Source organism: Eublepharis macularius, chromosome 14 (assembly GCF_028583425.1).
Source record: "Eublepharis macularius isolate TG4126 chromosome 14, MPM_Emac_v1.0, whole genome shotgun sequence".
NCBI classification, from domain to species: Eukaryota; Metazoa; Chordata; class Lepidosauria; order Squamata; family Eublepharidae; genus Eublepharis; species Eublepharis macularius.
In genome coordinates this window covers 70667836-70812014 of record NC_072803.1, presented here as the reverse complement: position 1 = coordinate 70812014, position 144179 = coordinate 70667836, and the positions used below count along the sequence as shown (strand labels likewise).

Genomic DNA, 144179 nt, shown 5'->3' with positions numbered 1-144179 from the left:
GTTGCTTCTAGACCTGCCCACAATGAGTTCTCCCTCAGAGGCCAAAACAGCCCCGGGAGGGGCCTTGCCCACACCTCCTGCCTTTTATTGACTGAAATCAAGCCTGGACAGAAATCAAGCTAAACAGTTACAGTCGCCTAGAAACAGCCACTGATGGCATTAGTTAAAGCTACAGGCTCTACTTTTTATCATTTGGGGATTTTTTTACACCCCTCTCCCATATATATATATATTTTTAGATTTCATATTTTTCTGCAACCCTGGGGAATTTTTCAGGTGTGAAGGAAGATCAGTTCCTTAGATTTAAGGATCCTCAGATCAGGGCCAGTTGGCTATTAGCATATAAGATACTAACAAATTGGTTTGGCCCTCAAAGCTCAGACAAAGTCATCACTCAACGGGGAGTATTTGAATTCAGTCTTGCCTTTCAGGCTAAGAAACACACCAATGAATATTCAATGCCTAATAAACTGGGTGTTCCAAGTGGTAAAGTTTACGGTGGTGCTATCTGGAGGAACACCTGGAACATATGCAGAGTACCTTGCAGCATCTGCAGGGGGCAGGACTTGCACTGAAAGCTTGGAAATGCCAGATTGGGCAACTTGAAGTTGTGTATTTGGGACAAGGGTGGGGAAGGATGTTATTGAAAATTGGCCAACCTCAACTACCACGAAACAAGCACATTTTCTTCGGATAGCAGGATATTATAATTTGTGAGGCAGTACAGTGAGATTGCTGTCCTTTTGACTTATGTCAGAAACATTGGCCAGTCAAGGTATTCAGGACAGAATAATGGCAAAAGGCATTTGAACCAAGCTGGTGGCTAAACCTATCCTCCAGGCTCTTGACATCTGGAAGCCATTCATGCTCCTGACTGATGCCGAGGGAGGGGGTTCTCTTACAGAAAGGCGGTGATAAGTTACCCTCTCCTGTAGCATTTCTGAGTAGGACACTACTGCCACAGGAGCAGAATTACTCCACAATAGAGAAGGAAATGCCTTGCAATTGTGTGACACAGAATGCCTACATCTTTACCTCTGGGAGTGACCACTTATACTCCAAGAAGATCATCCCCCCTGGAGTGGTTGCAGCATGCACAGAGTAAGAATCAGAAAACAATACCAAAATCTTCAGGATTTTGAATTCAAGATTCAGCATGTTCTGTCCAAAGTGAATGTGACAGCTGACATAATAGCAAGAGACTACCTGAAGCAATTGTTACCTTTTGCTGTATTAACTCCATAATTGCCTGGATGCAAATGTACTTTTGTAGCAAACCGTTTTTTATGTATGTTGGAATGTACTTGAATGAATTTTTTTTAATTTTTTTTTTTTTATTTTTCATAACTACAAAACACTACACCAGACTATCACAAGGAAAGGGAAGAGGGAAGGGACAAAGGGGAGTGGAAAAAGAAAAAGGGGGGGGAATGAACTACAAACACTAAACACTACACTTCAATGTTTCCCTTCATACTGTCATAATACAAAAATAGCTCCATAGAATAATGATGGAGTGGTTAATCATACAGAGAATAAACATTTCAAATTCTGATTAAACTTTCCTCCCCCTTCTGGGTCCCGGACGCAATTCTCTCTGTGCAACTGCTGTTGCAATGCTCTCCTCCTCCCCCCCCCCCTCCGGCTCCTCCTTTTCTTCGTTCTTGGTGCAGCAGAGTTCTGGGTTTTTATTCTCAAAATCCTTTAGTTGATCTTCTGATAATATCTTATAGGCCTGATCTTTATATCTGAACCATATTCCTTCCGGGAATAACCATTTGTACTTTATTCCATGGTCCCTCAGAAGAGCTGCAAACTTTTTATATTTAAAACGCCGTTTCCGGACTAGAAATGGAACGTCCTTCAAAATCTTGACTTTCAAACCCATAAAGTCCAAATCCGCATTGTATGAGTTATATAGGATGGTGTCCCGAATCTTTTTAGTTGAAAAGTCAATAATGATCTCACGAGGCAACTGTCGCTTTGTTGCATATTTTGAAGAAGCCCGACGGACCTCCAAAATGGCGCTTTTAACCTCTTCTTTAGTCGTCCTCGCGGGTGTCGCCAGTAGTTCCGAGACCAAATCCCACAGATCCTCATTTTCCTCCTCTTTCACGTTTTGGAGACGCAAAATTGTCTGCGTTCATTCCACTTGTAGCCCGATCAGTTGGTTCTCCACCAACTTCAGCTCCTTTTTTGTAGCCTTCACAAGTGACGCACTTTCCAGAGCAGACTTTTCTGCCCCCCCCCGCTGCTGCCTTAATGGTTTTCACCTCGCTTTCAATTAAGCCCACCCTTTGATCAGTTTCGTTCAGCTTGTCAACAAAGGGTTTTATGGCTTCCACCACCGCCCTGCGCACCAATTCTTCGAGCGACTCCCCTTTCTGCAAGGTGGCCGAGATTGACTTACCGAGAGCGGGACTTTGCTTCTTTGCTGCCATTTTGGGGGGGGGGGCACCAACAAAATTCTGGAACTCCACGAAGGGGAAGAGCGAGTCTTCTTCAGATCAACCTCTCCTTCACAAACGCTTGTAGAACAGAAGGGATTCGCTTGTTTACAGGCTTCCGCCTGTTTCTTTTACTTGCCGTTTCTCGTTGCCCGGCGGCACTCGAGGCGCCGCGCACATCTGCCGGCCTCCATAGGGACAAACGGGCAATTCCCTCCCCGCATTGATTTCGGGGAGTTCTTCCCGCCGCGTCCCGGACCCTGGCTCCCTCCCTGGGAGTCCTGGGGGCTAATCCTTGCAGATCAGCCGCCCGGTCAGGGTGCCCGGTCGTTTCCTCCCGGACCAGCCGAGAGGAGCGTCCGGCATGGCTGAGAAAACGAAACCGAATCGGAATGTACTTGAATGAATTGTTGGAATGTTGGAATGTACTGGAATGAATTATTATTATTGTTTATTTACAGTCCAATGAGATCCAAGGCAGATTACATACTGCAGGTGAATACAAAATAATAAATACAACAGCTGGGACATTCACAGAACAAAAATACAGTATTATTAGAAAGATGCTGGCAGAAAACTTGTGCTGAATCTGATCAAGAACATCATTGGAAGGCTTATGAAGTAGCAGTAATAGAAGCAAAGAAATATTATTTTTCTGCAACCATTACATCAGTTGATACATTGTCAAAGGCTTTCACGGCCAGAGAACGTTAGTTGTTGTGGATTTTCCGGGCTGTAGCGCCGTGGTATTGGCATTGTAGTTCCTGACGTTTCACCAGCAGCTGTGACTGGTATCTTCAGAGGTGTAGCATCGAAGGACAGAGATCTCTCAGTGTCAATATTGGAGAAAATGTTATCAGGAAATTTATATCTACTCTGGAAGGTGGTTTTGGGCTGAGTCATCCTGTAAGAGTTTCTGTCAGTCTATGTAGGACAGTTAGTCCTTCAGAGTTTCTATCAGTCTATGGAGGACAGGATACATTGAAGATGACTCCCAACCCTGGACTTCCGGTTTGGGATCCATGGAGGTCTAACGCAGCTCTAAGTGCAGAGCTGACCGGGCTGCCGTTTCAGCGGCCGGAGGGGCACAAATAGCCCCCGGCCACCTGCTCTCAGGCGGAGAACAGGCAAAGAACGCTCAAAGACCTCAGGGCGCGTTGATCTCGGGCGAGGGGGGGTTCTGCGCTAAGGATTCTCTCTCGACCCTTGAGGTCCCACCCTTTGACAGGTCGGCATAGATCTCTGCGACAGACCCGGGGCCAGTGCGGCTGGCATAAGACCTTCGTGCCCAAGCTTCAACAGGGGGAAAATAAACGGAAAGAGAACTTAAGATTGAAGCAGTGATTACAACCCAGAAAGACGTTTGAAAAGGTAAAGATCACTATCTCCTGAATTGGGATGGATTGTTAAAAGTAACGAAGTTTTAAAAGGACTTTTTAAACTGCAACAGACTTACTATAATGAGGGGGAAACCCGGCAAGAAATAGATTCCAAAAAGGACTAAGTAAAAAGAAGTAATTTCAGAAAAGAGACATTTGTTTATCATACCTGTGGTTGAGAATCGATAGCAGGCTGTGGGAAAACTTCTACCATCGCGAGAGCTGCAGCGGAGAGTCGGGAAACAGGAAGTACGTAATAGTGATAGAGTCGCCAGAAGGAGACAGCCCCTACTGGAAGACAGGAAGAAGGGCATCGCCATTTTTGAACAGGGAAGGGCTTTGGCTTCAGCAAGGGCGGAAGTAGGACATCTTGGATTACAAAAGGGTACAGAGAAACCATAGAGAAAAGACGCCCGACATTTTGGATTTTTGAAGCGATTTTTGTTCATTTAAAGGACCGGGACTTTTAAATTAATTAAAAGGACTACCAATTTGGACGCCACGGAGCTAAGAAAACGTGCAGACTCGTGGGAGCGAGGTAAATCAAGCCCCACGATGTCGAAGAAAGAGTGGCAAGCAGCCATAGAGAACTTGGACAAAAAATTTTGTGAAATGCTAAAGGAGCTTAAAGAAACAAAATTGGAGTTGGTGAAAGAAGTCAAAGATGTCAAAGAGACAGTTAAAAATGAGCTGGCAGAAGTAAAAAAGGGAATGGAGACGATACAAACCGACCTGCAGGCAGCGCAGCAAAAAGTTAACGATGTGGAGAAGGCGATGGACAACCTTACAGAGACGCAGCGAACGGACATGAGAGTAATGAGGGGAAGAATGGCAGTTGCGGAGAGTAAATATATGGAAAAGCAGCTGAGGTTTCGAGGTTTGTTGGAAGTAGAAGGAAAGACAGCACAAGAACAGGTGACTGAAGTGTTAGCTGAATACCTGGAAAAGGAGGAGGAGGAGGTTGTGGCTTTCCTAGATGTGGTGTACCGAATAAATTCCAGATTTGCGACCCAGAGAAAGGTACCAAGGGATGTGATAGTGCAATTTACGACAAGGAATGTAAGGGAAATGATAGTGACTAAGCAATTTCAAGATCCATTGATAGTTGATGGCAAGACAATTATCATCATGAAGGAGTTACCCAGATCGGTGCTCTTGGACCGGAAAAAATACAAAGTGTTAGTCCAGACTTTGAAAGACATGAAAGTAAGATACAGATGGGAATTACCGGAAGGGATATCTTTTGAATTTGGAGGGATAAGAAAGCGCATCAGGTCTGAATTGGAAATGGAAAGGTTCATGATGGACAATGAAAAAGACTTACCAACAACAAGGCTTTGAATATGGAGTGCAAAGTTTTATCGTGGAATGTAAATGGACTTAACTCACCTAATAAGCGAAAAAGTATTTTCCACTGGCTATTAAAACAGAAATGTGATATAGTTTGCTTACAAGAGACTCATATTAGAAATCAGGATGTAAAATACCTTAAAGTAAGTAAATTGGGCATTGAATTTGTAGCGGCCTCAAAAAAGAAAAAAAGGGAAGTGGTACTATATATAAAAGAAGAGCTGCAACCAAAGGTGATAATTAGAGATGGGGAAGCCAGATTTATAGCAGTGGAATGCATTTGGAACTTAAAGAAAGTGTTGGTGATTGGAATATATGCGCCTAATGGAGCTAAAGAGTGCTTTTTTGAGGATTTAAAGAAGCAACTAGATGAACTTTCATATGATCAGATAATACTTGCAGGAGACTTCAATGGAGTTACGAATTTGGAACAAGACAAGAAATCAGCCACTACACAAAAGAAAAGAGGATTATTACCAAAGACTTTTTTTGGATTAATGCAACAGGAAGCGTTGGAAGATGTGTGGAGAACGCAGAATCCCACAATCAGACAATATACCTTTTTCTCTGCAAGACACTCTACCTTATCGCGTATTGATATGATCTGGGCCTCAAAGGACTTAGTACTTTGGACTAAGGAAGTAGAAATAATGCCTATGGTAGGCTCAGATCATAACCCAATTATGTGGAAATTTGGAAAAAGAACTAAGAGAAAAGGATGGAGAATAAATGAGGATTTGTTTCAAGAGGGAGAAAATATGGAAATGTTGAGAAGGGAGACTAAATTCTTCATACAGTACAACATGAATCAAGAAGTACCAACCAACAAGGTATGGGACACGTACAAGGCAGTAATCAGAGGTGTATTAATGGACTTAAATGGAAGACTCCGAAGGAAAAAAGAGGAGAAGAGACAGGAGATTATGGAAAAAATAAAAGCCAAAGAAATCCAGTTGAAGAAAAGACCAGGGGAAAAGAAAATATATCAGGACATTAAAATCCTTCAGGAGCAGTTGACGGCAATGAATAATAAAGAATTGGAATGGAATCTGAAAAGACTGAATCAAAAGTCGTTTGAAGGGACGAACAAACCTGGGAAATTTTTGGCATGGCAATTGAAGAAAAGGAGAAAAAGATAATAAATAAAATATGTGATGACAATAAAGTACACCTGGAACAGGTCGCTATTAGCAGAGCCTTTTATAAATTTTACGCTAAATTGTATGATAAGAAAGAAGTGAATAAAGATGCGATAGCCGCATATCTGGAGAAAATGAAGCTGCCAGTAATGTCCGAGGAGTGGAGAGTTAAACTAAACAGTGAAGTAACAGAAGAAGAGATAAGGAAGGCAATACAGTCAACAAACTTGGGAAAAGCGCCAGGGCCTGATGGACTCACAGCTAAGTTTTACAAGGCAATGGCCAATGAACTGGTACCGTTTTTAAAAGAGGTGATCAATGGTGTTATGAGGGACCAAAGGATCCCAGATACCTGGAGTGAAGCAAATATATCATTGATCCCCAAAGAAGGACAGGACTTGACCAATGTTAAAAAGTACAGACCTATCTCTTTACTTAATAATGACTACAAGATTTTCGCAAAGATCTTGGCGGAGAGAATAAAGGGGTGGCTAGCCGAAGTTATTGGAGAAGAACAAGCAGGCTTTTTACCAAATAGACAAATCAGAGACAACCTAAGGACAGTCATAAACGCTATAGAATACTATGACAGGCGATGTGATAAGGAGGTTGGTTTCTTTTTTGTAGACGCTGAAAAAGCATTTGACAATTTGAACTGGGACTTTATGTTTGCCACCATGGAACAGCTACAAATGGGGGAAAGGTTCATAAGAGCAGTGAGAGAAATTTATAGAGACCAGAGTGCAGCAATTGTGGTGAATGACGAGCTGACTAAAAAACTGATTATTGGAAAGGGTACAAGACAAGGTTGCCCGCTATCCCCATTGTTGTTTATTTTGGTTCTTGAAATTTTGATGATGCAGATTCGAGAAGACAATGCAATCCGTGGTATAAAGATAAAAGACTTTTCCTATAAGGTCAGAGCGTTTGCAGATGATATAATGTTAATTGTGGAAGATCCAATTGAAAACATGCCTAAGGTAATAGAAAAAATAAAAGAGTTTGGAGACTTGGCAGGTTTCTATGTAAACAAAAAGAAATCAAAGATTTTATGTAAGAATATGATTAAACAAAAGCAACAGTTATTAACGGAAATAACAGACTGTGAGGTAACAAGTAAGGTGAAGTACTTGGGAATTGAATTGACTGCAAAAAATATAGATCTATTTAAGAATAACTATGAGAAATTATGGACTCAAATAGAGCATGATTTGATCAAATGGAATAGGCTGAACTTGTCATGGTTGGGAAGAATTGCAGTAATCAAGATGAACGTGTTACCAAGAGTTATGTTTCTGTTACAGACGATACCAATCATTAGGGACTCCAAGCAATTTGATAAATGGCAGAGGAAAATATCAGAGTTTGTGTGGGCAGGCAGGAAGCCTCGAGTGAAAATGAAAGTGTTACAGGATGCAAAAGAAAGAGGGGGAATGCAACTGCCCAACTTGAGACTTTATTATGATGCAATCTGTCTGGTATGGTTGAAGGATTGGATCACATTGAAAAATCGCAAACTGCTGGCCTTAGAGGGATACAAAAAATTATTTGGATGGCATGCATACCTATGGTATGATAAAGTAAAAGCAGATTCTATGTTCCTGCATCACTATATTCGGAGAAGCCTCTTCACAATTTGGAAGCAGTACAAAGAATACCTACAAGAAGGAATTCCCTCCTGGGTGGTTCCATATGAAGTAATAGATCCAAGAACGGTCGATAATGAACAACAGTGTTTAACGTATAAGGAGATAACTCAAATAGAATCCTTTAAAATAAGAATAAGAACGCAACAAGAGATGTCTCCAAACTACGACTGGTTTCAATATAGACAAGTTAGAGATCTTTATTACTCAGACTGTGCGAAGGGAGGGATAAGGATGGAAGACTCAGAATTAGAGAAAGTAATTTTACAAGAAGACCAAAAGGAAATTTCTAAGGTCTGCAAAGTGTTGTTAAAATGGTATACTGAAGATGAGACAGTCAAAGTGCAAATGGTGAAGTGGGCTATAAACTTTAACAAAGAAATAACAATGGAGGCGTGGGAATACTTGTGGAAACATACATTGAAAATCACGACATGTACCAATATTAAAGAGAATATTTACAAAATGATTTACCGTTGGTATCTGACGCCAAAGAAGATTGCGCTAGGGAACTCGAATATGTCTAATAAATGCTGGAAATGTAAAAAACATGAGGGATCAATGTATCATATGTGGTGGACTTGCGAGGTAGCTAGGCAGTACTGGGGGGAAATAATAAGAGTAATGAGTGAGATTTTACAATTTCAAGTTAACAAGAACCCAGAACTCCTGCTACTGAACTTGGGAATGGAAGACATCCCAGCACAACATAGGACATTGATATTCTATATGACGGCAGCAGCCAGACTTTTGTATGCGCAGAAGTGGAAAGTACAAGAAGTGCCAACTACTGAGGACTGGATTTACAAATTGCTGTACATGGCGGAGATGGACAAAATGACAAGAAAACTGAGAGACCTTGATCCAGGGCAGTTTAACACGGACTGGGGAAAGCTGAAACAATATTTGGTGAAAAAATGGGAGGTGGGAGGAGAACTGTGGCAGTTTGAAAATTATTGAGGTACACAGGAGGAGAGAAGTGACTATACCGAGGGGGTGGAGAGTTAATGGAAAAATTCTAAGCAACTTTATATGATTTTTAAGTATTATATTAAGTAGCAATAGCGTTGATACTATGTGAATTAATGGGATAGAAATTAACTAATCTATATTTTTTGGAAAGATAACCGTATAACATAGAGTGAATATATACATACATACGTAAATTCAAAGATAGGTCTAATTGTTAGACTTATGGTATATGTATAGATAAAGAACAACATATAGAACAGAAGCCTAAGCAAATGACAATAAGTGTGTATAATAAGTATGTGTATAGAAGTATTGGAATTGATGTATAAAGGGGGGCAAATTGTTTGTCCCATATTGAAGAGAATAGAAGGAGTAAGATAAAACACAGGTTATCAAAATGAATATTATTAGTAGTTTTAATGAAGAAGATAGATTAAGACAATTATTTATATGACAATTTATATGACAATTTATATGTGAAAGGAAGTGGAAATAGTGCTTAGAAGAATCTGAAAGTATATTATAATAAACAAATAAAATAAATATGAAGGAGTAGAGCGAAAGTGGATAGGGGGTTGGAAAACTGTTGGAAGTCAATAAAAAGGGGGGGGAAAGGGAGGGGGTTAGAATTAGAAAAAATTAAAGAATGTGATTATAATTGTTATTATATGTTTCTAATCCAATAAAAATTCTTTAAAAAAAAAAAAAGATGACTCCCAACCCTTGCAGCAAGAAATCCAAACGCTCTTGAGTAAATGGGTCTTTATTGAGATATCACAGGCTTCTTGATACATATGTCCATAGGTTATACAGAAGCAATTAAAGGCATCTGGCTGTATACAGGTCTCTTGTTAAGAATGATGCATTGAGTACAGGATACATTATATCAACCCATTTGCATGTTCCCCCACCCCTCCGGCGCTCCCAGCTGAACACAATCAGTAGTGGGACGGAAGGAGCTGTCCCAAGGCCGCTGCGGCAAGCCTCCGAGATAAGGGCTCAACCGTCCTGGAATCTGGAAGGCAACAAGGGAAGCAGATGCAAGAGGCTATTGCAACATATCATACGCTGGGTAACAATATGGAGGGACAGTGGGCAACAGACCTGACAGTTTCCCAGGGTGTGGAATGCTAATGGGGGAAGCTTCACTGTATCCTGAGGAGGTTCTTTTGCATATGGATTGGTGGTTGATATGCTAAACTTACCTGCAGGGCTACTGTAAGATGTAGAGTATTTTGTTAGTCTGGTGTTTATCAGAACTGGAAACCATGCCCTATTCATTCTTAATGAATGGCATTTTTACTAACATTCCGGTTAAAGACAAAATCACACTTATTAATCAGATTTTTCCAGAGTATGTAACAGCCTTATTCCACCATTATCTGACAACTAGTTACTTCCAATGGGATAACGAATTCAATGGACAGATGGATGCGGTGGCCATGGGAAGCCCTCTAAGCCCGATTATAGCAAACTTCTACATGGAACATTTTGAAAAAACAGCTTTAGAATCAGCACCCTACAAACCTACAGTCTGGTTCCAGTTCATGGATGATACCTAGGGGTGTGCAAGCCAAAAATTTTCGGCTATAGCCGAAAGTAGAAAGCCGAAAGAAGATTCTCTATCGTTAAAGCCGAAAGCCGAAACAAGAATCTCTTTCGGCTTTCGGCTTTCGGGATTCTTTCGGCATTATTTCGGCATTCTTTCGGCTTTTTTCTATGGGAAAATGCCTCCGTCTTCCAGGACGCCTGGAGGAGGCATTTTCCCACCGAATAAGCCCAAAATTGGTGGGGACCTTCCTCTAATCCTTCTCTAACAACCACCCAAGTTTCAGACAGATTGGACTTTGGGGGGCCATGTTATGGCCCCCCAAAGCAGGTCCCCCCATCCTCCCATAAGAAAGCGAAGGAGCAGCATATTGTTAGCATGCTGCTGCTCATCTTTCTTCATTATTTCCTATGGGGAAAAAATGAAGAGGCAGGCTTCCTTTGCCAGGGGTGGCATTTTGCATGCAAAATGCCCCCCAGCCCTCAGGGGCCCTTCTCCCACCCCTCCTCCCACCCCCCACCAAGGCTCAGCCTGCTCCCACTTGGGGGGGGGGGCATTTCATGGCCTCCCCAAGTAGGTGCTCTAATCTCTACCACTGACAGCTGGGGGAGGCTTGTGTTGCCAGGGGTGGCATTTTGCATGCAAAATGCCCCCCAACCCTCTGGGGCCCTTCTCCCACCACTCCTCCCACCCCCCACCAAGGCTCAGCCTGCTCCCACTTGGGGGGGGGCATTTCATGGCCTCCCCAAGTAGGTGCTCTCAGCCCCTAAAGTCCACCCCTTACAGCCCCACACAAACCCAATTCCCCCCCAGCTGCCACACACAGACCCAAATCCCCACATTAGCCCCTCACAGACCCAAATCCACCCCCACCTGCCCCACACCCATAACCCCAGGAACAGGCTGGCAAAGGCCAGCCCTCTCCCTTTGTTCCCTATGCTGGGAACTTCTAAACTCTCTTTCCCTGGGCAATTCTGCACAGCCCAGGGGTGCCACAATGGTGGGCACACTTCTGAGTGCCAGCTGGTCCCTGTGAAAGAGCACCTGAACCACAGACACCCTCCCTCAAATTCCCCCACCACCTACAGAGATGGCTGGCCAGCCAGCCCCATTGTTCCCTATGATGGGAACCAACTGCACAACAAAGAATAAAACAAGAACAACACAAAATAAAGTTTTAAAAAAATTATTTTCTCCCTTCCAAAGTACAAGTAGGCAAAGCATTATGACACATTACACCAGCAGTCCCCCACACAGAAAAATTAAAACAAAACTCACTTAACATCAGAGAATCACAAAACACGATTCCTGTCAAAAACACTTTATTTCTTGAACAGCTTTAGGTTACACAGCAGGGGGGAACACCAAAGGGCATGGCAGCACTATCTTACACAAAAATAACACAACTCACTTAACATCAGAGAATCACAAAAGCACAATTCCTGTCAAAAACACTTTATTTCTTGAACAGCTTTAGGCTACACAGCAGGGGGGGAACACCAAAGGGCATGGAAGCAGTATCTTACACAAAAATAACACAACTCACTTCACATTAAAGAATCACCCCAAAAAATTGCTGTCAAAAGCACTTTATTTCTGTAACTGCTTTAGGTTACACAGTAGGAAGGCACCACAGAGCAGGAAAGCAGTGTACTACACAAAAATAACACAACTCACTTCACATCAGAGAATCACACAAACACAATTGCTGTCAAAAACGGTGAAGTGGGTTGTATTATTTTTTGTAGTACATTGCTATCATGCCCTGTTGTGCCCTCCTACTGTGTAACCTAAAGCTGTTCAAGAAATAAAGTGTTTTTGACAGGAATTGTGCTTTTGTGATTCTCTGATGTTAAGTGAGTTGTGTTATTTTTGTGTAAGATAGTGCTGCCATGCCCTTTGGTGTTCCCCCCTGCTGTGTAACCTAAAGCTGTTCAAGAAATAAAGTGTTTTTGACAGGAATCATGCTTTGTGATTCTCTGATGTTAAGTGAGTTGTGTTATTTTTCTGTGTGGGGGACTGCTGGTGTAATGTGTCATAATGCTTTGCCTACTTGTACTTTGGAAGGGAGAAAAAAAAATTTAAAACTTTATTTTGTGTTGTTCTTGTTTTATTCTTTGTTGTGCAGTTGGTTCCCATCATAGGGAACAATGGGGCTGGCTGGCCAGCCATCTCTGTAGGTGGTGGGGGAATTTGAGGGAGGGTGTCTGTGGTTCAGGTGCTCTTTCACAGGGACCAGCTGGCACTCAGAAGTGTGCCCACCATTGTGGCACCCCTGGGCTGTGCAGAATTGCCCAGGGAAAGAGAGTTTAGAAGTTCCCAGCATAGGGAACAAAGGGAGAGGGCTGGCCTTTGCCAGCCTGTTCCTGGGGTTATGGGTGTGGGGCAGGTGGGGGTGGATTTGGGTCTGTGAGGGGCTAATGTGGGGATTTGGGTCTGTGTGTGGCAGCTGGGGGGGAATTGGGTTTGTGTGGGGCTGTAAGGGGTGGACTTTAGGGGCTGAGAGCACCTACTTGGGGAGGCCATGAAATGCCCCCCCCAAGTGGGAGCAGGCTGAGCCTTGGTGGGGGGTGGGAGGAGGGGTGGGAGAAGGGCCCCTGAGGGTGAGGGGGCATTTTGCATGCAAAATGCCACCCCTGGCAAAGGAAGCCTGCTTCTTCATTTTTTCCCCATAGGAAATAATGAAGAAGATGAGTAGCAGCATGCTAACAATATGCTGCTCCTTCGCTTTCTTATGGGAGGATGGGGGGACCTGCTTTGGGGGGCCATAACATGGCCCCCCAAAGTCCAATCTGTCTGAAACTTGGGTGGTTGTTAGAGAAGGGTTAGAGGAAGGTCCCCACCAATTTTGGGCTTATTCGGTGGGAAAATGCCTCCCCCAGACGTCCGGGAAGACGGAGGCATTTTCCCATTGAAAAGCCGAAAGAAAGCCGAAAGAATCCCGAAACGTTTCGGCTTTTTTCTTTCGGCTACCCGAAACGTTTCGGCATTCCCCGAAACGTTTCGGCATTCCCCGAAAGAAGCCGAAACACTTTTGTTTCGGCATTCTTTCGGCATTCTGAATGCCGAAACGCACATCCCTAATGATACCTTTTTCATTTGGAGCCATGGTGAGGAAGAACTGATGGAGTTTTTAAACCACCTCAACAATATCCACCCAAACATGCAATTTGCCATGGAAAAATAAATTGAGGGTAAACTCCCATTTCTAGATACCTGGTCAGCCGCAAAGCAAACTTTCAATTAGGTCACAAGGTCTACAGGAAACCAACTCACATGGATCAGCACTTATACAAAAACTCCAATCACCACCCTTGACAGAAAAGAAGCATAATAACATTTTTAGATCGTGCAAGATGGATATGTGAACCGCCCTTTCTCAATGAGGAAATTAATAATCTAAACCACGCACTGCAAGCAAATGGCCACTCCAGAAATGAAATCAGAAGAACGATTAAACCAGGGATAAATCAAACAACTAAGGAAAAACAGTCTCCCACAGGAAAAGTGTTTTTGCCATATATCAAAGGAATCACTGATCAGATGGGAAAACTTATGAAAAAGCACAACCTACGAACAGTATTCAGACCTACCAGAAAAATACAACAGATGCTATGATCAGCAAAAGACAGTAGAGACCCCCTCATCTCTGCAGGAGTATACCGCATGCCCTGTAGCTGTGGACAAGTTTACACAGTGTAGCATCCAGACAAGAATAAAAGAACATGAAAGACACTGCAGACTTGGCCAACCTGAAAAATCAGCAGTGGCTGAACAAAGCCTAACTCAAACAGGACACAGTATCTTATTCCAGGACACTAAAATACTGGACAACACATCCAACTACTTTGTCAGATTGTACAGGGAAGCCACTGGAATTCATAAGCATAAGCACAATTTCAACAGGAAAGAAGAGAGTTTAAGAATGAATAGGGCATGGTTTCCAGTCCTGAAAAACACCAGACTAACAAAATACTCCACATCTTACAATAGCCCTGCAGATAAGATTAGCATATCAACCACCAATCCATATGCAAAAAAACCTCCCCAGGATACAGTGAAGCTTCCCCCCATTAGCATTCCACACCCTGGGAAACTCTTACAGGATGACTCAGCCCAAATCCACCTTCCTGAGTAGATATAAATTACCTGCTAATAACCGTCTCCACATATTGACACTGAGAGATCTCTGTCCTTCGGTACTACACCTCTGAAGATACCAGTCACAGCTGCTGGCGAAACGTCAGGAACTACAATGCCAAAACCAGACCGTTTTGGCCGTACAGACTGGAAAATCTACAACAACCAATTACATCAGTTGGTTCACATCTATTAAAGCTTTTGATAAGGTTCCACATGACATTCTAATGGGTAAACTGGAAGACTGTGGACTGGACTACAGGACAGTTTGGTGGATAGAGAACTGGTTAGAGGACCACACTCAAAGAGTGGTGGTCAATGGCGTTTCATCAGATTGGAGGGAGGTGTCCAGTGCGGTGCCGCAGGGCTTGGTTTTGGACCCAGTACTTTTCAATATTTTTTATCAATGATCTGGATGAAGGGGTTAAGGGGCTACTCATTAAATTTGCTGATGATACCAAATTGGGAGAAGTGACAAATACCCAAGAAGATGAGTTCAAACTCAACAATACCTGAATACTCTGGAGAAGTGGGCGGTTGTGAACAAGATGCAAGTCAACATAGATAAGTGCACAATATTACATCTGGGCCACAAAAATGTGAAGCACAAATACAGGATGGGGAATACACTTCTGGGCAGTAGTATATGTGAAAGGGGTCTTGGGGTAAGAGTGGACTGTAAACTAAGTATGAGCAATATATTGTCGAAGGCTTTCACGGCCGGAGAAAGATGGTTGTTGTGGATTTTTTGGGCTGTATAGCTGTGGTCTTGGCATTTCCTGACGTTTTGCCAGCTCCTGACGTTTTGCCAGCAGCTGTGGCTGGCATCTTCAGAGGTGTAGCACCAAAAAATATGAGCAGTCAGTGTGATGCAGTGGCAAAAAAGGCAAACTCAGTCTTGGGTTGTATCAAAAGGGCCATTACATCGAAATCGTAGGTCATAGTCCCTCTCTATACTGCCTTGGTCAGGCCACACCTGGAGTACTGTGTGCAGTTCTGGAGGCCTCATTTCAAAAAGGATGTGGACAAAATTGAGAGGGTGCAGAAGAGAGCGACGAGAATGATCAGGGGTCTGGAGACTGAGCCCTACGAGGAAAGGCTGAGGGCCTTGGGAATGTTTATTTTGGAGAAGATTGAGGGGGGACATGATTGCTCTCTCTAAGTATTTGAAAGGCTGTCATTTGCAGGAGGGAAGGGAGCTGTTCCAGTTGGCAGCAAAGGGTAGGACCTGAAACAATGAGCTTAAATTACATGCACAAAAGTATCAGCTGGATATTAGGAAAAACTTTTTCACAGTCAGAGTAGTTCAAAAGTGGAATCAGCTGCCTAGGGAGGTGGTGAGCTCCCCGTCAGTTTTCAAGAAGAGGCTGAATACTTGTCAGGGATGCTTTAGGGTGATCCTGCACTGGGCAGGGGGTTGGACTAGATGGTCTGTACGGCCCCTTTCAACTCTATGATTCTATTCCAATTGTTTCAGGTATCTTGACATCTTTTGTCTCCCAAATCTCAACCCCAGGGGCTCAAGAACAATTAGCTGTGACAACTTTGCAAAGTTTTTTGCTGGTAAAACAGCTTTAATATGTTGCGATCTAGTTGCCTCTTCCAACTCACCTAATGGAGGATAGATCACAGCAGAACTTCCAAAATCAGTAATTAAAATGTAAAGTATTTAATGAATTGCATTGTAAGGTTTCAGTTGCAGAGCATTGATTATTTTAATCCCAGGGTCTGTCACCTACTCCAAGGGCTGTCATTCCTGCAGCATAGCGAGCCAGCACACAGCTGGTTCGAATCCCTGTACTGCCAGGAGCTCAGCAGGTGGCCTTGGGTCAGCCACTCCTCTCAGTCCCTACCTGTATTGTGAGGATAATAATAACACTCTGTTCACTGCTCTGAGTGGGCACTAATCCGTCTAGAAGAATGGCATATAAGCATACTAACTCCTCAAACAATAATACTCTTAACTCAAAGAGTCTCAATAAGGATTCAACTACTTGTGCTCAGCTGAGAGATAGTGCTAGAGAAGGAGAAGGTTGCTACTCAGATATTTTATTTGAACACTCTGCTATGTTAGACTTAATTGCCAAAACAGTGGACTATATCTTTAAATCCCTAAGGGATATCCAAGAACTTCTAGAGAAGATTCTACCATCTGCATCTTTAAAATATAAAGACAGACCCCCAGATTCCCTGAATGATGATTGGACTCCACAAGCTCCCCGTGCTCCTGTGTTATCTCATGCAATCTCCCAGGCTGCCTGTCAATATGAAAAGGAACAAAATAAGGGAGAGTTGCACTCTATATCTTCTTATAATCTTTCTTTGCAAGATACTAAAGTCTGTCTAACTGTTTGCCCCTTTAGAGGCCAGGTGGTTAACTGGTCCTCTAAGAATTGTGTAAGGAGGCACCTGTCTAGACTTTTGAGGGAAAACCCTTACTCCATTGATTTGAAGTGTATTGAATATCTTAACAACATGCCACAAACTCAGAGGGTATTACTTTCTTTTGAGTCTAAGAAGATCCCTACACTTATAATGTCTCAAAGATATACTTTGAGACCTTTTGGAATTTTCCCCACAAGAGTCTTTACTAATACTAAGATCTGCCCTCTCCTACCTACTCATACACATAAAAAGAAAGCAGCCAAGCCTGAGGACCGAAGCCTAATCCCTTTGACTAACACGACTTCAGCTTCCTTGGTCCCGGACCTGATTAGCTGGACTGATGCCCCTCTTCTCCCATTGACGAAGGCCACCTATCTGGAAAACTCCGTAGAGCAAGAACTACTCTCATCCTTTACTCATCTCCCAAAATCTGAATGAACAGAGATTATGGATAGATTGGAGGAATTAATACTTCGTCTCTGCAATTCGGAAGGCCAACCTGATATAAATAAGTCGGTCTCCCCCTCTAACTCAGCCCTGAAAATGGGGTATGAAACCTCCCCGATGATGACTGAGCCTACATCCCTGCCTTGCCCAAATGAAGTATATGCTGAAAATATTGCTGCTCCCCTTACCTCGGTATCAAAGAACTCACCACTGAATGGGTGTATTTTCCTGGATACTGAGAAGACCTTGGACACTATTGACAAGGCGGATTGACTATCACCTTTCCTTCTGTCTTGGAATATTGCTGGATGGCATTCTAAAACATCGGACAAAGACTTTGTCAACTATGTTTCACAGTTTAAGATCATCCTCTTCCAAGAAACCTGGATGCAAGACTCGTTTGAACTTCCTAACTATCTTGCCTTTCACTCCTATGCCTCAGTTGGACCAAAAGGGGGAAGACCCTCTGGAGGACTGAGTACTTTTGTGTCGACATCCTTAAGTGCTTCTCCAAGAAAACTGGAAATCGACAAGAATTGGATTTTGGCTGTCAGCATACTCTCTTCTCACTTTGAGATCATCTGCATTAATGTATATATTCATCCACTTATGAAGCAATCTGATATCAAAAATGCTTGGGAAGAACTGGAAGATTGTGTTCACTTTGTCCTAGATAAGTTTCCCTCAGCCTCTTTAATTATTGGTGGTGATTTTAACGCAAGTTTAGGACATACTGACGAACAGCTGATCAACGAATGTGGAATAGGTGGTCTAAATTTAATTGATGAATCCTGGCCTCTCTTTAGGCGATGATCACTAGATCCAATCGCTAATTTTGCTGGTGCATGCCTTTTTCAAATGGCACTTAGGTTAAATCTTGTCATTCTGAATGGTCTATCGTTGGGAGATTGCCCTGGCCAATTTACTTATTGGTTGGGACTAAAACACTCCATCATTGATTACATCCTTATTTCGCAAGACCTTTATGATGACCATATTGATTTTATGATTGATATAAGAACAGAAAGTGACCATTGGCCTCTAAATCTTAAAAAGATTGATCCACCAAGACTCCTTAGGAGCTGGGCCTGCCCCAAAACAACCAAACCCGATGGTTTAAAACAAAGAGGCAGATTTAGAATTAAATGGTCCTCCCACATTAATGACAATTTTGGCTCTTGGATAAAATCAGCAGATGGTCAGCTTCTCTTAGACACCCTAACCTCTAATAACACTAAAGGGAACTACCTAATTGATCAGTATAATTTATTAATCTCAAATCTTCAGCCATTGCTTTCAAGATCTGGAAGCCCTAAATATGATAGGATCCCCAATAATAAAAAATGGTTTGACCATGAATGCATCCAAGCAAAATTAACCCGTAGGGAATGCTTTAGGGTTTTCCACCAAAACCCAAACCCAATTACCAAACTTGAATTACAACTTAAAAAAAAGAAATATAAAGAGCTGTTAAAAACTAAAAAAAGAGATGCTGATCGTCTTTTATGGCAGTCTCTTATCAAAGCCACCAAAGAAAAAGACAATGTTAGTTTCTGGAAGATTATTTCTAATCTCCAAACCAAAGCACCCAAGGTATCCAGTACTATCCCCGCAGATGTATGGGAAAAGCACTATAGTGCTTTGTTTAGGGATCAGTGGCACTCTGCTCCCCCTGCTATCTCATTAGATAACTCTACACAGTGGCCACCAGTCTCTGAATCTGAAATTTCCTTGTTAATTTCACAAACGAAATCTGGTAAAGCCCCAGGAAGTGACTTTATTGTTACTGAGCTTCTGAAATCGCATATGAACTGGTGGGCTCCGGTCTTAGCAAATCTGTTCTCATACATAGATGCCTCAGCTCAATTTCCTAAGGATTGGGGCTTGGCCACAATTGTTCCCATATTTAAAAAGGGTAATCCCTCTGATCTGTCAAATTATAGGCCAATTAGTCTATTGAATGTGATCTGTAAGTTATACACGAAACATCTCTGTTTAAAACTGTGTGAATGGTTAGACCAAAATAATCTACTCGAGATTGAACAGGCCGGTTTTACACCTGGTCGCTCCACTATTGACCACTGCTTGGTGTTAGATTATTTTATTTATAAATATGTGAAACACTGGAAGAAGACACTGTATGGGGCCTTTGTGGATCTCAAGGCAGCCTTTGATTCTGTGTCTAGGGGAAGGCTCTGGGTTAAATTGGATGACTTGGGCATCAATAAAAGGCTATTATTTTTATTAATTAAGTTACATGAAAACAATAGCCTTCAGATAAGACTTACACCGGACGGCAGACTCTCAAAAAGAATTCCAGTCCAAAAAGGGGTCAGACAAGGTTGTCTACTGGCCCCGTTCCTGTTTAACATCTATGTCAATTCTCTAATCACATGCTTTCATACAATGGACACTCATGCCCCTGTCAAAAAGAGTCCAGTAGCACCTTTAAGACTAACCAATTTTATTTTAGCATAAGCTTTCGAGAATCAAGTTCTCTTCGTCAGATGCCTCTGTATCAGGCATCTGACGAAGAGAACTTGATTCTCGAAAGCTTATGCTAAAATAAAATTGGTTAGTCTTAAAGGTGCTACTGGACTCTTTTTGATTTTGCTACCACAGACTAACACGGCTAACTTCTCTGCATCATGCCCCTGTGTTCTCTAGTGGCAGAAAAGTTCCAATTTTAATGTATGCTGATGATGCTGTTCTTTTATCTCAGACCAAAGTTGGCTTGAAGCGAGCTTTAGAAAAATTTAATGATCAATGTAACATTGAATTGTTAACAATTAATTTCTCTAAAACCAAAATTGTTCGTTTTGGCAGCTCATTTAGGAAATATATCTGGAATATGAAAGGAAATGTCATAGATCAAATTAAGAACTTTCAGTATTTAGGCATAACTTTTTCCTATAATGCCAAATTCTCAGCACATCTGACCTCATCAGCCACTTCAGCAGAGAGAAGTGCAAATGCCATCCTTAAATTGTTTAGAAGGAAAGGCGCTGGCTTTCTCCCTATGGCCTTAAAAACTTACCAGGCAAAATCTTTGGCCCAACTTTTGTATGGCTCACAAATTGGACTCTCTGCCAATCTTAAGATTCTTGAAACAGTCCAATCAAAATTTCTTAGATCTCTATTTGGTGCTCCCAAGAGTACATCTAATGTAATACTTAGACAAGAGGCAGGATTACCCAGAGTTGAATTAAAAGTATGGGAACAGGCAATATTCCTCTGGCTGAAAATTCATTATAATCCAAAGGGAATGATAACTTATCTCCTAGCTGCGAACCCTTATCCACCTTGGTTCACACAAATCTTTAACAAGATCAAGCAAATTGGCCTAAATCCTGAAGAGCTTTTTAATGGAACCCTGAATATGGCAAAAACAGCTATTACTCAGAGGCTTCTTGATATTGAACTTCAAAATGAAGAAGCTTCACTTCCCAAGAACTTCAGGTGCTTAAAATCTTGGCCTAATTTTTCAGCTGCCCCATATTTATCCAGTATTACCCATGAGTCCTACAGATGGGCATTTTCTAGAGCCCGGTTTGAGGCACTGCCTTCAGCTGTATTGTACGGCAAATTCTGGCAGATACCAATGCATGAGCGCTTATGTCCATGCATGGACAATATGGTGGAATCGGTTACTCACATACTTTTATTCTGTGAATTTTATTGTGAAGAACGGTCTCGCCTCATAATACCTCTTTTGTCTAAATTCATCCCTTTGCAATCCTATTTGGAATTTAGACCAGAAGTTCGGCGCAATTTTCTTTTAGAAGATTCTCAGAGCTCAGTAACCTATGCTGTGGCCAAATTCTGCTCTTTAGCTATCAGAAAACGTAAACTTCTCTTAGTGGAAAAAACATTATAATTTTTTTTCTATTTTCATTATTGTTATTCCATTTTCACTCTTATCCCTTTATGCCTGTGGTTTTCCTGTATTGATAATATTGATTTATTGCTTGTAATTGTATTGTTTTATATTGCTGGCTTTTGCTGTAATAAATTGGAAAAAAAAAAGAGCATACTATTATTATACCAGTTGCAGAATACTTATGCTTCTCTGTGAAAGTTTTTTAAGGAATTCTTTATAAGTGAACTGTTGTGTTAAGCTGTGCAAAATTTACAATTTTTTGCACTGCAACCCATCCTGTTCAGCTGAGACGAGGGTGTGTGTGTATGACAGAGAATAAAAGGCTCAGAATCCCAGGAAGTGTGTTGTGCCAGAGAGCTGCAAAATGCCTGAAATTACATCTCACGAAATCAGGTTTCTATGAAGGACAATCTTTTCCCAGAAGGGGAATAAAAGGCTCAAATGCCAACTAAGCAGAGATGAGTTTTCTACAAGCAGATAACCATTTGTCCCTGCTGCAAATGGCTATTTGTGCAACCTGTGTTCAGCAACAAAGCAGCCCAATACGAGATGAACATGCCCAGGTCCCACGAATGATGCAATTCAAATCAATGGATTGGGGGGGGGGGAGTCCACCAATCAAGAGGAAGGGTTTAAAGATCTGTACAGCTCGACTATGTTTGTCCTGGACCAGGAACAGGGAGGGATGAAGGGGTTGTTTACCTCTACAGCCTGTGCTGCCAGACGACTTTCACACTTGTCTCACTGACTGAGATGCTGAGGTAACATTGGTTAACTCTCATGTTAACCTGGCTAAAATGTTTTATGTTCTTTTCTTATCTCTGCCATAAACTTTGTGTTGTAACATTCTTTTCCCTATATTTCTGTGCTCTGAAGTGTATCTGGGCAGCAGTGGAATAAAGATCTTTCACTTTTTAAAAAGCAGCCTGTGTCAAAGATCTCCCCACACACTTAGGCACTCAGTGTGTGCGTGCACACACACATTCTCTCTCTCTGTCCCCTTCCTGGCTTAGGAGCAAACAGGAAGGGGAGGGAGTGGGGAAACTGAGAGCATCTTCACAGACACAAACAACCACACTGGTGCCCAGCTCACTGATGAAGAGAGTAAGTTTGATGGAATAAGTTTGGTGGTGGCATAACTGAGGGTACAGAAGGCAGTGTGGAGAGACACGTAAATTGCCTTCTTATATACTCCCTGTGGGCTGTAAAACAAGGTTGCACTTACCTGTAACTGTTGTTCATTGAGTGGTCTTCTGTGCAGGTGCACATTAGGACTGCACATGCGCAGGCCAGCCACGGAGATTTCCGGAGCGTTCTATAAGACTTGGAATGCCACTCCTCCCTTGGGTGCTTTCCCACCAAAAACATTACATGACCAGGAAGAGGGGTGGTATTCCCACAGTTCTCTCCACGTAACTGACAGAGACCCCTCCCCCCAGAAATGAAGTTCTAGAGAGTTCACAGAGAGGAAGGAGGGAGGGACATGTGCCTGCACAGAAGACCACTCGATGAACAACCCTGTTTTCATCTTCCCGGCTTCTGTGCAGTCCCACATAGGAAGACCAGCAAGCTCACTTACGGAAGGAGGTAGTGTGAAGCTCTCAAAGTAAGAGATTGTGGAGGACCTCCTTCCCAATAGATGTTTAGCGTCTCATTGACATTAACCCAGGGGTGCTTCTAAAGAAGTTGGGAGTTCCCTGAACGTGTCCCTGCCAAAGTACAAGCAGGAATGCAGCGAGGCAAAAACAGCGCTCTGGTGGGGAGAGCTGTGCTAGGCAAAGGGCACTGAACAGTCATGCACCCAAGGGAGAGGGTGATACCCTCTGCCAACCCACACAGGAAACGTTGTGTGAGGATACTGCCAGGTGTCTCTTGGAGCCTGAATGACTAATACATTTGATAGTGTTCTGAGACATGAGGGCTGAAACCAATCCTTGGCAGGGAATTCTGGCCAGGGCATTGGACAGATTAACATTGAGAAACTCTATTAATGGGTGGAGTAGAAACCCACAATGTCTTCATTCCACAGGTGGAAGTGTTGTACACTAAAAATGAAGTACTAGGGAGGTGCAAAAAGTTAACCAGGGGTTACATCCCTACTTTAAATATCTTTGAAGATTCAATAAGGAAGAGGAAAGTTTAGAGTGTTTGAGTCCCAAACATAGTCAGTAGCACAAGAAGGGTCCAAGTCCTGCTATAGCCTCAGTCGAGGCTCTTACCTACTTAGCAGTGCAAGATATGGTAGTCAAGGAACAGTAGTTACCATCCAGCAACCCCCCCCCCCCCCGAGACTTCTGCTATAGTGCAGAAAATGGAGCTGACCAAACTGCCAAAGCCATCAGCAGGAGTGAAAACATAGCAGATCCACACGGGAATAAAGAAAATAGTGACGCTGGCATGATGGGGCCAAAGAAAGGACAGAGAATGCACCATCAACGAACTGTGTGCTGCTCACAGTGCAACAAAACACAGCCAGGCGATTAAGCATAAAAACAAATGGCCTTGCCAGTGGATTAGAAAGGGCATTTCCCAATGACGAGTGTGTGTGTGTGTGTGTGTCCCTGGCAGCAGAGGAGCTAATGAAAGAGCAGGCCATGAAACATCACAGTGTCGCAAGGCCAAACAGACCACGCCTCCAATTAGAGTATCTAGGAGTTGGCGCCAGTTAGTTGAGGAAACGCTGCAATGCAGCACACTGCAGACACGGAGCGTTTGCAGTAAATCTCCGAGTCACAGCATCGTGGGAAGAACAGAGCATGGAAAGCATGAGAATGGTGCACATGTGCTCTATCTAGGAAAGAAGAAAACCAATTTGGGTATCCCATGAAGTGTGAAACTTAAACCAAAGACCACATTCTGCCAAGGTGACACATACAGGTATATAAGAACACAAAACTGCAACTGTGAAAGTGAAAACACTGAACAATCTTAGTAAAATGTGGATCGACTAAGACTGAAAAAGCAAAGGAAACTCTTTTTCAACTAGTAGGATAAAAAAGGGGGTTGCCCTGGAAAGGGTCTGTCACCAACCATCAACAGAACAGAGGAAAAAACTATACTGCAGCCTCAAGTGGGATACTCTAGTTGTTGTGCATTTAATAAACCTCCAAGTTGTTCGAATTCTGCCACTAGCAGCCTGCAGGAAGGGTAAAGGTATGTGTGAATAAGACAGTCAAGTACAATTATAAAGACTACAATAAACAAAATTAGATAACCTGAACTTCCCCAACCAAGGTGGGGAAGACCTTGGGTCTTTTCAGCCCACAAAGCAACACAGATGTGAAAAAGAATTGCAGGAGAACTGTGAGTGGTGGGCAAGGCAGCAGACCACTGAATTTTTACTTTCTTTTATAGAGTAAATCATCAATAAGGATAGACAAATGAATTTAAAGGATTTGACAGCAAGCCTGTCCCTCCCTACCCAGAGAGTGTTGTCTACCTGGACTGAAGTATTCAGAAATCACAGTAACAGCCACTACCTTTTTTTTAAAAAGTCCCAGCATGGACCAGGGTAGTCCAGCTTCAGACTGAAGGAATAGTCATCAAATACGCTACAGTTATAGGCTGTGAAACACGCAGATATCTGAAGGAGTAAGCTGAACTCACAAAAACTCGTAACCAATAAAAATTACTCCTTAGGGATCCACTCCCTTATCTTATTCTTACAGCAGTGAGATTGAGAACTGTGGAGAGAGCCAGCACCAGTCCCTGGCAGGAAAAGGGAGGGCAGCATGCATGGAACCAATGGGGGGAAAACTGCCTTCAGAAAGCATTGGGCTTAGAGGTGCAGGTGAATCATCTCTGTTAAAACAGATGCCGCTGAGGAGCCCCAATCATCAGACCGATGGTTCCAGGCTGCGATGTCACTGTGTGAGTGCTGTGTTAACTCCTCCCTCCAGGGACGGCATCTCGGAACCAAGGGCAGCATGGGGGGGGGGAGAGGAGGAATTCCTTGAGACAGGCAGGCACATTTCCAAAGGCTGGGAGCGGGGGGGGGGGGGGGAGACTCCGCCTTGGCTTGCAGGCCTCTGTTAAGCTACACCTCCAGGTGCCTCCCTCAGAGCCAAGGCGGGGGGGGGGGGGCTTTATCCAGGCAGGCACGCAGGCAAAGCCTTTGGAAAGAGCCTCAGACATGAGGGCTCTGTCGGGCCGCATTTCTAGGCTTCTCCCCTCCGAAGCGAGGGGGCAGGTGCCTTTATTCAGGCTGGTGTGCCTCGAGGGAAGAGCCATTGTGGGGAGGCTCTGAGGGACCATACCTCTCAGACCTTGGTACTCGAGGATGCCAGCGTGGCAATCAGGCTGGCATGAAGCCACAGCCTTGGCAAAGAGCCGTTGTGGGGAGGCTCTGAGGGGCCACAGCTCTGGACTTGGCCCTTGGTGCTCAAGGGGCCAGGGAGGGGGCAGGTGCCTTTATTCAGGCTGGTGTTTTCCAGCATCTTGAGGAAGCCCTTCTTGAACCATAACAGCGAAAGGAGACAGAAACTTATTCTTTAAATGTAGTTTTATTCTTCACTAGAACATCTATTGATGATTAAAAACTTTTAGGAGAAGCAAGTCTCCTCAGCCTCAAAGATGAGGTGAGGAAAAAGTGGAGAAAAACAATGGAGATACTCTCTCAGTGGCGGCAAAAAGAGAACAGAGGGAATAGTGCCGACCCTCCTGGTCATGTGATGTTTTTGGCAGGAAAGCACCAAAGGGAGGAGGGGCACTCCTAGTCTTCTAGAAAGCTCTGGAAATCTTCTCTGTGGCTGGCCAGCATGTGCACAGTCTCAATGTGGGACTGCACAGAAGCCACGAAGATGAACAAAGTGAATCTCCGCGGAGCTGATAACGCTAGTGGCGCTTGGCTTGATTCCAACGTGTCTATTCAAATACAACGCTAGTCTTCCCCATCCCAGGTGCTGGCACAACATCTTCACAGGCGCTTTGTTGGCACTCAGGCTGCTGATATACACATTAAGTATTTACAAGTCGTGTTTCCCTTTCGTTGAAAGAGTTCCAGATACAAATTGCTGATGCTGGAAACCAAGATTTGATGGCTCCTAGGTCTACTACCATAAAAGGATAATTCTTAATTCACAATAAACATATCTGAGTTGGCACAACATCATACCCACTCCCCCAATCCTGCATTTCACATTTAATAAAAACAGGACACTTCAAGCGTGACTTTAAAAAGCTTACTGTATTTCAGTAAGATCTTAATAATAAGCAGAAGTGAACATTATGATTATGGTCTTATAACTGATATCCTGTAAACTGTAACCTGGAGGCTGTGCTACTGGCCAGACATCAGTGATCTCGATATGTTACAATTCTGAAAATTTAAAATATGAACTATGTTGCCATTTTGTAAGTTACCAGATTCTTAGACAATTGAAAAACACTCTTTCTATATTTGGACGTATCATTTTAGGTTCCTATAGAAATACTTGAGAACATCTCCCCCAAGTTTTCAAACCCATTTAGAGTAACACTAAAATCACACAGCATATTAAGTGAAAACTAATAAAACATTTTGTTTGCAACACATCTATGTAAAGATGACAAAACACCCCAGACACTGTTTTTGCTTGCTCTGCCTCAGGCAACAGAGGTGCCTCCCGTTGTTCAGAAATTCCACAGCCAAGAACAGAGTCCCAAAGTGGCAGAACGGACAGAGTTGTCCTCTCTATGTACGGTTCAGTGTCTGGAAGATACGAGAAATCTGTAACATGACAGGCCCCGTTTCTGGATCATTCATCCACTGAGTACTGTTTAAAGGGTTTTCAAGCATATCTTCAAAGGCTGCCAAATAAAGGGAAGTGAAAATAATAATAAATTATTAGGTGTAACATACAGGATCATCATAATATATTAATGTTGGAATGAGAGTTCGCTGATGGCTGCTTTGTGGTAGATTGGCAAAGATGTGGGTCTCCCCCCCCCCCTCTCCCTTGGCCAATATCGTACTTTTTACTGGCTGGCTGAGAGACAAGACGGAGCGACTTGCCACTCTTTTTTCCCTTGGAACACTTTTCTGTTCGATACATTTGTAAGTTTGATTCCTCCATGAAGTGCAGTTTGCATCTTCCGCTGTAGCCTCCTCCTGGGAATCAGCCACTGCAGCTATGGAGCCCCATTTTTACTTATTTTTCTTTTATTTGTGTTATTTATAGTCTCCTTTCTCACCAAGATGAATATCCAATAAACAATGCAACGGATTATGGACTGCAGAGATTTGGAAGCAAGCAGAAATCTGGCACAGAGCTGAAATGATTTTTAAACAAGCCATAAACATTTTAAGTATAAGTTGAATTATGCAGAAGTCACAGTGCAGGAGTGTGCTTAACAGCAACAGAAACTTCACAGTAGTGTAGTTTACTTACAGTATGGCCTCTTACATGTGTAAAATAAACCCCTCCTGAATAGTTCAGGTTTGCACAGTTTCCTGAAAGCCAGAGTGGGGGGGGGGGCTTCTTAACCGCATCCAGCAGGGCCACTCCATGATGGAGGGGGGGGAAGGGGGGGTCACAACACAGAATGTGTGTCTATGGGAAGAGAGGGGGTCCCACAGACACTGATGGTCCAAAGCCAGGAACGGCTTTGCATGTGGATAGCCAAAACCTTGAACTGAGCCCTGTAATTGATGGGTAGCCAATGGAATGATTGCAGTACTCTGCCTAGCTCTTAATAATAACCAAGCTTCTAAGTTCTTTATTATTATTATTAATTTATAGTTCCCCTTTCTCACTGAGAGCCAAGGCAGATTACACAGTGCAACTGAAAATACAATATAACCAACAGCTAGGATATTCACTGGGCAGAGTACAATAATGAGTAAGAGTTGGATATTCAGTGAGAGATACAATACGGTATGGTAGTAAAACAGAAATTTTTTTAAAAACGTAAAGCGAAGCACAGAGATGAAATCTTTCAGAAACAAAGCATAACTAATTTACATGGCATGTTTATTAATGTAGAAAACTCCCCAGTAGACACACGTCTATATCAGCAGACAGTACCCAATAGAGCAGTGTATAGTCCCTGTCCCTAACAATGAATCTTTCTAAGCTACTTCTGATTACACAACCCTATAACCTGAGTAGAAAGCCTTCCTGAATAATTCAGTTTTGCATAGTTTACGGAAAGCCAGAAGAGTGGGAGCTTTCCTGACCACCTCAGGCAGGCTATTCCGTAAGGTGGCGACCACCACACAGAAAACACGTGTGGGCAGCTGTTAATTTTGCCCAACTGCAGGGCAGTATCTGCAGAAGGCCCTGTCCAGATAAGTGACGCTACCATGGTAGAACATAGGGGGAGAGGTGGTCGTGCAGATATGAGGGGCCTAGGTCATGAAGGGCTTTGAATGTGATAGTCATGGCCTTGAATTGATCCTAGTAACTGACGGTAAGTCAACGGAGTGACTGCAGAATAGGAGTGATATGCTTGCTCCATCTAACTCCTGAGAGTAAACAAGCTGCAACATTCTGTACCAGCTGGAATCTCCAAGTCAACTTTGAGGGGAGGCCTATGTAGACTGCATTATAGTAGTCTAGCCTCAATGTTACTGGTCATGAATCCAGAAGGCCAGACTGGCTGTGTCAAAGTAGGAGAGGCATCTTCCAGGTTAGTTTGAGTTGTGAGAAGGCCTTTTTCTGACTCTTAAGATTCAAGACGTTAGAGTGCAGTAATTCTTATACTTGTCATTGTATTTCCGGAAGGGAAAGCCTTGAGTACAATTAATAGTGAAGAGAATACAATTAAAAGAGGGAGAAATGAATAAAACCCCAGCAAGTAAGACCTTTTCTGATCTCTCTGAAGAAAACTCCATTTGTCTTCCTGCAGAGTTAACCCAAGTCATTTAGAAATGCTGCCTTGACATTATCATCTCACTAACAGTAACCACATGATTGTTTTGTTGGAAATACATATACATGCAGACATATATTCACAGATTCATGGTTCAATCAATCCTATTATAACTCTACATGAAATAACTCAGCAATCATTATGTGTATGTCACTATATATAGGCCTCAATCATATAGTTATAAGGAACTCAGGATATACTGAAGCAAAGAAAATGGAGTCTAAATGAACCTTTGGACAGCTATGTGGCAATGGGCTAAAATCTAGGGGTTTTTTGTTGACGCATGTTGTTATTCATATGAGTAATGATAGCAAATATTGAGGGATCAGGGTGACCTGATCATTTTGCAGACGTTACAATTTTTAGGTGATTTCCCCTGACAGAGATGACTATGAGAGATCTTATTGGTGGAAGAAAAGTGGGGAGACGGCATTTCAAAGCATATAAAGATGAGCGGTAAAGACGATGGAATTATTGAAGGAGGAGAGAAGTAAGGAGTTACTTCCCTGCCATCTCTCTCCATTTCTTTTCAGATTGGCGAAGTGCTCTCCCACTCTTCCCATTGATACGAATCTTTGGAACATCTCCAGGATTGGTAAGATAATTCATTACGCCTTATTGTATTGCTAGTACCATGCTGTACCATGATTTTTAAGTTTCCTGTAACCTATACAAAATGATTTAAATAAAACTTACTAAATTTATGTCCTGGCCTGTGTTGTATCCTTGCTCTCTCTTCATTTGGGGAAAATCTGTTCAGTTCAAGATATGTCAAAGATCCCTCTCTCGCATAGCAACCTGGTTTAGCTGAAAGATAAGCTAACAAAGGGACAGCCGGGACGAGGGAACCTTGTGGATGCGCAATCCGCTGGACAGCTGCCGCCGCATCGCTTCCCACGTCTCCTGCAGCATCAACTCTTCCCGCGAGCTGCTCCAGAGGCAGGGGGAGGAGGGACCCCGAGCACCAACTCTTTCTGGACCTGCCCACTCACTGGGACTCCACCTACAACATGATATGTCTTCTGGTGGAGCAGAGGGCCCCGTTGCAGGACATCCTGTTATCCACGAACATTCTGAGGAGGGGAGAGGAGCTGAGCCTCAGCTCCACGGAATGGAGAGTCCTTGCTCAGATGTCTCGGATGCTGAAACCCTTTAAGGAGGCCACCGAGCTCTTGTGCTCGTACGAGGCCAGCCTGGGTCAGGTCATCTCCCTGATCCACGGGCTTGACCAGTTCCTGGCCAAGGAGCTCCAGCACGAGAAACAGCTGCTCCCCACAGTCTGGAACTTTGTGAAGAGGATCCAGGCATGCGTGGCCAAGCACTTGCATCCTCTGCGCCAGAAGGTGCCTTACCAAATGGCCTCCCTCTATGACCCCTGGATCAATGGCAGCATCACCATGCAGGTGGGTCAGATGCAGTGCTGGAAAAAGGAGCTCTGCATAGCAGTGCTCCGTTTCCAGAAAGAGAAGGCAGGCCTGAGGGAACCAGGCAGGGATGAGGGGTGGGCGGTGGAGAAGCAGGAGGAGGAGGAGGAGGAGGGGGGAGTTGGGAAGAGAGCCACGCCAGGAAACCCACCCAAACAGCCTCACATGATCTCTGGGCCTTGTCGGTGGGCTGTGTGGTTGGTTGCAGCACAGTGGGCGCATCACTCGCAGTGGAGGACTTGGCAGGGGCTATGGTGTGAGAGTACCTCGTGGAACCCCCCAAGACCCCCTGCTCCAACCCTTCGTCGAGGTTAACCTCAACCTCCTTGGGTATCCCTCCTTGGACCTGGACCTACCTGGGCTCTGAGCCTCCCCAAGTCTACTGTGGTTCTAGGCCAAGCTCCTGTGCAGCGGGCTTCAGCCCTCCTCGGTTCTCGGGGCCGCTTCCACAGCGGGTAACCCGTTGTCCTCTCCCAGACAAGTTCCCGGATGCTCCCTCTTTCAACCTCTCCCTCTCTTGATGGCAACAATACAATCCTTCCCCACAACTTGTCCTGCCCATCGTGTCCTCTCCCTGACAAGTTTCCGGACGGTCCCTCTTTCATCCTCGCCCTCTGTGGATGGAACCAGAATGACCCTTCACAACGACTTCTCCTGTCCTGCCCATCCCGTCCTGTCAGCAAAGGCAGGAAGGTGGGTCATGTCAGCTGCCGCCGCCTTTGGACACAGGGGACTACCATGGCACTGCCGCCGCCTTTGGGCCTTCCCGGTCCCACTTTGCAATGCAGCTGTGACAAACAACCCTTTGTCCTCCTCTCCCCGACAAGGTCCTGGACGTTCCCTCTTTCAACCCACTCTGGATGGAACCAGTACGACCCCTCCCAACGACCTCTCCTGTCCTGCCCATCGCATCCTTTCCGTGAAGGCAGGAAGGTGGGTCATGTCAGCTGCTGCCGCTTTTGGCCACAAGGGACAGCTCTGCTGCTGTTGCTGATAGGGTTGGTACCCCCCCCCCGCATGGTACCCCCCTTTCCATGGCACCTGCTGTCCCCTCTGAGCAGGGGGGAATGGGTCCCTCCCACCCTTTCCGTGAAGGCAGGAAGGTGGGTGCTGTGCTGCTGCTGCTGCTTTTGGGCACGAGGGGCAGCTCAAAAGCTTTTGCTGATATGGTTGTGCTGCACGGTGCACCCCCATCCATGGGCACCTGCTGTTGCCCCTGTGCATGGGGGTAATGGGTCCCGCGACTCACTTCCTTTCTGCGAAGGCAGGAAGGTGAGTGATGTGGGCGGCAGCCTCCAGTTTGACACAGGAGGGGCACACGAGCCTCTCCAGCAGCAGCCTGCGCACTCCTTCAGGGTGGGTGTTGGGGTCCTCCGTCCCGGTCCTGCTGCGCAATGCGGCCAGGAAGCCTCTGTCCTCCTCTCCCAGACAAGTACCCGGTCCCTCTTTTGACCTCTCCCTCTCTGGAACCGTTCCGACACCTCCCAACGACCTCTCCGGTCCTGTCCATCCCGTCCTTTCTGTGAAGGCAGGGAGCTGAGTGATGCTGGCGACAGCCTCCACTGTGACAAAGGAGGGGCGGACAAGCCTCTGCTGGAGCAGTCTGTGCAATCCGACATGGTGGATGTTGGGGTCCTCTTTGTCCTCCTCTCCCTGTCAAGCTCCCCATCCCTCTTTGAACCTCGCCCTCTCTGGATCCACTCCGACCCTCCCCAACGACCTCTCCTGCCCTGTCCATCCCGTCCTTTCCATGAAGGCAGGAGGGAGGGTGATGGCTGCTTCCGCCGCTGACAAGATCAGTGGGTTTCAAAGATGCTCACAAATGTTTGGGTGTTTCCCAGTCCTGCTCGGTAAAGCGGCCAGGAAGTGGTAACCCTCTGTCCTTCTCTCACTGACAAGTTCACCATCCATCTTTGAACCTCGCCCTCTCTGGAACCACTCCGACCCCTCCCAACGGCCTCTCCTGTCATGTCCATCCCATGCTTTCCACGAAGGCAGGAAGGTGGGTGATATTAGCTGCCGCTGCTGAGTACCTCAGTGGGATCCTTGGATGAGGCCTCGCAACTGTTGGGATCTTCTCAGTTCCCGGTCCCCCTTTTGACCCCTCCCTCTCGGGAACACTCTGACCCCTCCAAACGGCATCTCCTCTCCCTCCTGTTCTTACTGCGAAAGCAGAAAGGTGGGTGATGTCAGCCGTTAGTGGCCAGACCCCCCCCCACTTCCTAGAGGGGAGGCAGCCCCCACCGCTGCCTCCCTGAGCCCACCAGGCCCAGCGGCCGCACTCATCACCCACGTCCCTGTCTGCACAGGAAAGTACAATGCAGTACTCTGAGGCCTGGCGGGCACATAGGGGGTGCTGCCGGTGAGTGGCCAACCCCTCCACCCCCTAGAGGGAAGGCGGCCCACCACGCTTCCCCGAGCCCACCAGGCCCAGTGGCAGCACTCACCACTCAGAGTGGTTTACAAAGTATGCTGCTATTATCCTCACAACAAAAACCCTGTGAGGTGGTTGGGGCTGAGAGAGCTCCAGAGAACTGTGACTAACCCAAGGTCACCCAGCTGGCTTCAAGTGGAAAAGTGGGGGATCAAGCCCGGCTCACCAGATTAGAGTCCTGCGCTCTTAACCACTACACCAAACTGGCTCTCTACTACACTGCAGAGCTAAAAAACGTACAGAAAAAGGCAACCAAGATGATTAAAGGGTTGGAGCACCATTACTGTAAAAAAAGGCTGATGAGTCTGGGACTGTCTGGTTTAGTAAAAAGACAATTAAAGGGCAATATGATAAATGTTTATAACCCTGGAGAACCTTTTCTAGAATGTGGAGGCACCAAATGAAGTTGACAGGAAAGGAAGTACTTATTTATTCAACTAGTAACCCTAACCTTAATTAAATTGTGGAAATCAGTGCCAGTGGACAGGAAGGGGAAGATTTTACCTATGAGAAAAGCAATTCTGAACCGCAAATGGCAGAACCTCTGCTTGCTTGCGTGGATCTCCTTCCATAATTTCTGGAACAGTGTCTCAAGGAAATCCAATGACCAGCAAAGCTCTTCGGCCAGACAGGCGTGGTGGCAATTTTTAAATTAATAATGAACCACTGAATGCACTGGAAGTCCGGCCAGAAGCTTCTGCAGAGACAGGTGGGCATCTTTTTGTCCGAGAGGGAAGCTGGACATTGTACAGACATTCCTCTGGGTGAACTGGGCCTCCCGGCCTCCCCTGCCTTACGCCACTATTTGCAGCTTTGGGTACTTATGCCTCTGCAGGCTTGACAGAACACTCCATGTATCTGAGATGGGGGGGGGGGTGGGGGGTCTCTGGCTCATGGAAGTTTGTGCCACAACCAATTAATATTGTAGGTGCCTACAAGTAACGCAAACTTTTCTGGGATTTCTAAACTTTCATTGTCCTTGTAATAACCAACTCATGAGGAACTAGAGGGAAAGTCATTTTGGAAATGAACTTGTGAGGTGGTAAAGGCATTTCTGAATCAAAATCACTCCAATAAGCAAAAGTGATTATTCTGAACTGTACAGATGCTGTGGCTTCTGTGTATTGCAGGTGTCTTTTACTGCCATTTTCAGACGATAATTTATAACACAAATCCTTCCCTGTGAATCAACAGAATTTCTTTGAAAGCATTCGAGATAGCACAGAACTTGAGTTCCACAGTGCAAACGCACACAAAACCAAACCTGTACACATCTTCCATACTAGCAATAGCACTTACCAAGTAGCGTTTTAGGATTTGTTAAGCCTAGTTGTACCACTGGGTTTTCTAGAATTGCTTGAAAAAGCGGACTGGAAGGGTCAATCCCCTTGTCTAAATCCTCAGGGGTGGGTTTCCGGTCTCCCAGCAGCCACTCACACTACAGTAAACCAGAAGGAAATATAAAGTGACAAAATGTGAAATATTATTATTTGGAAGAGCAATGGCTGTTCCTAAAAATGGGTCGCATCTTACCATTGCTCCACCGACAGCAGGTCTTTCCCTGCCATCTGCTTCCCCTGGTCACCTCCCGTGTCCCATTCCACCCAGTAGAATTGCTGGGGGAAGGGGAATCCTCACAGACAAAAAGAGTGGGTTGGAGGGCTGTGAGATGTCCCCTCCACTCTCATTTATTCATTCATTATAAGATACATATCCTGCCTTTCCACCTGGTTCAAGGCGGCTTCTGTCCACAGAATGGCTACAGGATACAATTCAAGGTTACAGAAGGAGCCAACCAAACCATCCCCGGCGGAATGAGGCGGCTGGAGGGAGACCACGTGCCTTTTGTCCTGTGTTGCCTGTTCCAAATCGGACAGGTTATTCCTCCGTTTCCTTCTGCTGCTGTCGAGTCCAGAAAGAGAAATCTTTTTATAAACATCAATGTGGTGTTTGCTCTATCTAGATTTTTCTATAGCTGAATTTTTATCGATAGATTCAAATGTTATCATTTGACTGGCTGAAAAGTTTTTATCATACTTGTAACCTGCCTTGAGTCCTAGAGAAAGGCGGGCTAAACGCAGATCCATGTTTATGCGGCTTTTCTTTCAAAGTGCCCCCAAATGAGAAAAGCCTACCACCAGCTGTTAAAAATTAAATGTGATTTTAGTGACATTGTATGTCGCTGCCCCCCCCAATTTTCATCTAAACACCCCGCCCTCCTGATTATTTCCTTGAAAATCACATTATCCCACATTGTACTTGGAAATTAGACCTTTAGGCTAACTGTGACTCTCAGAAGCCACAGAACGAAAGCAGCTCGGAGTTGGGAACCACGTTTTTGGGTCACCTACATGACTTCTGAGACCACAGGGTATCTCAGATTGCAGAAGGAAACCCATATTAAAACTGAGAAACTGAGAAACTCAGGCTGCAAACAGCAGAAAAACTGAGCCACTCACAGGGAAGTAGCCGGGTTCCCCTGAGGGCCTGGACACTCCCTTGGCAGTCGTCCTACTATACAGGTTCTTGTGGGCTGATAAAAATTCAGGCCATCTTTAAAGATCTAGGTTTGCCTGACAATGTTTGACCTTCTAAGAATCATAGAATCATAGGGTTGGAAACAAACTTTGGATCAAAACCAATATAGTGGCTATTACATTTCTTAATCTAAATATTTTGGAGTAGCATAGATTCATAGAACCATATGGTTGGAAGGTACCTCTAGGGTCATCTAGTCCAACCCCCTGCACAATGCAGGAAATTCACAACTTACCAGCACTCCCCAACTGCCCCAGTGACCCCCGCTCCATGCCCAGACGATGGCAAAACACCTCCAGGATCCCTAGCCAAACTGGCCTGTGGAAAATTGCTATCTGACCCCAAGGTGGCGATCGACATTACCTTGGGCATGTAAGAAAGCCACAAGAACTAAGCACTGATGTAGCCCATTCTGCCCTTCTCCTCATGATCTGCTCAAGTTCACAGAACCAGCATTGCTATCAGATGGACATCTAAGCCTCTGCTTAAAAACCTCCAAAGGAGAGCCTACCACCTCCCGAGGAAGCCTGTTCCACTGAGGGACCACTCTAACTGTCAGGAAGTTCTTCCTAATGCATAGCTGAAAACTCTTGTGATTTCATTTCAAGCCATCGGTTCTGGTCCAACCTTCTGGGGCAGCAAAAAAAACAACTCTGTGCCATCCTCTATATGACAGCCCTTCAAGTACTTGAAGATGGTTATCATCATATCATCTCTCAGTCTATCCTGATAGTCTCAGGCTATCCTGCCCTGCCCTGGATATCCCAGGCTACCTGATCTCATCAGATCTCAGAAGGTAAGCAGGAAGTGTCCCTGGGGGAGGGGGGGGGGAGGCCATCAAGGAAGTCTGGGGTTGTTATGCAGAGCAGACCATGACAAACCACTTCTGAACTTTTCTTGCCTTGAAAACCCCAGAGTTGCCATAAGTTGGCTGCAATTTGAGGACAAAAAAAGGCCTATCCAGGAATCTGCCTTACAACGCAGAGTTCTCTGGAAACCCGACCACAAGACAAGGCCAGGGCCAACAGCCATCTCTAGCCTCTGTTAATCAAGATTGCCACTTAGGTAGTAATTCGATCCCAGTCCCAGGGAGGGCCATCAAACCATTACCCAGCCTTTGTCCAGCAGGCCTGAGCTGGCCCGCTTTCAAGTCACCTAATCACCCCAGGCTGACGTTTCCCATAGTTCCCCCATACTGAACATGGTTAACCATGCCCATATGTGGAGTTCTTTCTACCTCCCACTCCCCTACAATTCAAACCCAATTTTCCTGCCAAAGGTATGAGCCAGCGTCAAGCTCTCCGTTTTCTAACTCTGTTCCTGGTAACTCAATCAATAAAGTCCCAGTTCTGTGGTTTTCTCCCAATAATTCACCCAACTTCCAAGCCATTCCTTCATCCTCTGTCGGCATCCCTCCCAATAACAACACAATGATCCTGGCTTTAATTTGGACTGCGACTCCAGGTTCCCAACATACTGGATCTCTCTCTCTTCCATTCCAATTTCTACCCAGATTAGAAAAGGTACGGCTTTCCTCCCTATCTTAATCTTATCTCTGGATTCCTTGGCCAAGGGTCTTGAGGCCGTGGTGGTACAGCCATGCCAGAGTTGCCTGAAACTGAATCCCCTGAAGACCGAGTTTCTGTGTCTGGGTTGTGGAGCAATGGAGTTGGGGACCCAGCTGCCAACCCTCAGTGGGGTACAACTGAAGCCTTCGTTGATGGTGAGAAGCCTGTGTGTGACTTTGGATGCCACACTTTCAGTGGAGGCCCAGGTCATGACCGTTGCCAGGTCTGCCTTTTTTCATCTCCGACAGGCCAGGCAACTGGCAGCCTATCGCTCGCCCCAGGACCTGGCCACAGTAATCCATGCAACTGTCACCTCCAGGCTAGACTACTGCAACTCACTCTACGCTGGGCTGCCCTTGGGCCCGACCTGGAAACTACAGCTGGTTCAGAACACAGCGGCACATGTTCTTACAGGAATGCCTATTCGAGCACACATCTGTCCTGTGCTGTGCCCGCTGCACTGGCTTCCAGTGGAGTTCTGGAACTGGTTCAAGGTGTGAACCTTGGTGTTTAAAGCCCTTCATGGACTGGGACCGGCACACCTGCAGGACCGCTTCTCCCATTATGTCTCTTCAAGGGTGTTGTACTTGGTGGATATACAACTCCTGGTGGTCCTCGGCCCGAGGGACATCCGTCTGCCCTCGACCAGGCCTTTTCAGCCCTGGCCCCGGCCTGGTGGAATGCTCTCCCGGTGGAGATCCGGGCCCTGCGGGACCTATTACAGGTCTGCAGGGCCTGTAAAATGAGGATGTTCCACCAGGCCTTTGGCTGAGGACCAGCAGGTGTCCCCCTCTATTCCACCTAAGATTACCGCCTCTTCTGTGACTGCCCTCGGCCACGTGCTCAGCCCACATGCCTATGCAGGTTTTTGATTATTTATCTAAAATAGCCTATGTGTAATGGCGCTTGGATTATTTTAGTGATAGCTTTAAGAGTGTTATTGATTGTATAGCTGATAACTAATTTATTGTATTTTATGATGATGTGAGCTGCCCTGAGCCCATTCGTGGGGAGGGCAGAATATAAATCAAATAAATAAATAAAAATACATCTTGTCTTTGTTGTCCTTTTTCTTACGGAACACACTACTCTTGCACACCTCTTTAGGTACTAGTTCTCATTTTTCCACTCCCTGTGCAAACACACAAGCTAATTCCCCTTGTTAGTCTGAATGTCCGTCCATGTGTTTGGTGGGACTGTGGCAACAGCAGCACTGGGGTGGGCAGGGTGGGAATTAGGCCATCTTCAGTTTCCCTCCAGCCTGACTGCTTACCAAGGGAGCAGGCAAAAATGAGGGAAGAATAAGGAGGCAAGTACAGAGAAGCTACCTAAGCCTAGCTAATACAGAGATCACGCCATGCTGGTTAGCTGAAATAGTGGGCAGGATGCCTGTACCCTAGAAGAGGACAGTTGAAAAAAGGGAGTTCCACAATGAAGCATACTCACTGCTGCATTTTGCTGGTTGTTGTTCACTCTGAGTGCGTCCACCACTTCTTTCTCATCAAAGCCCATCTCCATCAAGGCAATGATGGCCTAAAACCAGAATTGCAGAGCCCGTTACCCCTTTGGACCAAACTCAAGCGTATAAATCACTTCCTCCCCACACACCTACCCCAGCTACCTCAGTCTGCAACACAAGGAAAAGGGCAAGGGCGGCATTAAGTGCTCACCAGAGCCCAACCTCAGCCAGAGTGAAAGCAGACATGTTTCAGCTGTGGAAAAACAACTCCGCAGGCCCTTGTTTTTATTTACTCAGCTGGCCCAGGTCTCAAGCTGCTAGACCTCAATGAGACCACCTTTTCCATTATATACCACTATCTTTCACATATCAAAGTCTCTCTCCACTCCCAGCAGGATACTAGAAGCACCGCAGTCTAAAGACCAGCAGTCTGACCCTCTGCTCTCAATTCAAGATTTGAGTCCAGTAGCACCTTAAAGACCAACAAGATTTTCAAAGCTCTCTTCTTCAGAAACAAGTAGGAATGGAGATCTCTGAGCCTTTATATCCCAGCAGAATGTAGAAGTGATGTTGCAAGGAAGGGTACATCCTAAGGGTACAACAGTACAATGCAATTTGATTATAGTTGAAATTAGCATCTGTAGCAAGGTAAGAGTCCAAGGTCTCTATTCAGTCTTGTGAGAGTCCATTGCTCTGCATTTGTGAGTGAACTAAATTTCAAATTTCATGTTGTAATCTCCCTTTGATGCTTCTCTAAGGATTGCCACTTTTAAGTCAGTAATAGAAAATCCTGGAAGATTAAAATGTTCTCTCGCTGGGTTTTGAGTGCTGTGTTTTTTAATATCAAATTTATGTTCCTTTATTCTTTTATGCAGGGACTGACTTGTTCATCCAGTGTAGGGAGTGGAAGGGCACTGCTTGATAGCTTACACAACACTGGAAGATGAACAAGTGAATGAACCTGAACAGCACAGCTGGTGTGGTTATGTCCAGAGTGTTGCTGGAGTAAATATGGGACCAAGAAAGACAAAAGGCAACAACCTAACGGAGGAGAAAGCGCACCATTTGGTGGGTGTGTAAAGACTACTGACATTAAATTGCTGTGGTACTATATGAGCTTGTGAACAAGTGTGAAACACGAAACGGGTTTGTAATGTTGGTTAAAAGAATGACCATTTTGGATTAATAACATTGAACTTTATTGGACATGTTCCGGACAACGAGAAGAAAGTTTGGATTTATCCTTTGAGTATACCCGACAACTTAAACAATTGCTGTAAAAGAAAGTAAAGTATCTTTTGTGTTATTGTACATTTACCATATACTGGACTTTGTTCCTACCAGTAGTGCAAAATATATTGGATGGATTCTTTATCTCTTCCCTTGCCTACCTATTATGGTTATTTAATTATGTAATTGGCGTTTTGGAAATAATCATTGTATTTGTTAGTTAATTGACTTGATAGTTCACCTTGCAATTTTCCCCATTAATTAAATTAGTTTTTCTTGCTTTCTCCTCCGCGAGGTTGCTCCCTCCCGTCTTCCTTGGTTCTATTTGGAGGATTTCCCCTGTTGTTGTTATCAGAGTAAATATGGGGGCTGAGTTGGCATCTTGGTATACTGCGGGCTGTGGATCTTGATTCCTACTCGTATCTGACAAAAGGAAAACATTCCCCGAAAATCTTGTTGGTCTTTAAGGTACTACCGGACTCGAATCTTGCCGTTCTACTGCAGATGAGCCAAGCAGACTCTGGTGGCCTTCCTTTGAACTTAGTGGGAGTCAAGTTTAGAGTTTGTGTGACTAAATAATTCTAGTTCCAGAAAGATAAAAAATGTACCTTTAAGTATACAATCATTCAAAACAAGTAACAGCGTACAGTCATGAAGTAAAATACAGCAAGCATCTGAAAAGCTGAAGTTATAAACTTAATTCTCTTTCCTTAAATCTAGATTTTATCCCTATGATGTTAAAGAGGCAAAAGTGTCTTATTGGGTCTGGTTGTTTACGCTTTGTTCATGCCAATTTTACCTTCTTTATCCATCAGGCTGGTCACCCGTCTTTTGATCATCTGCTTGCCTAGGTTTCCCCATGTAGACTTTTCTCTATTTCAAGCATGTCTTCCTTCTCCCCCCGCCCCAAATTAACTTGGTAGAGAAAGGAAAAGACTAGCAAACTACAGAGGCTTCTAAGACTCATCATCACATACATGTTCTCAAACCATACCTGTGCTGGCCAATTTATTGTCTTCCTAGTTGTATTCATTGTCATAAGAATGGTTAATAAGCAAGCCTCCTCAGCTTGGAATTTAGGTAGAAATTTGATAATCCAGAGAGTGTAAAGCCAACATTCCCAGCAAAATATTATTTCCCCACATGAGCTACAAGAAAATTGAACACATTTATAGTCTGGCCAGTACAAGGTGCTTAACAACGCCATCCTATGTAGACTTCGTCCACATGCAGGGGGGAGCTGTTGGCATATAGCCTATTGGCTTCAAAGGGCTTAGGAGGGTGTAACTCTGTTTCATAAGCTGCTAGCTTGTCATGAGTGCAGTGAGCTGAGTGGTTATGGAGGAACAGGACATCAACCACACAAGGATCCAGGCAGACAAAGGGTGCAGCCCCTGTCCACAGTTTCAGTCAATAGGAGAATATCTGGTTTGCTGGTCATGAGGGCCTGAGGCAAGGGCTCACAGGGGACCCACACACCATCCCCCTACACCCAAGGTGTCAGCTATAGTATAACCCAGGGGGCTCCCTACAGCACAAGGGACCTGCACCAAAGCCCCCTTATCCCACCAACTTTTCGGCCAGAGGTGTCCATATTGGGACCACCTGCATGCTCCCATAGAGTTAATATTATGGGCCTGTTAAGTCACTGGGCAGTGAGAAGGTGCCTGTCTCCCACCTTGCTTGGATGTTTGGCCCACCCTCGGCCACTACAGTCTGGTGGAAGAAGCAACCCAGAAAAGTTGCTGGGTTCCAGCCAGGTCAGCATGACAATATATTGCTGGGTCCTGGGCATATGGCAGCATGTCCCCAACATGCTGTGTGTGTGTGGGAGGGGTTGCACAAGCACATCCTCACACCTGATATTGCAAAGCTATGCTCCTATAATGCTGGGTAGCCCAACACACCAACTCTGATTTGGTTCCACCAGTCTTGTGTCCTGACCTTGCCCTTTATCCACATGCAGGGGTAGCTGTTGGCATATAGCCACTGTTGCCCAAATGAGTCCCTCTGTCAGGGCAGTCTTGTGTAGAACTTCTACACTTGTAGAGCTACAGCACTGGTTCTTGGGTAGGAATCATTTGAGTTTACAGTTCCCTGAATGACACAAAAAGTCTCCCAGGGAAGAAAAGAAGAGGGGCATAGATAGAATGTAATTTTATTGTCCTTACCATGATATGGACAGAAAGATAGAGCAAAAAAGGATAGCAGTAGAAGAATATGAAAGTGAACTATAGCAACAACGAAGTAGCAATTTACTTACGGCAATCTAATAAGAACTATTCACTTCTGCATACAGTAGTATTATTTTAAGCTAATACCCAAGTAAAGTTACTTTGTCGTGTCTGTACCCATACATCCATGCCACTCATGAAGTCTTACATGAGTACCTGTACAAAGGTGAGGTTGTTTATCTAGATGACGTGTTGATTTATTCTCCTGATAAAGAATCCCATGTGGAATTGGTCAGAAAGGTGCTGACCACTTTAAAGAATCACAAACTGCCAGTGAAGAAGTCTAAATGTGAGTTCCATAAAGAGGAACTGGATTTTTTAGGGTACTGGGTGTCACATCAAGGACTAAAAATGGACCCGGCAAAAGTCCAAGCCGTGGGTGGGAACTCCCCAAAACAAGAAGGCGGTTACAGTCGTTTCTGGGGTTCGCTAACTTTTACTGACCCTTCATAAAGAACTTTGCTCAAATTGCTCTCCCCTTAACAGACTTGCTAAAAACAAAGGAGAGGGGACTGCAAGGGAAAAAGCCTAGCACTAAGTTGAATTGGACTATAGAATGCCAGGAGGTTTTCAACAAATTGAAAAAGTTGTTTATTTCAGAACTGGTTCTACAGCACCCAGATGAGAACCGAAAGTTTGTGGTCCATGTGGAGGCAAGCAATACTGCCGTGGGGGGTGTTCTATTGCAATTAAATAAAGAAGGAAAATTGTACCCCTGTGCATATATTTCTAAGAAATTCTCTGAGACAGAACACAACTGGAGCGTAAGGGAGAAGGAAGCTTTTGGGGTGAAATTTGCACTCACCACTTGGTGATATTGGTTAGAGGGGGCGAAATTTCCTTTCTGGACTGATCATAAAAACTTAGAACTGATCATAAAAACTTTCTGGACTGATCATAAAAACTTAGAAGCATTACGCACCTCCAGTAAGCTGAACGCCAAACAATTAAGGTGGGCGGAATTCTTTTCCAAGTTCAACTTCACATTGAAGTAACTCTCTGGCCGATAAAATTTCCTAGCGGACGCACTTTCGCACATGCCCCAACACGGCAGCCAGGAAGAGGAGATAATTGATACAGTGTTCGCCCCAGCTCAACTGGGAGGAGCGGTGACGACACGCAGCCAAGCTGCGAAAACACAAAGCAACACAAAACCTGATCTCTCAGAATGGGGAGAGAGGATAAAAGCTGAAACAGAAAGGGAGGAGGGAAATGTGCCCAAAGCCGATCTAGGACAGAAGGGAGATGGCCACTGGTACAGAATGGGCAAATTGTACATCCCAGCCAGTTTAAGAAAGGAAATTTTACAACAATCTCATGACGCCAAACCGGCTGGACATTTTGGATATCTTAAAACCCTACACTTAGTACAAAGACAGTTTTGGTGGCTAGCTTTAAGAAAAAATGTTTCTCAATATGTAGCTTCATGCCCAGTGTGTATAATGGGAAAATCAAGGAGGGAAAATCCCCTGGACTGTTGCAACCCTTAGAAACCCCTCCTAGACCGTGGGCTGTGATTTCAATGGACTTTATCACAGATCTTCCCCCCTGAAGAGGATATACAGTCATTTTAGTAGTGGTGGATTTGTTTTCAAAACAGGCTCATTTTATTCCATGTACTACAATCCCTATAGCCAAGAAACTGGCCAGCCTTTTCATGAAGCACATAGTCAAACTGCATTTGTTTCCTACCAAAGTAACTTTGGGTCGAGGTGTACAATTCGTTGCCAACCTCTGGCGGGAGCTTCTTAAAGTTGCTGGTAATGAACAGGCTCTTAGTTCCGCCCATCATCCTCAACCAACGGACAAACCGAATGCACAAAACAAGTACTAGAACAGTTCTTAAGATGTTACATCAATTATCAACAAGACGACTGGATTTTCTTGATTTTGGAGAATATGCGTATAACAACTCAGTACACTCTTCTACAGAGGCTTCCCCTTTTAAAATAGTACATGGATATGAAGGAAATGCTGAGCCTTTTGCTGCAAACCCTGACTCCCAACAGCCAGGAGTCTTAGGAGAATGGTGGACTAATTTATCCTCCCAGTGGGAAATCATACAAAAGACCGTGGACAAAGCAAAAGAGGACTATAAAAAATTTGCTGACAGAAAATGTTCTGAACAGCGGAAATTACAACCAGGAGATTTTGTGTATATTTCCACCAAGAACATTAAAGGGGAACAACCTAGCAAGAAATTGGGGTGGAGATATTTAGGACCTTTGCCTGTAAAGAAATTAATAAATGAAGTTACTGTGGAAATAGAGCTCCCCAAGAACTTAAGACAAATCCACCCAATATTTCATTTCAGCCTTCTGAAAAAAGCTCCCCCACTTGACCAGTGGCATCCAGACAGAGGAGCCCCTCATCCAATGCTACTAGATGGACAAATTCATTATGAAGTAGAAGAAATTTTGGACTCCAAAGTGAAATACAATAAACTTTTTTATTTAGTGCGCTGGAAAGACTTTGATGAATCTCAACGGGAATGGGTGGAACAATCACATATGAATGCTCCAAAACTAGTATCAAAGTTTCACAAATGCTATCCTGACAAACCTGGCCCTTAAGAGGAGAGGCCATCTTTGGGGAGGCAGAAATGTCATGTCTGTACCCATACATCCATGCCATTGTCTAATGTTGGCCTGATATTTTGAACCATTACTGTTGCTTTACCCCGATGTCATATTGCTAATACCATAACTTGCTTTCACAGGGCCTCTGCAGCTGCAGCTGTCTTATCTAACGCTTTGAAGCTCTCAGTGCTTATGACCTTGTACACTGCTCACTCCCATGAATTACTGTGTTTCAGTTTTAATCTCATGCCTTTTTACGTCTAGACTCAATAGGCAAAATATGTGAGAAGTTCTCAGGACTGGTTTGCGCCAAAAGCTGTTTTTTGCTATTGGGAGGGGGAAAGGAGTAATTGTGCGCTATAATAGATTTTCAGACATCTTGAGTATTCTTGTCAACCTGTTATTACTGCTTAGTTGCTTACCTTGCTTCTAAGTAATCCTATGGACATATCTGTGGAAATAATCTGATTCCTGAAAAAAACCTTTTAACCAAGAACCTGGATTTCTTGCTGTAATGGTACAGGGGTCTATCTGCCATAGCCTGCCGTCCATAGCCTGACATACTTTTCACCCAAAGAATATTTCTCCCATGGCCTTAGTCCAGTCAGATCAAATGAGAGAGAAGAGGTAGATGAAGGGATTGTACAAAACAGGACCAAAAGATACAAAGGGATGAACAGGGAAGGATTTCTGGAATACAAAGAAAGGTAAGGATGCTATAAGGAAAGGCTGGCAGGCTACAGGAATGACTGATGGAGGACAGGGAAGGGAGAAATTGAGAAATGGATGCAAGTAGAAAGATAAGGTGGGCCAATTTCTGAAAGAGAACCAGAACAGGAGAAGAAAAAAGTATACTCTGCCTGTTAGGGTCAGCAGTGATGAAAGACAGCTTGAGACCAGAACCAACTTAAAAACTAAAGGCCATTTTTATGCACCAAGATTTAACAGGGCATGAATAGGGGAAGCCGTGGCAGTGGGCAAAACTGGTGCAGAACTAGGATCTGCAATGGATTGGGACAAAATCCAGGATCTGACTGGACATAGTGAAATCTGGGTTACACTGTAATTGATGAAACTTTAGGATCTGAGACTTCGTTGGTAGGAAGATCAGAATTTCAGCTGTTATTGGATATTTCAAACCTTTTATCGTAAGGGTTACCATTGAGGGATATCTAGGTGACATAATGGGAAGGGGAGCTGTGTCTGTTGGTAAATGCTTGAATTAATTTGGATGTTGGGTATAACTCAAATCTACTGATAATGGACAGAAGGTGTGCTGATGTCCTTTCCTGATTATTTTATTCCATCTTATCTTACCTTATAAGGTAAACATCTTATAGGACGTTTATGAAAGCCTATGAGGTGGCAGCAAAAGTAGAAAAGAGGGATTTCTTTGCTGCTTCCATTGCGTCTGCTAGCTCACGTCCGGCTCAATTATTTCGAACAGTTCGGTCCTTGGTCTCCCTCTCTCAGGGAGACCACCAAATTCTTAATTCAACTATTGGCTGCGAGGCTTTTGCGAGCTATTTTGCGGGCAAAATCTTGTCCCTTCGCCGTGGCCTGCCACCCTCTGTTGATACAGTAAGGGAACTGGAGACCCCTTGGCCGTCTTCTGGGTCGATATTAGACCATTTCAGGCTGCTCTCTCAGGACGATGTTGACAGGATCCTGCAGGGGATGAGGCCAACCACCTGTCCTCTGGACCCCTGCCCATCCTGGCTGGTGACGGCCAGCTCGGAGGGGCTACGGGACCATTTGGAGGCCATTGTTAACATCTCCCTGAGCTCTGGAGTTTTTCCAGGAGTGTTAAAGGAGGCGGTAGTGCGGCCCCTCCTGAAAAAAACATCTTTGGACCCCACCAACCCGTCCAGTTACCGCCCAGTGTTGAACCTCCCGTTCCTGGGCAAGGTGATTGAGCGGGCGGTGGCGGTACAACTGCAGGAATTCCTGAATGATGCTCTAGTCCTGGACCCATTCCAGTCTGGCTTCCGTCCTGGCCATGGGACAGAGACAGCCTTGGTTGCCCTCACAGATGACCTTCGCAGGCATCTGGATCGAGGCGGGTCAGCACTGCTTGTGTTACTTGATCTCACAGCAGCGTTTGACACGGTTGACTATGATTTGTTGGCCAGCCACCTTGCCGACGTGGGGATTAGGGGGACAGCCTTACAGTGGCTGGTCTACTTTCTCCAGGGTCGGGGACAGAGGGTGGCGCTCGGGGGAGATCTATCGCCCCGTCACCCTTTGGTGTGCGGGGTTCCCCAAGGGGGCGATACTCTCCCCGATGTTATTTAACATCTATATGCGCCCCCTCACCCAGTTGGTGCGGAGGTTTGGGCTGGGTTGTCATCAATGCGTGGATGACACCCAGCTTTTTCTGTTGATGGACGGCCGGCCAGACACGGCCCCAGACAATCTGGCTAGAGCTTTGGAGGCTGTGACGGCATGGTTGAAACAGAGCAGGCTGAAATTGAACCAAGTGAAGACAGAGGTCCTGCAGCTGGGACAGGGACTGCCAGATGTTGGGATCCAGCTCCCTGCCCTGGATGGGACACCACTGGCAACTTTGCCAGTGGTGAAGAGTCTGGGTGTGCTCCTGGATGCCTCCCTATCGGTGGAGGCCCAGGTCACGGTGGTTGCGAAGTCTGCATTTTTCCATCTTCGTCAGATCAGGCAACTTGCCCCCTACCTGACGCCCCAGGACCTGGCTACAGTGATCCATGCAACGGTCACCTCCAGGCTAGATTACTGTAACTCACTCTACGCTGGGCTACCCCTGGGCCTGATCCGGAAACTACAACTGGTCCAGAATGCAGCAGCACGGGTCCTGACTGGTATACCTTACCTGTCCTGCGCCAGCTGCACTGGCTTCCGGTTGAATTCCAAATCAGGTTCAAAGTGTTGGTTCTTACCTTTAAAGCCCTGAGCGGGTTGGGACAGGCATATCTTCGGGACCGTCTCTCCCTGTACATTCCCCAGAGATCGCTTCGATCAGCGAATAAATATTTACTTGTGGTCCCCGGCCCTAAGGAAGCCCGCCTCGCTTCAACCAGGGCCAGGGCCTTTTCAGTCCTGGCCCCAGCCTGGTGGAACGCTCTGTCAATGGAAACCCGGGCCCAGCGGGACATATTATCGTTCCGCCGGGCCTGTAAGACAGAGCTGTTCCACCAGGCATTCGGTGATTGAAGGGGGCAGTGCCATGTCGGCCTCCCACCTTTGGGGTGGGGGAGGGTTCTCCCCACCACTGCACTTTGTTAGTTTGTTTTATTGTTTGTATATTGATTTTAGTTCTTGTTTTTATCGATTTTAACTGTTCACCGCCCAGAGACACTGGGGATGGGCAGTATATAAATTGAAATATAAATAAAATAAATAAATAAAATTTGTGAATGAGATGCTGAAAAGGTTGGTCCTGCAAACATGGGGTGCTGCTCATTGTCATGGCTTGAGAAGTTTTTAGAGAACCACACAGAAGAGCTTGGATACATGCACATCTAGCATTCACATGGCAGCCAAGCTAGTTCCTCTTTAAAGCAACTGGGGAAATACATGCCTTAACTCACCTCTTCAATAGCCCCTTTTAATAATAAGGCTGATAACTCTGAAACTACCCCCGGTTGAGGCGTCTGAGAAAACAGGAAGCTGGAGACCAGGCCACTGAACAAACTCAATTTTATAACCAAACTGAACCAACTGTAACACCCAAACATCTGAGATAATGCTACACCAGTAAGAAAATAGGGGTCAGGTCCCTGTAATTGTCAGAACTGTTTTTGGGAATGTCCCGATTCTTTGGGTTGGTGCTGGTTATTCCCTTGCCTATTCTTATTGCCCTGCCTCCTCCTCTGGAAGGCAGACTGTGGGCTTTGATAATGGCGATGAGGCTGGAATCCATACCCATAATAAGGGTGGTATCGCTGTGGTTTTTTTTTAAAGATTTTTTATTCTTTTTATTAACTACATTAACTAACAATACAAAGGAAAGAAAGGGGAACAAGGGAAGGAAAGAAAAAAAAACCAACAACAACATATAACAACTACACTACACAGAATGCTTTCCCTTCATACTGCCATTATTTAAAAAAAATTAAAGCTTTGTATAGTATTGATGGAGTGGTTGACCTTACAAAATGCAAATTACAATTCAAATTAATTAAGTTTTCCTCCCCTTCCTGGGTCCCGGACGCAGTTCTCTCTGAGCAACTGCAGCCGCAGTGCTCGTTTCCTCCCCCCCCCAGACTTCTCCTTTTCTTCTTGCTTGGTGCGCTGAAATTCCGGATTTTTGTCCTCAAAATCCCTTAGTTGATCTTCTGATAATATCTTGTAAGCTTGATCTTTGTAACTGAACCAGATTCCTTCTGGAAATAGCCATTTGTACTTTATTCCACGTTCCCTCAGAAGAGCTGCGAGCTTTTTATACTTAAAACGTCTTTTCCGAACTAAAAATGGGACGTCTTTCAGTATCTTAACTTTGTTACCCAAAAAGTCCAGATCCGCGTTATATGAATTGTATAGGATAGTGTCTCGGATCCTTCTAGATGAAAAATCAATGATGATCTCGCAAGGCAGCTGACGCTTCGTTGCATATTTTGAAGAAGCCCGGCGGACTTCCAAAATGGCGCTTTTAACCTCTTATTTAGTTGCCTTCGCGGGTGTCGCCAATAGTTCCGAGACCAGACCCCATAAATCCTCATTTTCCTCCTCTTTCACGTTCTGGAGGCGCAAAATTGTCTGTGTTCGTTCCACTTGTAGCCCGATCAGCTGGTTCTCCACCAGCTTTAACTCTTTATTCGTAGCCTTCACGAGTGACGCACTTTCCCGAGCAGACTTCTCTGCCCCCCCCGCTGCTTCCTTAATGGTTTTCACTTCGCTCTCAATTAAGTCCACCCTTTGATCTGTTTCGTTCAGCTTGTCAACAAAGGGTTTTATGGCTTCGATAACCGCCCTCCGCACCAATGCCTCGAGCGACTCTCCCTTCCCCTGCAGGGCAGCCGAGATTGACTTGCCCAGAGCGGGACTTTGTTTTTTCGCTGCCATTTTAGGGGGGGGGGGGACCGCCAGCCAGATTCTGAAACTCAGCGAAGGGGAAGAACGAGCCTTCTTAGCTTCAGATCCCACCACTCCTTCGCGTGTGCTTGTAATAACAGAAGGGATTCGCTTACTTACAGGCTTCCGCCTAGTTCTGCTCTTTGCCGTTTTCCATGGCCTGGCAGCACTCGAGGCGCCGCGCACGTCTGCCGGCCTCCATAGGGACAAACGGGCAATTTACCCCCCCGCACTGATTTTCGGGGGGGCTCTTCCCGCAGCATCCCGGACCCTGCCTCCCTCACTGGGAGTCTTGGGGGCTAATCTTCGCAGATCAGCCACCCGGTCAGGGTGCTTGGGCGCTTCCTCCCGGACCTGCGGAGAGGAGCGTCCGACATGGCCGAGAAAACGAAACCGAATCAGGGTGGTATCGCTGTTGACGGCTTTTAGTATACGGTCTGTACTGAGTGCGACCAGGCTGATGTTGGTGCAAGACACCATAAGATTGAGCTGTCAACCTATCTTTACGTTTCTTCAAAAGATACTCATCTGTTCTATCGGAGAACAGGTTCTGTCCTTCGAAGGGGAGATCTTCCACTTTGGACCTTGTCTCCAGTGGTAAGGCAGTGGTTCTCAACCAAGAGAATCTGTGTAACACAAGAGCAGACAGGAGTGCCCTGGTAGAGGTGTCTGCCATGTTCCTGCTTACAGTAATCTGGTGACGAGATAAGCGAACAGCCTCCTCTTGAATAACTCTAAGGAAGACTCTGATCCTCTGGTAACTGAGGTACAAATGTTGCCATCTTTGTCCATAACAACAGTTGATAGGCGGCCATCATTGCCGCATAATTGGCAATTTTAATGCCAAATGCAGTTGATGTATACACCTTCCTGGCCAGAGAATCGATCTTCCTACTGTCCTTATCTGATGGGACCGACAAGGATCCTCGCTTGGGTTTCGCTTGCATGTCCTCCGTAACAAGAGAGGAAGGAGGTGGGTGGAGCGAAAGGAACGGACACTGTTCATCCTTGACTCTATACAGATTTCCTATTTTCTTGATTGTGTCAGGAGTAGAGGCAGCTTTCAGGTTTAACCCTGAAAGGAGTTCCACGAAGCCTTCGATCATGGGGAAGGCAATTGTCGGAGTCGACCCAGAATACAGGTGTTTTAGGACCTTATCCTTCGACCGTGGTTCCGAAGAAGCCACCTCAATGTCTAGCACCTTCGCCATTCTTTGAATAAGTTCACTGTAGGTGCGAAAATCCTTAGTCAGAGAAGCTTCCTCCGATGGACCAATCACTCCATCAGGTGAATCCGAAGGAGGGGAGTCATAAGGGATGCTAAACTTTAAGCTGCCAAGACACCTACGCTTCCCAACAAACCTTGAGGTAAGAGAACAAGTTTAGCATTTACAGAGCAGCAGAAAGGGGAAGGGAAATTCAGGCGCCTGTATTTCCCTTCCTGCTGCTCTGTAAATGCTAAACTTTAAGCTTCCAGGATGCCTACAGATCCTGGCAAACCTTGAGGTAAGAGAACACGTGCTGAATCTAGGTATGTCTTCTCGTGTGTTTTGGCTCATAGAATCAGCACTGCTGACAGAGGACCATCTAGTCTCTGCTTAAAATCTGCAGAAGACGGAGATGTCATTACCTCCTGTGGAGACCTGTTCCAGTGAGGAACTGCTCTGTCAGGAAGTTCTTCCCAATGATTAGCCAAAACTCTTTTTGGTTTAATCTTAACCCGTTGGTTCCGGTTCGACCCTCTGGGGTGACAGAAAACAACTTCACTCCATCCTCTATGTGGCAGGCCTTCAACTATTTGAAGGTGACTATCATATCACCTCTCAGTCGTCTCCTCTCCAGGCTAACCACACCGAGCTCTTTCAACCTTTCCTCATAGGACTTGGTCTCCAGACCCCTCACCATCTTTGTTGCCCTCCTCTGGACACGTTCCAGCGAATGATCATCCTTCTTAAATTATGGGTCCCTAAACTGAACACAGTACTCCCAGTGAGGTCTAATCAGAGCAGAGCAAAGTGATATCATCTCCTTACATGGTCTGGACCCTACTTGGGCTTGGAATTGGGCTGGGAGCAAAGAGGAAACCAGTGCAATCGACACAACACTGGAGTGCTATATTCAAAGCAGCTGACCTGACAGGAGTTTCACGGTTGCATTTGATACTAATTGAAGCTTCTGAGTTGTGTTCAAAAGCAGCCTCCATGTAGAGCACCTTATAGTAGTCCAATCTGAAGGTTACAGTAGCACGGACCACCATAGCTAGGTCTACAGTGTAAATCAGGGGGCAAGCTTGCAAGCAAGCTCCAGCAACAGTAACAACCTGTTCATCCATCAACAAAGACAATGCTGGGTCCAAGAGCTCCCCCCCAAATCTTAACGTCTTCTATCAAAGGCAGCTTAACCCCACTTGGAATAAGGCCCCCTCCTCTTCTGCAGCCACCAGCAGCCACTATGTGCGAGGCCTCATACCAGCCAAGAGACAATGGAGGTTGTGCATGGAGGGAGAAAGGCAGTGGCTGTCATGGCCATCTGTGCTGGGGAGGGTGAATCAGGGTACTGTGGATGGGGTGGCCATTCAAGTGGAGAAGCAGTTCCTGGACACTTCCTCATGCTGCTTTTTGAACTTTGACTTGGTGGAGGCGGGGGAGGATCTTGGGGACAGGCAGGCACTGTCCTGGCAGCGGCAACAACCACTCCAGTGGGGAGGGCATACAGAAAGTTGGTCCACATTCCCCACAGCAAGTCTGGAGCCTTCTAAATGCACTGGTGGCCATGTGAGCAGTGATCAAGCAGAAGGGGATCCACACTGGCCCGATATGGCAGGCTGGGGCACAGCCCTTCTCCCAAATCCAGAGGCAGCAGCTGGGGCAGCCCTTCTCCCAAATCCAGCAGACTGGTCCTGAACAGCCACTGGGACTGGTGTGCTGCTGTGCAGAGTCAGACCGTAGCAGACTGCACATATCACACAACGGTTGTGGGAAATTCCAGGGCTGTCTCTAAGCTCCCTGGCCTATTAGAACTGGTACAGGGCAACTAGCAGTTAGAAGCCAGCAATGCAGCTGTGATTAGAACGGGGCTGCTGGTGTCTGCTTATTCAAACTGTAATTCCATCCCATGCAATTTATTATGGTATTTGGTCTCTTAGCTTAAAGCAATTGTTTGTACTCCATAACTGATGAAGGCACAGATCACACTTCAAGGAGGGCAGTTTCTCAAAGTGTGATCCATGCTATACATCCTTCAGTCTGCTCTAATGAAACCCGCCTCCTCTAACATTGCAGTTCCATCATTTGGGGAAAATAATGCTCCTGGATTCCTTAAGTAGCTGCTAACTGAGAGAAATATTTAAAAGGGGGCAGGTTGGGAGGCCAAAACAGCCCCACCCCTCCTGACACAGTATCGCTTCACCTGATGGAGGGACAGAATGGGTGGGGAAAAGGCATGGCCACGTTCCTCCTTAACAGCCATGGTGGGGTACTGCTGGAGAAGAGAATCATCCTGATGTTTTGCCTGTCCAGGTGCAGTACAACTGACACGGACTTGACAGTTGGAGGGAAGCCATAGAAAAGGCTTTGTGTCCATGGAATTTGGAATGCATCTCCTAGTGAATTGTTGTCCATCCCAGCTAGGGAACAGAAGAGCCTGGCCTTCGCATTGAGGTGTGTGGCAAAGAGGTCCACAGCTGTGCAAAGAACACAACAGCAGTAGAGTCCCACAAACGTCATGGGGGGAATGGAAGGAGCACTCAAAAAGCACTCCCCCCAGCACCCCCATCCGCATGCCAACTGTGCCCCCCCAGCACCCCCCCTAGCTTCTGCGTGGCACTGGCTTTCCCCTAAATACCACCTCAGCCTTGGGACAGGCTGACTGACTGAAGTTTTAGCACATGCCCTCCATCCCAGCCTCCTTACCTATCTCCTTTGGCAAGGCTGGGACCTGCATTGGGCCCAGTGGTGGTGTGGGTGGAACCAAAGCCTGGGTCCAGCGCCAGATGGTCCCCATCCTTTATTGCCATCAGACCCTCCCAGGTTCCACTGCCAATGGAGGAGGAATTGTGTTTTCTGCACATGCACACCTTAATGTGGTCAGGGGGTCTGAATGTGTCAATATAGCTGTGAGCAATGCCATCAGGAGCATAGGCTTGGTCAAGAGCCAGTTTGGAGTAGTGGTTAAGAGAGTGGGACTCTAATCTGGAGAGCAGGGTTTGATGCCCCACTCCTCCACTTGAAGCCAGCTGGGTGACCTTGGCCCAGTCACAGCTTCTCAGCTCTCTCAGCCCCACCCACCTCACAGGGTGTTCTGTTGTGGGGATAATAATATACTTTATAAACCACTCTGAGTGGGCATTATGTTGTCCTGAAGGGCAGTATATAAATCTAATGTTATTGTAATATTGTTATTATGAAGAGTCTAAACTCCTGGAAGAGTCACTCAAGGCAGAATGGTCAAAGCTGAGACACCAGACTAAGATGCATCCATCCCCTTCAGGAATCATCGGTCACATCAGTAGAAGAGAATATTCCAATGGTGATGGGAGTGGAGGAATCCTTGGAGGCTAGCTACTGGGCAGCAGCAGTGGTGGAAGGCGAGACTGGCGAAGGATCTTTCACAGACAACAGCAATGTCACTTCAGCTAACCCTGGTTAGTACTGCACAGAAGAAGGCAATGGTAAATGATTTCTGCTAATCTCTCACCTTGAAAACCCTATGATGATACAATCCAAAATGAAAGAAGATATAGTGCTGGAAGACAGGACCCCCAGGTCAGACGGCACTCAATTGGCTACTGGGGAAGAGCCAAGGACAAGTACGAATAGCACTATTCTTATTGATGGGACTGGATTAAATCTATTTGAAATTAAATACATTTGAAATTAAATATATTTGAAAATCTATCATGATGGGGTGAGGGGATGGATTCAGCATTGCTAGCAAATTTCCATTCAAGCTCAGTTCAGGACAGGCGCCAACAGAATGAAAAGAGAGTGCTAGAGCATCTGGACAACACCTGTCCACTCGAGCTTATGGATGCCAAACAATGGCAGGCTCTATGGGAGCCATTCACAGGGATCCAGTAGTGCTTTTGTGGTTCCAAAGACTGACAAAAGCAATGCAAAAGACAGTGGATTATATCCGGCCCTTAGGACAGACACCAGCCCCATGGTTCACCATGGAGCTGGCTGACTTAAAGAGGGTTGGAAGACATTTAGAAAAGTGCTGGAGAAAAACTCACGCAGAAACAGATAGAACATGCTACAGAACCCACTGAAGCAGAAATGAAAGCTGCAAACAAATGTTATTTTCCGGCAACTGTTGCATCAGCTAGTTCACAACCGTCCCAATTGTTTAAGATATCCAGACGCCTCCTAACCACTAAATATGAACCTTTACAGTCCCAAGAACAGACAATTAACTGTGAGGCCTTTGCTAAGTTTTTTGCTGATAAAATAGCACGAATAAACTCCGGTCTAGCTGCTAGCTGCAATGCAAGCGAGATAGAAGAAATGACAAATACACAATCCAGCTTACATTTGGACTGCTTTGAACCAATCACTATGAACCAATCACTATGACAAGCTCTTGATGTCTATGAAAACCACTACTTGTGTGTTCGATCCCTGCCCATCCTGGCTGTTAACCTCAAGTAAGGACCACATAAGTGAGGTCTATTGTAAATGTAACTGAGGTCTATTGTAAATCAATCGCTAACTCAGGGCAGCTTTCCCCGACAGCTCAAACAGGCGGTTATTCATCCGCTACTTGAAAAACCATCCCTAGACAAAAATGACGTGTCCAATTATCATCCAGTTTCTAATCTGCCCTTTCTGGGCAAATTGATTGGGAGAGCAGTAGCTGACCAACTCCAGACCTTGGATAACTCTAGTGCTCTGGACCCTTTCCAGTCAGGCTTCGGACCAGGGCGTGGGACAGAGACAGCACTAGTAGCATTAGTGGATGATCTCTGTCTGAATATAGACAAAGGCCATGCCTCCTTACTGCTTCTATTGGATCTGTCTGCAGCCTTTGATACAGTAGACCATGTCATCCTGATGAGGCATTTAGAAACAGAAGTGGGCATCAAAGGATGTGCCCTGGGCTGGTTTAAATAGTTTCTCTTGGAGCGGACTCAAAGGGTTGCAGTTGGAGATCAGCTATCTCTAGAATGGGAACTATCTTGTGGGGTTCCGCAGGGCACAATCTTATCTTCCATGTTATTCAACCTCTACATAAAACCTTTAGGAGAACTCATTCGCAGCTATGGAGTTGGATGTCATCAATATGCAGATGACACCCAACTCTATATCTCGCTATCCAGGTCCCCACAGGATGCAGTGGAAATCTTAGATCGCTGCCTGACAGCCGTGGTGAAATGGTTGAAAAACAACAAATGGAAATTGAACCCAGGCAAAACTAAAGTGATGCTTGTTGGGAAAGCAGAGATCTTGAAGGACTCTTGATTGAGTTCGTCTGACCTTTGCAGACTCCAAGGTTTTGTTATCTACTACTGTTGTTCTGTTAGTTGTGTTTGCAGTTATAGTAGTGCTTGGTAAGTTTACTTTTGGTTTCCCAGAGAAATTAGTTTTGATTTGAATAGTGGACTTGTGAGTTAGGTAGGATAGTGGTAGGCTTCTCTCATTGACTAATATTTGCCCTCTAAAATAAATTGTTAGGGAACGAAGGGTAGTTTCCCCCATTAAATAGGCTTCTGTAGGAGAAGAATCAGTAAGAGTTAGGTTGGGTTCTGTTCAAATATAAATAGGCTACCCAGTAGTAGTCCCTTAAATAACATTTCCCTGTCCACCTCTAGCACCCTTGGAGCCAGGCCGGGCACATTTTTTTGTAACAGGCTTTCCCTTAACTTGAGGTTTCGAGGCCTCGGCAGCTTCTCCAAGGGCATCAGCTATGGGTTCCCTTTTGGCCAGGGCAGCCTACACGTGGGCCTCAGACCTGGCAGCAACAGGTAGTGAGGTGCCAAAAGAGTTTAAAGACCAGGTTAAAAAGACAGCCTTGGCCACAGCCTTTGCAGCTGATGCCACCCTAGATGCCTTCCAGATGTTGTCCAGAGCCATGGGTTTGAATGTCACGGCCAGACGCAAAACTTGGCTCAGAAACTGGGATGCAGACCCATCCACTCATTCCAAGGTGGTGGTGATACCCTTTACTGGAGCCAAATTATTTGGAGAGGCCCGAGATAAATACTTGGTGGAGGATGAAAAGAAGAAAAAGGTCCTATCATCAAAAAGGAAGGAATCAAAAAACAGGCACAGCAGTCCTTTTGCGACCCCAAGCGATCCCTATGCTCAGGAGTATCCAGACAGCTCAAAGGATGCTGGCAACCCAGAAACCGAACACAGAATAGATCCTTCTCATTTTGGAAAGGCCTATAAACCAAGGGACAGAAGAAAGGACGTTCAGCACGACTACAACCATCACACAAAGAGTGTACAAATCGGGGGCCATGTACAAGATTATGCAACAACATGGCATAAGATAATCACAGACAAATGGGTTCTGGACACCATAACTTCAGGATACTCCCTGGAGTTTGATTCTGTACTGCCAAGACACTTCCTACAGCTCCCAAGAAACCCAGTAAAACAAAAACATCTGATGATAAAGAAAGCCATTCAGCACGTATTAGATATAAAGGCTATAGGACGGGTTCCTTCACAGTACACAAAAAGAGATGTGTATTCAGTATTTTTCATCATACCAAAGAAGAATGGGGATGTAAGAGCCATCCTGGACCTAAAATGGCTGAACCGTTATGTCAAGACTCACAAATGCAGGATGGAGATGATGAAGGCTATTTATTGTAGGGTCTATTGAAAAAGGGGACTACTTCGCCTCGGTAGATCTATTAGAGGCCTACTTACACGTTCCCATAAAGGAAACACACCGGAAGTACCTTCGCTTTGCGTACAACTGTCAAGTAGAAAAATTCTTCTCAAGAAGAAAAGACAAACAGGCAATCGGTCCTGAATATGGACTGGACCCGAGAACTACTATATGCCTTCCCACTGATACAACTTTTAAACTGTTAAACAAGGTGCTACAGAAAGTGGTGGAGCAGCAGGCAGAAGTGATCCTGATAGCCCCCTTCTGGCCAAGGAGAGCATGGTTTCAGGAACTGAGGAGGTTATCAGGTCTGGAACCACGGCAGCTACCACGGAGGAAGGACCTAGTGATACAAGGAGAAATAAGGCATCCAAACCCAGCAGCACTCACAGCCTGGAGATTGAGCGCCAGCAGTTGAAGGAGTTAGGTTACACAGGGGGAGTGAGCCACACTACACTGGCATTCAGAAAACACTCAACCAACAAGAGCAATGACAACACATGGCAGACAGTCCAAGACTGATGTGGGGGGAAAGGGGCTGACCACCTAACAACATCAGTGAAAGAGATACTCCTGTTTCTTCAGGATGGGCTAGATAAGGGGCTCAGTACTAGCACATTAAAACAACAGGTAGCGGCAATCTCTGCCATGAGCAAGTAAGGGAGTGTCTCTTACTCAACATCCACACATAAAAAAGTTCCTGAGAGGAATGGCTTTGATAAATCCTCCTCAGATACACAGGTTCCCAATGTGGAATCTTAATGTGGTACTATCAGCACTTACAAAGGAAACATTTGAACCCATGGCGTCATGCCCATTAAAGGAGCTGATGCTCAAGACTGTCTTCTTAGTGGGCATCACCTCAGCAAGAAGGGTGTCTGAAATAAGGGCCTCATTAGTAGACAAGGAACTCTGTATATTCCATAATGATAAGGTAGTATTAAGGCCAAATCCTTCATTTATACTGAAGATAAATTCCACGTACCACAGGGGAGAAGATATAATTTTGCCATCCTTTTGCCCTAACCCAAAACACAGGAGGGAAAAGGAATGGCACTGCTTAGACGTAAGAAGGGCACTGAGTTACTACATGGATAGAACAAAGCTAATACGCAAGTCAGAGAGCACGTTTGTATCATTTAGGAAGTGCTCTCTGGGACAACAGGTATGTATCTACATCCGCAATAAGTAAATGGATTAGAGAATGTATCATCATGGCTTATAAGTCCAGGCAATTAGAACCACTGACAGGCATCACAGCACATTCGCTCAGGGGAGCAGCCACTTTGGCAGCATATAGATCCTTCCCATCTCCGGAACTGACATGCAAAGCAGCAACATGGAAGTCAGCACATTCCCCCAAGCACTATAGGATAGACAAGATAGCATCGGCAGAAGCTGCCTTTGGAAGGAGGGTGCTACAGCACGCTCTGTAAGACTGCTGGACTCAAGACCCGCCCTGAAGGACACTGCTTTTATATGTCCCAGATAGTTTAGGACTGTCCCACTCTCTTGGACCACCAGAGAATGGAAGATTTAAATCATCACTTACCTTGAGGCTTCCTTTCTCGGTGGTCCAGAAGTGGGACAGTCCTACCCACCCCAAGAGTAAAGAATAGTAAAAATACTGAAGGTAGTCAGACCATTTATGTTAAGAACAAGGCAGTACAAGTTGGTGAATTAGAAGGAATACATGTTTACACGTAGTTAATATTTCCTAGTGTTCCAGTTAAGACTATTAGGTGCAGTAAGAAGCAGAGGGGCAGAAATTCAACTTCGATGGCTCAAACAGTGGCGCAAGGCTTAGAAACGAACTGACCAACCAAGGACGAGCCCCTCCCCTCCAGGATCAATTGAAACAACCGACCCTGCTTTGGAGAGGAGGAGCTATCCTGGACAGTTCAGGACTGTCCGACTCCCATACCACCAAGAAAGGAAGCTTCATAATAAGTGATTATTTAAATCTTCCATTACTTTCCCTTTCTCAATCAGAATATCTAATTCTCAATGTGGCCAAATTTGTGGATACTTAAATCTAGAGACTGCAGACATCAACAGACAACATATCTTTCTATAAACCTAAGAAAAGCTCAAGTTTGCAGAAAGACCTGAAATCTAAAAAAAAAAAATACTAGGAGGTTTAAAAAATAAACCTGAAGCAGCACCTGTTGCTTTAAGAAATAACAATAACAACATTCAATTTATAGACTGCCCTTCAGAACAATGTCACTCTCTGAGTGGTTTACAAAGTGTGTTACTGTCCTCACAACAATCACCCTGTGAGGTGGGTGGGGCTGAGAGAGCTCTGAGAGAGGTGTGACAGACCCAAGGCCACCCAGCTGGTTTCAAGTGGAGGAGTGGGGAATCAGACCTGGCTCTCCAGGTTAGAGTCCTGCCGCTGATATCCACTACACTACCCTCTGTGGCCACTGCTAGGCAACCACAACAGTATTCCCAGTTGAAGCTTTGTTTTCTGTCAGTTAAAGGCAGGGGGAGGGTGCAGGACCCTTTTCAGGGCTGTTTTGACTTCTGAGGAACAATATACTGGGGCCAGGTTGACCAGCAACCACTGAACAACTTGCTACCATCCAACTTACACGACCTCACCCAGGCCTGGTTGCTTTGTACTGTTCAACAGGAGCCACCACACAAAAGCCACATAAAGGGTTTCAGAGCAGGATCTGTCAGACCCAGGTTCAAATCCCCACTCTGTGATGGAAGCTTCCTGGGTGATATTGGGCCAGTCACACACTCTCAGTCAAAATGGAAGATAATTATTGAAGCTGCTTTGGGTCCCCATTATGGAAAAAGGCAAAGTATAAACGCAGTAAATAAATAATATAGCCAAAGATGGGTGGGTGGATAAATTTAGGTTGGTTGGTGGATGAGAAGGAAAAGGAAGCAGGGAAAGGTGAGGATATGGGAGTTGCCAGGAGGAGGTAAAAGTTAATAGCATTAAAGTTGCTGGAAATCTCCTGGAATTACAAATCCTCTCTGGATAACAGAGAACAGTTTCCCTGGAGAAAAGTGGCTGCTTGGATGCGAGACTGCACGGCAGTCCTCCTGCTCCCAACGCCTGCCTTTCCCAGGCTCCACTCACCAATCTCCAGAAATTTCCCAATCTGGAGTAGCAACCCTGAATAGTGTGGGATGGGGGATACGGGAGAAAGCGAGGCGCCCCTTTTAGTTGGCACCACATAACTTGGCCAGACTTTTCCTAGGGAGAAGCTTCTAGGGGCAGGGAAGGAGGCAAAGCTGAAGATGGGGCGGGGGGGGGGGCAACAAAAGGAGGTTGGGTGGTGGATGGGAAGGAGAGGAGGCAGGAAAGGGCAGAGAGGCTCTGGGGATTCAGGGAAGGGAAAGAGGAAAGGGGGGGGTCACAGCAAGTAATTGCATCTCCTCTGCTTGTTCCTTCTAAATTCTAAGCTGCAGAGGTTTGCTGAATAGCCACACGGTTGTGGTAATGAACGCAACAAAAGAACAAAGGAGACCCAGGGCAGGTGTGGCCTTAGAGCACAGGACGCAGGTGAGCAATTCAGGATGGGCTTGCATTCCCCTTGAAGGAACAACTGCAGAGTTTGGGGATGCTCTTGAACCCAGGCCTACTGCTGGAGAACCCTTTGCTAGCTTTGATCGGCTATTCAGCTGCAGCCTTTCCTGGATAGGGGAGATCTGGCCACTGTGCTGCATACTCTACTATTCCTTCAGTGATCGCTCCTTCCTGCTCTACATTTTAATTGTTTTTAATGCATATGTTATTTTATTGTGTGTGTATTTTAATGTGATTTTAATGATGTGTTTTTGTTTGATTTTAATAGTTTTCAAGATATGTGATTTTATTGTACATGTTTTAAATTTGTTAGCTGTCTTGATGGTCCTGATAAATTCTGTAAATAAACAAACAACGATGAGCTTTAAACCTTCAGAGTTACTAGAATTTGCTGGCCTTTCCCCTGTTCCCTTCTTGTGGAACTTCCAGCGGGAGGGGTGCAGGGGGCTTCTGTGAAGAAGGGAGTCCCCCCCCCCCTTTAAGGAGCGCAGATCACCCAGAAACGTACATCTTAGGGACTTCCAAGGAGACAGGCACACAAAAAAACACCTAGTCTAAAGAGAGATGGACCAGCAAGATGGAGAAGGCAGGCAAAACCAGCATGAAAGGAACGTGAACAACGTACCAAACTATGAAGAGGTTTCCACTGATCTCTTTAACATCCCAGGGATGGATATAGATACAGGGGAACAGCTACACCTATTTGAGTTTTTCTATGCTCATATGCTCTAGTATTTTGCAGCTCACCTGTATGGCTTTTACTTGCTGTGACCGATGATTGCTTATATACATAAAGGTAAAATTTTTCATTTTCTCAATTCTGAATTGTTTTGCAAACCCTAAATTTGGCTCATGCCTACTAAAGTTCAGAGGACAGCTGCTTATCTCTGATAATACCTCAGGTGTGAAATTTCTAAGGTTTCCTAATTTCCAAGTTGGACATGGCATCTGAGAAGAGATACTGGATTTGAAACAGAGAATCTTACTGTAAGCCATGGGAATGTAATGCTTCCACTGGCCTGCTCAAGGCAGCACAAGAGTAAAATCTTTTTGTGTGAAAGAAATGTTTAGGACAGAGCTAGAGAGAAGAACTCCTTAAAGGGCCAAATGAGAAAATCCTTCATCCCTTGTGGAAAAAAACAGGTAACTATAGGATCTGTTTCACGACAATGGCTAGTTCAACGACAGTTTCCCTTAAGGCTCAGTGTTATTCCAGTGTTATTTAACTTCTATATGAAGCTGCTGGGAGAAATAACTCAGGGCTTTGGAGTTGCATGTCATCAGTCAGACAATATTCAGCTCTGTTCAACATACAGGTCAGGCTGTTTTAATCCCGACTGGAAGTAAACACAGACAAGACAGCTGGAATGCCGGGCAGCAATCCCAGAGCTCAAGGGAGTTTGTTACACCTGCGATGTGGGCAAGCCGTCCTCCATCAGAGACGGCTTTGGAGTTCTTCTGGTAAGTGCAGCGGCCTATAAAGGCTGCCAAATGCACCCATCTTGGGTGGCTTTGGGCAGCTGAGAGGCAGCTCTCAAGCACTATTTTCTGACTGCAAGATTCGGGTCCAGGGGCGCCCTGAAGACCAATGAGATTTCCATTTTGTTTTTATAAACGTTTTAAATTGCATTTTTCTTTTAGATAGTTTATACCTTTGGGTTGGATCTAGACTAAATGTTCAGCTGGAATTATTACCATCAAGCCCCTGTTATTCTTGCCATTTAAATGGTCTTTTTATTTTGAGTTCTCATCCATACTATTATAGCTCATCGGTTATTCTGCGAGCATTTTTAAAGTATGTCTTATTTTAAAAATTTATATTTTCCTCAATGGTACATTATCCTTAGTGCTTTCAACTGATTATGAAGGCAGAAAATATGTTAGAGTCCAAACATCACACACAGAACAAGGGCTTTTTGGCTCTCCTCTTCCAGACCCATGAACATCCCCCAAAGTCCCCATGTTTGGGGTGCTCGCTGGGGCAGCACAATTTGAAGTGCAAAGGAAGAAAAACTGGACCCTGCAATACATGCACGGAAGTGTTTTGTGTGGAGACACAGGCCTCTCTGGATTTTCACCATTTTCTCTTAAGCACAAATTTCTGCAAATTTAGAAAGGTTTTTAAAAATTATTTGTGCCCATACATACATTGGGAAAAAACAACACTAAGGGAAGAGGCACAAGACAGACAACTCTGCTGACATACATATACAAGTGTATGGAGCTGCCTTCTATTGAGCCAGACCACTGGAGCCTTTGAGCCAGTTGCTGCCCTCACTGACTGACAGCAGTTCATCAGACAGGTCTTCAGACAGGTCTTTTCCAGCCTGGCTGACTCAGACCCTTTCTGATGGGAAATATAAAGGACTGAATCTGAGGTCAGTACCCCACCAAGCTGCAGTTTTTCATGGAACTGCTCCATCGTTTGCTTTCTTTGATCAGTATTCACCTAGACAGGACAAAAAGGAAGAGGCAGCAGCAAGTGAATGCCATTGCCACAAAAAATCCAAGAAGCGAAGCACAGTTCAAATTTCAGCTGAATCAGTCAAAACTGTGCACCCTACCACAAAGGTATATTTATACATTGTATGGGTAACACACCCTGAACACTCCCCGTCCCCCCACACACACAAGAGAGTACCCGTGGATCTGGGCGAAATTCTCTTTTCCTGCGTATCTTCTTGAATATTTCTGTCAGCTCGTCCTTCTGCTCTTCTCTGCTCGTGTCAAGGCTAGTCCCAGCAACTGCCCGAGTGGAGGACGCATCTGCTCCTGCTGCATTTTCAACCCAGAACTGACCTGGCAGAGGGGCATCCACTGTGGGGTCATCTGCATGTTCAATCAGCCATTCCATGGCCTGAGTCACGGACATGCTGCATTGGGAAGTCCACACAGGAACAAATGCCATTAACATCAAGACAAGAACCACCAAAAGGAGGACGTGTCCTGCGCTGCATCTTGGCCTAATTCGTACAACCAACCTTGCCTAGCGGCAGGGCTGTATCTCAGCCTCCACTGTGTTTTTATTTGTTTGTTTAGAATATGTATATCCTGAACACATTCAGCTCTGCTATGAAGGTGACCATCAACAATTATAGACTTCAGGGATAAAAAACTATTTTAAAATAAAGAACAACATGAAAACAGAGTAACAAAAAATGAAACATTAGGAGCAATTCTAATGATAAAAAAATCTTCTTATAAGGGGATTCTGGCTGACTTGTCAATTTCTGTTCAGTGTTCCCAGTGTAGGGCTGCCCTCAAGTGACAGAACAGCACTTAGTGACATGCAGAAATACCTCAAGGGAAAGGATTTTCTACCCAGTTCCCAGACAAAGTATGGAATAAAGCAACACTTCTAATACTATACTACTCTAAGCTTCCTCGGATCTATTAACCGTTAAAAAGAAAAGCTCGAGAATTATATAAAAGCGGGACATCCCATCAGACTAACTGCCAAAGCTTACACTACAGCCCCAGTGTTTGTTCCTTATATATGAAGGGTGAACAGACCCCATTCGGAAATCTCTAAGAATAAGAATTGAAAGGAAAGCAGGAATTTCCTTTCCCCAGGGGTTCCAGAGGGAGGCAGTTTTGGGCTGATGGGATGAAGATTCCCCAGGGCAGAATTCAAGCTACTACACAGATTCTATCTTCTGGTGCAGAGGAGTTAGCCGTGTTAGTCTGTAGTAGCAAAATCAAAAAGAGTCCAGCAGCACCTTTAAGACTAACCGACTTTATTGTAGCATAAGCTTTCCAGAGTCACAGTTCTCTTCTTCAGATGCATGGAGGGCAAGAAGAAACTGGTCAGATACAGAGGAGGGGAGGGGAGGGAGGAGTAGACGCAAACAGCTCTCAAATAGCTCCTTCTGATATGGAGATCAGTTTGCTTCTGTAAAGGAAATCAGTTACCTGTGATAATGAGATAACCATTCATAGGCCCTATTCAGTCCCAGCTTGACAGAGTCAAATTTGCATATGAATTCCAGTTCAGCAGCCTCCCGTTGGATTTTGTTTTTGAAAGGTTTCTGTTGAACTACAGTGACCTTTAAGTCTTTGATGGAATGTCCTGGTAGATTGAAGTGTTCTCCCACTGGTTTCTGGACGTTTCCATTTCTAATGTCAGATTTGTGTCCATTTATTCTTTTGCGTAGAGGTTGGCTGGTTTGTCCAATGTACAGAGCAGAAGGACATTGTTGGCACATGAGGGCATATATCAGATTGGAGGATGAGCAGCTGTAAGAGCCAGAGACAGTGTAGTTGATGGCATTGGGTCCTGTAATTGTATTCCCTGGGTAGATATAGGGGCAGAGCTGGCATCTGGGTCTGTTGCAAGGCCTGGTACCTGTGCTGGTGACTCTGCTGGCCGATTCATGATTGTCAGTGAGAAGTCGTTTCAGGTTCTCACTTACAGGCAGCCCCCCAACCTGAAACGACTTCTCACTTACAAATCCAACGGGAAGCTGCTGAATTGGAATTCATATGTAAATTTGACTCAGTCAGGCTGGGATTGAATAGAGACTATGAATGGTTATCTCATTATCAGAAGTAACTGACTTCCTTAACAGAAGCAAACTGATCTCCCTATCAGAAGCTATTGTTTGCATCTACTCCTCCCTCCCCTCTCCACCTATATATCTGACCAGTTTCTTCTTGCCCTCCATGCATCTGACGAAGAGAACTGTGATTCTCGAAAGCTTATGCTACAATAAAGTTGGTTAGTCTTAAAGGTGCTACTGGACTCTTTTTGATCTATCTTCTGGGAGTCTTTTCTTCCAAAGGCCACATCTGGTAAAACAAAAATAAGAACATAAGAGCTCTACTGGGTCAAATCCATCTAATCCAGGAAGCTGTTTTACACAGCAGCCAACCAGCTGCCCTGAAGAGTCAAGGAGAAGGGCAGAGAGGCCACGGCCATCCCCTGGTGTTGCCTCCTATTCACAGGTATTCAGAGGTTTGCTTCCTCTGCATACGGAGGCTCCCTTCAGTCACCACAGCGAGTAGTTACTGATGGACAAATCAACAAGGTCGTACCTTGCAAAGGTATGGACAAATCTCCAGGAGCCTGTGTCGCAAACTCTCTTGATCCAGGAGGACAAGGCCCATAATGCTTCTGAGGTGGTTGTGCCCCTTCATGCTGCCAGGCATATTTGGGGGGGGGGGTTCCTTAAGCGTGATAGTGGAACACCACCTTACTGACTAACCTCCTCAGTTCTAGAGATGTAGAAAGTAAAAGTCCTTTCTATAGGAGGGCACCAGTCCCTCTCCTTCTGGTACAAAGAGCAAGGAACAATCTCCACTGACTGGTGGAATTTAACCAACTTAAAGGAAGAATAGTTTTAGGTGAGCAGCTGTGTTGGTCTGCAGTAGACCAGTAGGATTTGAGTCCAGTGGCACCTTAGAGACCCCCACAAGATTTTCAGGATATGAGCCTTTGAGAGTCAGATGAAAAACAGGCAACTCTTGAAGAAACCTATTAATGTGAGGAAGGCTGGACAAGAGGCAGGACCTTGGAGACCAAGGACCGTGGAAACTGTTGCTGGTCTTCAGAACTTAAGTTGAGATTGTCTTGGAAAAACTGAAGAATGTCATGTCCTCCTGGGGCCTCCGGATTTGAAATCTTGGCATGCTATTCTAACACAAAATAGTAAAGAGTCCAGGAGCACCTTTAAGACTAACCAAGTTTATCGTAGCATAAGCTTTCGAGAACCACAGTTCTCTTCATCAGATGCATGGAGCTTATCCTACAATAAAGTTGGATAGTTTTAAAGGTGCTACTGGACTTTACTATTTTGCAATTACGAACTAACATGGCTATCTCCGCTGGATCTATTTTAACACAAACGTCTGCAATGTGGTATTATAAAACCTGTTGGTGGATTGCTTGTGAAATAACAGAAAGATAGCTGTGACTTCTGATGAAGTATCTTAGTTTAAATAGCTGCTGACAGGTAATCTCCATGCTGTAAAGTTTAGCAGGTGTGGTACTGGCCCTGTTTCAACAGGGCTGGCTTCCCTGGAAGTTGCTCCCAATATGACGCAACACCTTTGACGTCTCTCACTAACACAGATGAGGTCTCCCACTGATCATTTGTAAGTTTTTTTCAGTTGTGGAGCCTTCATTACGGAATGGCTTTCCTGTATTAATCAGTACTGCTAGCGCTCTTCTGATCTGTAGCGAATTATATAAAGTAGAATTGTTTTTGAGGGCTTTTGGGAATCCAACATGTGGTATTGCCCCTAGTACTGAGGTTCTGAGAAACCACCAAGCCTTGTTAAGACATTTGATCTTCCTAATACTTCCTTTTAATCAGATTCCTCAGAGAAAATTCCCCTTTTGAATAGAACTGCATTGGGAATTCTCTGGCATTCTTCCACACACACACGAATTAAATTGTGATCACTGTTACGTTAACCACATCCACGTCTTGGGCAGCACCAATGAGGACTAAGTGCAGAGTCACTTCCCCTCTGGTCGATTCTGTGACCAACAGTTCTAGGACACGGTCATTTAGGGTATCTAGAAATTTCACTCTTTGACACGACCGGAACACAAATTTTTCCAGGCAATACGAAGGCAGTTAAAAGTCACCCATTATGACGACTCTCCCTCCTTTGGCTGTCTCCTTGATCTTGTTTTCCATCTCAAGAGGCACAAGCAGATGAGCCTGAGGCAGTTGCCTGGGAACATGTGGGACAAAGCGGGCATCTAGGTCTGTTGCAGGGTTTGGTTTCTCGGTTTGTGTCACTGTTGGGTGGTCCATTGTTGTCTGCAGAAGTGGTTTTAAGTTGGGGGACTCTGTACATAAGAAAACGCCTGAATGTTGGCTTTGGGGGAGGGTCACTGGCAGGTGATTATGTCTGTATTGCTGGTAAGCTAGTTAACCTGGGAAGGGAAGCAGCAGTTTGCAAAGAGGTATGGCATGAAACATCACCTTTAGGACCCAGAGGAGTTAGCCGTGTTAGTCTGTAGTAGCAAAATAGTAAAGAATCCAGTAGCATCTTTAAAACTAACCAACTTTACTGTAGCATAAGTTTTAGAGAACCACAGTTCTCTTGCATCTGACAAAGAGAGCTGTGGTTCTCGAAAGCTTATGCTACAGTAAAGTTGGTTAGTCTTAAAGGTGCTACTGGACTCTTTACTATCACCTTTAGGAAACGCCTTGGGTGGATACTTACATGCCCAGTAGGTGAGCAAGTGACATTAATCAGCAGAGTGGCTTTGCGGTATCTTGGTTATCCGCTTTCAGGTCTTTATCTATTTCTTCATCTAGGTAGGTCCAGCTGCTGTGTGCTGATGTTCACCCCCACTGGTGAATCTTCTGGGTCAGAATTAGGGTGTTCTTTTCCTGACTGATGACAAACCCATACTCCTAATGACATGCGATGAAGTAATTCACATCCTGATTTCCCAACCAGATGAGGTATGAGGAAGTTTCCCACAGGCAAAGGTGGAAAATGATTGCACTAGCATTTTTGTGAAGGCTGTGTGTGCCACTGATAAGCCAGGCAGAGTCCAGTACTAGAAACTGTTTACAGCACATATCGAAGGAGAAACTATCCTATAAATCTTTTGAATTAGGGCCTCAGAGAAGTATACTGATGGCAGGAAATCCTTGTTCTTTTATTGCTGATACTGGACAGGAGCCTCTGTCCTGAAAGACCATCTTTGCATCCTGTGGCTGAGCCACTTCAAGTCAAGCACAACATGCACGCTTGTGCTTTGCCTCAGTTCTATGCAAAAGCCAGTAGACTCCAGACTGCCGTCCAGCAGGTGATTCATGATTGTAAGTGACTGGAGCTCTCTGGAATCAGTTTCCAAGCTGCAGAGCATATGCCCAGGAAGCTTCTCTGTAGCATAAAAGAGCTGCATGTGAAAATTTCCCAAGGGCTGGGACAACCGTATGTCAAAATGTGCAGTTTCCACAGTGAAAGAGTCTCTAGGGCAAGCTGGATCCTGGCATGACCCACTGGATCATGGCAGGTTGAGACATACTGCCATGTACTAACTGACCTCTCAAAATAAGGGTCCTCTTAAATGAGATAATGGCGGGGGTGAGGTGCTATACACGGGGATACCATGTAATATATTCCAATTTTTACATATGTTCTAAGACTAACATATATATGGTTAAAAGTCAGACTACATGAGCATCTTCTAAGGTCAGTTTTTCCCCTTGCTTTGCAAAAGACCCGGAGCAACAGCCTTGGGAGAGAACATCGTAAGACTTGATGTGGGCGCTGTCTGGCTGCTATGTTTTGTTTTCAGACAGTAGACTGAAATTCCTGTATACTAGCACAATTTTTGCTAATCCTTAAAAACTGAGCGTATGGCAGATTATTTTTAATGTGTAGTGTACAGTGGTTGTCATATCTGAAGAAAGAATTTTTATCAGAGGGTTTTCTATACAGACCCATATAAACTTTCCTATCTTTCTTACTAACTAGGAATCCAAAAAGTTGATGTGTCTGTTATTCACATGCAGTTCAAACTTGATGTTCTCATTCTCCATATCTTGCCAGTTGCGGAAATCTAAAACAGTGTTGCACTTACCTGTAACTGTTGTGCATTGAGGTCTTCTGTGCAGGAATACATGGGATTGCACATGCACAGGCCTGCCAAACAGCAAGGTTATACAGCTTTAAAATATACTAATGGGCGCCTGTTCCCCAGAGCGCATGCACAAGTGTTTCCTGCCCCAAATGCCTGCCCTCTGCGGAGACAGCGCCCACCACCGGCGCCAGGGTTTCTGGCGCCTGTGGCTACCCCCATGTGCATGCGTCCACAGTGCGTGTGCGTGCCCCCGGACTGCGTGATGACATCATCACGTGATGACATCATCACGCAGCAAAGCCGGGCTCATTGGCCAGCAGGTGGCTGAGGTGGCACACGCTCCACACACCGTCCTGGCCATCTGCCGTGCCTGACTCACGGCTGTTGCGCCCAGCCGGGGGCGTGTGGCAGCAGTATGGGGCTGGCTGGCTGCAGCAGCTGAAGGTCAGGCACGCCAGCTCCGTAGTGCGCACCTCTGCCCCCAGCACCCCCTCCGGTACCCCAGCACCCGCAGCGCCTGCCTCACCGCCTCAATGCTGACGCCGGCCCTGACAGCACCTGTCAGTCTATGGAAGACAGGATACATTGAAGGTGACTCCCGACCCTTGCAGCAAGAAATCCAAACTCTCTTAAGTAAATAGGTCTTTATTGAGATATTACAGGCTTCTCGCTACATATGTCCATAGGTTACACAGAAGCAATTAAAAGCATCTGGCTGTACACAGGTCTCTTGTTAAGAATGACGCAGTGAGCACAGGTTACATTATATCAACCCTTTCACATGTTCCCCCCCACCGGCCCTCCCGGCCGAACACAATCAGTAGCGGGACAGAAGAAGCTGTCCCAAGGGCCGCTGCGGCGAGCCATCCGAGATAAGGGTTCGCTCGTCTCGGGATCTGAAAAGCAGCAGGGAGCAGGTGCAAGAGGCTATTGCAACATATCATACACGGAATAGCAATATGGAAGGACAGTAGGTAACAGACCTGACAGCACCCATTACCCTCAGTTTCTCCTGAGCCACCGGTCTCCCTTCGGAAGAGAGAATCGCAGCGGGGTAGGAGGGAGGATATGTGTTCCTGCACAGAAGTCCTCAATGAACAACAGTGATAGGTAAGTGCAACTCTGTTTTCATTGTCGGTCTTCTTGTGTAGTCCCACATGGGAGATTACCAAGCCACTTACCATGGAGGGGGGCAGATTCTCATTGGAACAAAGATTGGAGCACCATGTGCCCCACCGTGGCCTCTCTTCTGCTATTCACATCCAGGGCATAATGCCTGATGATGAACGTGTCTGGAGATGCCCACATGGCTGCTCAGCATGTGTCCTGGCTAGATACGCCTCTCAGCAGAGTGGCTGAAGATGCCTGCGACCTGGTGGAATGGCAAGTGGCCAGTGGCTTGAAAAGTGGGCACATCAACTTGGCTAGCACTAACTGTAGGAACATTGTGGCACGACTTTTGTCACTGGCGGATACATGTTCTGTAACCCTTTAAGGAAAAGTTTAGCTGTGTAGTGAGAAAATAGTCCTCCTATCTACTGGGGCATGAAATGAGGAGAGGGCTGCCAGGTAGACCTTAATGGATGAATTGGAAAGTCCTTTATGCTTCAGATGCAACAAAAACTCTAAAACAGTGGACACCGGACACTCATATGGGTCTACCCCTTTAGCCAGGGCTCATTCCATGAATTTCTCCCACTTGTATGAACAGGACCTCCTAGTGGTAAGTTTCCTTGCATTTAGTAACACCTCTGCTACCCCCTCAGTGAAGTCCCCTATAGAAGAATCCGCCAAGCCGTGAGCCTGTCCACGTCATGGAGCCAAACCCTTTTGAAGCTGAGCAAATCTGGGGTCAGAGGCAAGTGCAGAAACATGTTGTTGGAAAGCTGTGTTAACCGGTGGAATCATGGTTGCTATGGCCAGAAGGGGCATTGGTCCTGTCTGTCTGTAGTTTGCTGACCACACCATGAGGGGAATTGGGAAAAACGCATAGAAAAGACTCCCTGACCATCTGATCAGAAATGCATCCCCTGGGGACCCAGGGGCTAGTCCTCCCCTGAAACAGAACAGAGGGGCCTTCTTGTTCCCTGCCATGGTGCTGATCTGAGACCATCCTGGTTAAGGTGTCCACAATGACATTGTTTCCCCCAGGGATGTGAACTGCCTGCAGGGTGATGCTTTGCTCAATGGTCCACTCCCACAGCCGAATGGCCTCCTTGCACAGTGTCCTGGATGTCGTTCCGCCCTGTTTGTTCACATAGAACCTTGCTCGGTATTGTCGGTAAGTATCTGCACAGTCTTTCCTGCCACTGTATCTGCGAATGAGGTAAGGGCATAACGTATAGCCCGTAGTTCTAGCACATTAATATGGAACTTTCTTTCTGCCCCAGACCATAATCCATGTGCTAGCCTGTCACTACAGCATGCTCCCTAAGTGGATGTTGAAGCATCAGTGGTAATGGACAAATCTATGTTGGGTGACCCAAAACTCATGCCTGTTAGTAAATTAGAGTCATGGGTCCACCAGTTCAGTGACTTAATCACTGCCCTGGGTATAGTAAACGTCTTCCTTTGGGAGTGAATTGTCAGGCAACAGACTGACAGGAACTACAGTTGAAGTGCCCTTATGTGTAGCCAGGCGAAAGAAACCACTGTGGCCATAAAACCCAACAATGTCTGGATGGTAATAGCCAGCTGGAACCTCTGTCTAGCAAATAGCCATATAAGGCCCTTTATCTTTCTCGCTCTATCTAGGGGAAGAAAGGCCTTATTCACTGAGCCATCCAGAACTGCACCAATAAATTGGACCCTCCTGGTTGGAACGAGACTGGACTTCTTAAAGTTTATGATAAGGCCAAGTCTCAAACAAGTCTCCACAATGAGCTCCACCTGTCTTAGCAGGTCCTCCCTGGAGTGTGCCGAAACCAGCCAGTCATCCAGGTAAGGATAAATGGAGCAGCCCTGCATTCTCAAGTATGCCACAACGGGTGCCACGCACTTAGTAAAAACCTTGGGTGCCGTAGCTAACCCAAAGGGTAACACCTGGTACTCGTAAACCTCCCCATTAAGGGTAAACCTTAGAAATTTCCTATGAGAAGGGTGGATAGATACATGAAAATATATGTCCTTTAAGTCTACAACTGCGAACCAAGAATCAGGTGGAAACAGCTGAAGGACCATATGAAGGGTGATCATCTTAAACTTTCTGACTCCCACTGATCCGTTCAACCCTCTCAGGTCCAGTATCGGTCTCGACCCCCCGTCCTTCTTTTGCACCAGAAAAAATCTGGAGTAAAAACCCATCTAGATTCATGTGTAGGTACGCGTTGGACAGCCCCTTTCTCAAATAGAGAGTCGAGCTCTTTAACTAACTCGGGGGGGGGGGAGTTCTGGCTAAGGACACAAGGGAGACTCAGAGTCAGCAAATGTTTAAACTCAACTTTATAACCTTCAGCAATAATACTCAGAACCCAGACATCAGAAGTAAGTGCCTGCCATTCTGGCAAGAAAATGGAAAGCCTATCCCCAAACACTATCGGGTGATCCAATTCTAGTCAGAATTGTTTGCCATGTTGAGCAACGTCCTTAGGGTTAGAGAAAGTATGGCTCTGCCTTTGCCTCTGTGTCAACCTACGGCACTGATAGGTGTTATGTTCGTAAGGCTGGCGACTCTGTGGATACTGGTATGGCTGGTATCTATAGAAGCGACTTCTGTAGGGTTGCTGCTGCTTGAACTGTTGACGGTAAGGTTGAAACTGTCCCAGCTGCTGCTTCAGAGGAAGCACCCTGTAAGACCTTGCAGTCTGCCTGTCCTCCTTCTTTTGGGACAAATACTCATCTTAGTCAAAAACAGAGACTGACCCTTGAATGGAGGGTCAGAGGTAAAGATGCTGGTTTCTCGCACAGCGTAGTAATCATCTCCAAAAATCCTTCAATAATGGGAAATGCAACATTTGCCGGGTTCCCCTAGTATATTTGCTGGAGGATTTTATCAGTTGGCTTAGGTTCGGCAGCAGAGACATCAATGTCCAACGCCTTAGCCATTCAAAGCATCTGCTCCATATACAACCAAAATTCATTCATCAATGAAACAGAACGATCTGGGGCCAAAATCTTCTCCAGGGAGGGATCAGAAAGCACACTCAGGCTTCCTTCCTCCTGAAATGGTTCCGAGGTCAGATCCGGCAATTGAAAAGCCATTGAAGTTTTAGGAATGTAGTATGGATTCCTGTGCCTTTTAGATGCGTTAACTTCCTCACAGGCAGAAGAGCTTGACCCCATTTCATACAGTTCTCCAACGTCAACTCCGTAGAGAGATGGGTTGTCCTGTCGGAACCATGACGAACACTTGTGGGAGCAACACCAGTGGGAGTGATCCCCCTCTCTATCTCTGCTAAGTCTGTCTGGAGAGACTCTGGGAAGCTCATCTTCCTCCTCCGAAGACTCACCCAACTGAAGACTGGAATGCAGGGAGGGAGTCTTCGGGGTCTCTACTGCCCGTATCCCCAGCACTGAATCGGTATCAAACAGGTGCTTGGCCTTCTCCTTCCTTTTAAGGCTATGCTCCGATCCAGATCGCGCAAGTGGTGCGACTGACTCTTGGTCACGAGCCTCTCTCACTGGCTGGCCTGGCAAACAGCTCCAAAGAGGCACTCAGATCCACCCTGGAGGTTGATGACAAATGGTGCTTTAATATAGATCTAACTGGTTCCAACAGACTCGGTGAGAGCAAGGATGGGCGGGAATGATTGTCCCTGTGGTGAAACGGGGCCTTTCCTCCCACTGGTAGACCCCGCTCTGCCTACCCTTCCCTTTTCGCCTCTGGGCAGGTACCTGAAGGGGCTGTCTCCCTTTCCTGTCTCCGGGTAGTTGCTGCCACCACTACCCTTGTATGGGGTCCTGGTTAGGCGGGACAGCCTCCTAACCCCCCCCCCTGCTAGTGGGCCCAAGTGGTTGGGGGACTATGTGGAACAGAAGAGCTTTCTTCCTTCATAAATTCCAAAACTCATTTATTGAACTGCTAACTATACACAGGTAAATAAACAGTGAATGGAATGACTAATAAACCCTAAACAGAAACCCCTACTCTCTCTCCCTCATGCCCTAATGAAATGCTGTGTAGGGCAGGCCCAATCCTTTGATACCTGGGGTTACATTAGATCTTTATCTCCCCTCAGAGCCATCTCTCCTTCAACTCTCCAGCCACCAACTGTCAACTTCCAACTCCCCTCCACCAACTGACTCGCTCTCCCTCCAATCACATTCTTCTCCAGAACTGGCCCCTCCCCTATGCAGCCCATAGAAAGTTAACTCCACAAACAGAATGGCGTTTCTCCACAGTCCCGATGGCCCTCTGCCATTCTCTGAGCCTCCGATGTCGGTAGCGAAGACATGATCGAGGTATTCTGATCCGTGAGGTTCATTGACTCTGTCGCTGGAGTCACGTCTGGAGTCGGGACTTTGACAGGTCCAGTGGAGCGGCCATCCCCAACGCTGACGGTTCTGATGGGTTCGGATCCGAACACACAGTCAACTCTGACAGGGTGGAAGATTTCACCACCTCAGCAGCAGGACTGGGAGGAGGGGAAAGTGCCCCTTTCCACAGTAAGGACTTAAGTTTGTTAGCCCTTTCTGCCCGCGCCTTGGAAGGAAACTTCTGGCAGATCTTACAAACTGGGACATTATGTCCATCACCCAGGCAAGCCAGGCATAGATCGTGACCATTGGTACGAGTCATCTTGGAGGAACACTTAGTGCACCTTTTAAACAGTGCTTTCTCTGCCATTTGAGACTTGTGAAGCTCCGTCCGCTATGGAAGAAGAGAAAAACGCTGACTGCAAGCTGCAATGCACACTGTAGAACCTCTTCGTCTGGCGGCAAAGGAGGAACTGAGGATAACGGGCACCGTCTCTGCAGACGGCGGGCATTTCGGGCAGGAAACGTTCATGCATGCTCTCTGGGGAGACAGGAGCCCATTAGTAAATTTTAAAGCTGTACAATCATGCCGTTCAGCAGGCCTGCGCATGCGCAGTCCCATGTGGGACTGCACAAGAAGACTGATAATGAACAACTGGTTCTGGCTACCTTTCCACAAGAAAACTCCCATCAGTATAGTGCTACCATTTAATAATATGTTCCAAAAAAGGATTGTCAGTGGAGTCATTGCCTTTTCTTGGGTGAGTCCTGTCTCCTCCACTGCAGTCACAACGCATTCAGGTTATCTGAAATATTTGTACCTTCACAAGTGCACTGCAGTGTTGGTGTATATTAGTATAGTAAGTTTCATATAACTGTAACTGCCTGACATTTCCCTCAATAAATTATCTCTGAATTTTTTTTTAATTTATTTGCGGTCAGAGACCATAACAATGACAATACATCCTTATTTCTGAATTAAATGTATTCCAGCTGACATTTGGTTGGGCCTCTTACTTGCACTGGAATCTATCCACTAAGCCACACATCCAAAGGAGGAACAAAAAGTGAACTTCTAAATGGCTCCAGTGCTACAGAATCAAGTAACCAAGTGTGACTTCTGCAGCAAAGAGAGGAGAGGCTCACTTGTCTTAGCCACTGGGAGACCAGGAAAGTATAAAAGTACGATGTTTTGTCACATACTGATCCAATCAGTCTCGAGTCAAATACATGACTCAGTACAAGCCCCCCCCCCCCCAGTTGCATGGGCATTATACCTACTGGCTTAAACGCAGGGCTTTGACAGCTCTACTTTCTGGAAACCCCATTTCAGTCAGTTGGCGCAGGGCGATCTCATCCACTCTGTCATCGTCATCTTCATCTAACATGGCTAAAGACAAAAAAATACTTGAATTAAGCATGCAAGATCAGACCAACATACAATAAATTTAGCATCTTAAGAATTTGACAAGGAGAAAGACTTCTTCAAGTATAGAAACAGATTGGAATTCTTTAAATAATAGACAATTTGGGATACTCTATACCAAATGAAAAAAGCAACATTCTCAGAGCAACAGAGCAAGATCAAGTGGTTCCAGTGTATTCCAAGAGAAACCTTGAGCCTTCCTGGGAAAGATTCTGGTCGTTATTTGGCAATGAGGGGGAAGGTGAGCTGACTGCAGTAGAGATGTCAGAACAGAATGCGCAAGAAGTTTTTCTTTACAGTCTTCTGGACTACTGTCATCCAGATTTTATTCTCCTAGTAATTTCAGTGGTCAAGATTCTCCCCCCTCCCACCAGGGGAGCCGGTGCCACAAGGCTTCTCCTGCCTGGTGTCAGAGGGACTAGGAGATTCTCCTCAACCCTCTGACACTGGGCAGAAGCACCCCGGCGCGCTCACTCTCCCAGTGGGAGGGAGGAGGATCTCTCTGTCCCTCTCAGCACCAGGAGAGCAGGTGCCGCGTGGCTTCTTCTGCCTGGTGTAAGAGGGAGAGAATCTCCCTGCCTCGCTCGCACGGAGCAGAAGCAGCCCCGGGGTGCTGGCTCTGAGGGTGCGAGCGGAACAGGGAGCATCTCCCTGCCCCGTTCGCATGGGGCAGAAGCAGCCCGGCAGTGCTGGGGTGGGGCAGGGGGTGTTAAAAGGGCCCTGCTGCTTGCAAGTGACAGGACAGGGCCCTTTAAACTATCAGCTGGCAGGCGGCAAGGGGGAATCCCCCTCGCCGCCTGCCAGCTGATAGTTTAAAGGGATCTTTAAAGGGCTAGGTAAGTGGATTAGAGGGGAGGGGGGCTAAGTGGGGAGATTTGGGGTGGATGAGGGCTGCAGGCACCCACGAACAATGAACATGTTCGTGACAGCATCATGTTCATCAATGTTCATTGTTCGTTGATGGCAACGAACCACAAACAGCGTGTTCGGGTATTTTTCGCGTTCGTGCCCGTGTCTAATCATAACTGCACACAGTATCCCAAATGAGGCCATACCATAGATTTATATGGGATCATTATAATATTGGCTGTTTTATTTTGAGTCCCATTCCTAATCCCAGCACACAGTTTGCCCTTTTCTGGAATTACTTCCCCATAAAGGAGATCAAAGATCACAAAAGCTACAGACAAGCTGATTAGATAATTTCCTACGCTCCAATAAAGAGTCTGAGGAACGTTCCTCGACATTAAAATACATTACAGCACTTCCACCATCTATATGCTTTTGGGATATACACCAAATATATTTCAGGGATTCACTTCCAGACAGAAGAGTGTAAGAACTCTTTCATACCATTTGCCTTCTTAAACAGTTCCACTGCATCAGGGTTCAACGCTAGCAATTTCTGGGCAACTTCTATTAGCGAGACTAAGATCTTCCGAAGCTCTGTCTGGAACTGCAAAAAAGTAAATAGTTAACATATTTTCTAACAAGTCAACTAAAAAAAATTTTTTTGAAAGTTTTTTTTATTTTTTAATTACTAGTACTACAAAAAGGAAAAAGTGGGAACAGGGAGAAGGGGAAGAAACAACACATAACAACACAAACACTACATCTACAAGTAATGCATTCCCTTCATACTGCAATTATTTAACATTAGAACTTTGTAAAATGCTGTTAGATTGGTAGATCTTATAAAATACAAACTACAATCAGGATTAGGTCTTCTTCCCCCCTCTGGGTCTCGGTCGCAATTCTCTCTGAACAGCTGCAGTCACTGTACTCGTTCCCTCCTCCCCTCCCCCTTCAGGCTTGAAATCCTCTTCTTCTTGCTGGAACTCTTGATGTTTACACACAAAGTCCCTTAGCTGATCTTCCGATGTTATCTTGTGAGCTTGATCTTTATAGGTAAACCAGATACCTTCCGGAAATAACCATTTGTATTTTATTTCACGTTTCCTCAGAAGAGCTGCAAACCTTTTATATTTAAATCTTTTCCGAGCTAAAAATGGAACATCCTTCAATATCTTAACCTTATTGCCCAGAAAGTCCAAGTCCGCATTGTATGAATTATATAGGATGGTGTCCCGAATCTTCTTAGATGAAAAGTCAATAATAATCTCGCGAGGCAGCTGACGCTTCGTTGCATATTTTGAAGAAGCCCGACGGACTTCCAAAATGGCGCTTTTTAACTCTTCTTTAGTTGCCTTCGCAGGTATCGCCAAAAGTTCCGGCGCGAAACAAGTCAACTAAAAATAATGCACTTCATAGAATCATAGAGTTGGAAGGGGCCATACAGACCATCTAGTCCAACCCCCTGCCCAGTGCAGGATCAGCCTAAAGCATCTCTGACAAGTATTCATCCAGCCTCTTCTTGAAAACTGCCAGTGAGGGGGAGCTCACCACCTCCCTAGGCAGCTGATTCCACTTTTGAACTTCTTGCTCTACGATCTCGATCAACCCCTGGAAGAGCCTTTCAATTTCTGTCTTGACCCAAACAATGGAAAAGACAGTCAGGTACATCTTTCTGTTGGGAGTTACTCAAGATCTTTTATCTACACATGGATGATCAACCACATGGTGTACAGACATGAGATGATATCCCAGAGTTCTCTTCTGTTCCAAGTTTAGAAAGGAAGTGACTTGTCTAAGATGAATGAAGGAACCATGAAGAAGTTCATGCAGACTCTCTATTTGCAGTTCTAGAAATGGAGAATTTGCTTCTCCAACCTTTTCACCTCATAATGGTTGAGACAATGGAGAGCCCTCCTTTCCATTTATTAGGAAGCTGCTTGTTTAGTAAAAGGTTGACTGGGCAAGAGCTAGATAAGGATATCCAACTTCCTCCCCAGAGGTAGTTGTTAATATCTCAACAAGAAGAATGACTTGTTCTTTGCTAGAAAAAGGGAACTTTGAACTGACTGTCAGGGCTTGCCGCCGCTGCCGCTGGGCGCGGCACTGGGCAGTCTGCTCCTGACATCACAGGGGGGGCAGGGATTCTGCAGGACCCTGCTCTGTAGAAGGAGGGGCAGTATACCTCACCCAGACTCCCTCTCAGTCCACTCGCTGGCCTGCTCAACCTGGCCTGCTTACCCTCTGCATCCTCCTTCATCTCCTCCTTCCAGAACTCTCCTCCAAGCCTCCACCCTTGCATCTTACTGCTCTCACTCCACATCATCACTCCTCACTCACACCCACCACCACAGGGCTCTTCCCAGCCAGCTTTTATAGGGCTTCCTTCTACTGTCCCACCCCTCTTCCAGCCTGGTCTTGGGCTGCACCAAGCAGTTGCAGCTGGGGTAGCTGATCTGGCCCCACTGACCAGCACCAGCTGTGCCTTGTTCCCTGGCTGCCCAGCCTCCCTGCCTTGGCTGATTGCTGAAGGCCTGTCCAGCTGCCGTCTCCTGGCTAGCAGCCCGGCCTCCCTGGCTGAGCTGATGGCTGAAGGTGGGTCCAGCTGCGGCTCCTTGGCTGGTTGCCCAGGGCTTCCTGCAGAGTGCCTCCACTAGCCCCACCTGGAGTGGCTTGGCTTTTGGCAACTCCTGGGCCAGGCTACTATTTTCTAGCTGGGGCGTGGCTTTGGGTTGTTGGGGCTGCTGCTGCTTCTCCTCCTCAGGTAAGGTCTTTGGGTGGGTGACTGCTGGGCTCCCAATCCCTCTGCCCTTGCCCCCTTCCGCCTTGCTTAGTCCCCTTTCCTTCCCTAGGGGAGTGGGACTCACTGGCCTCTCTCTGTCTCCCCCTGCCTCCTGAGGCCCTGGGCTTTTGCCCCTTGCCCCTGGCACCGGCAGGTTCTGGCTCCATTTGCCCGTGGGAGGGGTTGACCTGCTGTCCCCCGGCTGCCCCCTCTGCCTGCCAGTCAGACCGGTTGACCTGCTGTCAGCTGGCTGACCAGTTGACCTGCTGGCTGCCCCCTCTGCTAGCCCATCAGCCCGGTTGACCTGCTGTTCCCTCCTACCAAGTCTGGGGGCTGGGACCCAGACCCCGGACACTGACCACTATGGTCCAACAAACTCCATCGATTACGTGGATGCTGGACCACTTTTAGGTGAGGAAGCTGAAGGGAAATTTACAACGTAAGCAAATTCTACATTCTTTGTACTTATTGCCTTCTAGTGGCCAAGACTATGAGTCTTCTTGGAACAGTAACAGTAGCTCTGACAGGGAACGCAGGTGGAGAAAATCAGCCTCCAAAGAATCAGCTGCCTTCCCCAGATTCAATGAATTGGGCAAGATTCTCATCTCTGCATTTCTCCCTGTCACCCTGTTAAAACCTGAAGTATAAGCAAAACTGAAATGGGGGAGGGGAGCAGGGGGATGCTCCCTTTTTTACTCTTCTTCCAAGAAGGAGATGGAATATACAGACAAGAGAGAGGCAAAAGGGCACATCAGGATGGTCCACAAGGGGCCTATAAGCTTGCAGAAGAGATTGAGGAGGCAGTGGAATCTATAGTACAACAAGCAACTTGGAGGCTTGTAGAAGAGAAATGATCAATGGGATCACTTTTGATAGTGAAGAAAACCCCTGGGCTAAACGAAGTTGAGAAGATTTATGTGCTTCTGACAACCACTGAGGTTAAGAACGTAAGAAGAGCCATGATGGATCAAACCAGTGGTCCATCTAGTCCAACATCCTCTCTCACACACTAGTCAACCAGTTACTCCAGAGGACCAACAACAGCACATAGAGGCTGAGGCCTTCCCCTGGTATTGTTTCCTGGTATTGGTATTCAGAGATTTACTGCCTCTGAATGTGGAGCTCCTTTCAAAAAATTGGTAAGGACAACAAAAAGCGGGGTGTGTGTGTGTGTGTGTGTGGAATAACCCAGCAAATTAAGGGTAACCGGTATTAAATTTATTAAATCAATTAGAAATACAATAGTTAGATTAAAAACATTCTCAATATGGTTCTACATACAAGTACTAAAACCTTGTTCATATATAGATAATAAAAACACAAATAGACAGGTCTAATAGTACATTCATTGCCATTTTTGGTCAGTATCCAGAACTCCATCTTGAAATTTACAACAAAGGAGTAACAACTCCAACTTAGATGCATTTCCCTAAGTTTATTTCATGCTGTTACGGGGCAGAATTTTAATGAATTCACTCCATGTTGCCTTAAATTTCATCTCAGTGTTTATTGTGTGAAAGGCCATGTATGTTTTATGGAATATATTGATGGATTGCTGTTTGTGAAATTTTCATACCATCCTTTGGGCCGAAATGTGTGTTTTTTCGTTCTGTACATACGGCAATGAAATGTACTATTGTACCTGTATATGGGTGTTTCTAATTCATATTTTAAGTTATATTCAATAATCTTAACTATTTTCTTTCATTTCAATCTCCTTGGTTACTCCTGTGGAATGGCTACTAGCTGCTACTCCTCCACGAATCAATCCAATCTCCTTTTAAAGCTGTCTAGTCCTATGGCCATCACTATGTCCTCTGGCAGTGAATTCCATATTTTAATCACTCGTATAAAAAAGTGTTTCTTTTTATCCCCCCTGAATCTACTGTCCATCAGCATCACTGGATGCCCTCAAGTTCTAATATTTGAAAAGACAGAGAGAAGTTTTTTGTCAATTCTCTCTAGCCCGTGCACAACTTCTGAATCCCTATCGTGTCTCCCCTTAGTCACCTCTTTTCTAAACTGAAAAGTTCCAGACTCTTCAGCTTCTCCAAACAGGAAAGACACTGCAGCTTCATAATCATGTAGGTTGCCCTCTTCTGTACTTTGTCCAGTTCTGAAATGTCCTTTTTGAGATATAAGCAGTAGGGGTGTGAAAATTTCAGGGGATCCAGATTTCAGGGATATCAAAAAAATCCAGCATCCCTAAAATCGGTGTAAAATTCTCTAATCCGATTCAGCAAGATTAGAGAATCTTGGATTTATCCAGCCATTATTCCCTAGGGGGAAACTATTGGGGCTGGGGGGGGGCAATTTTCAAGCAAACCAACAAATCTGGAGGAAACCTACTCCTGACTGTCCACAAAAGAGCCCTCACGAGACCCCCCCCCCCAGTTTCAGGAAACTAGGACTCTGGGGTCCAGTACTATAGGGCCCTGAACAAGGTGCCCCCAGAAACTCTCTATTATTTCTTGGGGGGGGGAACATTTCTAAGCTGGCTCTCAGGCAGAAACACACAAAGACAAGGCTGCCACTGACCAGAGGCATACTCCCAAATGCAGGATCAAGTCACAGAAAGCCCAACTGTATAGCTGAAACAGAGCCGATTGAAACTGAATCCTATGAAGACACAGGTCCTGCATCTGGGATGCGAACCGATGAGTTTCAGATGAGTGGAACAAATGCTTACAGCGCAGGTGGAGAGCCGCGGGGTGCAAAGGCTGAGAGAGACTGAAAGATGCCCCCCCTTATGTATTCTTCCACACTAACTTTCTCAACTAGATTGAAGTAATCTGCTGCAATGACAAAATAATCAATCTGGCTGGCTCCTGGTAACCAAAAAAAGCTAAAGTAATCTTTTCCATCAATTTCTCTTCGCCCATTTAAAGTGACTAACTCTCTTTGTATAGAAAAATTGAACATTTTGAGATCTGCAGTGTTAACTATCTTATCTTTCGAAAATCTACTGTATAAATGGGGAGAAATAATTTCTTCTGGCTCACAGCCTAGCCATTTTTTAATCAGACAACTCATCATCTGAACCAATTCTGGCATTAAGATAGCCTGCAATAAGGACTGAGTAATTAGGGAACTGACGGGTTAAATTATCATAATTTCTGAAAAGAAGGACCAATAGTAGATCAGTTGATTTGGAGCTGGAGGGATATAGGTTGATATTACTATAACTGTATCAGTACAGCCAAAATTAGGTTGAATGAGGCCACCACTTCTGATCCAGCATTATTGAGGGCAGATGAAATGAGGCTGTCCAGTGGCGCCGAACCCACTCCTCCTCCCTCTGGACTTAGCGACGAATGCCAAATGGAGCACGGAGGACCAGGGAGGCAAGGAGAGCCCCGCAGCCCAGCAGGACCGGCAGACGGCCCTCCACGACCTCCAGAGCACCACAGCGAGCGTGGCAGAGGGAGAGGAGCCAAGCTGCACCTGCCCGGCCACATCAAACGCCCAACAGCCAACAGGTGCGGAAACAGCAAGTCAGTTGGCCGGTGCTGCGGCGGACAGGCCAGCTGCCGCCGGCACCAGGGCACGGAAGGAAGGCCCGCAACCGCCCCACCCCCACGGAAGCCCCTCCGCAGACACCTGCAATGGGACAGAGGAGCAGGACCCTCATCGATCGCCACGCCAGCGGGAGAGAGGAAGGCGTGGTGAGGACCAGCCAGTCCCTCCCTGCAGACACAGCCCCATTGGGCTGGGAAGGGAGGGGGAGGGAAGAAGGAAGGGTTCCCTGGCCCCGGAATGGACAGCCAGGACTCTCATCAGGAAATGGGCAGGCACACAGGGCAGAACCTGGGAGAGGGGTGGGGAGCCAGACAGGGTGGCCCCTATGAAGCCAGCCCAGGGGATGGACCGATGAGGAGTGTTTGGGCAAAGGCTGCACAACTTGGAGAGAGAGGGAGCCTAAGGGAGCAACCTTCACCACAACTAGGGAGAGAGGGTACCGGGGTACTGTAAACCCCCCTCCTGCCACAGTCTGAGGCCCATCCCGGGTCAACGGCGGTAGGGCCAAACTGGAAGGCGGGCCTCCACAACCCAAGGGAGGAACCTGACAGTGGCAGGCGAACCCGCTTCTTGGCCTTCCCCTTTCTTTCCCTTTTGGGCCTCCTTAGAGAAAGTAATGTATCCTGGAAACATTATGAGGTTGCTTAACCAAATTTCTTGTATTGAAATATCAAAAGTAGATAAAAAGGAGTTAACTTCTGGAAAGGAACGTTTGGTCTTTTAGCCTGCCACATTCCAGCCTAATATTTTTATATAACTACAGGGGTACAGTAGTTGGCTCTCAGAAGTAGCCTTTTCAATGTGGCCGGCTGAGAAGGCAACACTCAGGTTTACAGAGTGTATTTGAATTTTGGGTTAAAGAGGGATTGGAGCTGAAGAATCAGAGGATGGAACATCACGAGAAAGTTTCTTTACAAGGAAAGGAATAATCCCTCCCGTGGCTTTGTGATGGGGAGGGTTTCCCCTTTCTTCTAATTTTCTCATAGTTTGTTTGCTTATCTCTTGAAGTTGGGAGTTTTGGTATTGTTGTGATGTAGAAAATTCTCAACTCTTATTGTTATTCTTGTTATCGTTAACAGATTTAGTTACATTCTTTAAGCCAGTTTGGTGTAGTAGTTAAGAGCGTGGGACTCTAATCTGGAGAACCAGATTTGATTCCTCACTCCTATTTCCCCAGAAAGCAATCTAACTTCAAATACCAAGCCAAAAAAAAAAAAAAAGCTCAAAGAAATCAAAATAGCCCCTCATCAAAGTAAATTGGCTCTAATTAGGCACCAATTGAACTATGATAGTAAATTATAAGCCAGCACACATACTGTTAATTAATTAAACTGCTAGGAAAGCAGAAGTCAAAGTGAAAGCAAAATAAGAACAAAATCACTTCCCAACATCCTAACAAGCCTCTGAAATTATATAGGGAGGGGAGAACTGGAACTAAATGTACGTAGCTACTACGCAGCTATATTGAAATGGTAAGAGCTACAAAACATAGGGGGGGGAGGTTTACAAGCCTCCAGAAGTTAAAATTAGAAGCCTCTCAGCAAAGCACGGCTATGAGTTTCTTTCGCTATCAAACCGGAACCCTATTCCCAGCTCTAAGGGAGGGAGATCCAAGGGCAGCCACGCCTCTTTGATTTCTTCCTCCTTTAAATGTCACAGTTTAGAGCTGATTTTAGACTAAGATTCTTTTAAAAAACATGTTTTATTGGTTTTTCCATAAAAGTAGAAATAGGAGCGGGGAAGGTTAAGAAAGAGAGAAGAAAAAAAGAAAAAAGTCATTTAGACTGCTTACATCAACATTCTAGTTATCTATACATCATATTTTTTTCTACCAAGTGTTCAACTGTGGTTACTGGCAACAAGTTACAATAGTGCCTTTATATATTTACTACATTCTAGTCTTTATATTTAATTTTAATCCAGTTGTAGAAGGAGGTCCATGGGACAGAAAAGTCTTCTTCCATTTGTCCTTTCATTAATGAAGTTAATTTGTCCATTTCTGCGTTTTCCATTATCTTCGTTATTAAATCCTCTTTCAAGGGTATTGTTGGGCATTTCCAGGAAGACGCTAATAAAATTCTTGCCGCTGTTACTACATGTACTATAAGGTATTTCTGTTCTTTGTTCAGTACATCTGGCATACAATTTAGCTAAAATAACTCTGGTTTAAAAGGAATTGAAAATTGTAAGATAGTTTGTAAAGATGTATGTACCATTGTCCAAAATCTGAGCACCTCTTACAAGTCCACCACATATGGTAAAATGTCCCTGTATGCTTCCCACATTTCTAGCACTTATTTGACATGTTTTTATACATTTTGGCAAGCCTATCCAGTGTTAAATACCATCTATAAAACATTGTATATAAGTTCTCTTCAAAAGCAACAGACTTAGTTATTTTCACATTCAATTTCCGTCTCTTATTTCATTGTACTGGATCAACAGTATAGCCTAAATTCTGTGACCAAAGTGTCTTACATCTTTCCACCCCCTCATTCATCCTCCTTTGCATCGAATAAGTACATTTTCTTAATCAGTTTTTCATCAGAATCACATAACAATTTTTCAAAATCCTTTTGTTCTAGATAGAAGCTTCACACTTTATCTTTATTATATCTAGATTCAATCTAGACCACCAATCTAGATTAATACCTTGTCTCTGCAATTCCTCTTTAGTCTTTAATACTCCTTTATCATCCAAGAGATCTTTATATCTAATAATCTTATCTGGAGAGAATATATTTGGCTGAGAGACTGCTTCTTATGGCGAAATCCATTGTCGAATCTTGGAATATGTTAGCGGTGCAATTCCTTATAAGAGATTTCCTAATCCAATGATTTTTGAAATATTTATGACCAGTTGTTTTTCCATACCATACAAATGCATGCCATCCTAACTATAAATCATGACCTTCCAAAGCTAGTAGTCTTTGATTTTCTAAAAGAATCCACTCCCTCATCCAGACTAGGCAACATACTTTATGATAAATTTTCCAATCAGGTAAAGCAAAGCCAGCATCTTCTTTCAAGCCTTGAAGTGTTTTCAATTTAATTCTTGGTTTTTTCCCTTGCCAAATAAAGTTAGATATTGCTTTATTTAATTCTTCAAAAAATGCTTTACTAATACTGACGGGGACAGTTTGGTATAAAAAATATTATACGTGGTAATATATTCATTTTGATAGTTGCGATCCTTCCCATCAGCGAGAGCTGAAGTCCTCTCCACCTCTCTAAATCTTTCTTAATTTCTTGAAGCAGTTGCATATAATTATCTTTCAGTAATGAGCTGCATTTTGAAGTTAAATATACCGCTAAATATTTTACTTTCTTTTCTAACTGGAATCCTGTCAATCTAATTAAATCCTTTTTTTGAGATGTAGTCATATTTTTGGTTATTGCTTTTGTTTTCTGGTCATTAATCTTCATTCCTGCCATCAAACCATATTTCTTTATATGCTGCATTAGTTGCTCTATTGAGCCCAATGGTTCCTCTAATATAAATAGTAGGTCATCTGCAAATGCTTGTATTTATTGTATTTATATCCTTTAACGGATGCTCCTTTTATTTCAGGGTCTTTTCTTACAGTTCTTGCCAATATTTTCTGCATCAAGATAAATACTGTGAGAGAGGGCAGCCTTGTCTTGTCCCTTTTTCTATCGATACTGCTTCTCTCAGCTCATCATTAATAATTATTTTTGTCTTCTGTTTCTTATATATAGCTTCAATAGCTTTTATAAATCTCGTTCCAAAATCCATTTCTTTCATTTGCTCAATAAAGAATTGCCAATTAACATTATCAAAAGCTTTTTCAGCATCCAAAAACACCATAGCCATTTGCTTTTCCGGATGAGCTTCATAATATTCCAATAAATTTAAAGCCATTCTAATATTGTTTCTCAATTGTCTTTTGGGAAGAAAACCTGTCTGATCCGGATGTATTATATCAAGTAATATTTTTTTCAGTCTTGTAGACAGTATTGTAGCAAATATTTTATAATCACAATTGAACAGGGAGATAGATCTGTAGTTCTTAATTTCCTCCATGTCTGTTCCTTCTTTATGTATTAATGAAATCATTGCCTCCATCCATGTTTCGGGGAGCGATGTTTCTTCTAGTGCTATGGTAATCATATTTTTATAAGGTAAAGTAATAACATCTTCTAGTGCTTTATAGTACTCTGCTGGAAGTCCATCCGGTCCAGGAGTTTTCCCATTATTTTGTTTCTGTACTGCCTCCACTATTTCCATCACTGTGAACGGATTGTTCAACTATTTCCTCTTTTCCTCTAGTAACAGGTAACTCTTGTTTCTGTAAATACTGTTTTTGGATTTCTACTGAGATTTCATCTTTACTATATAGTTGTTTATAGAAGGTTTCCACCACTTTCTTTATTTCTTCCTTTCACGTCCTTTCTCTCTTTGTATCGTCATACAAACTACGGATAAGTCTCCTTTTTCCCCCCTTTCTAAGTTTATAAGCTAACCATCTCCCTGATTTATTTGCATGTTCAAAAAAATTTTGTTTAGCAAATTTAATGTTTTGTGCAATCTCTTCTGTTAATAGTAAATTTACTTGATTTTGCAAAATCTTAATACTAATTTTTAAGTTTACATTTGAGGGAGTCTTTTTTTAAGTTTTTCTTTCTTTTCCAAGTTTTCCATTATCTCTATATGTTTGTAGGTTACAATTTTTTTTTAAAAAAAGGCACTCTCAAAACTTTTATGCAAGTCAGCTTACAAAATACATTTTTGTGCAAGTTTCAGCTCACAAAAAAAAGCTTACAACACTGCTCATCTTAGAGGAAACATTGGTCATAGTCCCTCTCTATACTGCTTGGTCAGTCTGCACCTGGAGTAGTGTGTGCAGTTCTGGAGATCTCACTTCAAAAAGGATGTGGAAAATTGAGAGGGTGCAGAAGAGAGAGATGAGAATGATCAGGGGTCTGGGGACTGAGCCCTACAAGGAAAGGCTGAGGGCCTTGGGAATGTTTAATTTGGAGAAGAGGAGATTGAGGGGGGGGGCTTAATTGCTCTCTTTAAATATCTGAAAGGCTGTTATTTGGAAGAGGACAAGGAGGTGTTCCATTTTGTAGAAGAGGATAGGACTTGAAGCAACGGGCTTAAATTACATGCAGAAAGGTACTGGCTGGATATTAGGAAAAACTTTTTCACGGTCAAAGTAGTTCAAAGGTGGAATCAGCTGCCTAGGGAGGTAGTGAGCTCTCCTTCAATGGCAGTTTTCAAGAAAAGGCTGGATGAATATTTGTCAGGGATGCTTTAGGCTCATCCTGCATTCGGCAAGGGGTTGGACTAGAAGGTCTGTTTGGCCCCTTCCAACTCTGTGATTCTGTCTATAGCAGACCCCCACCATAGTATCACTATTATTTATTATTCCCTTTATTTTTACCCAGCGATTCTCAACTAAATTTCCATGCTCAGATACATGTATTTCCTTACAAGTATATACATTCTTTAAATATAATGGTACTCCTCCCCCCTTCCTTATCTGTCGATCCCTTTTGAACAAGTTGTATCCCTCAATCCTAGTATTCCAATTGTGAGAGTCATTCCACCAAGTTTCGGTAATGCCTATTATGTCATAGTCCCCTTCCTGTATTACAACTTCAAGTTCCTCCTGCTTGTTTCCCATACTCTGCATTAGTGTAGCCACATCAGAAGCCATCAGTTATATGCCCTGAGGTTTTTGTTCTGTGCTTACCTGCGAGTTAATGTTTCCTAGTCTATGTTCCACTCCCTGCAAGTCTTCAGTGTTCCCTTCTCCAGTTATAGGCTTTGAATTTTTGTCTCTCTCCCCCATAGGATTTAGTTTAAAGTCTTCATCAGATTTGCAAGGTTTTTTACCAAACACATTTTTCCTACCCTCACATGGTGCAAACCATCTCTTGATAGAAGAGCTTCATCTTGGAAGAGTAAGCGATGGTCCAAAAAAAAACCAAACCGCTCCTGGTGACACCATCTACATAGCCAGTCATTTATTTGCAGCATTCTTCTTTCCCTTCCTGAACCATGGCCTATGACAGGAAGAACTGACGAAAACACAACCTGTGCTCCCAGGTCCTCAACCTTTTTACCCAGAGCCACATAGACTCTTTTAATGCATTCTGGGCTGTGCTGGTCAATATCATTTGTTCCCACATTTATCAGGAAGGAGGTATAATAATCTGTGGGTTTGATAATTCTTCCTACCCTTTCTGTCACATCCTGGATGCGTGCACCTGGTAGACAGCATACCTCTCGAGATGACAAGACTGGTCGGCACACTTTACCCTCAACACTCACAGTAGGGAGTGTCCCCAATTACCAGCTCACGCCTTTTCCTATATTGAGGAAAGCTTGAGTCCTCTCATCCACAGAGGCCAGAGAAATTTCTTTCAAGGTTCAAAGAGTCTGGGGGAGTAGCTCTTGATCCAGTAGTCCAGAATCAATACCTATGGGGAGATCCTGGAACTGATTGCCTAGCATCAGAAGTTCAGAACCTCTCCTGATTATCCTGCTCCTGTGGGTTACTTCCTTGCATGTACCCACCTCTTGTATTGGGTGCTCCTCCAAATCCTGAGATACCTTTCTCTCCTCCTCCAAATCATGAGATACCTTTCCCTCCTCCTCCTGTTGCTCTGAACAGTGCTTCATGTATTCTGTCCATGAACGCTTAACCTTCCCTTGTTAAATTGAGAGTGGACAAGTATGCCTCAAGTCCTTGTTTCTTCTCCTCCAGTAGGGCTACCGACTTATACTTGCTGCAAGTGTAGTTGCTGTTACCCTCAGGTAAGAATACACACATGCCACAGACTGTACATGTCACTGACTCAGCTCTCTCACCCGCCATGCAGCTGCAATCTATTTCAAAGGTGGTTCAGGTTTTATGGTGCTTCCCTGATAATTCCCCTGCTAAACTGCCTTAGAAGACTACTTGTGAAAAGTTAGCAGAACCAACTGGCACCACTTTACAGCAGGCTCTATGCACTGACACACACCCAAACACTGTCCTCCCACACAGTAACCTCAGCAAATTCCCTCAGCACCACTGATAGTCACATATAGTTCCCAGCTCAAACTAGTTCAACACATTATTTATCCACATAATTTAAAGTCCATCTTTCTTACTGAAACTCAACACAGATTAAAGTAAGAATTAGTGCAGTCAATTTCAAGGATATTTCAATAAACAATGGTATATAAATGCAAATTCACGAAGATTTAAATCCAGCGGAAATCCATTACAGAGTCGAAGAAATACTGAAACTGAGCAAAAACAATTCTAAGACTGGCATGTTAAACAACACAGATCTACTATGGAAGATACTGGAACAGACATTAAAGGCAACATCTGCAAGCATCTGTCGGACAACACGGGGCCCTTTCACACTCGGTCTTTTAATCGTCTCAGTACCTGTTTCACGTCCCACGTTTGCAGGGGTTTCATACTAGCAAAGTAGTCACAGGATGCAGCACCGTTCTTTGGGGCATCCCCAATTTATCTCCCTGCGGACATACTCCAAGTTTAATTTAAATTCGCTGGCCAGTCATGGCTGGCGCAATCAATGTCAGTGAGAACACTTTTGCTTCTCTTCTCCCCCCTCTCCTTTTCCCTGGAAGCTGATTGGTCTGTGCGGAATTAACCACTCCCATCCAACTCAGCTCTCTGAACTTCTCTTCCCCATTTTTTTTCAGTAAAGCGAGCCAAGGCAAGCACCCAGTCAAGCTGAGCCGGGGCTGGGGGTGCATCTGCTCCACAGCTCCCCCACCCTGCCATACCATTCCCGGGCATTCTCCTGCTCCGTAGCCCTCCATGGGTGAGCGAAGTAGGGGTTGGCTGGAGCAGCAGCTGCGAGCCGCAGCTCAGCTGGCCCAGTTGCTCTCCTGCTCCAGCCCTCGCTGGGCAAGTGGAGCAGGGGTCAGCCAGCTGGCCCAGCCACTCTCCATTTCCGCACCCAGGAGAGCGAGTGGCGCAGAAGTCGGCTGGGGGCACAGCTGTGCTGCAGCTCAGCTGGCTTGGCCGCTCTCCTGCTCCACACCCAGGAGGGCGAGCAGAGCAGGGGTTGGCCAGAGCCATGGTTGCAAGCTGTGGCTCATTTGGCCCAGACTTCTCCTGCTCCTCAGCCCTCCCTGGGCAAGCAGAGCAGAGTGCCTGCAAAGCAGGCAAGTGCCCGGGCCAGCTGAGCTGCAATTTGGCCCCTGTCTCAGCTGAGCCAAGCTTGGGCTTGCATTTGCTTCATGGCACCACCACCCCCGTGTGGAGCAGGGGGCTGATCTGGCGTAGCACCTTCCCTCATGGTCCTCTTGTGCTGGGCAGGGGAGTGAAGTGCGCTCGCCTGCTCCCCCCACCAGGGTAGGATGTGTGGGCCAGTGCTGTGAAGGAGAGCCATGGCCCGGCTGGGGTGTGCATGCACCTGCCCTGCAGCCCCCCTCCCCCTGCAAGACGCTGGCATGTTGTTAAGGGGGAGGTGCGAGCTGCAGGGTGGCTGGCTTTCCAAGCCCCCCGTTACTGCACATGCTTGTAGCGGCCTCCGAGATTTCGACCCTTCTGCCGGTGCCATCGCTTTCGCCCACAGGGCAGCCCTCAGTCGGCTAGATCGTTCTGCACGCGCTTTAGGGGTAAAGCCCTGGCAGATCTTGCAAACCTGAGTACTGTGCTCTTCCCCCAAGCACTGCAGGCAAAGTATGTCGTTGTCAGTCTCAGACGTTTTCATGTTGCATTTCGAGCAATACCTGTATAATGCCTTCTTGGCCATTACTCACGACTCTTTTCCTTTTTTCTCTCCAGACAATGAAAAACGAAGAATAAGGCCAACAACCAGAGAAAAACGCTAACAATCGCTACAGTTAGTCTCTCCTAGCTGGCAGCAAAAGAGGAACTGAGGGCGGAGGGTGCCGCACCTCCCCGATATAGGCTGTTTACGTGGGAAAACAGCCATGGCTGTGCACGGGGAGGCAGTGTGCACCCTCCAGAGAAATTTAAAGCTACAGAACCTGCAATTGGCAGGCCTGCACATGCACAGTCCCATGTGCGACTGCACCAGAAGACCGACAATGAACAACTACTTACTCACAATAATGCTTTTACCAACATGGACACAAACTCTGGGATCACAACCTGCCATAAACCAAGATGCCAACGTAGACAAACCCGACTAAAAAGTTCAGTGTAGCTCAGCCCAGCCCTAAGAGTAATACTTGAAACTAGCTTTTCTGTCTGGAGGCAACTTTCACCTGAAGTTTCCTAAATAAATTAATAGTTCCTCAATAATTTTCCACTGCATTCTCTGCGCATACTGGCAGCTACGCAATAGGAGAATGGTGAGACTGGGAAAAGGCCTGTAATATCATGATGAATGCTGTCCCTGTATGTATACGGCTCCATTCTGAAGGCAAGTCTGCAAAATGTGCTTTATTTACGCTATTTATTGTGCCCCAATCTTGCTGAGACTAATGTTGATTAAACAGTGCAGGTCAATATAATCAATGGTTGGAACTTTGGACATTCAATAAATAAAACAATACAATACATGTGAAAAAGAGCAGAAATCTGATAGAGAGCGGGGGGGAAATGCGGAAACAAAATACAGGCCACGAAAGGTGCTGTATGTGGTGGCCAAAACACTGCATGGGAACCCATCATGACCACAATTTAAGCAAAGCAAGCAAGTTGCCTGTTTTATTAAAAAGGGCAAATGGTTGAAGAAGAGAACAAAACAGCAGGACTGTGAACAATGATGCAGAAATGATGCAGCACGTGGGATGGGCCCTGGGGCCACCCCAACAGAGCAGGAGAGAAGCAGGGTACTCACATCCCTCATGCTGTGGTGAGCCACGCCGTGGTCTACGCTGTGGTACGGGAGGCTGGTGGTCGCTTTCAGAATCGCCTCCTTATCAGGAGCTTTCTGTTCCTGCTTCCGCTAAATTAGATGAAAACTGAGTTCAGAACATGCCACGTATACACAGGAAAGGACTTTCTTCGCGCAATTATTCGACAGGTGAACTGCTAACTCAAGCAGGGATGGAACGAGCACAGCAGCACTTCAGCGCTCCTGGACCGAGAGGCAAGATGCCCCACAAAGCGCCCAGGCCTGAGAGGAAAGCAGGGGGAAGGGGCAACAAAACTGAAAGGAGCGATTTTGAAATTTTTTTTCTTCAAACAAAGTGAAATATTGTTGAAAGCACTGTAAAATACTGTTAAAGCCAATTCTATTTATATATTTAAAGCATTTATATGTTGCCTTTTCACCCAAAATAGGATCCCCAAGGCAGCAAACAGATAATTAAAACATTAAAGTAACATTAAAAATCCTTATATAAGAATAACAAAACACATAGATATATAAACACACACACAACCACGGAGGAGGACCTGTAAAAGTTTACTGGGATATGCCAAACAAAACAAAAAAGTCTTTACCTACTGACAACACCAGAGGGAAGCCAGGCAAATCTCCCTGGTGAGGCAGTCCTGCAGTTTCCACACCACAACCAAGAAGGCCCTTTCTCAGGTAGCCAGAGAAATGGTGCAGGCACCTGAAGCAACGCCTCCAAAGATGACCAGAGTTGACCAATATGGGAGAAGGTGGTTCTTTGCACTGCAGCAAACCTGAGACTGACTGACCCTTCTGATCAGCCGACAAATAGCCGACTCCTTCTCCAACGCAACCCTTTGGGAGGGGAAAATCTTCCCAGTTTCTAGGACTCAATGGCAGCAAGAACAATGTAATTTTATGACTACTGAACTTGGGGAAAAAACTAGGCTATTATCCTAAAAGGGGTAGAATGAAGAAGAAAACATGCAGAAAAATAGGGCAGAAGGGAGTTCAACAGTATCACTAATTACACCCGTCTTGGGGGAACTGTACAACCATAAATACACAACCTAACTTGTACATTTTCTATCTAGCTCTCCCCCAATGAGAGCTGATGGATGGGTGGGCCTGCCTGTAGCCCTGTCCAATGACCAAAAGGCAACCCTTCCCCATTCAGAGCATGCAGGCAAGGGATTAAAGGGAGAAGCTGAATTCTTAAGAGGAGGCTCAGAAGCAGCCAATTTTATCCTGCTCTCTATACTAAAGCAGAACAAGAATAAGAGAGAGAGAGAGAGAGAGGGAGACAGAGGGAGAGAGAGAGAGAGGGAGAGAGGGAGAGAGGGAGAGAGAGAGAGGGAAGGGAGGGAGAGAGAGGGAGAGAGAGAGAGAGAGGGAGAGAGGGAGGGAGAGAGGGAGGGAGAGAGGGGGAGAGAGAGAGAGAGGGAGAGAGGGAGAGAGAGGGAGAGAGGGAGGGAGGGAGAGAGGGAGGGAGAGGGAGAGAGGGAGTGAGAGAGGGAGAGAGGGAGAGAGAGAGAGAGGGAGAGAGGGAGAGAGAGGGAGGGAGAGGGAGAGAGGGAGAGAGGGGGGGTTCCTCCTCTGCAGAAGGAAAGACAGCTTTCATTTTAATTTCTTCTGCCAGGGAAATTCATCTGCTGCTTCCTTTTCTGACTGGCTGACCAACAACCAGGATTCAAAGATTTTATGCTGAAAGGATTGTTACGTGTACCAAGACTACTAAGCACACAGCACCCTTATTATTTTAGCATCTGATGTTAGAAAAGCACTTTCAAAGGTTTCAGAACATATTTGGCCCACTTCCAAAGCCTACTAAATATGTTTCCACTTTTGCAAGTTTTTCATTTCTGAAATACACATAAACAAATAAAAAAACAATATAAGAATCCATTTATTTATAATAGTAAAATGATCCAACTGTCCACAGCAAGCATAACTCATCAAAAAATGAAGGTATTCTCAAAACTGGCTCCCTGTATCAAGATGTCCGTGGGTGTTGCAGTGCCAAAAGTGAAAGGAATCGGAGGGGGGGGGGTACCCAAGAAGGTTGAGACAGACAAATGTTATAAAAATTAATAAATAAGTAAAAAATAATCAAATAAACTATAAAATGATGTGATTAAAATAATAGCAGCATGATTCTATGTGTCAGTACCACACCCTTGTATATTAACTTCAGGACCGCCTCTCCCCGTATGTGCCCCAGAGGACGCTTCGATCCAGTGAAAAACAACTATTAATGGTCACTGGCCCCAGAGAGGCCTGCCTAGCGTCGACCAGAGCCAGGGCCTTTTCGGTCCGGGCTCCAACCTGGTGGAACGCTCTGTCTAATGAGACCAGGGCCCAGCAGGATCTGTTATTGTTCCGCCGGGCCTGTAAGACGGAGCTGTTCCACCAGGCGTATGGTTGATGCTGGGTTGGGCCCCGGCTGGCCGAATAGGGTAGAACGGAGCCCTCCCTATCAGAACATTTGCCTCCAAAGAAACTTTTAAATGCTTAATTATCTTTAGTGACGGTGGAAATGGTTTAACTGAATTATTTTAGTGCTGCGCTGTATTTGTATTTTTAAATCCTTATATTGTATTTATTGTGTTTTAACTGTAAATTTTAATGTGCATAAATGTAATCCACCCCGAGCCTGCCAATGTGGGGAGGGCAGAATAGAAATTGAAAAACTACAAAACAAAACAACAAAAAAGCAATTTTCAAATAGAGAGGTACTATTGTACAAACATCACCATACATCCAGAACCAAACACGTTCTGGCCTAAGTCTTTCCTCAGTGGTCTTATATAACTATTTAACATGTTGTGTCTGATCAAGAACAAAGTGGACCTAAGAGGAGGTGAGGGGAATAAACTGTGTGAGTGTGTATGTGCGCGTGCGCGCACGCAGACACACACACCTTTCCAATAAGATCCACTAGATTCAGACTGACTGTGGGAATTGCAGTGCCAAACATGGAAGGAATCAGAACCTTCTGGCCCACATTAGGCCCAGAAACGCAACCCCCATGCTGCTTGCCATGGAGGGCCACGTTGTTTGTTTGTGGAAGGAATAACTCATCAGGCAATAAAGGCAGGAGTCTCAAACTTGGCTACCAGCCCTTCTGGATGATGGTGGGACTTGCGATGCCAAAAATGAAGGGAATGCTTGCCCAGATTATCACCAGAAGACTCCCCCACCTGTGCTATTGCCAATGGAAAGTTGTCTGCATGCGCCAGGGTGTGCCAATCTGCCAGGTCCATCCTTCAGTCTTTTTATGACAGGCACAACTCATCAGAAAATAAAACTAAATGTCTGCACCAACAACTTTAGGATGATCATGGGAATTGCAGAGCTAAACATGAAGGGAATCAGAACTTCCGGGGCCCGACTCTCTCTGGCGGGATGACCCCGCTTCAGTCGCACACTCTCAACACCTGCCTCACACAGTGGCTGGAAGACTGAAGGCTACTTCTCAAACGTTATTGTTAGAGCTTGCCCAAGAAACAGGAAAGTAAAATGCAGGTCTGCCACTTAGTGGCTTTTGGAAACAGCTTCACGGGATGAAAGGGGGTTCTTATGTCTGGGCCAAGCCTCACAGGCCCAGAGTCCCCTTATGGCAAATTACAGCTGCCTTTAGGGTGATGGAAATAGCCGTAACAGGAGCACTGCCGTGCAGACAGAACCCAAGTAAGAGTACATCACGGTTTCAAGGAAGCAAGAAGGAAATCATTAACCCTCTTTCACGTATTCTATAATCAGGCCGTAACACTTGGGAACATTCATTTGCATCTTACTAAACCCAGAAGCCCTCCAGAGTTACCTTTTCCTCTTCAGAAATGTCAGCCATTTTGGGAGGAGCGGGAGGAGCTCTCTTCTTCATCAGCACCAAAACATCTGAAGAGAAATGGGAACTGAAACACAATGCAGGAGATTTTCCACCTTCAAACTATAAAAAAGGGGAGAAGGGTGAGGACAGCAATAAACTGATTGTGGTTAAGTCACCACTGAAGGGGGGGACACTGCTAAAAAGAGGAACTGTACTTAGAGAATCAAGACATAAATGTAGCATTAATCACTTTAAAAAGGTTTCAGAAGGCAGTCGTTTCCCTTTACTAAGAAATAAATAATAAAATGTAAAGGGTAAAACTCACATAGCCTTAAATATACTGGGTACAATTCAATGAAAGGTGGGGCCCAGATACAAGTTACTCTGGCCGTGAAGCGGTTGCCCCCGATAGTGGCTGCGGCCAACAAATGGAGCTGCGTGTGGACTCTTCACACCATCACCAGATTTCCTGCTAGCCGCGGAGGACAACTTCCATCTTCTCTGATGACTCTTCCCCCCTTTGGTCTGATGACAAACCTCAACCAGCATATGCTTCACACCACTGTGAGAAAGCACCCCAACACACACACTGGCTTAGATTACAATAGTTTCAGCTAACTGGAAGGAGGCCAATTCCACCCTCCTACCGTATACCTCTGATTCACCCTTCCTGTAGTTCTTAGGGGTCCCCTGCCTGCCCCCCCCACCCCGCAGAGAGCAGTGGCCTGCAATGGGAGAGGCAGGGGGGTGCCTTGGAGCAGCAGATGTCATCATCAGGACCCAAGCCACTGGCCACAAGAACTATGCCTGGGCTCTCCAGCCTGAAGCACAGCACAGGCATGCACGAGAGCTAGGTGACAGGGGAAGGACCAACCGCTGCCCATGCCTGGAATGTCCTTCAGCGCCCTCGGGTGCGTAACAAGATTCCATAGCTGTACTGCAGAAATCAAAGCAGCTACTCGGTTATAAACTGGCATGCTCTTGACACCTTAAAAATATTCTCACGTTCCTTGGATTACATCCATTGGCTGCTTGGATGCGGTTTTAGCATAAATTCTTCCATACCTCTGTCTTGAATGTTTTCCTCCAATACGGTTTTTGTGTCATTCAGCACCTTCTCTGACACAGCATGGATCAGTTTATGATGTGTTACACTTTTTGGATCCTCTAAGCTCCCAGGCACACACTAGGAAAAAAAATAATCTTAAATTACTAAACGGCAGTGGACAAGAAATATCTGAGACTTCCTGTTTCAGGCCACAAGTTGTCACGTTACACAAGCTCTACAAAGGCCAAGCACAGAGTTGCTTCTTCTTAGCTTGAGCAACTAAAAGAGTACATTAGAGCATGGCTGAGGATACATGACAGAGCACACAGAGCTGAACACAGAGAGCTGTGAAACCTAGAAAGCCTTTCTGAGAGATGTCCCCAGTTTGGGTCCTTCCAAGATATACACAGACATGCAAAGCACAGCCCTCCCCCACACACCAGTTTCCTGATCTGAAACAGCTCTGGAAGGGGGTGCCATTTACCCATTTGAGGATGCACACTTACTCATGAGTTACATTATATTCTCAGAACGCAACCCATGGAGGGGTCCACCCACATGCACGCACGCACGCCAATCCTAATCCAAATCAGGTCCGTGCGTGCGTGGGAAGCATGGGACTTCAGAGCAAGCCCCTCCACTTGAAAGAGGGATCTCCCTGGGGAAACACAACCTGCCATAAGGCTCTCAGACAGCCAAAGAAAGCATATGGCTTTGTTTGAGGAAATCAAACCCTCCCCTCCCTGGAAAATAGGAGGAACAAATGAAAGCTGTTGTCAACCAGACACGGTTAAGATGACAATTTCACTATCCAGGATGGAAGGGACATTTTCATAATACGCACAGAAAAGCTGTTCAAACATCAGATTCTACCTTCTATTTCTGTCATCAGAAGCTATCACTTAGTTCAACACAGGATAATGCCTCTCCCTGTTTTTACTTGGTTCCTTTTGATGAATAGTGTCCTACACTTGCTCCCTGCACCTAGCATGCCCTGAAAAGCTTCACGTGACTCCAAGCACTCTTTTGAAAATAGCAGTAAGGGCTGCCCAGCTGAGCTCAATGCAGTTTGAAACTCTGACTCACTGAACTATATATGGGACTTTCAAAGCTCCTGCCATGATTTGACAAAGCTGCAATGAGAGTTCTCTCACACCTAATTTGGCTCAGCTGATCAAGGGTGAAGACGAGAGCAAATATAGACCCTCCAAAGCAGTGGACAGCCAGCCACATTTGCAATGACTGTCAGCCAAAAGAGCCACCTGGGTGTATGGCCTGCACCTGAGGGAGGCTCACAGCTTGCCCATTCTTCTGTTTCAAAGTGAGACTCACCTGTCAACCGCTGGCCCCACCAGATTTCTGTGAATTGGGGGGCAATGCAACATTAGGGAAGGATGCTCAGACAAGCTACAGGGGAAACCTCCCATGTTGCCCAACCCACAAGTTAAGTCCTGCTCTTTGTGCCCCACCATCAGAGGTGAGGTGAGCAGAAACTAGGGAGGGCTTTTTCAGCGATGGCCCCTGATTTGTGGGATGCCCTTCCTTGGAGGCCCTCCTGGCACCTCTTACTCTCTTTTAAGTGCCAGGAGAAAACATTTTTGTTTACCTGGGAAGTGATTACTGACAGAGGTCTTTTAGTGTGGAAACCTGGCTTATGGGATGTCCTTCTCCTTGGACCTATTTTCTGTTTATGGAAAATGTTTCTTTTCACCCAGGCTTTTAATTACAGGTTAACTTTTAAATAGCATTTTAATACGCTTCTAGGCTGAGAGCTGCGTTATAAGATTCAGTTTAAGTTGCCCAATGTTTTATACTATTTTTATTGCAAATTTTAATGCCATGTTTTTACCTTACATTTTAATTTTATTAACTGCCAACAATTTAAATGGTCTGTTTTTATTATGTTTTATTTTGAAAATTTGCATCTCAGGTGCATATATTATAAAAATACCTATAAGAATATAATTACTTGTCTGGAATAGATCCAGAGGAGTTAGCCGTGTTAGTCTGTAGCAGCAAAATCCAAGAGAGTCCAGTAGCACCTTTAACACTAACCCACTTTACTGTAGCATAAGCTTTCCAGAGTCACAGTTCTCTTCTTCAGATGCATGCATCTTCGTCATGCATCTGACAAAGCGAACTGAGACTCTCGAAATCTCATGCTACAATAAAGCGGGTTAGTCTTAAAGGTGCTACTGGACTCTTTTCGATTTTGTCTGGAACGTTTTCGTTTCTTTTTGTACATGTCCCGAGCCTGTTTGCCACCACAGGTCCCCTCTCTTGCCACGGCCTCCCTTTCCGCTCTCAGATCAGAGGAGGAGCGCCGGCTGCCCGGCTGCCCTCGCAGAGAACTCCCTGGGAAGGGTCGACCGGCAACAGTACTGGGCGATGCCAGCAGCAGCCGCCGCCGGGCTGCGCTTTAAAGGCCTCTGCGCTTCCAGGAGGCTTTTGTGACCTTTCCGCAAGCAGTGCGGCCGCCACGTCCCACCGGGACTCCTCCCGACACAGAGCCCGCCACCTCACATCCCTCGGCCGCAACGGCCTCCGCCAAAGAGGCGCAGCGTCCCGCCACGCGCGCCGCGCCGGGGCCGGTTGACCGGGAGGCCTCCCGGGCCGGCCTTCCCTGCGCAGAGCGGCGGGCTGCCTCCGCCGGGGGCGCCCCTTCCCCGCACGGCGGAGAGGGCTCGGGAGAGCGAGACGGGGACGGGCCCGACCTCCCCCCCCGCGGCCCCCGGCCCCCGCCCGCGGCGCTCACGTGCTTGAGGCAGCGCTCCTTGAGGCGCGCCACCGCCGTGTCCTCGGCCACCTCCTCCAGCCACTCGGCCCCGTCCAGGGCGCAGATGCGGAGCCGCAGCACCCGCGCCGCGAAGAGCTTCTCCTCCTGCACGAACATGGCGGCGGCGATCCAGGCGGCCTTCTCGGCCGCTCGCGGTGGCCGGCCCTGCTCGGGGGCAACCCGGAGGCGGCGAGGCTGGGCGGGCGCGGAGGGACGACGCCGACGCCGCCTCGGCTCCCCTGCCCGGCCCGGAGAAGCGGCGCGCAGGCCTCGCGCGAGCGCGCTTGGAGCCGGGGCCGCGGAATGGCCGCCCGCCCGCCTGGCGCTGCGTGACGGGGCGGAGGCAGCGCCTGGCCTGGCCTGGCCTGGCCCGCCGCCTCCCCTCCCTCCCTCGCTCCCGCTGAGCCTCCGGGGCCGCTACGCGCTCCCGCCGGGCGGGTCGCCACAGGCAGAGGTTTGCGCGCAGCGGCCGAAGGCGGAGCGGAAGGAAACGGCGCGGCCCCGAAGCGCCGGCGGCAGAGAGCCGGGAAGGACAGCGGCGGGCAGCGCCCCGTGGTAGAGCCCCCCACCCGGCCCCGGCCCGCCCAGCCGCCCCCCGCCGCCCCTTCTGCCGGAAAGCCCGCCTCGACCGTTTGTGGGAAGCAGGAGCGGCTCTCAGAGGGGACGCCGCAGGGGAAGAGCCCTCGCCTGGGCGTGAGTCGAGCAGGCTCAGGAGGCAACGGCGAGGCAGAGCCCCCCCCTCCCCCCGCCGCCGCCGCCGCCGCCGCCGCCGCCCTTGGACTGAAACCCGTCTTCCGCAGAGGGAAAGAATGACGGTAACAAGAACGACTGCATTTATATAGGCCTCTTCCAGACAGAGCAGCGCTCAACTCGGGAGAGGTGAATATAATCAGCCTTGTGGTCCCCGCAGCCCCGCCAGGGAGGTGAGGCAGGTAGAGGTGCGGCTTTCCCAAGGCCTCCTGCGGCGCTCCTAACAGTAGGGGGGCTGTATAGGGAAGAGGGCTGATCCGCAGCCCAGCCACTAAACATTGAGCTGCAGGTTGGACAATATTGGGTTACCCTGCTCTTTTATGTAGGCCACCAACCTTTGCTCTGCTTTGGAGTAACTCAAGTATCTTTGATTAACATACATGCACACATATTTTATGTTTATTATTACTCTGTGCTGCCTGTGCTTGGTTACTTGAGCGAATAAGGGATGGAATGTGTTCCTTCTTGCCTCTTTCTCGGCCTTGGATATATCCTTTTACCAGACATGTCTAGATATTACTGGAGTCTTAAGAGAGAGTTTATGGTATTTGACCCAAAGCAGATTATGACCTTAACTTGTCAATCCATCATGTCTGAACATGCATGTTAACGCTAACTGATATAACTCACAAAGGTACTCTTAGGGGAAAAGCTGATCTAGAATGATCTTTAGATGCGAAGATACCTGGGTACTGCTATCTCCAGTTACAGCATTTAATGAGAGACCCAAATGTTCAAAAAGCAATAAAGAGACCCAAAACAGACTTTGAAAACATACTCAATATATACAAGTGTGCCATGAGAGGTTTGCTCTCAATTATTTACAAAATCCTGCTTAAAGAAGATGCAGAAGACCTGGCAGAATATGTGTTCCATAGATTTGACAGAAGAACACTGGAATCACATCTGGAAATCATTTTCAAGGAAGGCCTTCCCTATCGGATTACAAGCATTCAAAATTTTGACAAACTGGTACCTCACTCTCCAAAAATTACAATATGCATATAAGTCCAGATCTCCCTTATGCTGGAAGAATTGTAGAAACCCTGGTACGTATGCTCACTATTGGTGGGCTTTCCCAAAAGTGAATAAGTTCTGGGAGGAAATTATTTTTAAAAATCATGAAATAATTGGGTGTTCCTTACCAAATTCACCAGAATCATTGCTGATAAATGTCTGGGAGAACCGGCCTGACTTGTCATCACGGAGAGAACTCATAGCTAATCTAATAGGAGCAGCAAAAATGGTCCTTGCAGCTAAATGGAAAGATGATTGTTCAAACATTCAAACATGGCACAAAAAATGGTGGGAGTTTTTTTACATATGAGAATATCTCACAAGACATGAAATAATCTAATACAGAGGACTCCCATGCCAAATTCACGCAAAATTGGTTTCTACTGCTGACTTACCTCAGCAAACATGACATTTTACCACCTTCCTATGTCCCTCAGGCTCACACTACCTTCTAAAATATGTTGGGATCTTACATATGACTGGTAAGCTAAACTCTTCTGATGTTTTTGTAATGTATTCTATCTCCACTGTTAGTTTCTTCTAGCACACTATGTTCAGTTATTATATTGCATTGATATTCTTGTAAATTGAATTATCTATTGCAATCTCTGTATTACGAACTTTTAAAGAACGTCATTAAAGCAATTTGAAAATGAAAAAGAATGTTTGAACATCATCTAACTTTCACTTGACTGTTCGTTATATTCATATAATAATTTCTTGTTCTATAAACAAAGTATAAAAGTGGATGCTACCAGACTTTGGGATGCACTTTTTCTGTCTGCTATGTGTATCAGGTTTATTGGAAAATAAACTTTATTTTTGAGATCAATTTTGAAGCCTTGGTTAATTACTCGGTCTAAGAAAGGGTGGAACCTCAAACTGGTATACTGAGGGATTTAACCATTTCCCCAACACTACAGCAGTTCATAACTTTTCAACTGGTAGAATTCCTTTGGCCAGTTCTACCAAGGGAGCAAGTGATAAAGGAGCCAAGCTCATCAGGACACGCACTGAGAGCCACGCCTGACACAGGTTGGATAATTGTCAGCTTACCTCAAGTTTCGATGGGAAATGTAGGCATCCTGGTCTCACAGCTTGGCTCTCCATTTAATTGAAGTTTAAGAAACCCACACACACACCCAGCAGAGGGGAAGGGGGGCACCCGGCGAGAGCCCAACGCCTGTAATCCCCTCCCAACTGCATGTTCTCCCTCCCATAGACTGCCACTCTGTAAACTTCAATTAAATGGAGAGCCAAGGTGCAAGACCAGGGTGCCTACATTTCCAATCAAAACTTGAGGGAAGCTGACAAGTGTCCAACCTGTGGTCAGGCGTCACTTGTAGTTTGGCTCTCAGAGACAACTTGCAACCCCCAAACCCTGCTGTACTCATGTGTTGCATCACACATAACACCCTTTCCCCCAGAGTCACAAGATTAAGAAGGTATTAGTTCTCTCTGCAATATTACATAGGCAGACGGACTGATTTTAATCTATTACTTCCTATTCTGGAAGCAGCTGAGAAGAACCGCTGGCTTCCAGGTAGCTCAACACGCAGCCTCTTTCAACCCAGATTTAAAGGAATCCTTACTTACAGTAAGAGCCAGTGAACGACACATGGTTCAATCAGAAGCAAGATACATTTTTATTGGTCCAGATTTATTCGTAGACTAGCGGTAAATTCATGATGGCTGTTGCATCCTTGCTTGAGGGGGTAAGATGCCGAACAAAGGGAGGAAGAGGACCATCAACTTTTAACACCTTCACAGGAAGCCTACAATAAACTTCTATATTGGAGGGGGGGACTACAATTCCCATGAGTACCAATTGTTAAAGGGACAGCACATATTTCTGACTACCCAGATACTGAGGCTTTCTAAGCTGTGGTTACAGTACACTCCCCGCATGGGATCCTATGGCTTCCACCCCAACATGCAAGCTAGTGGAGTATCCTAACAAGTCTAAGCATATACATCATACAACACTATTCTCACAACCAAGCGAATATAGGCTAAGAATAAGTAACAGTATACTGAACTATATTCATAACTAAAAATGTGTCAGGTTAAATAAATACAGTACAAAATTACTGTATTTATTTAACCTGACACATTTTTGCACGCTTGCACTTTGTACTATTAATATTAACTTCGTGTATTTTTGCGATTCCCTGGTCTTGTTGTTTTCCTCTATAGATACCGGGGTTGCCCGTTGTTTTTCTTCTATATTCATAACTAGGCAAATAAGGGCTAAATATAGCATATAAGCAACAAAATGGCATGCAAAGCTTGAGCTTCAGTCTTCAAGATCAGTCTTCCGTACGAGCAGGACCACTTTGGTGACTGGTCTGGTGAAAATCTTCGGGCCGTCGTGTTTGGCTACACGAACGTCAATCTTGCGGACCAACCCGTCCGTGCTGGGTAGAACTCGATCTATAAGTCCCATGGGCCACGAGTTCCTAGGAGCATCCTTGTCTTTCAGGAGGACGACATCACCTTCTCGGAGGTTGGGCTCAGACTTCTCCCACTTGTGTCGGCATTGTAGAGTTGGAAGGTACTCTTGTTTCCATCGCTTCCAAAAGGTGTTAGCGAGGAGTTGAACTTGCCACCATTGCTGCTTGAACATATCCTTAGAGATGAAGTCTCCTTGAGGTGCAGGCCAGGTGCCTGTCTTCTGTGTCAGCAAAGTGGCTGGTGTTAAGATGGTAGGGTTCTCAGGATCAGAGGATACTGGAACTAAAGGTCTGGCATTGATGACAGCGGACACCTCTGCCAGGAGGGTAGCCAAGGTCTCATGAGTGAGAGAAGGTTTTCCTGCTAGCATAGAGTCTAATATTCTGCGCGCAATGCCAATCATGCGTTCCCACACTCCTCCCATATGAGAGGTGTGGGGAGGATTGAAGATCCATTTACAATTCTGGTCTCTCAGGTAGCTGCTGAAGGTTGGATCCAGATCTGTGCTTCCATTGATTCCCAGCTCCTTGCAGGTGCCGACAAGTTCGTGCCACGCTCAGACCTCAGTAGCTTGACAGGTCCCCGTATGGCAAGGAATCTTCTGAGGGCATTTATGAAGCTAGAGGCATCCATGGATTCAATTACTTCGATATGTACCGCTCGGATGCTCAGACGTGTGAATAGCACTGCCCATCTCTTGCTGTTGGCTTGTCCTCCCCTGGTCTTGCGTGTCACTACATTCCAGGGGCCAAATACGTCAAGTCCAACGTTAGTGAAAGGGGGCTCAGTGCTGAGTCGATCCGGTGGCAGGTCAGCCATCTTCTGCTGCTGATGGGGACCTTTGAGCTTCCGGCATTGTATGCAGGTCTGTAGGACTGCAGCGATGCATCTTTTCGCTCCCACAATCCATAGGCCCGCTGCTTTGATGGCTCCTTCTGTGAAGTGACATCCTTGATGATGAACCCGCTCGTGGTGGTGGCGCACCAAGAGGACAGTCACGTGATGTCGAGCTGGAAGGATGATAGGGTTCACTACTGTTGAGCCTACATCAGCTCAACAGTACGCCCTCCTACTTGAAGTAAGCCATCATCATCGAGGTAGGGGTTCAGTTTGTCAGAGCTGTGGCTAGATAATGTCCTACTCCAGACTACCTTCTGCAATCAGACAACAGTCCATTGTTTCCAAAAGGTTTTTACTGAAGAATTAGTTCATTATAGTCCACTGGCCTGAATACAATATTCAGGATGGTACATGTGCATTGTTACCAATGACAGGCAAAGCATGAGGTACAAAGTAACAGATCCCAGCAGGCCCAACCTCCCCCCATAGTTCTCAAAACATTCCCTTTGAAGCTAGGAAAGCGAAAGTCTTTCAAGGCCGGTTCTTGGTGGAGCAGTGGTAGCCAAAACAATCCTTCTCTGTGAGATAGCTGCCTGGGAACCTTGGCACCTGTGAAGAAAGCACTTAAACACTGAAAGGATTAAAGATGGAGTCGGTTAGGCATGAACATACATGATAGCATTCTGAACCTGACATTCTGCCCCCTCTAAGATGCTCCCCCCCCCAGGTTTATGTGGGTAGCGAAAATGGAATGCTTTGACTAATCTAGGAGCATGAACATGTACAGAATTCACCCACTCATCAAACCCAGAGTCAAAGTCCTTCCATCTGATAAGGTAAAACAGCTGATTTCTTTTTACTTTAGAGTCCAAAATTTGCTGCACTTTGTAATGAGTTTGATCATCAATCAAAGTTGGAATTGGAGGGGCACGGATGTGCCACTGGTCTGCAGGAGGGTTTTTTTTTTAACAGACTAACATGAAAAGTATCGTGTACGTGGCGCAAATTCTTTGGTAAATCCAAGGCAACAGTCACTTTGTTGATCACTTTACAAACAGGAAAGGGTCCAAGAAATTTTAATGCGAGCTTACGGCTGGTTTGAGCCACTTTCAGATTCTTTGTGGAGAGATAGACAAGATCGCCTGGTTGTAAATCCCAATCAGCCGCCCAGTGGCGGTCGGCGTATCATTTGTAATCCTCTTTGGCTTTGTCGAGATGTTTCTTAATTTGAGTCCATTGTTGAGCAGCTTCCCCCCACCATTCTGTTACGTCTCTGGAAGCCGCCGTAGGAGGGGGGAGCGCTTCAAACGGAAAGGGTTTGAAGTGGAAGCCGTAAACGACTTCGAAGGGAGTTTCTCCTGTGGAGGCGTGCACACTGTTATTGTAAGAGAATTCTGGTAGGGGGAGCAAATCGACCCAATTATCCTGTTGGAAGTTAATATAACAGCGAAGAAATTGTTCTAGGATTTGATTAGTTTTTTCCGACTGTCCATCGGTTTGAGGATGATGGCTTGAACTTAAACCTTGTTCAATATCAAGCATTCGTAAAAGCTCCCGCCAGAAGTTGGCAACGAACTGTCCGCCGCGATCCGAAATCACCTTAGGCGGAAAAGAATGTAATTTTACAATGTGTTTCAGAAAAATATCCGCCAGTTTTCTAGCTGAAGGTATAGTGGTGCAAGGTATAAAGTGTGCTTGCTTGGAGAATAAATCCACTACTACCAGAATACAGTTGTGACCTTTGGAGGGGGGTAAATCAGTGATAAAGTCCATGGATATTACTTCCCACGGTCTGCTTGGTGTTTCCAATGGTTGTAATAATCCGGGAGGCTTGCCTTTGAGGGATTTGGCACTGAGGCAAATAGGGCAGGACGCTACATATTGGGAAATGTCCTTACGCATGCCCGGCCACCAAAATTGACGCTGTACTAAATGAAGCGTCTTCAAGTACCCATAGTGTCCTGCCGTAGGGGCATCGTGACAGCGCTGCAGGACTTCTTTTCTTAAACTGTCGGGTACATAAAAGCGGTCCCCCCAAAGCCATTCCCCTTGTTTCGATTGTTGCAGTTTGTCTTTGGGCACTTTCCCCCCCTCCTTATCCACTTCAGCTTTCAGCTTCAACCTCCACCCCTGGTCGGGTTGGGGGGGCTGGGCAGTGCGGCTGCGCGTTGTTACCACACCCCCTAATTGCGTAGGTGAAAAGACGGTGTCTATAGTCTCCTCCCTTTTGCTTTTGTGTTGGGGCATGCGCGAGAGGGCATCAGCCAGAAAGTTAGTTTTGCCCGGCAAAAAGTTTAGAGTGAAATTGAATTTCGAAAAGTATTCTGCCCAGCGCAGCTGTTTAGCATTTAGTCTCCGAGGGCTGCGTAGGGCTTCTAAATTTTTATGGTCCGTCCAGACCTCGAATGGATGATGGGCTCCCTCTAACCAATGCCTCCAGGTAGTGAGAGCTGCTTTTACAGCAAATGCCTCCTTTTCCCATACATTCCAATTTCTCTCTGCTTCAGAAAATTTCCGGGATAGGAAGGCACAGGGTTTGAGTTTCCCGTCCTCCCCCTTCTGCAAAAGTACGCCCCCAATTGCGGTATCGCTGGCGTCGACTTGCACTACAAAGGGGCGATTCTCGTCGGGGTGTTGGAGGGCGGGTTCGGAAACAAACTGCATTTTGAGAAGGTCGAATGCCTCTTGGCATTCCTGTGTCCAAGGCAATTTGGCACTCGGCTTTTTGGCATTATCCCCCTTGTCTTTAGTTTTTAACAGTTCAGTTAGGGGGAGCGTAAGTTGAGCAAAGTTTGCAATGAACTCTCTATAGAAGTTGGCGAAACCTAAAAAGGATTGTAGTTCCTTGCGAGTAGTAGGAGTTTGCCAACTTTGGATTGCTTGTACTTTGCTCGGATCCATTTTCAAACCATCTTTGGAGATGCAGTAGCCCAAATAAGTGAGTTCTGTTTTGTGAAATTCACACTTAGATAGTTTGATGGGCAGTTTGTTACACATTAGGGTGGTTAGGACTCTTTTGACAAGATCTACGTGTTCCTCCTCAGATTCTGAATAGATTAAAACATCATCTAGGTAAACCACCACTCCTTTGTACAAAAATTCATGTAAAATTTCATTGATCATGGACATGAAAACCGACGGGGCCCCAGCCAGACCAAACGGCATAACTAAATATTCATACTGGCCGAGGGGGGTGTTAAAAGCGGTCTTCCATTCATCCCCTGCTCTGATACGAATGTGGAAGTAGGCATCTTTTAAGTCTAATTTTGTAAAGATCTTACCTTGGGCCACGACGTTGAGAAGGTCTCTGATGAGCGGGATGGGGTATGCGTTGCTGGATGATACAGCGTTAAGTCCCCGAAAATCCATGCACAGTTTTAATCCCCCATCTTTCTTTTTGACAAAGAGCACTGGTGCAGCATGTGGGCTGTTAGCGGGTCGTATGAATCCTCTTTGAAGATTCGTGTCAATGAATTTGCGGAGTTCTTCTCTTTCGTTGGGGCTCATGGAGTATAGGCGGCCCTTTGGCAACGAGGCGCCTGGTAAAATTTCCACGGCACAGTCTGTCCTCCTATGTGGAGGTAAGGTATTGGCCTCTTCTTCTGTGAAGGCTTGGATGTAGGCTCTATAGTGCTTGGGTATTTGGTTAATTTCCTCCTGGCTGAGGAGAGCTGATTCTTTGTGGGTAGGATCGATACCCCAATTTTGATCCCAACAGTGACTTTTGCAGGCGTCATGGCTGAACGTGATGCTTCCTTCTGCCCAGTTTATATAGGGGTTGTGATCGCACAACCACCGGCTTCCCAGGATCAAGGGGTATTTGGCGGTAGCACTAATGGCGAACGATCTTACTTCCCAATGGTGCCCCATGCCGGTTACGACCGGAGTGGTTTCGGTAGTGACTGGGTTCATATTAGTGCCGTCCATTTGCTCAAAAATAACGGGTGTTTCCAATTCTTGTACAGGAAGCACTAATCCATTCACTAAGGCTGGGGCAATAATGTCTCTTGAGCAGCCCGAATCTATTAGGGCTTGCACACGGATGTGCATTTTTCTATCTGGATTTACTAATATTACGGGTATGAGGAGTATGGACCCTGGAGGTCTGTTCAAAGCAGGAATGGACTGAGGTGTGATCTGCCGTTTGGGTCCTTTTACGACAGATCCATTTCGTTTCCCAAAGCGGGACTTTCTGGATTCCCCTCCCTGGTTAGAGCCGTTGAATCATATTCCATAACTTCTTCCAACTCTAACCCTCTCTCGGGGAGGTTCTTCTGAGGAGCCCCTCTGCCTCTTGCTGATCTGGGAGCTGGTGTTGGACGCGGTGGCGCTGAGTAGGTTGCGGGAGCTGGACGTCTTAATTGGAGCAGAGGTCTTTGCACAGGCCGGTACGGACATTGTGCTGCAAAGTGACCACTTTGGCCACACTGCAAGCACAATCCTTGTTGCCATCTAGCATCTCTCGCTCCACGAGTAGCGTATCCAGCCCCTCTGCCTCCTCGAACGAGAACTGAGGAGCGCCTTTGGCCCACAGGTTGTTGATGTTGTTCCACTAAACGAACTTCCAGCATGCGATTTTCTACTTCGCAAGTTAACTGGATCCACCCTAACAACGTAGGAGGGTTATCTTGCATGAGAGCTCTATCCAACAATTTAGGATTTAGTCCCTGTTTGAATAAAATGATTTTGGTGGATTCCTCACACCTTGGGCATTTGGCAGCGAGCTGTCGGAATTTTGTAACATAGTCTCTAGCTGACATGCTGCCTTGCCTAATAGACTGCAATTCAGTCCTGGCCCTAGCTTCTTCTAGGAGATCTTCATATTGGGCTCGGAGCACGTCCACTAACCCTTGAAGTGTATTCAACTCGGGGGCACCAATATCATAAAGTCCTACATACCAGTCTGCCGCTTTGCCTTGAAGTCTCGATCCAAGGTGTTCGATTTGACTGGCTTCACTTCCAAATAGATGTCCCCATCGATTGAAAAATTGTACTGCTTGTACAAGGAAGAACCCTAGTTTGGACGGGTCTCCATCAAAGGTAGCTTCCAATTTTACCCACCCCATGGGAAATTCGTGCCTGGGAGGTGGTGCTGGCATCGGATAAACGTCGTGCGGAGTGAGTTGCAATGGAGGTTGCTGAGGCCGAGGTTGCGGTTGTCGCGGAGGAGGTCCCCCCGGGATTGGTTGCGATGGGCCTCTAGGTAAGGGTTGAAATGGAGCTGGCCGCAAAGGCGTTGGTTGGACCGGCGGCGTATCTCGAGGCGTCAGCAATCTGGGCGCTGGTAGCAGAGGAATGGGAGACGGTCCTCGGGGTGCCGGTCGGAACGGGGTAGGTTGAAGAGGAGGGGGTTGCCGCGGTAAGTGCGTCCCACCGGGACTTGGTTGATTTGGTGTTAGGGTCACTCTTGGTCCCGGCGTTTGGTGTGGCCGGGGAGTGGTACCGCTACCTACCATGCTTGTGCCCGATATGATTCGCGGCGTATCCCCCCTCGGTAGCACCGGCTGTCCACTCGCTTGGGTCGTGGGTGGGGATGCTACTGGGGAAGCAGGCCTCACTGGACGTTCTGGTTCCTCACCTCCTTCGCCATCTCCGTTGTCAGCTGGTACGGGCGGACCTTCTGGGCGAGGAGTTTCTGGACGGGGTCTATCTCCGTTATCAGGCTCAGGATCTCCCGGTTGCTGCGGCTCCGGCTGGATTGGGTCCTCGGGACATGGATCTTCTGGACAGGGTTTCTCCCCGGTTTCGGATCCAGAATCTCCAGTTTCGGGTGGCTGTTGCGGCCATGGCTGGGGCACCAGGCTTTGTAAGGTGGACAGACTTTGATGGATGACTGGTAGACCAGCTGGCGGCTCTCGTCCGCCGTCCCCCGCCACAAGTACCGAAAGTAGGTGAACGGCGTGGGCTAAACTCTTTTCCATGCTTGCTAGTCTGGTCTCCAAAACTTGAACTCTGTCTGGATCCACCTCCTCCTGTTCAGTATAACCAGTAGCTTGCGAGGTGGGCGCATATTCAGTATGTGGCCTCGGTAGGCCAGGTATGAGTTCTTCCACTCCTTGTTCTTCTTGAGATCTGGCAGCTAAGATGCCCTTTGCTAAACCAGTGACTGCTGATATTCCAGAGTCAATTGCAATCGTTCTGCTTTGAAGCTGCACCCACTGGTGCTCACTTACATCCTGTTGCCCCGACCACGGGGTGACTTGCGAATAATCCCAGCTTAGGGCGCCACGGCGGGACGTCTCCCACTCCGTTTGTTCGGTAGTCCTGTTCCAGTAAAGCCACGGTTGGCTGCTGGCATGCTCAGGTATTGACTCCAAACTGCGCCTACTGTCCATCTGTGTTTGCGTGAACAGCGTACTGGCCCTCCGTTCCCTCGTCTCCCTTGGTCTCGCACCCCACTGCGTCAGAGTGGGTATGGAGAACAGTGGTTCGGCTGTAGCTCTGGGCCGGGTATCTGCACTGCTGGGAGCGAGAGTGTAGAGCGTAGTAACAGAGGAGCTGTTTCCTCTTGGTACAGGTCCTTGAGGTTCCAATCCTTGAGAGCCGGGGGAGGCATACGGGTCAAACAAAGGATCCCTGAGCGGGACAGCTTTGGAGTCCGTTTGATCCGGCTTAGGCATTGGAAAAGTGATTGGTAACAAAATGTCAGAGCTGTGGCTAGATAATGTCCTACTCCAGACTACCTTCTGCAATCAGACAACAGTCCATTGTTTCCAAAAGGTTTTTACTGAAGAATTAGTTCATTATAGTCCACTGGCCTGAATACAATATTCAGGATGGTACATGTGCATTGTTACCAGTGACAGGCAAAGCATGAGGTACAAAGTAACAGATCCCAGCAGGCCCAACCTCCCCCCATAGTTCTCAAAACATTCCCTTTGAAGCTAGGAAAGCGAAAGTCTTTCAAGGCCGGTTCTTGGTGGAGCAGTGGTAGCCAAAACAATCCTTCTCTGTGAGATAGCTGCCTGGGAACCTTGGCACCTGTGAAGAAAGCACTTAAACACTGAAAGGATTAAAGATGGAGTCGGTTAGGCATGAACATACATGATAGCATTCTGAACCTGACACAGTTTAAGTAGCGGACTGTTCTTGGGTATACGCAACCCTTTCTTGGTGTTCTCGAGTTCTTCTACATAGAACTCGTGTTGTACTCTCTGGAAAATCAGGAGCTCTGCCCTGCGTCGTACTTCTGACGAGGTTGGCTCTGTATTCCGGTGGCGAGCAAAGTAGATGAGGTGTGCCATCCCTAGAACAAGTGGCTTCCATTTGGAGAATCGTTCGAATCTCTTTGCTTCTAGATGGCGGTCGGTCTCAACTCCCACTTTCATGCAGGTGACTTGAGGCCGAACTTCCTTGTCCTGGTCTGGGTCTAGGAGCTCGTAGTGTTCCTCCTCGTGCTGTACTGGATTGACCGAACGCAGGAGGAAGTCAGGTCCTTTCAGCCAGGAGGACTCAGCCAGCTGTGAGGCAGGGATAGACCGTGTTGCGTGGTCTGCTGGATTCTGATCCGTAGGAACATGTCGCCACTGGTCAGGGCACGTGGATCATCGAATACACTCTACTCGGTTGCTGACATACGTATAGAACCGACGACTTTGATTGTGTATGTATCCGAGTACTACTTTGCTGTCTGTGTAAAAGGTAGTGGTAACAAAGGTAAGGTCCATCTCTCTCTCTCTATTATCTCTGCAAGCTCCACAGCAAGCACAGCACTGCACAGTTCCAGACGTGGGATGGTGTGTCCCTGTAGTGGGGCTAACTTAGCTTTCCCCAGGATGAAGCCCACGTGGACTTGGTTCTCCCCGCCAACGACCTGCAGATATGCTACGGCTGCAATCGCTTTCGTTGATGTGTCTGAGAAGACGTGTAGCTCTCTGCGGGAGGCGGCGGCAGGTGAGACTGGTACATAGGTGCGTGGGATCTGGATGTCTTGCAGGTAGTTGAGCGAACCTTTCCAGGCCTCCCATTCCTTTCTTTGGTCGGGGGGAAGAGGCTCATCCCAGTCTTTGGTACCTAAGGAGAGAGTGTGTAGGAGGTGTTTTCCTTGGATGGTCACTGGCGCAGCAAACCCCAAGGGATCAAACAAGCTGTTCCCTGCTGACAGGACTCCTCGTCGTGTGAACTGTTTTTTTTGGGCTGGTGCTCGGAAGATGAAGGTGTCCCTCTTCAGGTCCCAACTCTGTCCAAGACTGCGTTGGAGGAGGGGAGTGTCACCACCCAAGTCTAGGTCCTGTAGTCCTTTGGCATGGTCTTCTGGAGCAAATGCTTCCAACACCTTCGTGCTGTTAGATGCAATTTTGTGCAGCCTAAGATTAGCTGCAGCCAGTATTTGTTGTGTTCTCTTTAGCAGGTCCACAGCTTCTTCTGGAGTGGGTAAGGACTTCAGTCCATCGTCCACATAGAAGTCCTGTTCCACGAATCACCTTGCGTCCAGGCCACACTTCCCTTCTCCTATGCGTGCAGTTTGATGCAACCCATAGTTGGCAATTGCTGGGGACAGTCCATTGCCAAACACGTGGACTCGCATGCGATATTCGGTAATCTTCTGGCTATGTTGCTCATCACTGAACCATAAGAAGCGCAGGTAGTTGCGGTGACCATCTCTAAAGAGGAAGGAATGGAACATCTGTTGGATGTCCGCCATGACGGCTACGGCTTCCTTCCTAAAGCCGATGAGTAGACCAAGTAGGCTGTTGGTCAGGTCCGGTCCAGTTAGGAGGGCCTTGTTCAATGAGAATCCTTGAAATTGGGCACTGGAGTCGAAGACCACTCTGATCTGGCCCGGCTTTTGGGGATGGTATACCCCGAAGAATGGCAGGTACCAGCATTCCTCTCCCTCTCACAGTGGAGGTGCAAGTTCTGCATGCTTATTTTGCAGCATCTTGTCCATAAGTTCCACAAAGTGGACCTTCATCTCAGGCTTCCTTGCCAGGGTTCTGCGCAAGGTGTTGAGTCAAGATAGGGCTTGTTCGCAGTTGTTGGGCAATCGCTGTCTAGGTGTGCGGAAAGGGAGTGGAGCAATCCAACTTCCAGAGTCATCTTGCTGAAGTTCCTTTCCCATTAATTGTAGGAATTGCTTGTCTTCCATAGATGGGGTGAGCATGTTATCATCTTTGGTTGTTCGGAACACTGTAGTTCCAAGGCCATAGTCCTCTTCGGTTAGTGTGAAGTGTTTTGGACATGTATTCAAGTGTGAGTCTCGTCCGTTATCCATAATGAATGTGGCGAAGACGCTCATCTGGTTTGGCATCTGTAAGCGATCTACACACACATTCCCAACTATGACCCATCCTAGGTTGTACCTCTGGGCATGTGGGGTGCCAGGTGGCCGAACAATTACCTCATGGCAAACTAGCAGATTGGAGATGTCTATCCCTAGCAGAAGCAAGATTTGTGCATCTGGATCCAGGGCAGGAAGGTTGGTTGTAGGTGAGAATGGTTGTAGGTGAGAATGGTGGAGCGCTATGTCTGGCGTTGGAATCTGGTCACGGTCATCTGGTATGGTGTCGCATTCCAACAGTGGAGGTAGAGAGAACTGGATACTGCTGTCGAGAGATTCAATTTGGAACCCGACGGCTCTCCTCCCCGCCGTGCGCTGGACTCCAGCGCACGTTCTGAGCGTGTATGGCAGTTCATCCCTTGATATGTTGAAGAGCTCAAAGAATGTTGGGTCAACCAGGGACCGGGTACTGTGGCTATCTAGGATGACGTACATCTTGATGGCTTGTTTGGGTTGGCCAGCAGGAAAGACTTTGGCGAGACATATCTGATTGCAGGACCGGTTGTTGCTCCCAACGCCACACACTTGAGTGCACTGGGCCGAAACAGGCTTCTCCCCTTGGGACGCAGGATTGTCAGGCACAACTGGTTGTGTTGGCGTGGCGTCCGTGTGCATGGCAGTCGAATGTGTGTCACTGCTGCACTCGTGGCATTTTATATGGGTCTTGCAATCAGTTGATGCATGTTCTCGAGATTGGCAACAACGGGAACACATCTTGAGCTCTGAAATCATAAACTTCCTCACTGTCAGTGGCAGCTTTCTGAAAAGTGAGCACCTATTTGCAGAGTGTCCATCCTTGTGGAGTGGACAGAAATACGTAGGTCATACTGTTGACTTCTGTGCTGATGGCTGCGCTGGCAACTTCGATGCTGAAGGTTTACTTACGGTGGCTTCAGCTGGATTCATGGAGACCCCTGTCTTTAGCACTGAAGCTGTTGTTTTGGCTCTGGACTCCTGTGGAGGCTTGTGCCTGGTATCCCGTGAAGACACAGTCCTGATGTCCCGAGAATGAGTCTTCTCATCACGAGGCTCATTGGGATGCGCATAATATCCGCATTGGGAATCATTACACCAGCAAGGCGATGAAACTCACGAGGTACGAGAAAGGAGGGTATGCTCCATGATGTGCACGTTTGTAGGAGCTCACCGTGTCACCCCACTTATCTTGAAGTGGGCGTGGCAGTTTCTCTGTGATGCTCCTCTGTGTGTAGTACTGATCAAGGCAAGCCAACCCTGGTAGTGCTGGGTTCTTCTTAGAAGCTTGCAACTCAGTAAGAAGATCGGCTAAGTCCCAAAGTTTACGTGGTTCATTGTAGGGTATCCTGGGAAACTTATTCAGGCATAAGAACAGGAGCAGAGGGCTGCAAGGCTGGGCTGCCAGGAGCAGATGGCTGAGGCAACAGGGGCGCGGCAATAGCGGCTGGAGCCTGGGACGGAACGCCTGAATCCAGGGTGTGCAGAGGCTCCACAAGCACAGGCGAGGTCTGGGCTGGCATGGAAGGCCCTGGATTCAGGGTAGGCTCAGCTGGTTTGAACTCCGGAGCTGTGGGGTCAAGCACTAGTGCGGCAAGGCCTTTTGTGAAGGCTCTTTGTTCTTCTATGTAGGTCAGTACGCGTAGAATTGGATCCAGCTCCTCCAGCTGTGGTAGACTGTGATCTGAATCCGAATCCCAGAGGCCATCCTCTAGGGCCTTTGCCTTGGTGTGTAACTCTGCTGCTTCTGCTTCCTTTTGGAGTGTCCGTAGCTGAACATCCCTGTCAGCAGCTTCCTTTCGTAGCTGAACTTCCCTGTTGGCAGCTTCCTTCCGTAGCTGAGCTTCCCTGTCGGCAGCTTCCTTCATCAGTTCTTCTTCCTTCTTGGCAAATTCAGCCCTCTTGGTTGCCGCAGCAGCTTCTGCCTTTGCTTTGGCCACCTCCAAGGCAAGCAAAGAGGTATTAGACCAACGAGAACCGCTACTGCATTTCGAGGCTGATTCACTGTGCTTGGATGATGAAGTTGTGGAGGACGGATGGCTAGACTTGCATGAGGAACCGGCTTTCGAACGTGGTTCACCACTGGTAGAATCAAGAAGTTTCGCAGTCTCTTCCTCGATGTGCCTATCCAAATTGCACATGGCATCATCAACGAGCCTTTCCTGAGCGTCATTCACCTCTTGAAGGTGTCGCTGTGCAGCCAATGCTTCATCTGTGTCCAGCTGATCCAAGATGCTACGGACACGTTCCATATGAGCCTTCCAGTGCACAAACTCGCTAGCCAGAAGTCTTCTCAAATCGTGCAGATCGTCCGCATCAGCTGCCTTATCCAGTTTGTCCAGATACTCTTGTATCAGTATCCAATGTTTTTCAGACTCCTTGAGCCTTTCTGCTTTCTTGGCGGATAACAAATCTCACATCTTGAGTGTCAGTGTTCTTTTCCGTGGTGGACGTGTGGACTCAGCTTCATTGTTGCCATTGGAGGGCGTAGTGGGTGCATTGGCAGGATCAGTGCCAGTGATATCCCTTTCACCCGCCGGATTTCCCACAGGAGTTTCCATTGCGGCAAAAAAAAAATGTTTGAAGCTACAGTACTACTTCAGACCACTAGGGTGGCGCTGTTGCGGTGGTTCTGTTGTAGTGGTGCAAGCAGGTGACTTCTGTATAGCTTAAACAGAAATGTTGGCTGCACTTCCGAGGTTGGCCACCGGGGGTGCAGTGAGTGAGCTTTATAAGAATTCAGTTGTAGTTGCTCTAAGTGATCACTAGGGGTGTGCTTATGAATTTTGATGGCTTCCCTGTGCAATCTGACGAAGTAGTTGGAAGTGTTGTCCAGTATTTTAGTGTCCTGGAATAGGATACTGTGTCCTGTTTGTGTTAGGCTATGTTCAGCCACTGCTGATTTTTCAGGTTGGCCAAGTCTGCAGTGTCTTTCATATTCTTTTATTCTTGTCTGGATGCTACGCTGTGTGGTCCCGATGTAAACTTGTCCACAGCTGCAGGGCATGCGGTATACTCCTGCAGAGATGAGGGGGTCTCTACTGTCTTTTGCTGATCATAGCATCGGTTGTATTTTTCGGGTGGGTCTGAATACTTCTTGAAGGTTGTGCTTTTTCATAAGCTTTCCCATCTGATCAGTGATTCCTTTGATATATGGCAAAAACACTTTTCCTGTGGGAGACTGTTTTTCCTTGGTTGTTTGATTTATCCTTGGTTTAATTGCTCTTCTGATTTCATTTCTGGAGTAGCCATTTGCTTGAAGTGCGTGGTTTAGATGATTAGTTTCCTCGTTGAGAAAGTGTGGTTCACATATCCGTCTTGCACGGTCTACTAATGTTTTTATTATGCCTCTTTTCTGTCGAGGGTGGTGATTGGAGTTTTTGTATAAGTACCGATCCATGTGAGTTGGTTTCCTGTAGACCTTGTGACCTAATTGAAAGTTTGCTTTGCGGATGACCGAAGTTTCTAGAAATGGAAGTTTCGCCCTGATTTCTTTCTCCATGGTGAATTGTATGTTCAGGTGGATATTGTTGAGGTAGTTTAAAAACTCCATCAATTCTTCCTCACCATGGCTCCAAATGATAAATGTATCATCTATGAACCGGAACCAGACTGTAGGTTTGTGGGGTGCTGATCCTAGAGCTGTTTTTTCAAAATGTTCCATGTAGAAGTTTGCTATAACTGGGCTGAGAGGGCTTCCCATGGCCATCCCATCCATCTGTTCATAGAATTCGTTATCCCATTGGAAGTAACTGGTTGTCAGACAATGGTGGAATAAGGCTGTTACATCCTCTGGAAGAATCTGATTAACAAGTGCAATTGTGTCTTTTACCGGAACTTTAGTAAACAGGGATACAACATCAAAACTGTCTTTATGAAGGGTCCATAAAAGTTAGCAAACCCTAGGAATGACTGCAATTGTCTCCTTGTTTTGGGGGCCTCCCACCCAACTATGGCTTGGACTTTCACCAGGTCCATTTTCAGTCCTTGGTGAGAGACTCGATACCCCCCAAAATCCAGCTCCTCTTTATAAAATTCACATTTAGACAATTTCACTGTTAGCTTGTGTTTCTTTAAAGCGGTCAGTACCTTCCTGACCAATTCCACATGGGATTCTTTATCAGCAGAATAAATCAACAAGTCATCTAGATAAACAACCACACCTTTGTACAAGTATTCATGCAGCACATCGTTGATCAGGTTCATGAACACACCTGGCGCCCCCTGTAGGCCAAAAGGCATTACGAGGTATTCGAACTGCCCTAAGGGGATGTTGAACGTGGTTTTCCACTCATCTCCCTCCCTTATCCTCACTCAGAAATAAGCATCTTTTAAGTCCAGTTTCGAAAAGATTTTACCTTGCGCCACCACACTGAGCAAGTCTCTAATTAAGGGAAGGGGGTATGCATTTGATATAGATACAGCATTTATTCCACAGTAATCAGTACAGAGCCTGAGCCCCCCATCTTTCTTTTTGCAAAACAACACAGGCACTGCATGGGAGGAGCTAGCCAGGCGGATGAATCCCCGCTTTAAGTTTTTATCAATGAACTCTCTCAGTTCCTTTCGTTCTGCTAAGCTCATAGAGTACAATTTCCCCTTAGGCAATTTTTCCCCTGGAATGAGTTCAATAGCACAGTCCATGCCCCTATGAAGGGGTAGCTCAGTAGCGTCTTTTTCATCAAACACTTATTTTAAATCTCGATATTCGGAGGGAATGGCTTCTTCCTCTTCTGTGGTCAATAACACAGTCTCTAATGAGGAGGGTGCCTCCCTGCCCCACACTTTAGTCCATACGTTTTGCACAATGATCCGCCTTAAAGACCCCCATCCCTGTGGACCATTTGATGTACGGGTCATGGTCCCATAGCCAATGACTTCCCAGTACCAAGGGATATTTAGCCACATTGCTGACTATATAGGTCCGATTCTCCCAATGGTCTCCCATGCCCGTAGGGGTAGGTGCCGTTTTGTAGAGTGCAGGATGCATATTGGACGTCCATTTGTTCAAATACTATAGGGTCCTTGAGTTCTATTAGTTCCAAGCCCAATCTGTTAACTAAGGCTGGCAATATTAAGTCCCGGGAACATCCGGAGTCTATTAATGCTTGCACCCGCACATGAGTTCTCTTTTCTGGATTTAATAACGTCACGGGCATAAACAGTATGGCCCCTCTTTCTCTCACCTTTGGTGGTTTGGGTTCCTTAGAGACCTGCTGTCGGGACCTTTTTACGGCAGTTCTGTCTCGTTTTCCACCAGTGGGATGAAATCCTCCTCGGCTTCCTTTGGTGTGGGTGTTTCAGTAATTCCGGGACTCTCCTCGGCATCCAAACCGGTCTCTGGCTTCCCACATTTCAGGCCCAGTTTTTGACTCGGTGGTTTTGGGGGGGGGGGCTGTGGGTTTGGGTACGCTTTGGCTCTTTCCCCCCTGCACCGGCCTTGCGGGGCATTGTGCTGCAAAATATCCCATGCCCCCACAGTTGAGGCAAAGTCCTTGTCTCCATCGTGCTTCTCTCCCAGTCGTGTAGATAGGGGCTTTTGGACCCAGCACAGTACGGCCCCTGTCTACAGTGGTCGGTCTCCTCGCCCCAGCGTGCTGCTCCATTCTAACGAGTTTTACTACTTGAGTTCAATTTTCGACCTCACATGCCAACTGGATCCAACCTAATATGGTATGTGGGTCATCCTGCATTAATGCTTTGTCTAGCAAGTCAGCATTTAATCCATTTTGGAAAAGTTCCAATTTTTACTTCCTCATGGTAGTCCTGTACTTTGGTGGCTAGTTGTCTAAATTCAGCGGTGTATTCCCTGATGGTTCTGGACCCGTGTCTGATGGTTCTGAGCTTTGTTCTAGCTCTCTCCCCTTCCAGTGGGTCATCAAATTGGGCTTTGAGTGCATGTACAAAAGCATTTAAGTCATGCAGCTCAGGCGCTCCCATATTATGCAGGGGCAAATACCACTCTGCTGCCGCCCCTTCCATTGAACATCCCAGATGACTCACCCCACTTTGTTCTGAAGGAGACAAATGTCCCCAATCTTGGAAAAACTCCATGGCTTGTACCATAAAAAATCCTAAGTTCCTGGGGTTCCTATCAAATGTGGCTTCCAATTTGAACCACCCTTGCGGCAATCCTGCCACAAAATCTCCTGCTCCCTGGTACCTCACCGCCTGGTGGATTGGGGCTGCTCCAATGGCAGGCGGTTGCACCAGAGGCCCCAGTGAGGACAATAACAGGAGCTAGCGAGAAGTCAGAGAGATCCCCTGTGAAGAAGCTACGTTCAAGAGTATATGGGAAGCCCTTTTTGAGAGCTGGTTTAGAGGCTTCCTTGTCTAGAGAAATTCCCTCCCCCCCCCCCCCCGGAGAGGTTTTTCTATTTCTTGCTAGCAGCAAGTTACTTTCGCTTCTGTCCTTGAGTCAAGATAAGCTGTTCTCACTGGTTAATTGGTAAATAACGGCACACCTGTAGACCTGGGTCGTGTGCCAAGAGCCGCAGACTTGTCGCACCTCCCTTTTTGCATTTGTCAGGTGATGTGGTCAAGCTGTGAAAGGATTGGGGGTTTCAGGCCTGCCCCACTTTGGTTCCAGCCTCTAACCAATATAAATTGGCCGTTAAACAACATGTAGTTGAAGCTTGTGGTGAGCATCTACCTCAGACCTCTGCCCATGCCCTTTTGCTTTGCTTTGCTTCTGGTTTCACTTGGTGAGAAGGACTGAAGCTTCCATCTTTGCTTTTGCTATTTTGTGGAACCTTTACCAGGGACTTTTGCTTGCTACGTTTGAGAAACCAACTTGCTTTGCCTCCTAAGAATTCAGTGTGGTATGTAGAGCTAACCGCTATAGATTTCTTTTGTTTGTGCTCACCGTGTGTCTTGTGTTGTAATAACCTTGCACTCTGAATTAATAAATCTTTATATTTTTATCCTGTGGGTTACTGAAATTCTGAAGTCTCAAAGCTCTAAAGCCCTTGTTGAACTCACCCTGTGTGTGCTTGAGATCCACCTACGAAACAAATCTTTTGCTGTGAACTCTGCCTGAAAGCTTACCCTTGCAAGGTAGACTTTGCTTTGGCTTTGGCTAAGTCCCTAACAGGCTCTGGAGCTTTTCTCCCTGACTCCTTAGCCTAGGGATAGATTGTGGAGCTGGTGGCAGCATATTTGGTGTGCTATTTGCAAAAGGACCTTCCAGGCAGCCTGTGCCCCTTCCCCTCAGCTGAGCTGGGCCCCAGGGGTCTGGAACTCCTCAACACCTCCTCTCCTGCCACAGCGGGGGAGAGTCTCGCAAATTGGGCAAGAACCGATAGACTTTGCAGGGATTGTACTGCTGGAAAGGGGAAGAGCAGTTTTAATGACTCCCGCACAGTTCATGGATGACCAGAGGGTTCCCTTAAGTACACAGGTTCTGGTAGCAGCAACAGGAATAGAGGGAAGAGGTATCATACCATCTTCCCCCCTAGTGACTGCACCAAATATACCATCCCGGGAAGTAGGAATGGGTATATATGGGAGAGCACAATCATTGTCCGTTCCCCCGATTGCGGCCAGTGCAGGGGCAACAACTACCACAATCGGGATGAGAGTGCCAATGAACTTACAGAGTCAAACTCCCCTATACCAGTACCGACAATTTCCACTTTACCACCCCAGGGGGAGTGAGGATCTAACAAGGGGGACCCAGCTAAGAGGGGCCCCACAGCCTTTGACCGTACCTCCGAGTGTGAGAGGCTCAGGGATGCCAAGTACCACAACAGGGATGAGAGTGTCAAGGAAGCTACCAGTCCAAGTTCAAGCAAGCACAGGGGCATCGGTTGCCATCAATGGGATGAGTGTACCCCAACTAGGCCAACCACAAAGAACCCCCATCATTGTCCCAATGGGGAAAGGAGTACAAATAGGACACCCGCAAGTGGGGGGGCTTCCCTTGTTCTTTGAGGAGGTTCCGTTCCAATTCTTGTTGTATCCTCATGGCATGAGCTAGTTCCTCTCGGATGCATCCCATCTCCCTCGATTTGTGGCATCTGGCCTTCGATAGGGATTTCTGGAGAGGGATTTCCTCTCCAGAGTTACACCAGATCCCGGTTGATCGATGGGATCCTCTGGCACTGTTGGCTCCAAGTCAGGCTCTAATGACGGGAAGACAGTAGCCATTCTCCAAGGGTTGCAGGTACAGAGGAAAAAAGGTGATTCCTATCAAAATGTCAGGCTACGGATGACAGGATATGGTAGACACATCCCTGGACCATTGCAGCAAGACACAGGTTCTTGGTTAAATGGCTTTTATTCAGAAATCAGATCATTTCCATATATATGTCCATAGAACTACTCAGAGGCAAGGTAAGCATCTAAGCAGCAAGAGTAAAAATGGACAGGAATGACATCATGTGAGAGAGACTTCTCTTTTAACATTCAAGTCTGCTCTTTTCCCCCCCTCCCAATCCTAAACAAGGTTTTGATGCTCTTCTTGTGTGAGAACATTTCACATATTTGCAATATCAAGTCGAGTCACTAGAAAGCAAGACATAGCGAAGTCTGAGAGGGAGTAGCATACAAGGTCAGAAACACTGGAAGCTGCTGCAATTCATTAGATAAACACCTGTGAAAGCCTGTGAAAGAAATAGTTATGACATTGGTAAAATGACCTCGAGTCACAGCAGGATATATTGGTTCAGAACAAAAGGATCATTAAAATTGGCATGGATAGGGCTCAGACATGACAGTTGTTGTCTAAATTCAGCAGCGTATTCCCTGACAGTTCTGGACCCTTGTCTGTTGGTTCTGAGCTTTGTTCTAGCTGTCTTCACTTCTAGTGGGTCATCAAACTGGGCTTTGAGCGCATATACGAAAACATTTAAGTCATGCAGCTCAGGTGCTCCCATGTTATGCAGGGTCACATACCACTCTGCTGCTGCCCCTTCCACTCACCCGACTGTGTTCCAAAGGAAACAAATGTCCCCAATCTTGGAAAAACTCCATGGCTTGTACTATAAAAAATCCTAAATTCCTGGGGTTCCCATCAAACGTGGCTTCCAATTTGAACCATCCTTGTGGCAATCCCACTACAAGAGCTCCTGCTCCCTGGTACCCCACCGCCTGTTGGATTGGGGCTGCTTCAAAGGGGGGTGGTTGAACGTGTCCCTGCACCACGTAGGGTATCTGGTAGGCTCCATTTGCTCCATAGCCAATTGGAGCAGCCTGTGGTACCCCTCCGTACTGTGGGTGAAAAGTTTGTGCTTGGACCCTTGGGGCTCCCTGAGGGAAATTCACTTGAGGACCCCCCACTTGCAGGTGTCCTATTTGTACTCCTGTCCCTGTTGGGACAATGATGGGGGTTCCTTGTGTTTGGCCTGGTTGGGGCACCCTCATCCCACTGGCGGAAACCATTACCTCTGCACCTCAGCAGGACCCCTCTTGGCTGGGTTTCCCCTTTTTGAGGCCTTACTCCCCCGTGAGGTGGGAAGGTGGGAATGATCGTTACTGGTAGGGAAGTGTGACTCTGTAAGTTCATTGGCACTCTGATCCCCATTGTGGTAGTTGGTGCCCCTGCGCCGCCCACAATCGGAGGAACGGACAACAATTGTGCTCTCCCATATGGACCCATCCCTACTCCCCGGGAGGGTATATTCGGTGCAGTCACTAGGGGGGAAGGTGATATGAGACTCCTTCCCTCTATTCCTGTTGCTACTACTGGAACCTGTGTAATTGAGGGAACTACTTGGTCGTCCACGAACTGTGCGGGAGTCATTAAAATGCTCTTTCTAGCAGTACAATCCCTGCAAAGTCTATTGGTTCTTGCCAAATTTGCGAGACTCTCCCCCACTGCGGCAGGATAGAGGGTCTCTCTGACTCCTCGCTGGCTCCTGTTATTGTCCTCATTGGTGTCTCCGGTGAACTGATGTTCCCTTGCCCTTTAAGGAGGTTCCATTCCCATTCTTGTTGTATCCTCAGGGCATGAGCTAGTTCTTCCTGAGTTGGGTGCATCCCATCCCTCTCAATTTGCAGCGTCTGGCCCCCAATGACGATTTCTGGCCCGGCCACCCCCCTTAAGTTGCTGGATTCCAGGGATTCCATCTCTTCCTTGATGTTATAATCCACCAAAGCATGTCTGTTATCGGGTTAATCATGGTCCCCCTGCCTTTGTACATCCGGCAACACCGATTGTGTTGCTTTATCCTGCAGCACAAGTAGCTGCGGCCTCTGGCCCCAACCCTGGTGTGTTGGCCCGGCCGCGGCCCCAGCTCGCAGGTATCCAAAGGATCTGTTTCTGGGTTAATAGCAACCCCACGATATTCCACAGCATTGCCAGGGGGTAATCCAGGGTCCTCCAATGTTTGTAATTCCTCCAATGTGTCTCACAAGAAGCGGGACTCTTTGTTCTCCTCCATTCGCGGTGGCCTCAAGCTCCAGTCCGTGTGGTTCACTAAAGCAGCAGCCCTCCTTGCCATCGGCTCACCAACATAGCCTTCCAGTTCGAGAGAGTGCCGAAAATATATTGTTCCACGGCGTTGCATCCTCTCCTCTGCAATTATGGATCTGCAAGGGCTCCACTCACACATGGGCGGCAGATTCCATTGTTGGTAGGTAGACCTGATTGTGGGGATTGCTCCCCATTCATGATACATTGGGAGGATTCCTGCAGCACTGAGTCCCCTCATAGCAGAGATTTTATGTTCCATTAGATAGGCCAAATTTAACAAGATTCCTTGGAATGAGAGGCTGTGTCCTTGCATACTTGGGGAGGTTGAAACCCAGGAACATGTTTTCCTGAGATGCCCTTTCTATAAGGAAGCACGTATGAGATTTATTATTCCCTTTCTGGATGGTATCTCAGAACATTCGGATAAGAAAAAATTAGAGAAACTGCTGTCAAACTCAGATTTTACTGCATTACACCAGATAGCGAAATTTTGTGCTCTGGTCGTTAAAGCCCATTAGAGCCTAGGCCTCCATTTCGGTTGCTTGCTTAGAACTATGCTGACTTTCTGGTTTTTACAAATTTTGATAGATATTAGGAAATTATGTTTTTAAATTGTATATACTTATATGCTTCATGTTTCAAATGGTTGTAAAATGTGCACTTAAATTTTATGGTTAACGTACTGGCCAAGTGCTGTAATAATAATAAAGAAAGAAAGATAGCCCAAACGAGTATGGGTCACAGGTACCAGCTCTCTGGAAGTCCTCTCCAGAGTAACACCCGGTCCCATTTGATTGATGGGATCCTCTGGCACTGTTGGCTCCAAGTCAGGCTCTAACGACGGGAAGACAGTAGCCATTCTCCAAGGGTTGAAGGTACAGAGGAAAAAAGATGATTCCCATCAAAATGTCAGGCTACGGATGACAGGATATGGTAGACACATCCCTGGACCATTGCAGCAAGACACAGGTTCTTGGTTAAATGGCTTTTATTCAGAAATCAGATCATTTCCATATATATGTCCATAGAACTACTCAGAAGCAAGGTAAGCATCTAAGCAGCAAGAGTAAAAGTTGACAGGAATGACATCATGTGAGAGAGACTTCTCTTTTAACATTCAAGTCTGCTCTTTCCCCCCTCCCAATCCTAAACAAGGTTTTGATGCTCTTCTTGTGTGAGAACATTTCACATATTTGTAATATCAAGTTGAGTCACTAGAAAACAAGACATAGCAAAGTCTGAGAGGGAGTAGCATACAAGGTCAGAAACTCTGGAAGCTGTTGCAATTCATTAGATAAACACCTATGAAAGCCTGTGAAAGAAATAGTTATGGCATTAGTAAAATGACATTGAGTTACAGCAGGATACATTGGTTCAGAACAAAAGGATCATTAAAATTGACATGGATGGGGCTCAGACATGACATCAGGTTAACGGGACGTCAGTGGGGAGAGTGCTGCTCTGTCTGACCCCTGGGAGGGATGTTTGGGGGCTGGGCAAGTCCAAGGGTTGCCAAGAGGCTGCCCCCGGATACACACACATCCTCGGATGTGCGTCGGAGCTGGGGTCGCCATCAAACATTGTTGACATGAGGTCGGCGTTGGCATGCTGTCATCCAGGCCGATGGTGTATTGAGAAGCTAAAAGGTAAGAGAGAGAGATACCACTTTAATACCCGAGCGTTATGATCCTTTAGCCGGGACATCCACAGCAGGGGGGCATGGTCTGTCACGAGTGTAAAGGGATTGTTTGTAAAGTAGCATTGGAGGGCCCCGATGGCCCATTTTATAGCCAGGGCCTCCTTTTCTATGACAGCATATTTTTGTTCTGCGGGTTGCAGCTTCCTGCTGATGAAGAGGATCAGATGCTCCTGGCCCTCAAAGTCTTGTGCCAGCACAGCCCTGATGCTGGTGGCTGACGCGTCCATCTGGAGAATGAAGGGTTTGTCGAAGTCAGGGTTGTGGAGGACTGGGGATCCGGATAGAGCCGACTTAAGATCCAAGAAGGCTTGCTACCGCTGGGGCTTCCACTGCACTCGGTTGGGTTGGTCCTTTTTCAGGCAGTCTGTCTAGGGGCTGGCCCTGCTAGCGTAGTGGGTGATACATTTACTATAGTAGCCTACCAGCCCCAGGAAGCCTCTCACCTACTTCTTAGTATCCAAAGTTGCCACTTTATCGGGTAAGGGTCTGAGCTGCCCCTTCCCCACCAAGAAGCCAATGTATTTCAGCTCTTGGAACCCTAGCCGGCTCTTTGCGGCACCGAGTTAAAAGCCAACTCCACAAGGGTCGCCGAGAAGCTGCCCACACACAGTAGCTAATCTGCCTCTCTGACCCTTGTGTGCTTTCCTACTGCTGCTGTGCTACAGCGGGACTCAGCTGAGCTGGGGATCTCTGCTGTATTCCCGAGCAGCTCAGCTGTTGGGCGGTGGGTAGCTGTTGCACTGTTGCGCAGCTCAGTTGTTTGTTGGTCTTCTCTGCTACCTCTGGGGTCCCTGCTGCAGCCGGGGGGAGTGTCTTCAGCGTCCCTTCCCCCATCTTTCCAGCTGGTAGGGGGGATGGGGCTGCAAGGGGTCTATGGGCGGCATGGATTTTCGGGGGGTGGGGGAGCTCCGAGGCCAAGTCTGGGGCAGACATGGGCTGCTCTGGACAGGACCTATGGTCCATCTAGTCCAGCCTCCTGTCTCACACTGTGGCCAACCAGTTGCTATGTATGGAGGGACAACAACAGGGCATAGTGGCAGAGGCTTTCCCCTGACATTGCGTCCTGGCACTGGGATCCAGAGGTTTGCTCTGTCTGAATGTGGAGGTTCCCATTAGTCACATTGGCTGACAGCCACTGATAGACCTCTCCATACCGCTGTCTAATCCCCTTTTAAAGCTGGCTTTGCCTCCGGCCATCACTACATCCTCTGGCAGTGAATTCCACATCTTAATCACTCATGTAAAGCAGTATTTCCTTTTGTCTGTCCTGAACTTATTGCGTATCAGCTTCACTGGATCTTCTCAGGTTCTAGTATTATAGGAGAGGGAGACAAAGTTCGCTCTGTCCACCTTCTTTACCTCTGTATAATTTTATAAACCTCTATCATGTCCCTCCTTAGTCCTTTCTTTTCTAACCTGAAAAGTTCCAGACTCTTCAGTGTTTCCTCATTGGAAAGGTATTCCAACCCTAATAATCTTGGCTTGTTTGTTTGTTTGTTTGTTTGTTTGTTTGTTTATAGTCTGCCTTTCTTTCTGTACCTTTTCCAACTCTACAATATCCTTTTTGAGATATAGTGACCAAAACTGCACACAGTATTCCAAATGAGGCCAAATCACAGATCTATACAGGGGCATTCTAATATTGGCTGTTTTGTTTTCAGTCTGTTTCCTAAAAATCCCCAGCATAGAGTTTGTCTTTTTCACTGCTGTGGCACACGGAGTGAGCACTTCCATTGAGCTATCCTCTAGGACCCCAAGGTCTCTTTCCCACTCAGTCTCAGCAAGTTCAGACCCCATTAGCAAATCTTTAAAGTTGGGATTTTTTCTTTCAATGGGCATCACCTTATGCTTGCCTACGTTGAATTTCATTTGCCGCATTGTTGCTACCCACTCAATTTGTAGAGATCCTCCTAGAAATCTTCACAGTCAGCTTTGGTTTTCACCATCCTGAACAGTTTTGTGTCATCTGCAAACGTGGCCACTACACTGTTCACCCTCAGTTCCAGATCATTTATGAATAGATTAAATATCACCAGCCCCAATACTGATTCTTGTGGGATCCTACTACTTACTTCTCTCCATTGCAAGAACTGTCTATTTATTCCTACTCTTTGATTCCTGTAATTTAACCAATTTTTAATCCATAAAAGGATCCATCCTCTTAATCCATGACTATTAAGATTACTCGGGAGTCTTTAATGAGGGATCTGATCAAAAGCCTTTTGAAAGTCCATATCTACGTGATGGCCCTTATCTGCATGCCTGTTCACTTTCGCAAATAACTCCAAAAGACTGGTGAAGTAGGACTTGCCTTTGCAAAAGCCATGCTGATTTTCCCTCAGCGGGTTTTGTTCTTCTATGTGCTTAATAATTCTGTCTCTGATAATGATATTTATTAATTTGCTTGGGACTCATATTAGGCTGTAACGAAATGGTTACCAGGGGTGAAATGAGTGCCAGTTGCTGTTAATCTGTCTTTAAAGAAAGGGGAGGAAATGTTCCCCCTGAGGGTTGATGGGCTGTGGGGCCAGGGAGAGGCCTGCAGGAGTCTTGGTGTGGGATGCCCTTCTTCCTGGACTACAACTCCCAGCTGCCCCGGGCCAAGAAAGGGTAGGAAAAATAAGGGGTGGAGCCGGAATGGAGAGACTCAGCTGATCCTGAGGGGAAAGTCAGTTAGGCTCCTTCTTGGTTGAAGGGGAGGCTCCTGCTGTTGGGTGAAACCCGGGTGCCTGGGCCCTAAATGTGGAGGGCCTGGGAGGCAGCAGAAAGGAAATGAAAGGGAGTCACCTTCTTGGGTGAAGAAGGAGAGGCTCCTGCTGCGGGGTGAAACCCGGTTGCCTAGGCCCTAAATGTGGAGGGCCTGGGAGGCAGCAGAAAGGACATAAAAGGTGAACCTTCCCTCAGACCACCACCCCCTTAAGGTAGAGTAGGGAACAGTGTGGTAGGGAAAGCAGACGGCGGTTCTCTTCAGTTTGATTTTCTGCCCTATGAGTTCTGAACAGGGGGGGGGTCTACCCCTGTGTGTTGTGCCTTTACCTGCTTTGTATATAGTGCTCTGTATATAGTTATTAAATTATACTTTTTTGGAATCTAAAGGACCTTGTGGTGCTCTGACTACGTAAGCTCCCCCACTTGGCATGCGACAGGAAGGGAGGGAGCCCGGGAGAACTGATCAGGCCAGACCTTGGTGGGTTGCCAATTCTCCAGGGCCCACCCAAAGGTTGGGGAATTCACATCCCCAGTAAGGAACCTCAGCCAGAAGGGTCTCACTGCCCCTCAGTCAGGCGGTGTACAATTCAGTGAGTGGTGGCAGCGACGGAGAGTGTGAGCCACGCCCATCAGGGACGGTGGGAGGTGGATAGCGGGGCTAGCAGGCCATTGACGGCAGCTCAGTTGCCTGGACTGAGAGCCAGCGCCCGTTCTGCCACATAGGTTAACAGGCCTGTAATTTCCTTGTTCCCCTCTGGACCCCCTTTTAAAAATTGGTGTAACATTTGCCACTCCCAGTCTTCTGATACAGTGGCTGATTTTATATGGGTTAATAGATCAACAGTCTAGCATTTGAATTCCTTGAGAACTCTTGGGAATTTGCCATCAGGATCTGGAGATTTATTGGTTTTCCCCCCATTAAGTCTAAAACTTCATAGCTTGTTGTCTCAATTTGCCTGTGCCCTTCAGACTCTCTTCCTGAACGCCATGGCTGTGGTTGGCTATACATTGTGTATATTGTGGCTGTACATGCCCTACACTTTCCACAATGAACACAGATGCAAAGAATTAGTTGAGTTTCTCTGCCATCTCCCCATCTTCCTTTAGCAGTCCTTTTATTCCTTGGTCATCCAAAGTCCCAACGGCTTATCTGGCTGGTTTCCTGCTCTGAATATATTTGAAGAAATTTTATTGTTTGTCTTGATGCTTTTAGCAAACCACTCAAATTCTCTTTTTGCTTGCCTAATTATTAACTTACACTTCTTTTCTCAGACACTATGCTCCCTTCTGCTCATTTCATTGGGACAGATCTTCCACTTTTTAAAAGAAACCATTTTGTTTTTTTGGTTTCCTTGACTTGTGTTGTTAACTATGCAGGCATTCTCTTAAACTTGGCAGTATCTTTCCTAACCTGGGGAATGCATTCTACCTGGACTTCCATTAGTGTAGTTTTAAATAACTTCCAAGCTTCCTTTAAGGATTTGAATCTCTTGTGTTTCCTTTTTAGCTTCTTTTTAACTATTCCCCTCATTTTTGTGCAGTTCCCTCTTTTGAAATGAAATGTTACTGTTTTGGACTTTAGAGGTAACTCTATTGACATGAAAGCAGACCTTAACAGGATTGTGGCCACTGTTCTCAAATGGTGCAACAACATCTGCATCTCTCATCAAGTCTTGAGCCCCGCTCAGAACCAAATCCAAGATCACTGCCCCCCCCCTGGTTAGCTCTATGACCACCTGTTCCACGGCACAGTCATTTATGATGTCTAAGAATCTCATTTCTACAACATGACTTGAGCACATGTTTACTCAGTCAGTGTGAGGGTAGTTGAAGTCACCCGTTATCACATTGTTTGCTCTAGTCACCACCTTTATTTGCTTTTCCACCTCAAGATCAGCCTCAAGGATTTGATTAGGTGGACCAAAATACATCTCCAGTACTAAGTAATCTTTAGGGCACAGTATCCCCCCCCTCCCCCGCCAATATTGCTTCTGTTGTGGAGTTCATTCCCCTAATGTTTTCTACTTTATTTGATTCTATGCCACCTTTGATATACAATGCAACCCTTCCCCCAATATGTCCCTCCCTGTCCTGCTTATAAACTTTATGCCGAGGGATGACCTATTCCATTGATTTTCCTCATTGCACCGTGTTTCTGAGACAGCCACTACATCTGTATCTAAATTGTCATTTAGCATCAAGCTCTCCCATCTTGGCTCAGAGGCATATAGCATTGGCATACAGGCACCTATAATGTTTTTTCTTCTCCAAGAAACCGGTGCTATCTCACCTCTGTCTGTTAGTCTCTGGGCATTGCCCTCCGTTGCCATCCTACTGTCAGTCTATGGAAAGCAGGATACTCTGAGTTCATCTCCCACCCCTTGCAGCAAGAAATCCAAGGTCTCTTGAGTCAAAGGTTATTTATTGAGAGCATATACATTCAGTAGGTACAAGTGTCCATAGATAATCCAAAGGCTGAAAGAAGCTTTGGCTGTACACAGAACTCTTGTTGAGAATGACGTGTTACTGGCTTGTTACAGTACATCAAACCCTCCAGTCCACCTCTCCCCTTGTCTGCCCAGTTAGTGTAGAAGTTGGGAATGTGAAAGTAACTGCTCCAAGGTCGCTGCGGCGAGCCATCCCAGATAAGACTGTCTTGGGAACCAAAGCTGCTCCTGTGAACCTGCGCAGAAAGACAATACTGGAAAAGTACAGCAAATGAGAATGCAAGATGGAAGTGCTGTGGGTCACAGTCCTGAAAGCTACTCTCATCCCCAAATTCTACTGTGTTCCTACCAACATTACCCAGAGTTTTTACACTATTGTCCTTTGGGCTGACTAGTCCTGAACCAGAGGTTCTCCAGCTTCTGTTTGCTTTCCCCTGGGATTAGTTCAAAAGTTACTCTGCCCCTTTTTTGATATTAAGCACCAGCATAGCTGGTTCCCTTTTGGTTCAAGTGAAGTAAGTCTCTTTTGTACAGCTTTGGCAGGTTCCCAAAAGTTCCCCACTGCCTACCAAATCTACACCCAGATCTTCCCACAGCACTTTCTCATCCACACATTGACACTCCTAATCTGTGCCTGTCTAGCTTGACCTGCATCTGGCATTGGTAGCAATTCTGAGAATGCTACCTTTGAGCTCCTGCCCTTTAACTTTATGCCTAGTAACCTAATTTTTTCTTCCGGGACCACACCATTTTATTTCCCAATGACACTTTTTGTCAACATGCACCACGACTGTTGACTCATCCTCAGCTCTATCCCAGGCAGGCATGCACACAAAATGCCTGTCACAGAACACCCCTCCATATTCCTAACCATCAAATCGCCCACTGCCAAAAGCTCATCTCCCTCCAACCACAGAGGATGTTGATCCATCATCTGAGGACCCCTTCGAAGGGATCATGTCTCAGGCTGTGTGATCTCCATGACAGCAGAAGAGCTGTCAGCACAGGAGGGGGGTTGTTCTAGTAGGACCTTGAAGGTCTTGTCCACAGGTCTCTCCCTCAGCTTCTCCAGATCAGCAACCTCCGCCTCAAGGGAATGAACCTGTTCCCCGAGAGCCAAAAAATCCATGCATCAAGCACACACCCACAATTTCTGCCCAGTGGGCAGATAATCATACATGTGAGTTGCCTATTGAATGGTATGAATGATTTTCAGATGTTTTAATTCCAAAAACATATCAATTGTACAACAAAAGCTTAGATTCTGGTTCCTTGCCAATGGCACTATATGATGCTTGTATTACTGTGATTCCAAAACCTGGCAAGCATGATACTCAAATGTGAACATTTTCAATAGATTTATGTGATGAATGTAGATGCTAAGATATTAGCAACTATTCTTTTAAACAGACTTTAAAAGGTTGTTTCAACCCAGGTACATGTAGACCAGGTAGGATTCATACTCATAGGATTCCAATTCTGTATCTCGCTATCCAGGTCCCCACAGAATGCAGTGGAAATCTTAGATCGCTGCCCGACAGCCGTGGTGGAATGGTTGAAAAACAAAATTGAAATTGAACCCAGACAAGGCTGAAGTGATGCTTGTTGGGAAGGCAGAGATCTTGAAGGACATTGTACTCCTCACTTTTGATGGAGTTCATCTGACCCTTGCAGACTCAGTTAAGAGCCTTGGGGTTATACTGGATCCAGCATTATTACTAGAAAAACAAGTTAAGGCAGCGGCAAAAAATGCTTTCTATAATCTCACTCTAGCCTGGAAGATGGCTTCTTATCTTGACATGGCTGACCTGGCCTCTTGGATCCATGTTATGGTAACATCAAGGCTTGACTATTGTAATGCTCCATACATAGGTCTCCCATCTAAGTTAACTAGGAGGCTCCAATTAGTGCAAAATGCTGCAGCTCGACTATTATCAGGAGCGAGCAGGAGCATGAACATCACTCCCATCCTACAGTCGTTCCACTGGCTACCCATCGTTTACCGTGCTCAGTTCAAGGTATTATTACATACAAAGTTCTTCATGGCTTTGGTCCGGCATACCTATGGGACCGCCTCCCTCCTTATGTTCCTCCACGGCAGCTTCACTCATCTGAACAGGGTTTCCTGCAGGTACTAGGCTGCACACAGGTACACGGGCTTTCTCTGTGGTGGCCCCTATCCTGTGGAATGACCTGCCTGAGGAAGCCAGAAGAGCCCCCACTCTCCTGGCTTTCCATAAACGATGCAAAACCGAACTATTCAAAAAGGCTTTTTACTCAAATGGGAGGACTGTATTGTAGGGATGGGGTCTCAGGTGCTTCACTAACGAGTTGGGGATCATAGACTTCATCACCATTTTTGCATTATATATTATCTGCTGCTTTAAATATGTACTCCTATATACAACCAGTACTCCATGTTGTCTAATGTTAGTCCTAGAATTGATTGTTTTGCTTCAGTATTTTCTACTCTGTCTTGTATCCTTGTTAATGCTATGTGTTTAAACTTGTATATGTTTACCCTATGGTATTGTATTGAAATTACTTACTTGATACTGATTGTATTAACCTCATACTGTGTAATCCACCTTGCGTCTCAGTGAGAAAGGTGGACTATAAATGACGTAAATAAATAAATACATAAAATATGAGGCAGGCAGGTTTCTGATAATGTCAGATTGGTTGTTAATTTGAATGCATTAAATAACAACAGGTCTTATCAAGTTTGCTTTTCTTTCACTTGATGCTGAAAAGGATTTTAAAAATTGTATTACAAACTACAAATAAAGGCTGTACAGGAAATACTCAAGTCACACAGCAAAAGGAAAATATTCCACCAGAAACCACAACGTTAAACCAATCTAGCTATTTTATCTATTTTAAGTGCAAGTGCTAAATAAGTGTGCAAATATATTGTTGTAAATAACTCATACCATTAAAACAATAATATACAATTTACAATAATATACAATACAATAATTCACATAGTCAATTTCTTTTCCAGCGTTTGAATGACCAGCTGATGAGAGACTGTGTGCAGGTAAGTAAAATAGCCAACACAGTGCAAATGGAGGGATAATCCTTTTCCTTTGTCCTTTCTCTTATAGGTACATGAATGGACAGTCTGTAAACTTCAAAAATCCAGTGTGTAGCACCAAGAAAAATCTTCTACAGCTAACAAACCTGCCAGCTTATAATTAAAGCCCGTTTCATAGTTCTTCTTGAGCCATATGTATTTAGACAAAAGCGGTCCAGTTAAAAAAAATATATAATTGTAAATATTGCTCTAAAATTCATAACAATAAATATTCAACATTAAAATTATCAAAAGGATCCATTTCATCTACTCACTCTACCAACTGCTTCCAAAATTCATACAACATTGTGGTTGTGAGCTGCCAGTCTATGGCTCTAACTTCCGTGGCTTTTTAAAAATTATTATTTAAAGGGAACACTCACTGCTTCGCATTACACTTTTAAAGAGACAGGAAACAGGTAAAATCTATTTCATTGTTCAAATCTTTAGGGGAAAGACAATCAAGCCTAAAAATCCACTGCGCCTCAATACTAGAACAAATTACCCAGGTATCTGTTGGAATTCTAACTCTGCTAAAGTTGAAAAGTCAAATAAATTCCTGACTTATCTTGCTGACAACTTCATTTTTCAGCAAGTGGCGAGGGAAACAAGGGGTTCTGCTATCTTGGACTTGACTCTCACCAACAAGGAAGAACTGGTTAATGAGGTGCAAGTAGTGGGGACCCGGTAACAGTGACCATGTAATTTTGGAATTTACAGTCTTGGGGAAGGGAAAAGCTGTATATAGTCACACATATAGGCTGGACTTCAGGAAAGCAAATTTTAACAAACTGAAAGCTTTCCTGGGTAGAATCCCAGGAGAAAGGAATTCAAGAGGGGTGGGAAGTTTCTTAAAAGTGAAATATTGAAAGCACAATCACAAATGATTCCTATGAAAAGGAAAATGGGAGGAGCTTGAAGAAGCCAAGGTGGCTACATAAACAGCTTTCTAATGAATTGAGAAATAAAAAAGACTCATTTAGGAAATGGAAGGAGGGTCTTATAAACAAGAATGAATATAGACAACCTATGCTTGTAGAGAAAATGTTAAAAAAACTAAAGCTCAGTATGAGCTTAGGCTAGCAAGAGGTGCTAAAAACAACCAAAAAATTGTTCTTTGCTTATGTTCAAAGTAAGAAAAAGAGCAAGGACATGGTAGGCCCATTGCAGGGACAGGGAAGTGAAATTGTAACAGGTGATGAAGAGAGGGCAGAACTGCTCAATTCCTACTTTTCCTCAGTCTTCTCCTGCGAGGGAGATGGTGCTCAACATGGCAATAACAGAACACATGATGGGGGAAGGAAGTTACAGCCTAGGATCAGCATAGAGGTAGTATGTAAACACCTGGTTTCTTTAAATGGGACTAAGTCCTCAGGGCCAGATGAATGGCACCCAAGGGCAATAATGGAACTTGCTGATATAATTGCAGAGCCTCTGTCGATAATCTTTGAGAATTCTTGGAGATCGGGCGAGGTGGCAGAAGACTGGAGGTGGGCAAATGTCCCCATCTTCAAGAAGGGGAAAAAGGAGGATTCTGGTAACTACCAGCCCGTCAGCTTAACATCTATATCTGGAAAACTCAATCCTTGAGCATTTAGAAAGGAAGGCTGTGATTACTAAGAGCCAGCATGGGTTTCTCAAGAACAAGTCATGTCCAACTAACCTTATCTCTTTTTTTAATAATAATTATAACATTAGATTTATATTCTGTCCTTCAGGACAACTTAACACCCACTCAAAGCGGTTTACAAAGCGGTTTATTATTATCTCCACAACAAACACCCTGTGAGGTGGGTGGGGCTGAGAGAGTTCCTAGAAGCTGTGACTGAACCATGGTCACCCAGCTGGCTTCAAGTGGAGGAGTGAGGAATCAAACCCGGTTCTCCAGATTAGAATCCCGCGCTCTTAACTACTACACCAAACTGGCTCTCTTTTTGAGAAAGTTACTACCTTGCTAGATCAGCAGAACAAGATCTGTTGGGGACAAAACCATGTTGACTTCCCCTGAAGGACCACTTAGTGATCCGGGGAAGTCAACATGGTTTTGTCCCCCAAACATCTTGTCAGACCAACCTGGTTTCCTTCTTTGATCAAGTGACGAGCTTACTGGATCATGGGAACCTGGATTTCAGTAAAGCTTTTGATAAGGTTCACCCTGACTTTCTAATGGGTAAATTGGAAAACTGTGGACTGGACTATAGAACAGTTTGGTGGATAAGGAATTGGTTGGGGTCCACACCCAAAGAGTGGTGGTCAATAGCATTTCATCAGACTGGAAGGAGGTGTCCAGTGGGTTGCCACAGGGTTCGGTTTTGGGCCTGGTATTTTTCAGTATTTTTATCAATGATCTGGATGAAGGTGTAAATGGACTACTCATTAAATTTGCTGATGATACCAAATTGGGAGGAGTGGCAAACACCCAAGAAGATAGAGTTCAAATTCAACAAGACCTGAATACTCTGCAGAAGTGGGCAATTTTGAACAGGATGCAATTCAACATAGAGAAGTGCACAATATTACATCTGGGCCACAAAAATGTGAAGCACAAATACTGGATGGGGGATACACTTCTGGGTAGTAGTGTATGCGAAAGAGATCTTGGGGTAAGAGTGGACTGTAAACTAAATATGAGCAGTCAGTGTGATGCAGTGGCAAAAAAGGCAAACTCAGTATTGGGATGTATCAAAACGGCCATAGCATCGAAATCGCAGGAGGTCATAGCCCCTCTCTATACTGCCTTGGTCAGGCCGCACCTGGAGTACTGTGTGCAGTTCTGGAGGCCTCACTACAAAAAGGATGTGGACAAAATTGAGAGGGTGCAGAAGAGACCGACGAGAATGATCAGAGGTCTGGAGACTGAGCCCTACGAGGAAAGGCTGAGGGCCTTGGGAATGTTTAGTTTGGAGGAGATTGAGGGGGGACATGATTGCTCTCTTTAAATATTTGAAAGGCTGTTATTTGGAGGAGGGCAAGGAGCTGTTCCAGTTGGTAGCAGAGAATAGGACTTGAAGCAATGGGCTTAAATTACATGCAGAAAGGTACCGGCTGGATATTAGGAAGAACTTTTTCAGGGTAGTTCAAAGGTGGAATCAGCTGCCTAGGGAGGTGGTGAGCTCCCCTTCACTGGCAGTTTTCAAGAAGAGCCTGGATGAATATTTGTCAGTGATTCTTTAGGCTCATCCTGCATTGGGCAGGGGATTGGACTAGAAGGTCTGTATGGCCCCTTCCAACTCTGGATTCTGTGAATGCTGTAAACATAGTTTATCTTGATTTCAAGTAAGGCTTTTGAAAAGGTTCTACGTAATATCCTTGTCGACAAGTTGGTAAAATGTAGTTTGGATCCTATTAGTATTAGGTGGATCTGTAACTGGTTGACAGATCGCACCGAAAGAGTACTAGTTCATGGTTCCTCATCCTCTTGGAGACGAGTGACAAGTGGAATTCCTCAGGGATCAGTCCAGGGACCCGTTCTGTTCAACATTTTTATAAATGATTTGGATGAAGGAATGGAGGGAATGATTATTAAATTTGCAGATTGTACTAAATTGGGAGGGGTAGCAAATACGGTTGAAGACAGAGTAAGGATACAGGATGATCTTGACAGGCTGGAAAACTGGGCTAAAACAAATAAAATGAATTTCAACAGAGATAAATGCAAAGTTCTGCATTTAGGAAGGAAAAATCAAAAGCAGAATTATAGGATGGGGAGTCGTCTTGGCAGTAGTATGTGCGAAAAGGATCTAGGGGTCTTAGTAGACCATACACTGAACATGAGTTAGCAGTGTGATGTCGTAGCTAAAAAGGCAAATGCGGTTTTGGGCTATATCACCAGAAGCATAGTGTCCAGATCACGAGAAGTGATGGTATTGCTCTCTCTTGTTAGACCTCACCTAGAGTATTGTGTTCCGTTTGGGGCACCACAATTTAAGAAGGATATAGACAAGCTGGAACATGTTCAGAGGAGGGCTATGAAGATGGTAAGGGGTCTGGAGACTAAGTCCTATGAGGAAAGTTTGAAGGAGCTTGGAATGTTTAGCCTGGACAGGAGATGACTGAGAGGTGGTATGACAACCATCTTCAAGTACTCGAAGGGCTGTCATATAGAGGATGGCGCAGAGTTGTTTTCTGCTGCCCCAGAAGGTTGGACCAGAACCAATGGCTTGAAATTAAATCAAGAGTTTTTGGCTAAACATTAGGAAGAACTTCCTGACAGTTAGGGTCATCCCTAAGTGGAACAGGCTTCCTTGCAAGGTGGTGGGATCTCTTCCTTTGGAGGTTTTTAAGCAGAGGCTAGATGGCCATCTGACAGCAATGCTGATTCTATGAACTTAGGCAGATCATGAGAGGGAGGGGAGGGTTACGTCAGTGCTTAGTTCTCGTGGCCCCTTCTTACATGCCCAGGGTAAGGTCAATTGCCACCTTGGGGTCAGGTAGTAGTTTTCCCCAGGCCAGTTCTGCTAGGGATCCTGACAGTGTTTTGCCATCTTCTGGGCATGGAGATGTCAAGTGTTCAGGATCACCTGTCATACTTCTGCAGCTAAAACTGAAGCTGTTGGGGGCTGGGAAACTGAGAACAGGGGAGTGGTTGTTGATTCCTGCTGTAATCTCTCCCTAGCCTGGGAACCTGACCTTGAGACATCTATGAATCACCTAGCCTGCTTGTAGTCTTGGAAGACTCGGAAGAAGGGGGGAGTAGCCATGGGGAAACTTTATCTGCTTTAAGCTTTTCTGTAACTGTCAGTCCTAGCAAGAATGGCGTGAGAGCATGAAACTGGCAATACCAGCAAAGAACTTTAACTTCTTAAGTGAAGTCTTTTGAGAGTTGCCTGGCATTCTCACTGGAGCAAGCGTCACTGGATTTGTGTGGGGGAAGGGGAGATATTTGTGAATTTCCTGCATTGTGCAGGGGGTTGGACTAGATGACCCTAGAGGTTCTTTCCAACCCTATTCTATTGATTCTAAATCCCTTTGTAAATTACTGAGTTTGCTTTTATTACTTGCAATGTGGAGTATCAGAGTTCCCTTTCGCTGCCATGATTTTGCATGAAGTGCTGAGTTAGGGGAGCTGCACTCTTTCTCCTAATTTTCAATAGGTGTTCTTGTATTCTTACTCCTACAGTTCGTCTGGTACTGCCCACGTACAGATGTGGGCAGGTAAATTTCAAAACACAAACCACCCCTGAGGTGTTGCATGTGGAGAAGCACCGTGTAAATAAAAGGGATCCTATCTTTGGATTTTTAAAGGTGGTAATGTCCGAGGCAAATGGGCATATGTTACAGTGTCTACATGGGAAATGCCCCCGAAGTCTTTGAGACATACTGGTCCACTCCGATCTTGTAGAACCTCAGTTGCTGCAAAATTATCCAATGTCTATACATGGGTGGGAGCACAGATTTTTGAAGTTTACAGACTGTCCATTCATGTACCTATAAGGACAATAGAAAAGGATTATCCTTCCATATTACTTACCTGCACACAGTCTCTCGTCAGCTGGTCATTCAAATCCTGGAAAAGAAATTGACTATGTGAATTATTGTATTGTATATTATTATAAATTGTATATTATTGTTTTAATTGTATGAGTTATTTACAACAATATATTTGCACACTTATTTAGCACTTTTACTTTAAATAGACATAATAGCTAGGTTGGTTTAATGTTGTGGTTTCCGATGGAATTTTTTCCTTTTGCTGCGTGAGCTGAAAAGGCTTTTGACAAGATATAATGGAAATTTTTGCCGCATTGACTAAATTTGGCTTTCCTCACAGTTTTGGAGTAGAATTCTTTATTCATCTCCTAGATCTATGGTAATGACTAAAGGTGTTTTTTTTTTTTGCACCATTCCCTTTGAAACGGTACCAGACAATGTTGTAGTACAGTGGTTAAGTGGTTCGGCTGTGAATTAGCACTCTACTGGTTTGAATCCCACTACTGCCATGAGCTCAGTAGGTGGCCTTGAGTAAGCCACTCCTCTCAGCCCCAGCTCTCCAGCTGTGTTGTGGAGATAACAACACTAACTTGTTCACAGCTCTGTGTGAGACACTAATTTGTCTAGAAGCCAGTTATTATTGTGCAGTTATTATTATTATTGTCCTCTTTCTCCTCTCATTTTTGATCTGTTTGGAGCCTCTGGCTTGTGGCATTAGACACAACAATAACAATATTCATGACTTTGTACATAACTCTGTGGAATTTAAAGTTATCCTATATGCTAATGAACTTCTATTGTTTATTTCAGAACTTCAGTATTCTATTCCAGTATTAATAGCGATTAAATACTGAGATTTGTCTGGTTAGTCAATTAATTTGACAAATTCTGAACTGATGCCATTGAGAGGCAACATATCGCAAAATGTATTTGCTAATAGAATTTTCACTAGTTTCCAGATGTCATCACCTATCTTGGAACATTGATTCCTAGAAATATTATATAATGTTGAATTTTTAACAAGTTGATTGCTGACATATCCTTGGATTTGGACAGATGAACAATTCTAAACATGTCACTATGGGGTGAAGTAAATATACTAAAAATGAATATTATACCTAGAATTATATGTTTTGTATGCAATGCAGATACAGTCATAAAATTAATCCTTTATTTCAGAAATGTATATGGGATTCTTTATCATTTTGGCAAAATCAAAGAGTTCAGTAGCACCTTTAAGACTAACCAATTTTATTTTATTGTAGCATAAGCTTTCGAGAATCAAGTTCTCTTCATCAGATGCCTGATCCGAACTGGTCAAATACAGAAGAGGAGGGGAGGGGAAAGAACAGGACATATATCACAAGAAGACAGGATGCAATTAGTGTGAAGGCAATCAAAACATTCCTTTGCTTGTAAATGTAAACATCTCCTTTTGGTGTGGAGTCAGTTTGCCGCAGTGAAGGTATACAATTCCTATGTAGTATAAGCCCTCGATAACCACAGCTCTCCCTGCCAGCTGCATCTGACAAAGAGAACTGTGGTCCCCGAAAGCCCACAGGCACTCAGGCTGAGATAATTGACAAACAAAGCCCACACCAGGCGTCTCTGGGCTCCCCCAGACCACGCCTCTGTAAAGGAAATCTGTTACCTGTGATAATGTGATAACCATTCATAGTCTCTATTCAGTCCCAGCTTGACAGAGTCAAATTTGCATATGAATTCCAATTCAGCAGCCTCCCGTTGGATTTTGTTTTTGAAGGGTTTCTGTTGAACCACAGCGACTTTTAAGTCTTTGGTGGAATGTCCTGGTAGATTGAAGTGTTCTCCCACTGGTTTTTGGACGTTTCCATTTCTAATGTCAGATTTGTGTCCATTTATTCTTTTGCGTAGACCTTCTGACCCCACGGAGCAATACAAAAGGGAACTCAATAAAATATTAAAAACACTCCCCACGGACATACAAGAATGCATCCATATGGACACACCCCAGGAACCACGACCAGGAAGATTCTACCTACTACCCAAAATCCACAAACCAGGTAATCCAGGACGCCCAATTGTTTCAGGAAAATGCACCATCACAGTAGGAGTCTCGGGATACATGGACTTTATCCTCAGGCCCTATGCCACAAGCACACGCAGCTACTTACGGGACACCACTGACTTCCTCAGGAAAATACAGTCCATTGACAACCTACCAGATGACACCATCCTAGCAACCATGGATGTGGAGGCCCTGTACACCAATATCCCACATGCAGATGGACTGCAAGCCATACGGAATATTATCACGGACAAAACCACAGCACACCTCGCCACTGAACTTTGTCACTTCGTACTCACTCACAATTACTTCGAATTTGGTGACAACTTATATCTACAGGTGAATGGCACAGCCATGGGCACACGCATGGCACCACAATATGCTAACATATTCATGGCGGACTTGGAGCAACGCTTCCTCAGCTCCCATCCACTGGAACCACTACTATACTTAAGATTCCTGGATGACATCTTCATCATTTGGACCCATGGGAAGGAAGCCCTTGAGAGATTTCATCAGGACTTCAATAACTTTCACCCTACTATCAACCTAAGCCTGGACCACTCTACACAACAGGTACACTTCCTGGACACCACTGTACAACTACATAATGGATGAATAAATACCACCTTATACCGGAAACCAACAGACCGATACTCATATCTACATGCCTCCAGCTTCCACCCTAAACATACCACTCGGTCTATTGTCTACAGCCAAGCCTTACGTTACAACCGTATCTGCTCCGATGCTCTCGACCGAGACTCACACTTAAGAGATTTACAACAAGCATTTTTGAGACTACAGTACCCACCAAATGAAGTGAAGAAACAAATCAACAGGGCCAGACTAGTACCCAGAAACAGTCTGCTCCAGGACATACCTAAAGGAACTAACAACAGAACACCACTGGTTGTCACCTATAGCTCCCAGCTCAAACCCA

General features: G+C 45.9%; 1 protein-coding gene across 2 annotated transcripts; it reads right to left on the bottom strand.

Moving 5' to 3' along the window:
- Positions 1 to 25817: 25817 nt before the first annotated feature.
- UBAC1 (UBA domain containing 1) lies at positions 25818 to 101416 on the bottom strand. Of its 2 annotated transcripts, XM_054997831.1 has the most exons (10): positions 101080 to 101400; positions 98342 to 98462; positions 97271 to 97344; positions 93445 to 93552; positions 77835 to 77937; positions 76337 to 76445; positions 63728 to 63959; positions 38596 to 38682; positions 34343 to 34481; positions 25818 to 27121 (listed from the first exon to the last, which is right to left on the bottom strand). In XM_054997831.1, the coding sequence occupies exons 1-10, from the start codon at positions 101215 to 101217 to the stop codon at positions 27006 to 27008; spliced, it is 1227 nt and encodes a 408-aa protein (XP_054853806.1). In that variant the 5' UTR covers positions 101218 to 101400; the 3' UTR covers positions 25818 to 27005. The 2 variants fall into 2 exon arrangements, with proteins under 2 accessions (XP_054853806.1, XP_054853807.1); XM_054997832.1 differs by lacking the exon at positions 34343 to 34481 and having other exon boundaries at positions 101080 to 101416.
- Between the last annotated feature and the right edge of the window lie 42763 nt (positions 101417 to 144179).

Coding starts and splice junctions, on each gene's coding strand:
- UBAC1 (XM_054997831.1), bottom strand. CDS start 101,217: ATGTTCGTGCAGGAGGAGAAGCTCTTCGCGGCGCGGGTGCTGCGGCTC. Junction 97,345..98,341: donor GGAAAACATTCAAGACAGAG/GTATGGAAGAAT, acceptor ATTTCTCTTCAG/ATGTTTTGGTGCTGATGAAG. Junction 38,683..63,727: donor AATTTCGCCCAGATCCACGG/GTACTCTCTTGT, acceptor TTCTGGTTTTAG/GCCATCATTGCCTTGATGGA.